The sequence below is a fragment of the Salvelinus fontinalis genome, chromosome 4 (assembly GCF_029448725.1).
Source record: "Salvelinus fontinalis isolate EN_2023a chromosome 4, ASM2944872v1, whole genome shotgun sequence".
In the NCBI taxonomy this organism is placed as follows: domain Eukaryota; kingdom Metazoa; phylum Chordata; class Actinopteri; order Salmoniformes; family Salmonidae; genus Salvelinus; species Salvelinus fontinalis.
The window spans coordinates 55,271,385-55,415,563 of NC_074668.1; the positions used below are offsets into that span (position 1 = coordinate 55,271,385).

The 144,179-nt window shown below is 42.6% G+C and overlaps 1 protein-coding gene and 2 non-coding genes across 4 annotated transcripts; all 3 read left to right on the forward strand.

Annotated features, from left to right (window-relative positions):
* The first annotated feature begins 27,278 nt into the window (after positions 1-27,278).
* On the forward strand, positions 27,279-117,450 carry LOC129854016 (cytoskeleton-associated protein 5-like). Of its 2 annotated transcripts, none has more exons than XM_055920613.1 (43): positions 27,279-27,389; positions 29,579-29,679; positions 29,877-30,067; positions 30,500-30,706; positions 30,949-31,120; positions 31,371-31,604; positions 35,488-35,601; positions 35,685-35,789; positions 35,933-36,022; positions 37,782-37,946; positions 39,221-39,349; positions 46,950-47,090; positions 47,753-47,857; positions 48,046-48,156; positions 61,471-61,563; positions 61,873-62,058; positions 63,765-63,859; positions 63,962-64,019; positions 64,267-64,392; positions 64,662-64,795; positions 65,363-65,537; positions 65,931-66,044; positions 66,142-66,270; positions 66,511-66,705; positions 75,419-75,551; positions 75,930-76,018; positions 76,885-77,004; positions 78,695-78,844; positions 83,136-83,339; positions 83,979-84,114; positions 93,202-93,395; positions 98,282-98,454; positions 98,702-98,893; positions 99,398-99,518; positions 99,723-99,902; positions 102,947-103,134; positions 104,327-104,402; positions 112,261-112,449; positions 114,097-114,204; positions 114,348-114,422; positions 114,642-114,822; positions 114,912-115,015; positions 116,938-117,450. In XM_055920613.1, the coding sequence occupies exons 2-43, from the start codon at positions 29,623-29,625 to the stop codon at positions 117,151-117,153; spliced, it is 5,955 nt and encodes a 1,984-aa protein (XP_055776588.1). In that variant the 5' UTR covers positions 27,279-27,389; positions 29,579-29,622; the 3' UTR covers positions 117,154-117,450. The 2 variants fall into 2 exon arrangements, with proteins under 2 accessions (XP_055776588.1, XP_055776589.1); XM_055920614.1 differs by having other exon boundaries at positions 114,642-114,804.
* Positions 78,938-79,042, forward strand: LOC129854658 (small nucleolar RNA SNORD67). Its single transcript, XR_008759363.1, has one exon. It is a non-coding gene; the product is annotated as a small nucleolar RNA SNORD67 (small nucleolar RNA).
* On the forward strand, positions 83,597-83,707 carry LOC129854657 (small nucleolar RNA SNORD67). The gene has a single exon (XR_008759362.1). It is a non-coding gene; the product is annotated as a small nucleolar RNA SNORD67 (small nucleolar RNA).
* Positions 117,451-144,179: the final 26,729 nt, after the last annotated feature.

Genomic DNA, 144,179 nt, shown 5'->3' on the forward strand with positions numbered 1-144,179 from the left:
AAACAACACTCCTTCAGGCACTGTATGATTAGACTTAGCAGCTAAACTATGTAATTCAACTGTATTATTCTTATAGACTGCATGTTGTAAGTTTTATTGGAAAATGGACCGACTATTGTCACGCTCCTCTTCCTGGAAATGACTGGACCAAAGCGCAGCGTGGTACGTGTTCATGATATTTTATTAAATCAGAACACTAGAACAAAAATAACAAAGAGAAAAACTAACAGTTCTGTAAGGTAACTAAAACTATACAGAAAACAACTTCCCACAAACACAGGTGGGGAAAAGGCTGCCTAAGTATGATTCCCAATCAGAGACAACGATAGACAGCTGCCTCTGATTGAGAACCACACCCGGCCAAACACAAAGAAATAGAAAACATAGAAATAAAGAAACTAGAATGCCCACCCAAGTGTCACGCCCTGGCCTTAGTTATCTTTGTTTTCGTTATTATTTTAGTTAGGTCAGGGTGTGACATGGGGGATGTATGTGTTTTGTATTGTCTAGGGGTTTTGTATGTTTATGGGGCAGGTGTATGTATGTCTATGGTTGCCTAGATTGGTTCTCAATTAGAGACAGCTGTCTATCGTTGTCTCTGATTGGGAACCATATTTACGCAGCCATACTCATTAAGTAGTTCGTGGGTGATTGTCTATGTGTAGTGTTTAGTGTCAGCACTATTTGTTCTATAGCTTCACGTTCGTTGGTTTATTGTTTTGTATAGTGTTCTTTATTTTTCGTCTTCAATAAAAGAAGATGTATTGTTATCACGCTGCGCCTTGGTCCTCCTCTCTTCCACAATACGACGATCGTGACAGAATCGCCCACCAACAAAGGACCAAGCAGCGTGATGAAAGGCAGCAGCAGCGATCGCAGAACTCATGGACTTGGGAGGAAATTCTGGACGGCGGAGGACCCTGGGCACAATCTGGAGAATATCGCCGCTCTCGTGAAGAGCTGGAAGCAGCTAAAGCCGAGAGGTGGTGGTATGAGGAGGCAGCACGGAAGCGTGGCTAGAAGCCAGAGAGACAGCCCCAAAAATTTCTTGGGTGGGGGCTAAAGGGGAGTGTGGCGAAGTCAGGTAGGAAACCTGCGCCAACTCCCCGTGCTTGCCGTAGAGAGCGAGAGTACGGGCAGACACCGTGTTATGCGGAAGAGCGCACGGTGTCTCCTGTACGTGTGCATAGCCCGGTGCGGTACATCCCAGCTCCTCGTATCGGCCGGGCTAGAGTGGGCATCGAGCCAGGTGCCATGAAGCCGGCTCAACGCATCTGGTCTCCAGTGCGTCTCCTCGGGCCGGTGTACATGGCGCCAGCCTTACGCATGATGTCCCCGGTTCGCAAGCACAGCCCAGTGTGGGTTATTCCACCTCCCTGCACTGGCCTGGCTACGGGGAGCATTCAACCAGGTAAGGTTGGGCAGGCTCGGTGCTCAAGAGCTCCAGTACGCCTTCACGGTCCGGTCTATCCGGTGCCACCTCCTCCCCCCAGCCCAGTACCACCAGTGTCAACACCATGCACCAGGCTTCCAGTGCGTCTCCAAAGCCCTGTTCCTCCTCCACGCACTCGCCCTGTGGTGCGTGTCTCCAGCCCGGTACCACCAGTTCCGCCACCACGCACCAGGCCTACTGTGCGCCTCAGCAGGCCAGAATCTGCCGTCTGCCCGTCTGCCCCGCGCCGCCTGCGCTGCACGTCTGCCTGAGCCGCCCGCCAGTCAGAAGCTGCCTGAGCCGCCCGCCAGTCAGGAGCTGCCGGAGCCGCCCGCCAGTCAGGAGCTGCCGGAGCCGCCCGCCAGTCAGGAGCTGCCGGAGCCGCCCGCCAGTCAGGAGCGTCCGGAGCCGCCCCTCAGTCCGGAGCCGCCCCTCAGTCCGGCGCTGCCCCTCAGTCCGGCGCTGCCCCTCAGTCCGGAGCTGCCCCTCAGTCCGGAGCTGCCCCTCAGTCAGGAGCTGCCGGAGCCGCCCGCCAGTCAGGAGCTGCCGGAGCCGCCCGCCAGTCAGGAGCCAGTCAGGAGCTGCCGGAGCCGCCTGCCAGTCAGGAGCTGCCGGAGCCGCCGAGACCTCAGAAAAAAAGGTAGATCTCCACAAGTCTGGTTCATCCTTGGAAGCAATTTCCAAACGCCTGAAGGTACCACGTTCATCTGTACAAACAATAGTACCCAAGTATAAACACCATGGGACCACGCAGCCGTCATACCGCTCAGGAAGGAGACGCGTTCTGTCTCCTAGAGATGAACGTGCTTTGGTGCGAAAAGTGAAAATCAATCCCAGAACAACAGCAAAGGACCTTGTGACGAGGCTGGAGGAAACAGGTACAAAAGTATCTACATCCACAGTAAAACGAGTCCTATATCGACATAACCTGAAAGGCCACTCAGCAAGGAAGAAGCCACTTCTCCAACACCACCATTAAAAAGCCAGACTACGGTTTGCAACTGCACGTGGGGACAAATATTTTTCTTTTTGGAGAAATGTCCTCTGGTATGATGAAACAGAAATAGAACTGTTTGACCATAGTTATGTTTGGAGGAAAAAGGGGGATACTTGCAAGAACACCATCCCAACCGTGAAGCACGGGTGTGGCAACATCATGTTGTGGGGGTGATTTGCAGCAGGAGGGACTGGTGAACTTCACAAAATAGATGGCAACATGAGGCAGGAAAATTGTGGATATATTGAAGCAACATCTCAAGTCATCAGTCAGGAAGTTAAATCTTGGTCGCAAATGTGTCTTGCAAATGGACAATGACCCCAAGCGTACTTCCAAGTTGTGGCAAAATGGCTTAAGGACAACAAAATCAAGGTATTGGAGTGACCATCACAAAGCCCTGACCTCAATCCTATAGAAAATGTGTGGGCAGAACTGAAAAAGCGTGTGTGAGCAAGGAGTTCTGCAAACCTGACTCAGTTACACCAGCTCTGTCAGGAGGAATGGGCCAAATTTCACCCAATTTATTGTGTGAAGCTTGTGGAAGGCTACCCGAAACGTTTGACCCAAGTTAAACAATTTAAAGGCAATGCTACCAAATACTAATTGAGTGTATGTAAACTTCTGACCCACTGAGAATGTGATGAAAGAAATAAAAGCTGAAATAAATAATTCTCTCAACTATTATTCTGACATTTCACATTCTTAAAATAAAGTGGTGATCCTATCTGGCCTAAAACAGGGAATTTTTACTAGGATTAAATGTCAGGAATTGTGAAAAACTGAGTTTAAATGTATTTGGCTAAGCTGTATGTAGACTTCAACTGTATATAAGGTAGTTGTTGTGGAATTGTTTGATTACTTCTTAGATATTACTGCACTGTCGGAACTAGAAGCACAAGCATTTTGCTACACTCGCTTTAACATCTGCTAACCATGTGTATACGTGACCAATGCAATTGTATTTTATTTGAATTTTATTTGAATTTGGTCCCAGGACCAAAATTGGTAAACACTGTTGAAGTGTATAATTCCAATACATACATGCAGACACAGCATAATTCAAAGACTGGAATTTGATACTCTTGGTATTGGATATGACTGAAAATGTATCTAAGATATTCATACCTAAACTGCACCTTTATTTGCCAAGGCAGAATACATGGTCAGTGAATATATTACATGTACAGGCTACAATGTGGGGATCCCATGCATAATAACTACATGTATATATGACTTGCATCCTTGGCACAAAGTTATATTATACTCTACTCAACCATTGGTTTCATTAATGTCATTCAGACTGTTTTGAAGTTGATACAACTGGCTATGATAGCTGATGTTCATAGCTAGGTTCTGAAATAATATGTATACCAAATGTTTTAGGGTCCATACACAGATCGGCTACATAGCTAGCTACACATCCATTGGCATACAGGTATTTGTATCCTCCACTGCACAATAAGCAATAAATAGTTAGCTAGCTAAGTAACTTCATCTGCATTGTATGGCAAATATCAGCAAGGCAAGCTTACAAAATTGTACATTTAATTTGCAGTAAATGCTTTAGCTAGCTAGATTCTTTACATCCACTGTTTCACAAGACGACCGCCTGGTTGTTTCACGAGTTCCTAAACCATTGAACAACCCAAGGCTGGAGACTTTCTTCAGCAAAGATGGCTGACAAAAATACTAGGATGGAAGCAAATGTAAGTGATTATAACGTCATAACAAATCATGCAAAAAAATTAACAGTTAAGAGGAATATGTTAGTTAATGTAGAGACAAACAATTCTGCATTTTTTCTATCATAAAGTTAATTTACAAAAATTGCCATTTAGCAAGTTAGCTGACTAGCTAACATTAGCCAACATTACCTTTATGGGTGTTGTGACATGAGTATGAAATTGTAATTCTGGTCGTTTAGTGTTTTAGGGCAGGGGTGCCCAACAAGTCGATCTACTGGTTGATCGCTGAGTGCTTGCCAGTCGATCGTGAGATGATTATACATCTACTAAAATTCAGCCACACAAATCAATGTCTATAATCTCTTTCTATTTTAATGTTTGCCAGTGTTCCATTCACAGCAATGTCTGAATTCATGTGATTTACATAAAATATGACCAGTCCCTGCCCACTTATTGACGTATCCCTAGGATGCACGGTCAGATGCCGCCCGCCAACTCAAACTGACATACAGGATAAAAATACCTGTATGTCAATGGATGTGTAGTTAGCTATGTAGCCGGTCTGTGTATGGACCCTAAAACATTTGGTATACATATTAGTTCAGAACCTAGCTATGAACCTCAGCTATCATAGCCAGTTGTATCAAGCTTAAAACAGTCTGAAGGACATTAATTAAGCCTATGGTTGAGTAGAATATAATATAACTTTGTGCCAAGGATGCAAGTTGTATATACTGTACATGTAGATATTACCATGCATGAGATCCCCACATTGTAGCCTATACATTTAATATATACGATTACCAATTTTGGTCCTGGGACATCGGTGGTTACACATTGTTACTATGCAATAGACTAGAAACATGATTTAACTAGTTAAAGGCTGATTTGTAATTTATATATACAGAAATAGAATATAAAAAACAGTACACTACACTTCCTATGCATCATGTAAATACTCTAAAACACGTTCATCTCAATATCTAATTTCCTTCATATGCATTGATGTAAGGGGTGCGTAACTGGTGACAGTACAGTCAGACGCAGGAGAGCAGAACTAATAGCCGGAGCAGTTTAATTTCAAAACCTACGGCATAAAGAAAATACCAACATGGGTACAAAACCCGACGCGCACCAGCAACCATGTGCACAAAGACATGGGGGGAACAGCGGGTTAAATACACAACACTTAATGAGGGAAATGAGAACCAGGTGTGTAGAAAAACAAGACAAAACAAATGGAAAATGAAAAGTGGATCGACGATGGCTAGAACACCGGTGACGCCGACCGCTGAACGCCACCCGAACAAGGAGAGGAACCGACTTCGGTGGAAGTCGTGACAATTGATCTGATAAACACAGGATCGGTGTAGTATTTCATCAAATGAGACTTAATTTCAACCAGTAGAGAATGTGAAATGCTTTATTGAAAGAAGTTCATTATCCAAGTGTTATAAATACATGCATTATAATTGCAATATATTATGAATGCAAGTTCAATCTTTACTTCAATGCACAGCTGTTGTGCATTATAAAAACAGAGGAAGAAAGAGGCGGCGAGAGAGGTGTAAGACAGAAAGGGAAAGAACAGAGGAGCAGGGAAGGCAGAATATGATTAATGAGTCACAGTGCTACCCTAATATTCTCTCAGTTCATCACAGTTACATAATAGTGTCTCTAGTCAGCCCGAAGGTTATCTTAAGAGCGGGTAAGGTGGCGATGACGGGACTGGGGGTTGGCATCCTCTCTTACATCAAAACATTCCTGCAGACGAGAGACAGATGGAGAGAGAGAGAGAGCATGTTTAAGCCTTGTGTTTAAAAAATATATATAACACTGTCAGTCATCATAATCAGGAGGTGAAATGCAAAACTTACCTTGGATCATTAACTCGGGGACTACTGCATTTCTATCTGTATTTCAATGTAAAGCATTTCTTTAATAATACTTCCTGTTGACCTGACCAAGTGACCTCTCACCTTTGATCATGCTGTGCACTCTATGTAGCCAGTTCAGATGCGGGGTTTCACCGACACAGCTGATAACCTTAGAGGACATAGGGAGGCGGGGAGAGAGGAATGAAGTGAAGGAGAGAGACCGTTATTGAGAAAAAAGGAATCTGTGCGTTCAACAGGAATCTGTGTGTGGCCTCACCTGGTGTCCAAACAAAGGGACTGGAGGGTACTTTATACTAAAATACATGCACAGACGCACAAGGACAAACAATATAGCATAGTTATAGAAATAATGAAGTGTTTTACTATTCTCCATGGTTGGCCCTTTTGCCTATTCTTTGAAGGTGGAAGTAGCCACAGTTATACACCTGAGCCTGCTTACTGCAGAACACAATCCATCAATCAGAATGATACATGAGTGTGTAGGTGTGGGTTATAGGGTGTCTAATTATTCAATTTTTTTCATAATGGGTGACTTAAAATAGCCTTTTTTGTTTTTGTGCAGACATCACACCCTTACCTAAACAGCACCCTCACCTGAGAAGTAGAAAAAAAGGGAGAGAAAAGGGAGAGAAACTGGGAATTGAATAACTGCAGTTGACATAGCTAAGTAAATGGAAGAATACTCTAATTGCAATGTGGATGGCTCTTAAAAAAGCCTTTGGTTGTGCATAGTGTAGTCTAAGGTGTTGCCAGGGAACAGCACCCTCTTCAAAGAAGTAGGAGGTGAAGATCTCACGCACACGGATTGCCTCTCTTGCTGCGTTGTTGGACCCCATCCTTGACACATCCTGCTGAGCACCAGACTTTCTCCTCTGGCACACTGCGAGCTGCACATCCCCTCCTGTTCCTCATGTCCATCCTCATGAAGTTATGCAGGACACAAGTAGCCTTCACACGCCTGAATTCCTCCAGGAGGCAGTCCCAGATGGCCCTGGTCACCCAACCTTGCAGTGCCCTACACGATAACTGTAGCCAATCGTTTTTTGAAAGAATCTCCAGTTACAAGGTAGGAATATGGAAGATAGTGTCATTATTAGACTTTTACGTCACCAGGTAATTGTGGATTACTAAAGTATAATATCCTTTCTAACAAATCATGATAACATTGGATTGATAGATGCATGCATGCGTGCATGTGTAGCACGCATGCACGTGTCAATAACAGGATCATATCAAGGATAGCATCACAAATGAATACATAAATATTAAATCAGCTGTTTGAATCAGCTGTGCAGTGCTAAGGCAAAAACAAAAATGTGCACCCCTTTGAGTCCCCAGGACCGAGAACCACTGCTCTTCATTGGGACCTCTTCATCTGTAGACAGGCTTTCATAGCGCTCTTTATCTGAGGACAGAAAACCTCACAAGAAACAGACTTCATTATACTCAAATTACACTGCACTGAATATTATGTTACTATTATCTCAGTCCTCACTTCTAGGGACTGGAACTACGCAAAAGTTCCTGCCCTATCCAAAATAGTCTACTCTCTCACTTTGACAGTTGGAGCTGCTAACATTATCCTTTCACCCTCCTCCATGGCTGTTAGCTAGCTACCTACAAATGCATTTGGAGTTTGTTTTTTACAGTGATAAATATATCAATATTGCTAGCTAATTGGTATATTCATTTAGCAGCTCATTTGAGTTAGCCTGCACTGTAGCAAGTTAGCTAATAACACATAATTAATTTACATTTTCAAGATGTATTTCCTTACTTGAATAAGTTCTTCCAGCCATGTGGACAATTGTGAACAGGGCAGCAACGTTTGTTTGTCACCAGAGTGTTTTCGAGCATATTACTAATTACCAATTTAATAACCAGGCCTACATACAAATAAACTTGGTATGCTGAATTCTTGCAGCACAATCGAACGTGCTGCTATATGCTGCCAGCACGCCCACAAAGGAGTTACAATTGGCGGCCTTAGCAGCACGCAGCAATTTACCGCTTGCTACCAACCACGTTTGCACCGCCCTCTCCGCTTCTCACCGCTTTCCTTCCATTGAAAATGAATGGGAAGCTAGTGTACACGGGGCAAGGGAAATGGAGTCCCTAGAGAAAACAAGAGCAAGATAGGTGTCAGGAGTGGGGCAATAGTATTATCATAAGGATATTTATACTTGGAAAATGGAGGAGGAATGGAGGGAAAAAGAGAGTGAGAAGAGGTCTAAGGGAGAGAGGGAAGAAGAGGGTGAGCTTGAGTCAGGTAAAAATGGTGGAAAAAGGGGAGATGGTTTGTTAAAGAAGAATGGTGGAAAGTGTAAGCAGAGGGAGCTGAAGACAGGAGGAGAAATGGTAGTGAATGAGGGTGAAGTATCGGAGGTGGTAGGTGCGCTGAAGTTATCGGAGACCTAGGTATGCACCAAGGATCAGGAAAAAGAAGAGTCTATGACAGTAGGAGTAAAGTTTATGTAAAAAGTGGACTCTTGCCTTTTGGCTGATCCATTTGTGGTTTCATGGTGGGTGAAAAAAGAGTTGGATCATGTGGAATTGGGGGGGGGGGGTAACCAGAAGTGGTCTAGTGATAATTGTTTGTGTTTCTGTTGGGCAGAGGGGGAATGTGCTCTGAGTAAAATGAATGGGGCAAGAAAAGTTAATTGTTTCGTTCTCAAGAAAAGGGCACCAATGAAAGGAGTGATAACTGGGGTAGCAGTAAATATAAAAGTTGACCAGCTGAGGGGAAAGATTCCCGTTGTATGTGATGCTTGTCGTTTGATGCGACGCAGACAGGGTGGCGGGAGTGGGGAAACAGAAGAGTTAGGATGTATAGAACAGAACAGTTAGGATATATAAGTTATCCTGTACGAGCGTATTTGCTGAATACATTACGGTGTTACAGGTGTCAAGCTTATGGGTATGTGGCAGCAGTGTGTAGGAGGGAGGGTCCAAGGTGTGAGAAATGTGCAGAAGGGCATGAGACAAAGGAATGTGTACAGTGGTTCCTCCTTTAAAAGTTGCGTCGTACCGCAGCACACCTTGCGGGCTGCTGCAGCATTCTATGGCACGTTAGTGCTAGTCTGACCACCAGAGGGCATCTTTGAGAAGCATTTGATAGTCTTCCATATTGGTATTACCAGAGAATTTAAAACCTTTTTTGTAATAACATAGTATATGGCTTAATTAATTTGATTAATATTATGGTGTTTCTATTCCGAGAAAAACGAAAATGAAACCCTCAGGGTTTCCATTAGGATGGAATAGAAAATATGCCGCTGTACAACGTGACGGTCGGGAGTAGGCTACAGCATACGAGGATTGGAGGATTCTAAATTAATATCTATGGGGCATAACATTTCCACACCCTAATTGTAGTATAACCGAATTTTCAGTTGAGCGTACTTGCTCTTAGCCTTCTCTACTTCTCTCCTGGAAGTTGATGCTGTTGCTATGCAACTTCTTGCTAGCTAGTTAGCATAACAAATGACTAGTTAGACATTTTTGGACTTTGGGTGTGTTCTTAAATTCAATCTGGAGTGCCTGTGCTCATAAATTCAGAGCGTTGTCAGATTGTCAGTTTGTAAATTCAGACCGTTACGCTCTCGGAGCGCACACTGGACGTTTGGGCCGAGGAGTAGGGTTGATTTGAGTGTTCTGGCCTCACAACGGCTGTTAAGTATCCAAGCTAACATTGGCTAGCTTGATGGCTACTTCCAGACACAAATGAGACCACTCTGACCATTTTACTTGCCCTAGCAGAGCTGGTAAGGCAGTTTTAGTGTTAACCAGAGCGTTGGTGACTAACTGTGCTGCTGGAAACCATTTAATTATGCTTTTTTGCAGACGTTTACTGACGCCGGCCATATTTAACGGGTGTTGAGCATTCAAAAATGAATCAGTTATTCTGCGCTCTGGCACACTAAGACGAGAGTGCTCTGAAATCGGGAGTAGATAGCGAAGTGTGAATTTACGATAGCACCTGAATGTCCATTGAGTACGCACAACGACTATACCATTTAGTTAAGCTAAGAATGACGGGAATAATCTAGTCAGTAAACATTGGGTAGTTAGATAGCCTATAGTTTATATACTGGCAAGATTGATGTATAACTGCTAATGTTAACTGCTAACGTAGATAGCTAACAAACCGGTACAGACTGCTGTAATGATATGCTATGTGGTTCGTAAGGACAGCGTAGCTAACACATTTTCAGCCAACATAACGTGTAAGGTAACTTATTTGAGAAGCCATTACTTTATTACATTGAGTAACAAGCTACCGCGAGGACGTACTCTATCGACTCTGCGGCTTGAGCATGCTTTTGGTGCACAGTCGATTACAGGCTGGACTTCGGGCAAGAAGGTTAAGGGTTCGAAACCTTGTACCTGCTTGTTTCATTTGAAGTCATGCACAATTATCAGTTTATTATTTAGTTTATACTGCCCATTCATTGTCTGTTAGAGACACAGAGTGCATTGGGACCCAAAAGCATAATCAGTGCTTTAACTCCCACTTGGTCGTTAGGGCAAATCTGGTCTGTGATAGAAGGAGGGTTTTCACACCCAGCTCGGCTATGAGACTATTCTTTAGTGAAGGTTGAATAGTCTATTGTTCAGCTATTAGCTATTATCCCCCTCCCCAACTTGCAACAAATTGTTCCATCTCGTTCCTCGCCCTCTTCCACTCATCATTCTCCGCCTGAGTGGCTCGCTTGTGGGCGTGCTGGCAGGATATGGCATCACTTTCGGTTGTATGAAGGTCTAGTTATTCACTGGCAAATTGTTATATGCTATGGAGGTACATTTGTGTCTTTTTGTCGAGAGCAAAACTTTTTTCTTTTCAATCAAAAATAATTGTTCTGAAAGCAAAAACGAGGCTTCAAAGTAATAAAAAAATTGCAATCAAATGTTTTGTAATAGAGCACAAAACTTTATGCATTTTATTCCCCAAAAATATTTTGAGAACAAAAATCAATCAATCAATCAATCAAGTTTATTTTATATAGCCCTTCGTACATCAGCTAATATCTCGAAGTGCTGTACAGAAACCCAGCCTAAAACCCCAAACAGCTAGTAATGCAGGTGTAGAAGCATGGTGGCTAGGAAAAACTCCCTAGAAAGGCCAAAACCTAGGAAGAAACCTAGAGAGGAATCAGGCTATGAGGGGTGGCCAGTCCTCTTCTGGCTGTGCCGGGTGGAGATTATAACAGAACTATGCCAAGATGTTCAAAAATGTTCATAAGTGACAAGCATGGTCAAATAATAATCATGAATAATTTTCAGTTGGCTTTTCATAGCCGATCATTAAGAGTTGAAAAACAACAGGTCTGGGACAGGTGGCGGTTCCATAACCGCAGGCAGAATAGTTGAAACTGGAATAGCAGCAAGGCCAGGCGGACTGGGGACAGCAAGGAGTCACCACGGGCGGCAGTCCCGACGTATGGTCCTAGGGCTCAGGTCCTCCGAGAGAAAGAAAGAGAGAAGGAGAAAATTAGAGAGAGCCAAGATTTTCAAAATGTTCATAAATGACAAGCATGGTCAAATAATAATCTGGAATAAATCTCAGTTGGCTTTTCATAGCCGATCATTAAGAGTTGAAAACAGCAGGTCTGGGACAGGTAGGGGTTCCATAACCGCAGGCAGAAGAGTTGAAACTGGAATAGCAGCAAGGCCAGGCGGACTGGGGGCAGCAAGGAGTCACCACGGCCGGTAGTCCCGACGTATGGTCCTAGGGCTCAGGTCCTCCGAGAGAAAGAGAGGAGAAAATTAGAGAGAGCCAAGATTTTCAAAATGTTCATAAATGACAAGCATGGTCAAATAATAATCAGGAATAAATCTCAGTTGGCTTTTCATAGCCGATCATTAAGAGTTGAAAACAGCAGGTCTGGGACAGGTAGGGGTTTCGTAACCGCAGGCAGAAACAGTTGAAACTGGAATAACAGCAAGGCCGGGCGGACTGGGGACAGCAAGGTGTCAGCATGCCCGGTAGTCCTGACGTATGGTCCTAGGGCTCAGGTTCTCAGAGAGAAAGAGAGAACGAGAGAATTAGAGAGAGCATACTTAAATTCACACAGGACACTGGATAAGACAGGAGAAGTATTCCAGGTATAACCAACAGACCCTAGCCCCCCGACACATAAACTACTGCAGCATAAATACTGGAGGCTGAGACAGGAGCGGTCAGGAGACACTGTGGCCCCATCCGAAGAAACCCCCGGACAGGGCCAAACAGGAAGGATATAACCCCACCCACTCTGCCAAAGCACAGCCCCCACACCACTAGAGGGATATCCTCAACCACCAACTTACAATCCTGAGACAAGGCCGAGTATAGCCCACAAAGGTCTCCATCACAGCACAACCAAGGGGGGGCGCCAACCCAGACAGGAAGTTCACGTCAGTAACTCAACCCACTCGTGACGCACCCCTCCTAGGGACGGCATGAAAGAGCACCAGCAAGCCAGTGACTCAGCCCCAGTAACAGGGTTAGAGGCAGAGAATCCCAGTGGAGAGAGGGGAACCGGCCCTGGAGAGACAGCAAGGGCGGTTCGTTGCTCCAGAGCCTTTCCGTTCACCTTCACACTCCTGGGCCAGACTACACTCAATCATATGACCTACTGAAGAGATAAGTCTTCAGTAAAGACTTAAAGGTTGAGACTGAGTCTGCGTCTCTCACATGGGTAGGCAGACTGTTCCATAAAAATGGAGATCTATAGGAGAAAGCCCTGCCTCCAGCTGTTTGCTTAGAAATTTTAGGGACAATTAGGAGGCCTGCGTCTTGTGACCGTAGCGTACGTATAGGTATGTACGGCAGGACCAACTCGGAAAGATAGGTAGGAGCAAGCCCATGTAATGCTTTAAAGGTTAACAGTAAAACCTTGAAATCAGCCCTTGCCTTAACGGGAAGCCAGTGTAGGGAAGCTAGCACTGGAGTAATATGATCAAATTTCTTGGTTCTAGTCAGGATTCTAGCAGCCGTATTTAGCACTAACTGAAGTTTATTTAGTGCTTTATCCGGGTAGCCGGAAAGTAGAGCATTGCAGTAGTCTAACCTAGAAGTAACAAATGCATGGATTAATTTTTCTGCATCATTTTTGGACAGAAAATTTCTGATTTTTGCAATGTTACGTAGATGGAAAAAAGCTGTCCTTGAAACAGTCTTGATATGTTCGTCAAAAGAGAGATCAGGGTCAAGAGTAACGCCGAGGTCCTTCACAGTTTTATTTGAGACGACTTTACAACCATCAAGATGAATTGTCAGATTTAACAGAAGATCTCTTTGTTTCTTGGGACCTAGAACAAGCATCTCTGTTTTGTCCGAGTTTAAAAGTAGAAAGTTTTCAGCCATCCACTTCCTTATGTCTGAAACACAGGCTTCTAGCGAGGGCAATTTTGGGGCTTCACCATGTTTCATTGAAATGTACAGCTGTGTGTCATCCGCATAGCAGTGAAAGTTAACATTATGTTTTCGAATAACATCCCCAAGAGGTAAAATATATAGTGAAAACAATAGTGGTCCTAAAACGGAACCTTGAGGAACACCGAAATGTACAGTTGATTTGTCAGAGGACAGACCATTCACAGAGACAAACTGATATCTTTCCGACAGGTAAGATCTAAACCAGGCCAGAACTTGTCCGTGTAGACCAATTTGGGTTTCCAGTCTCTCCAAAAGAATGTGGTGATCGATGGTGTCAAAGGCAGCACTAAGGTCTAGTAGCACGAGGACAGATGCAGAGCCTCGGTCTGACGCCATTAAAAGGTCATTTACCACCTTCACAAGTGCAGTCTCAGTGCTATGATGGGGTCTAAAACCAGACTGAAGCATTTCGTATACATTGTTTGTCTTCAGAAAGGCAGTGAGTTGCTGCGCAACAGCTTTTTCTAAAATTTTTGAGAGGAATGGAAGATTCGATATAGGCCGATAGTTTTTTATATTTTCCGGGTCAAGGTTTGGCTTTTTCAAGAGAGGCTTTATCACTGCCACTTTTAGTGAGTTTGGTACACATCCGGTGGATAGAGAGCTGTTTATTATGTTCAACATAGGAGGGCCAAGCACAGGAAGCAGCTCCTTCAGCAGTTTAGTAGGAATAGGATCCAGTATGCAGCTTGAAGGTTTAGAGGCCATGATTATTTTCATCATTGTGTCAAGAGATATAGTACTAAAACACTTAAGTGTCTCTCCCGATCCCAGGCCCTCGCAGAGCTGTGCAGATCCAGGACAGCTAAGCCCTGGAGGAATACGCAGATTCAAAGAGGAGTCCGTAATTTGCTTTCTAATGGTCATGATCTTTTCCTCAAAGAAGTTCATGAATTTATTACTGCTGAAGTGAAAGCCATCCTCTCTTGGGGAATGCTGCTTTTTAGTTAGCTTTGCAACAGTATCAAAAAGACATTTTGGATTGTTCTTATTTTCCTCGATTAAGTTGGAAAAGTAGGATGATCGAGCAGCAGTGAGGGCTCTTCGGTACTGCACGGTACTGTCTTTCCAAGCTAGTCGGAAGACTTCCAGTTTTGTGTGGCGCCATTTCCGTTCCAATTTCCTGGAAGCTTGCTTCAAAGCTCGGGTATTTTCTGTATACCAGGGAGCTAGTTTCTTATGACAAATGTTTTTCGTTTTTAGGGGTGCAACTGCATCTAGGGTATTGCGCAAGGTTAAATTGAGTTCCTCAGTTAAGTGGTTAACTGATTTTTGTCCTCTGACGTCCTTGGGTAGGCAGAAGGAGTCTGGAAGGGCATCAAGGAATTTTTGTGTTGTCTGAGAATTTATAGCACGACTTTTGATGCTCCTTGGTTGGGGTCTGAGCAGATTATTTGTTGCGATTGCAAACGTAATAAAATGGTGGTCCGATAGTCCAGGATTATGTGGAAAAACATTAAGATCTACAACATTTATTCCATGGGACAAAACTAGGTCCAGAGTATGACTTAGGCAGTGAGTAGGTCCAGAGACATGTTGGACAAAACCCACTGAGTCGATGATGGCTCCGAAAGACTTTTGGAGTGGGTCTGTGGACTTCTCCATGTGAATATTAAAATCACCAAAAATTAGAATATGATCTGCTATGACTACAAGGTCTGATAGGAATTCAGGAAACTCAGAGAGGAACGCTGTATATGGCCCAGGAGGCCTGTAAACAGTAGCTATAAAAAGTGATTGAGTAGGCTGCATAGATTTCATGACTAGAAGCTCAAAAGACGAAAACGCCATTTTTTTTTTTGTAAATTGAAATTTGCTATTGTAGATGTTAGCAACACCTCCGCCTTTGCGGGATGCACGGGGGATATGGTCACTAGTGTAACCAGGAGGTGAGGCCTCATTTAACACAGTAAATTCATCAGGCTTAAGCCATGTTTCAGTCAGGCCAATCACATCAAGATTATGATCAGTGATTAGTTCATTGACTATGACTGCCTTTGAAGTGAGGGATCTAACATTAAGTAACCCTATTTTGAGATGTGAGGTATCACGATCTCTTTCAATAATGGCAGGAATGGAGGAGGTCTTTATCCTAATAAGATTGCTAAGGCGAACACCGCCATGTTTAGTTTTGCCCAACCTAGGTCGAGGCACAGACACAGTCTCAATGGGTATGGCTGAGCTGACTACACTGACTGTGCTATTGGCAGACTCCACTAAGCTGGCAGGTTGGCTAACAGCCTGCTGCCTGGCCTGCACCCTATTTCATTGTGGGGCTAAAGGAGTTAGACCCCTATCTATGTTGGTAGATAAGATGAGAGCACCCCTCCAGGTAGGATGGAGTCCGTCACTCCTTAGCAGGTCAGGCTTGGTCCTGTTTGTGGGTGAGTCCCAGAAAGAGGGCCAATTATCTACAAATTCTATCTTTTGGGAGGGGCAGAAAACAGTTTTCAACCAGCGATTGAGTGCTGAGACTCTGCTGTAGAGCTCGTCACTCCCCCTAACTGGGAGGGGGCCAGAGACAATTACTCGATGCCGACACATCTTTCTAGCTGATTTACACGCTGAAGCTATGTTGCACTTGGTGACCTCTGACTGTTTCATCCTAACATCGTTGGTGCCGACGTGGATAACAATATCTCTATACTCTCTACACTCGCCAGATTTAGCTTTAGCCAGCACCATCTTAAGATTAGCCTTAACGTCGGTAGCCCTGCCCCCTGGTAAACAGTGTATGATCGCTGGGTGATTCGTTTTAAGTCTAATACTGCGGGTAATGGAGTCGCCAATGACTAGGGTTTTCAATTTGTCAGAGCTAACGGTGGGAGCCTTCGGCGTCTCAGACCCCGTAACGGGAGGAGTAGAGACAAGAGAAGACTCAGACTCAGACTCCGACTCGCTACATAATGGGGAAAACCGGTTGAAAGTTTCTGTCGGCTGAATGAGCGACACCGGTTGAGCATTCCAACAGCATTTCCCTCCAGAAGCCATGAGAAAGTTGTCCGGCTGCGGGGACTGTGCGGGGGGATTTATACTAACGTTACTATCTGTACTTACTGGTGGCACAGACGCTGTTTCTTCCTTTCCTACACTGAAAATACCCTTGCCTAACGATTGCGTCTGAAGATGGGCTTGCAGCACAGCTATTTTCGCCGTAAGGCGATCGTTCTCCTGTATATTATGAGTACAGCGACTGCAATTAGAAGACATCATGTTAATGTTACTACTTAGCTTCGGCTGTTGAAGGTGTTGACGAACCATGTCCAGATAAAGCGTCCGGAGTGAAAAGGTTGAATGAGGGAAAAAAGTTGCGATGGAAAAACTAAAAATATAAACGGTAATTATAAACAGAAACAAAACAAAAAACGTAAAGTTGTCAGCTAGCAAAGTAAAGTAAAGTTCGCAGCAAATCGCACAGCAACAAAACGCACAGCAGCACGTCTGCAGATTCAACAGGAAGTATAAGTGATAAGTGTTACAGTAGGCAACATACGTTTCTTGGAGAGGCAAGATCAAATCAAATCAAAGTTTATTTGTCACGTGTGCCGAATACAAAAGGTTTAGATCTTACAGTGAAATGCTTACATACAGGCTCTAACCAATAGTTCGAAATAGGTATTAGGTGAACAATAGATAGGTAAAGAAATAAAACAAAAGTAAAAAGACAGGCTATATTCAGTAGCGAGGCTATAAAAGTAGCGAGGCTACATACAGACACCGGTTAGTCAAGCTGATTGAGGTAGTATGTACATGTAGATATGGTTAAAGTGACTATGCATATATGATGAACAGAGAGTAGCAGTAGCGTAAAAGAGGGGTTGGCGGGTGGTGGGTTGCGGGTGGCGGGACACAATGCAGATAGCCCGGTTAGCCAATGTGCGGGAGCACTGGTTGGTCGGCCCAATTGAGGTAGTATGTGCATGAATGTATAGTTAAAGTGACTATGCATATATAATAAACAGAGAGTAGCAGCAGCGTAGAAAGAGGGGTTGGAGGGGCACACAATGCAAATAGTCCAGGTAGCCATTTGATTACCGGTTCAGGAGTCTTATGGCTTGGGGGTAAAAACTGTTGAGAAGCCTTTTTGTCCTAGACTTGGCATTCCGGTACCGCAGGCAGCTTAGCCCCAGAGATGTACTGGGCCGTACGCACTACCCTCTGTAGTGCCTTGCGGTCAGAGGCTGAGCAATTGCCATACCAGGCAGTGGTGCAACCAGCCAGGATGCTCTCGATGTTGCAGCTGTAGAACCTTTTGAGGATCTCAGGACCCATGCCAAATCTTTTTAGATTCCTGAAGGGGAATAGGCTTTGTCGTGTTTGTTGTTGATGTGGACACCAAGGAACTTGAAGCTCTCAACCTGCTCCACTACAGCCCTGTCGATGAGAATGGGGCATGCTCGGTCTTGGTTACGTTGAGGGATAGATTGTTATTTTGGCACCACCCGGCCAGGTCTCTGAACTCCTCCCTATAGGCTGTCTCGTCGTTGTCGTTGATCAGGCCTATCACTGTTGTGTCGTCTGCAAACTTAATGGTGTTGGAGTCGTGCCTGGCCATGCAGTCGTGGGTGAACAGGGAGTACAGCACGCACCCCTGGGGAGCTCCAGTGTTGAGGATCAGCGTGGCAGATGTGTTGCTACCTACCCTCACCACCCGGGGGCGGCCCGTCAAGAAGTCCAGGATGCAGTTGCAGAGGGAGGTGTTTAGTCCCAGGATCCTTAGCTTAGTGATGAGCTTTGAGGGTACTATGGTGTTGAACGCTGAGCTGTAGTCAATGAATAGCATTCTCACACAAGAGTTCCTTTTGTCCAGGTGGGAAAGGGCAGTGTGGAGTGCAATAGAGATTGCATCATCTGTGGATCTGTTTGGGCGGTATGCAAATTGGAGTGGGTCTAGGGTTTCTGGGATAATGGTGTTGATGTGAGCCATTACCAACCTTTCAAAGCATGGCTACGGATGTGCTATGGGTCTGTAGTCATTTAGGCAGGTTGCCTTTGTGTTCTTGGGCACAGGGACTATGGTGGTCTGCTTGAAACATGTTGGTATTACAGAGTCAATCAGGGACATGTTGAAAATATCAGTGAAGACACCTGCCAGTTGGTCAGCACATGCCCAGAGCACACGCCCTGGTAATCCATCTGGCCCCGTAGCCTTGTGTATGTTGACCTGTTTAAAGGTCTTACTCACGTCGGCTACGGAGAGCGTTATCACACAGTCATCCGGAACAGCTGATCTCTCGTGCGTGCCTCAGTGTTGCTTGCCTCGAAGCGAGCATAGAAGTGATTTAGCTAGTCTGGTAGGCTCGTGTCACTTGGCAGCTAGCGGCTGTGCTTCCCTTTGTAGTCTGTAATAGTTTGCAAGCCCTGCCACATAAGACGAGCGTCGGAGCCGGTGTAGTATGATTCAATCTTAGCCCTGTATTGACGCTTTGCCTGTTTGATGGTTCGTCGCAGGGCATAGCAGGATTTCTTGTAATCTTCCGGGTTAGAGTCCCGCACCTTGAAAGCGGCAGCTCTACCCTTTAGCTCAGTGCGGATGTTGCCTGTAATCCATGTCTTCTGGTTTGGATATGTACGTACAGTCACTGTGGGAACGACATCCTCAATGCACTTATTGATAAAGCCAGTGGCTGATATGGTGTACTCCTCAATGCCATCGGAGGAATCCTGGAACATGTTCCAGTCTGTGATAGCAAAACAGTCCTGTAGTTTAGCATCTGCTTCATCTGACCACTTTTTTATACACCGAGTCACTGGTGCTTCCTGCTTTCATTTTAGCTTGTAAGCAGGAATCAGGAGGATAGAGTTGTGGTCGGATTTACCAAATGGAGGGCGAGGGAGAGCTTTGTACGCGTGTGTGTGGAGTACAGGTGATCTAGAATTTTTTTCCCTCTTGTTGCACATTTAACATGTTGATGGAAATTTGGTAGAACTGATCTAAGTTTCCTTGCATTAAAGTCTTCGGCCACTCTGGGTGAGTGGTTTCCTGTTTGCTTATTTCCTTATACAGCTGAGTGCGGTCTTAGTGCCGGCATCTGTCTGTGGTGGTAAATAAATAGCCACAAATGTATAGCTGAAAACTCTCTCGGCAAGTTGTGTGGCCTGCAATTTATCACAATATACTCTACTTCAGGCGAGCAAAATCTAGAGACTTCCTTAGATTTTGAAGACCAGTTGTTGTTTACAAATATGCACAGACCGCCCCCCCCTAATCTTACCTGAGTGTGCTGTTATATCTTGCCTGTGCAGCGTATATCCCGCTAGCTGAATATCCATGTCGTCATTCAGCCACGATTCCTTGAAACATGGGATATTACAGTTTTTGATGTCCCGTTGGTAGGATATTTGTGATCGTACCTCGTCTAATTTATTGTCCAATGATTGCACATTGGCGAGTAGTATTGACGGTAACGGCAGCTCTCCCACTCGCCTTTTCCAGGTCCTGACCAGGCATCCAGCTCTTTGTCCTCTGTACCTGCGTTGCTTCCTCTTGCAAATAACAAGGATGTCGGCCCTGTGGGGTGTTTGGAGAATTGGAGAATGTCTTGTGCATTCTCCTTGTTAGCCTTGCAATAACCAAGTGATGAGACACATAGCCCTCTATATTTAAATGTTTCAGGTACACTCAGATAGGTGTCTGCGTCACATACAGTCAGAAACCACTCACAGAGGCACACACAACTTGCATTTCTATGACCATCGGACCCACCTCCGTGTTCACCATTCATGGAGGAAGACCACAGAACCACAGACATTAGGTTCCTCCCTGCCACAAAACCTTTTCTTTCTCTCTGTTAGAGTGGAACGCTTATGGAGAGATGTTTTGAGTGCTGTGACATGTCAGTACTACACCTTGCTGCACAGTTTGGAGGAAGAAGGCTACCTTGACCTGTCGAATTCTATCCACCTCTGTGTGGTATATGTTTTCCTACCTCGTCTGTGAGCAGATCTGCAGCATTTCACAGAGAGTTGGAATAATCACCCTTTAAGTACAGAGGCGAACCTGACACCTCACCAGCTGTTGCCTTAGCACTACACAACTGATTCAAATGATCAACTCATCATCAAACTTCAAGTGGTATTTATGTATCCATTTGTGATCTGGTAATGTAAAAGTCTAATAGTGACATTATCTTCTATTGTTTGTCCTCAAGTGTCTGTTTTTCAGCATAAAGTACTCTGTAGCCTCCAGGTGAGACTACACACACACATATTCCTGTTGAACACAGTCTCTTTAACTACCTTATTTTCTCAATAACAGTCTCTCTCCTTCACTTCATCCTTCTGCCCCTTCTCCCTAAATCCTCTAGGTTATATCAGCTGTGTTGGTGAACCCCTCCCGCATCTGAACTGGCTGACACAGAGGGCACAGCATGGTCATAGGTGAGAGTATTATTAAAGAGATGCTTTACATTGACATACAGATAGAGATGTAGTAGTCCCAGAGTTAATGATCCAAGGTCAGTTTTACATTTCACCTCCTGATGATTATGATGACTGACCGTGTTAGAATAAAAAAAACAAAGCTTAATCACGCTCTCTCTCTATCCACCTGTCTCTCATCTGCAGGTATGTATTGTTGTGAAAGAGGAAGCCAGTCCCATCATCGCCACCTCAACCGCTCTTAAGATAACCTTCGGGCCAACTGGGAGCCCAAGGCTGGTTAGAAGACACTGCAAGATACATTATTTAATTGTGATGAACTGAGAGAAAATTTGGGTAGCACTGTAATTCATTAATCACATGTTGTCTTCCCTGCTCCTCTATTTTATCTCTTTCCTTTTCTGTATTCTACACCTCTCTCCTCACCTCCTCTTTCTTCCTCTTTTTTTTTATAATGCACACCATATGTGCATTGTAGAGATTGAACTTGTATTTATAATATAATATTACAATTATAATATCTATAATGCATGTATTATGTATTTATAACACCTGGATAATGAACTTTCAATAAAGCATTTCACATTCTTCACTGGTTGAAATTAAGTATGTCATTGAAATACTACACCTACACCTATTAGATATGCATAGGAAGTGTAGTGTTTGACTTTTTTTCTGTTTATATGAATTACAAATCAGCCTTTACTTAAATCATGTTTCTAGTCTATTGCATAGTTACAATGTGCAATCATTGATGTCCCAGGAGCAGGAGTGGTAAACACTGTTGAAGTGTATAACTGTAATACATACATGCAGAAACAGCATCATTAAAATGATGTAGTTTGATACACCTGATATTGGATATGACTGAAAAAGAATGTCTCACAGAGATTCATACCTGATCCGCACCTTTACTTGCCAAGGAAGAGTACATGATCAGTAAATATATTCAATGTACAGGCTACAATGTGGGGATCTCATGCGTGTTGTTAGGTTCTAATTTTCAGAGTAAATGACTCAACGGACACGAGAAAAGCTTAACCAACTTTAATTTTACCCAAAGTATTGATACAGCTGGATTCAGATAACACATGTGTCCACCACAAGTATATATACTCCAATTTAGACACTCCTTCTCTCCAATCCTTACATCTTTTATGGTCCAACAGGAAGAAGAAGTAATAAACCGTTCTGTCTTCCTTAAGGTGACCTGACCTCAACCACCCTTGATGTCTATTCCAAAGCTCTACACCCATATCACCTATAGCACTCCAGTGACTTCCTCCCGTCCACCCAGCACATTCCAAGGCCATCTGTCTCCTACAGATAACCATTAACTTCTGATGTAACAACCATTCTCTATCACCCCTCAGATACTATAGTATTACTTCTGATCTATCATGTCTCTGATCTATCAGCATACCACTGCTGGCTTGCTTCTGAAGCTAAGCAGGGTTGGTCCTGGTCAGTCCCTGGATGGGAGACCAGATGCTGCTGGAAGTGGTGTTGGAGGGCCAGTAGGAGGCACTCTTTCCTCTGGTCTAAAAAAATATCCCAATGCCCCAGGGCAGTGATTGGGGACACTGCCCTGTGTAGGGTGCCGTCTTTCGGATGGGACGTTAAACGGGTGTCCTGACTCTCTGAGGTCATTAAAGATCCCATGGCACTTATCGTAAGAGTAGGGGTGTTAACCCCGGTGTCCTGGCTAAATTCCCAATCTGGCCTTCAAACCATCATGGTCACCTAATAATCCCCAGTTTACAATTGGCTCATTCATCCCCCTCCTCTCCCCTGTAACTATTCCCCAGGTCGTTGCTGCAAATGAGAACGTGTTCTCAGTCAACTTACCTGGTAAAATAACGGTAAAATAAAATAAATAAATAAAATAGTACAGCAATGTTCAAAGTTGAACCCAGAATCCAACAGTGGTAATAACTACAGTACATGTACAGTTGAAGTCTGAAGTTTACATACACCTTAGCCAAATACATTTAAACTCAGTTTTTCACAATTCCTGACATTTAAGATATCCCTCTAGTGGTGTGGGGGCAGTACTTTGGCAAAGTTGGTGGGGTTATATCCTGCCTTTTTGGCCCTGTCCGGGGGTATCATCGGATGGGGCCACAGTGTCTCCTGACCCCTCCTGTCTCAGCCTCCAGTATTTATGCTGCAGTAGTTTATGTGTCGGGGGGCTAGGGTCAGTTTGTTATATCTGGAGTACTTCTCCTGTCTTATCCAGTGTCCTGTGTGAATTTAAGTATGCTCTCTCTAATTCTCTCTTTCTTTCTCTCTCTCGGAGGACATGAGCCCTAGGACTATGCCTCAGGACTACCTGGCCTGATGACTCCTTGCTGTCCCCATTCCACCTGGCCGTGCTGCTGCTCCAGTTTCAACTGTTCTGCTTGCGGCTATGGAACCCTGACCTGTTCACCGGACGTGCTACCTGGCCCAGACCTGCTGTTTTCAACTCTCTAGAGACAGCAGGAACGGTAGAGATACTCTTAATGATCGGCTATGAAAGCCAACTGACATTTACTCCTGAGGTGCTGACTTGCTGCACCCTCGACAACTACTGTGATTATTATTATTTGACCATGCTGGTCATTTATGAACATTTTTGAACATCTTGGCCATGTTCTGTTATAATCTCCACCCGGCACAGCCAGAAGAGGACTGGCCACCCCTCATAGCCTGGTTCCTCTCTAGGTTTCTTCCTAGGTTTTGGCCTTTCTAGGGAGTTTTTCCTAGCCACCGTGCTTCTACACCTGCATTGCTTGCTGTTTGGGGTTTTAGGCTGGGTTTCTGTACAGCACTTTGAGATATCAGCTGATGTACGAAGGGCTATATGAATAAATTTGATTTGATTTGATTGAATCCTAGTAAAAATTCCCTGTCTTAGGTCAGTTAGGATCACCACTTTTTTTTAAAAATATGAAATGTCTGAATAATAGTAGAGAGAATTATTTAATTCAGCTTTTATTTCTTTTATCACATTCCTGACAGAGCTGGTGTAACTGAGTCAGGTTTGTAGACCTCCTTGCTCGCACACACTTTTTCAGTTGTGCCCACACATTTTCTATGGGATTGAGGTCAGGGCTTTGTGATGGCCACTAATACCTTGACTTTGTTGTCCTTAAGCCATTTTGCCACAACTTTGGAAGTATGCTTGGGGTCATTGTCCATTTGGAAGACCCATTGGGGTGGCAGGGTAGCCTAGTGGTTAGAGTGTTGGGCTAATAACCGCAAGTTTGCAAGTTCAAATCCCTGAGCTGACAAGGTACAAATCTGTCGTTCTGCCCCTGAACAAGGCAGTTAACCCACTGTTCGTAGGCTGTCACTGAAAATAAGAATTTGTTCTTAGCTGACTTGCCAAGGTAAAATAAAAATAATTTTGCGATCAAGCGTTAACTTCCTGACTGATGTCTTGAGATGTTGCTTCAATATATCCGCACAATTTTCCTGCCTCATGATGCCATCTATTTTGTGAAGTGCACCAGTCCCTCCTGTAGCAAAGCACCCCCACAACATGATGCCGCCACCCCCGTGCTTCACAGTTGGGATGGGGGTGTTCTTCGGTCTGCAAGCCTCCCCCTTTTTCCTCCAAACATAACGATGGTCATTATGGCCAAACAGTTATATTTTTGTTTCATCAGACCAGAGGACATTTCTCCAAAAAGTATGATCTTTGTCCCCACGTGCAGTTGCAAACCATAGTCTGGCTTTTTTATTGTAACGGCTGTCAATGTCGTTCTCCTCCTCAGACGAGGAGGAGCATGGATCGGACCAAAATGCGGAGTAGGAGGTATTCATGATTTTAATGGCAAACCAACAAACACTACAAATTAACAAAACAACAAACGTGACTAACCTGCAACAGTCCTGTGTGGCCCAAACGCTAACACAGGAAACAAACACCCACAAAACACCAGTGAAACCCTGGCTGCCTTAGTATGACTCTCAATCAGAGACAAACGATACACACCTGTCTCTAATTGAGAATCATACCAGGCCGAACACAAAACCCCACATAGAAATAGAAAACATAGAGTGCCCACCCAACACTCACGCCCTGACCAATAAAGACATATAAAACAAGAGAAAACAGGTCAGGAACGTGACATTTATGGCGGTTTTGGAGCAATGGCTTCTTCCTTGCTGAGTGGCCTTTCAGGTTATGTTGATATAGGACTCATTTTACTGTGGTTGTAGATACTTGTGTACCTGTTTCCTCCAGCATCTTCACATGGTCCTTTTCTGTTGGTCTGGGATTGATCTGCACTTTTCGCACCAAAGCACGTTCATCTCTAGGAGACATAACGTGTCTCCTTCCAGAGCGGTATGATGGCTGCGTGGTCCCATGGTGTTTATACTTGCGTACTATTGTTTTTACAGATGAACGTGGTACCTTCAGGCATTTGGAAATTGCTCCCAAGAATGAACCAGACTTGCGGAGGTCTACAATTATTTTTTGATGTCAAGCAAAGAGGGACTAAGTTTGAAGGTAGTCCTTGAAATACATCCACAGGTACAACTCCAATTGACTCAAATTATTTCTATTAGCCTATCAGAAGCTTCTAAAGCCATGACATAATTTTTCTGGAATTTTCCAAGCAGTTTAAAGGCACAGTGAACTTAGTGTATGTAAACTTCTGACCCACTGGAATTGTGAATAAGTGAAATAATCTGTCTGTAATCAATTGTTGGAAAACCCACTTGTGTTATGCACAAGGTATATGTCCTAACCGACTTGCCAAAACTATAATTTGTTAACAAGAAATCTGTGGAGTGGTTGAAAGACGAGTTTTGATGACTCCAATCCAAGTGTATGTAAACTTCCTTCCGACTTCAACTGTATATACGACTTGCATCCTTGGCACAATAAAGTTATTACATTCTACTCAGTCCATAGGCTTCATTCATGCCATTCAGACTTGAAGTCGATACAACAACTATGATAGCTGAGGTTCATAGATAGGTTCTGAACTAATATTCATACCCAGCGTTTTAGAGTCCATACATAGATCGGCTACATACTGTAGCTAGCTGCACATCCATAGGCATACAGGTATTTTTATCCTCCACTACACAACAAGCAAATAAATAGTTAGCTAGCTATGTTACTTCAGCTGCATTGCATGGCAAAATAAGCAAGGCAAGCTTACACAATTGTACATTCAATTCACAGTAAATGCTTTAGCTATCTAGATTCTTTACATCCACTGTTTCACAAGACGACAGCCTGGTTTGCTGGTTTTCTCAGGAGTCCCTAAAACATTAAACAGCACGAATTCCAATTTCATACTCATATCATAACACTAGTTAGCTAGCTGGCTAATGTGAGCTAGTCAGCTAACTTGCTAAATAGCAATTTTTGTAAATTAACTTCATGACAAAAAAGTATGCACAATCTCTACATTAACATATTCCTCTCAATTGTAATTTTTTTGCTTGATTCGTTTTAACGTTATAATTACTTACATTTGCTTCCACCATAATATTTTGTCAGCCATCTTTGCAAAGAAAGTCACCAGCAACGGATGGCTTGCGTCACATTCATCATTGGAACCACTCGATTTGATTGATCATATAAAAACCTTGGGACCCAAATGCATAATAAGTGCTCTAACTCCCCCTTGCGGTGGTCTGGAGCAATGAAGCCATAGCGCTGGGTACCTCTAAGTCCCCGGGTATAAGATCACAACTTTTAAAGGAGAAACCACTGTAGTATTGGGGAAAGTACTGGAATGTTTTAATTGTAGGGGTGCCCATGGAGCTGGAGATCAGCAATGTCCCGTGCGAGAGAGGCAGGTTGAGGTTTCCAGGGTTAGAGTAGTGCAGAAGTTGTCATATGCTGAGGCAGTGAAGAAAGTAGAGGAAGATGGGTTAAGGGGGAGGAGTGGTGAGAGTAGTAGAGACATACCAGTAGAGAGGAATAGGCCAAAAAGTGATATAAGTTGCAGTAAGATTGGATTTTTAGCATTTGTAGCAATGGTTATCAATTGTACTGCATGGATGGATCTGAAGTCTCAGAAAATTGAGGTTGTGGTGGCAGCTGCAGAGAGGTATTTGAGTGTGCGAGACTTGACATCAGAAGAGTTACAGGGTGATGGCATGAGGTAGAGTAAATACATTTAATTAGTGGAGTAGGGTGGTGTTCATTTTATTTTAAGTAATTTTGATATGAGTGAGTGTAGTGTTAGATGGTAGGGCATTTATTTTGTACATTGTACACATGTCAGAAAGGGAGTTGTACTCCAGTCTTAGTAGGTGTCGGTAATGCAACAAATTGGATGCCAACCGCCTTTAAATCTCATCGAATAAGAAGTACACGGGGCAATAAATAACGTGAGCCAGTTGCACAGACCCGCATAAAAGCGCGTTTAAATCAACCAATAATCGAGCGCGTTCCACGTTTGCACTTTCACAACCAATCACGGGTAAGCTTTGTGAAACTGACATTTTCAAATTAGATATTTTGTCTGCACTGTGGTTGTGTCGAGCAGAGAAATAATATTTGTTTTCCCCCATTGCCTTTCATTTCGGAAACGATTAGCTACATATTGCAGAGACGAGTGAGGTAAGATTGGCATTGCTTGAATTAACGTCCCTAGTTTTAGGTTGGTGTTTCATTATGCGTTTAACTAGCCTGGTAAAGTCGAGCCGATAGTTTACGTTAGCTAACAGTAGCTAGGTTATAAGACCAGCTGTGAAGTGTCGTGATGTTACAATACACAACTTGCGAGCTAACACCTGCTGCCTAACGTTAGTAGGTTACCTAAGGTAATTAGTTACCTAACTAACGTTACGTTAGATAACAGCAGCACAGTTACGGTTCACTAAAGTTCTGAACGCCGGTGTTGTACCGAAAATCTCCCCCCGTCAGAACCCCACCCCCACCTTTTCGCGTTCTTCATTGCTTCGTCTTGCTTGCTAGTTGAGATTTCTGCTCTTAACTCCGCTGTCAGTTTAGCCTACATTTCACTGATCTTAGAAAGCGTTTTTGTCGGTTTGGCCAATTGTTTCAAGTGTATGTGGCGGTTCTAGCTTGCCGCTGACCATGTCGCCCGTACCTAAATCCAACACTGATTTTTGTATACATCTATAAATAAATCTCTCCCATTACTTATTCGACTAGTGTTTTTGAAAGTGTAAGGATAAAAATTCAGCCATAGTAGTAATGAAATGTGTATTGCTTGCCAACATGTTACTCCCTCTATGTTTTAATTTAAAACGCATACATTAATTATTAATTTCGTTTGCCTATCATGACGTGAAGTTTGTTCTAATATAAAGTATTTGACTGATGGGTGCCACGAAGTACTTGACTCTAGCCACAAAATTAAGGAAATTAGAGGGGGGGATAATTCTGGCAGGGGTGGAGATCTTCGGCACAACACCAAGGTCCTCTACTCTGACAATTATTCTTCTGAATTACTAGACACGACCTCTGTTTAATCTTATCTAGTCAGTATTGTAAATTAAGCTATGTTTATTAAGCAGGGCAATCCCGTTGGCTATGTTTATTAAGCAGGGCAATCCCGTTGGCTATGTTTATTAAGCAGGGCAAACCCGTTGGCTATGTTTATTAAGCAGGGCAAACCCGTTGGCTATGTTTATTAAGCAGGGCAAACCCGTTGGCAACTTTTATTAAGCAATCAAACCTGTTGGCAATTTATAGCAGGGCAAACCGGTTTTGGTGATTTTTACATATCAAAATGAATCAATCGCAGGACGTCTTGTCACTCATCTCTTTTTTGCCAGATCAAGTACAATGCCAATGGAAATTACTCTGAACATACATTGCATTTGGAAAGTTTACAGACTCCTTGACTTTTTCAAAATGTTTCCTTTACAGTCTTATCCTAAAATTGATTTGAAATAATTCCCCCCTTCAATCTAAACACACTATCCCATAATGACAAAGCAAAAACAGGTTCAGAAAATTTTACAAATGCACTCAATTACAAGCTGGACAACGCAGGAGTGGCTGTGTTCTTAGGGTCATTGTCCTGTTAAAAGGTGAACCTTTGCCCCATTCTGAAAACCTGCTCCAGAGCACTCAGGACTTCATAAGGATCTCTTTACTTAGCTCCATTCATCTTTGCCTCTATCCTGACTAGTCTCCCAGTCCCTGTCGCAGAAAAGCATGCTTCACAATTTGTCTCGTTCACTTTAGCTTGTAAATATCCACACTCACCGAAAATTACATTCGGTAGCTACTAACTCTGCTTGTATTATAAGCTGTGTTTCCCGGTCTTTGCATTTAGTTTGTCAACATTTATCTAAGCTTGTTAACATTTAGCTAAGTGTGATAGTTATTTTCACACTTTTTTTTTTTTTTTCATTGTGGTAATAGCCCCTATGAGCTTTTCCTTAGTGCCACCTTGTGTGATATGCTGGTAATACTGTAAATCCTGGGATGCGAGAATAATGGTATAACAACGTGAAAATCTGCTTACCACCCAAGCCTACTTTAAACATTAGTTTACAATGGCGTTGTACTTAATCAGGCAACTGCTGAATGACTCAATGTGATTTGACTTTGATCTACCAGAAATCATCAAAACGGTTTTGCCCTGTCTACAACTGTTGGCCAGTGTTGGAATCTGGCTTGTTTTTGTCAAATGACAAAATGCATGCAAACTAGTCTATGTCTTCATACTAGCTGTCAGAGAAATTAATATTTCTGACTAACTATTCTAGCTAAGACCCTTACAATTTTTTGTTGTTGCAATGAATATGTGCAAGTGTTCTCCTTTCCAACAGTATCAACTAGGTTATCATTTTGAAGTGAATCCACACAAATCATCATGGGAGACGACAGTGACTGGATGAAGTTACCAGTCGATCAGAAATGTGAACACAAGGTGACTAATCAGTTATTCTTAGGCATATTCTGCTCCTTTATGGTCCCTTTTGTGATACAGGTTGAAGGTTGGATTTCAGTTGGTTGTGGGTAATGCACCATAAAAGCAAATTCACAACATTAGCTTGGCTTTATAGCTAACGTTACTCTAGCACCGTTCCACTTTTAACCCCTTATTGGCCCTTCTTGCTGTCCCAGGTATGGAAAGCCAGGCTGAATGGGTATGAAGAGGCCCTGAAGCTCTTCCAGAGGATTGATGATAAGAGTCCAGAATGGGCCAAGTACCAAGGAATCATCAAGAAGTTTGTGACGGACTCAAACTCAGTGGCCCAGCTCAAAGGACTGGAGGCTGTTCTGGCGTATGTAGAGAATGCACACGTGGCTTCTAGGTAAGGGGATGGAAAAATACGAAGTATTGTGTAGGACTAGATTATTATGAATTAATAATACAGAAATATCAACTCCACTTTCAACAACTCCAACGAAATTGCCTGTCTATGGTGTGGGAAGCGCTGACTCGCTGCCCTTTTCTATTAAGACATCTGCTGGTTACTAACTGGTTTATCTGTCGACTAGAACTCATGACTAAAGAGGCTTAATGCATAGCTTTTATTTTTACCCATAAGACTAGGAGTAAAATGTCCCTAGGGACCAATATTCTACTCAGAGATGTTTTGTGGATACGGCCCAGGGAGTTTTTCCTGACCAACTAGGCCTATGACCTGGATTATTTCCTTCTGGTCAGGTAGAACTCCTGGATCCTAGTTCTTGTGAAATAGATTTACTATTTTTGTTTTAACTTATCTATTGTTGCTCTACAGGACGGTGGGTGAGGTGTTGTCAGGTGTGGTGTGTAAGGTATTCAACCAGCCTAAGGCGCGGGCCAAAGAGCTGGCCTCAGACATCTGCCTCATGTACATAGAGATTGAGAAAGCCGACATTGTACAGGAGGAGCTCATCAAAGGATTAGAGAACAAGAACCCTAAAGTAGTCGTCGCTTGTGTGGAGACCATACGCAGGACACTCTGGTGAGACGCAGTAGAGAATGAATGTGTTCTTCTCCCTTATCCTGGATAAGCACTAAATAATGGTGCTTTTAAATACTGGTGATGATTGAGGAGACGTGACATGTTGGATCTTTTACCAAAGACTACACACGCCCAATTTTGGGATTAAGACCTGGTTATGTTTTGCATGTACCACCTGCTTTGATTAAATGTAACCCAAAACAACAATGAAACTTCATGAATGTGCTTGTCTGCTTCCTTAGTGAATTTGGATCGAAGACTGTGACCCTAAAGCCCATAGTTAAAGTGTTGCCAAAGCTGTTTGAGTCCAGAGAAAAGGCAGTCCGAGATGAGGCCAAACTGCTGGCTGTGGAGGTCTACAGGTGGATCAGGGACTCACTACGACCTTCTCTCCAAAACATCAACTCTGTACAGGTGAGGGTTAAGGGTTGATCCAAACATGGTATTTCATCATTACCTGAATGAGAAGAGCGGATCAGCGTTGTTGCTGTGCATTGGAAAGTCTTCCATGAAGATGTCTTTGAACAGTGTTTTGGACAGATTCTCCCAGGAGATCTTTGCTGTGGTGCAGGCTTTCCCAAACTCAGCCCTGGGGCCCCTCCTAGGCGCATCCACTCTGCCTGTGTATATCTAAGCCAGTGTCTCTCTCCCCGTATGTCCCCAGTTGAAGGAGCTGGAGGAGGAGTGGGTGAAGGTGCCGTCGTCGGCCCCCAGACAAAGTCGTTTCCTACGCTCCCAGCAGGACCTGAGGGCCAAGTTCGAGGAACAGCAGGCCGTGGCAGGGTCCGACGGAGACTGTGAGGACGTAGCAGACTCTGCTCCTCAGGTGGACCCCTATGAGCTTCAGGACCCAGTGGAGATCCTCTCCAAACTGCCCAAAGACTTCTACGTGAAGATTGTAAGCACACACCTTACTGAGCATGGCCGTTAGTTGGGCGGTATCCAGATTCTCATATCGTCATACCGTCCTTATCCTGGCATTTATGGTTTTATTGGTTTAGTACACATGGGTGCGCCAATGCACTACACTAGAATATACACAGCGTAGTCATTTGCTAATACAACGCCTTCAAGTAAGCATTTTACATCACATCCATTTCTGAGGTGTCTTTTTTCCATCTTTCATGAGTGCTAGGATTGGCTTTATTCATACGGCAGTGGATAACTCAACATAATTACCTCCTGAAAGTATGCTAGCCATTTACTTATATGAAGGTCATGTGGTGGCAACCAGCGCTGAGAGTTTATTATTTTTTGGCAGGAGTCAACCCAGCCAGCCAAACTTTTCGCTCTTTCTCATTCAGCTGCATACCTGTATCATCGTTATGCAACAGCATAATTGGTTCTAGGGGTACAGTCACGTCCGAGAGAATATACAACACTTTCCTCCAATTTATAATCCTCAGGACAATCCCATAGCATATATTTGTATATGCTAAGTGAATTGAGGTTACAGGGGTCACAGTAGGGGCTTTGAGCCTGTTTTGCATGAAATAATTTTGCTGATTTAAAAAATAAAGATCTGTTTTAGGCTAAGGTTCTAACATAACAATGTGGGGAAAGTCTAGGGGTCTGAATACTTTCTGAAGGCTGTGTGTATATAGAAGAATGTCATCTGCATATACAGTGGTTCTTACTTTAAACGTTTTGACTTTATGCCACAACCATTTTTGGTAGATGGTGGCAGATTGTGGTAAATTATGTCATTGCACCACACTATCACAAGGGGGAGTTAGAAAGCTGATCTATCGGTAGTCTAAACTGGCACAAATTTACTGTCTTTTCGTGTTTTCAGTCAGAGTTGCTCTTCTCTGGCACTAATGCCCTGAGAGTACAATGGGGGAGTTACACTTGACACGGAATGACAGTCCAGCGAGGATTTGTCAGCATAGAACTGCGTGACTCATTTATGGGGATATGATATGAGGAAGATTTCATCAGTATAGGAGAAGCAATTACGTTCTGATGTTGTGCTATAGGCTTTAGCGACAATGAATAACGTTGGGGATACATAGGAATGGATTTGAGTGTATGCCATTCGTAGAAACCATCGCACCAGGGTTAGCATAACACACAAACCATATCGCTAAAATTATTTATCAAACCAAATTTCTCCAAGTCCACAAAGTCCTGTCAAAAGCCTTCTCAGCTTCTAGAGACAGCACACTGTGTCCTGCTGTTTTGTTTTAATGTATTACATGCATTAATCAACTGACATTGTCAACTGCAAGGTGGTGTTTCATACAACCTGACTGGTCCATTTGAATCAACTTTTCCATCCGTAACGCCAATACAAGATATCAGATGATAATTTGCACAATCTGTGATCTTTCCCTTTCTTTGGCAGTAGAGGGCTCCCGAGTGGCGCAGCGGTCTTAGACTGCATCTCAGTGCAAAAGGTGTCCCTGGTTTGAATCCAGGCTGTATCAGATCCGTCTGTGGTTGGGAGTCCCATAGGGCGACGCATATTTGGCACAGCGTTAGCCGGGGTAGGCCGTCATTGTAAATAATAATTTGCTCTTAACTGACTTTCCTAGTTAAATAAAATAAATGGAGATTAATGCAGAGTTGGCATGCTCATGGTTATTTTTTTTGTCAATGGCCGACTCCAATAATACGTTCCTAAAATGCCCCAAAAATGTAGTGACACTTCAGGTGGAATGACATTCGTCCCAAGTGACTTACCCTTTATTTTTTTCCTTTCAGTGCTGACTCTAGTTCTTCTGAGAGCTTGGCTCAGATCTGCAGATTGCTTCTTAAACAATATGGACAAATCAAGATTATGTTTAAATTGCTTGCATTTGTCTAGTTCCAACTGGATAGAAGATTTGTAAAAACACAAAAGTTGCATTAATTTCCTGTGGAACTGAATGTAAGCCTTTTGACAGGGTCTATAGAAGTACAAGATTCACTTTGTTTAAATTAAGGCTAGAAGCCTGCTTGGTTTGCTCCCATTTAAAATAATAGTTCTACCTCCCTCTATGCATGAACTCAGCTCTCTTTTTAAATCATTCAGTTCCAGTTTAACCACCTTCAAATCATTTACATTATTTTAGTAATTCCTTTTCAGGATCTTTTCAAGTGATTTAAACATTTTTCTCCAATAACTTGATTCTGTGATTTTTGGCTTTGAGGTGAGGCGCCAAATATTATGTAGTCTTTGATAAACCCTTTAGTAGCCATCCATGTATCGTCCACATCCCTTTTAAGCCCCTTGCCTCAGTCTGAATGCGTTTCACCTTTTCTATTAGCGCTCAAACTGATCCCATGTGGGTGTCTAACTTTTTTTTTGTTGCAAGGTAGCAACTTGTTCCCTCACTCCTTGAATTGCTGCACCAATAGCACATGTAACCACCGCCTCCATCTGGTCTTGTTCAGCTAAAACTAGCATCAGTGTTAACTTCAGTTTTCTGGCGTTTAGTTGCCATTTTGGTGTGCAAACCAATGTTTCTTGACCCTAGACTTTCCCACTGACATTTAAACTAGAAAGTATAAAAAGTTGACGTAAACCTGAATAGAATGAGGAATTGTCGGCAGGAGCTTCAGTCTTCTGACCTTTGCGTTTTGTAGGTCATGTGAGCTGGTGTACATGCTGTTTGAGTCTTGAGTCGCTAGGGCAAAAGGCCTGCTTGCTCTGATCGTAGATGGCGGAGGAGCAGATGGGCTGACAGGTGAAAAAAAAAAAAAACAAGGACATCAAGATGCTTTATGTAATTTGTGCTTAGCATCAGAATTTTGTGCTGGTTGCACTTTTCCACTCGGATAAGAATTTTTGGTGTAGCCAGTCTACTTTTCTCTTGTAAATGTTAAATTAACTTTAAGGAAATGTAGCTGACTACTTTCTTTTTATGATAAACAGAAATATGATGGAAACGCATTGTTTTTGCAAAAGGACCTTGCGTGCTCATTACTTGTGGCTGCTGGCCAAATAGTTGTACTTCTGTTGTCATCTGATGAAATGCAGCTATTTTTCTGCCTAATGTGTTGTGCTAATATATTTTCTGTGAAGGGGAAACTGTAGTTGCATGTCCCTGATCACTATTGATGCAGAAACCACGTGGCTTTCAATGTAAAATGCGACCCCTGGTCTCTACATAGCTGGACTCACCTGCTCCTGCTTTCTCCCGTTGTGCTATTTACAAGCATACGTGATTGTAAGCTTCATAATGTGACTGGTAAAGTTATGAACGCAGTCTGCTTCATCTAACATATTGCAAAATTTGACTGCAGGTATTTAAAGTAGGTCTAAAATATGACTTTTTAGTTAACTTCAAATAGTTTTGACTGTTGGAAAATCCATCCCGTGGCTATTTTTCCAAATATTCCCAAGCCTCAATGGCCCTGTCCGGATTCCCATACTTGTGGCCTAAATAGTAGGGCAAAATGTTTGCCAGGATGGCGTACGCATTTTGGCTTTTCATCTAATATGAATTCACTCCATGCTCTTGAGGAGTCGAATCTTCTTTTGACAACCGCTAATAATCAGAAAGAGATGGGCTGTATCAAAATGAATGAATAACGGGACACGCAATAGTGCATTTAGGTGACATATTTGCAGTATGGGTGAGCCTAGTATGTTATTTGTTGCGTACTGCATAAATGTTTACTAAACAGTACATTGTCAATAATGTAGTAGCGAGATAGATTTTGGGCATGGCCTGTCTTCACAAGATCACATCTTTCCTGCGCAAAGCTTACACAAACTAAAGCTGTGGAGCCGATACTCAATTTGTCATTGTCGTGTATTGGGTCTGTGACCGAGTCTCCCTTTGTCACTGTAGGAGGCAAAGAAATGGCAGGAGAGGAAAGAGGCCCTGGAGTCCTTGGCGACGCTGGCTAAACACCCCAAACTGGATAATGGCGACTATGGAGATTTGGTTCGAGCACTCAAAAGGGTAGGCAACTCTGAGTAAAGTTGCAGTATCTATACAGTGCACTGACTACCCATTTAAACTCTCAATTGTTTGTCTACTTGTAGGTCATTGGTAAAGACACCAATGTCATTCTGGTGTCGCTAGCTGCAAAATGCCTGGCTGGATTGGCCTTCGGTCTCAGGAAGAACTTTGGGACGTATGCAGGCAATGTAAGTTCTCCCTTTAGACTGTTACTGAGAAACTAGAGATGCTTAAGATATTGCTTTACTGTGTAAGACTCTTCACCGGAAACGGTTTGTTGATCTCCAATGTTGACAGATTTGGTTATTTTAAAATGTTTGTTTTCCTTAAGGTGGTGCCAACTATTTTGGACAAATTTAAGGAGAAGAAACCTGCTGTGGTCCAGTCCCTGCAAGAGGCAATCGATGCAGTCTTCCTGACGGTGAGTAGGAAGATTATTCCAACTGATTATCCTTTTGGTTCATAGCTTACTATGCACTTTAAATCTGTCAATGCTGTGTGAGCCTGTGTTATTTTTTTATTTTCTTTTTTTTCTTTTTGGGGGGTGGATCAGCCTAATATTGCGGAAAGAATGTTGCTTCCAATGTAATTGTCTGCATCATTTCCAATCCCCCATATTTTTGGGGGTAAATATATATATCCATTCACGTATGCATACATATACACATATATACATACACATACCTACATAGACATACATACTTTTTTAAAAGAGTATACCTTTATTATTATTCCCCGCAAACCCTACCACCGATCCCCCAATTGGAGTAAACTGATAAACATTTCTGTTTTTACCTTCAATTTATACATCTTATACACATTTTACAGACACAGTCTACTTTATAATAGTTCTCTCTTGTTTGTTCTTAGTCCTTCCTCTATTTCTGTTGTCCATCCAGTTTGATTTCCACTTGTAACTGTGCTATTTCACAATAGCTCCGCACCTATACACATTTCACAGATCCCGTATGCCCTACATTGTTTATCTTGTTATTAGTCCCACCCTTCAGCTCCACTCAACCTTTCCCATCTATCTTCCAACATCATCCATTTCGGATTTTTATTTGCCATATATTTTTCAACTGTGCTGTGATGCTTCACAAAAGATTTGAATCTTCCCATTCTCATAGCTTCCACGGATTGTAAATTAAAAATAAACATTTTTGCTAAAATAATTATTATATTATTGATTGATTGACTATGGCTTTTCAAATCCCCCAGTATTGCTATCTGTAGCGTTAGTTCTACGCAAATGTTGCAATTCTTCAACCATTCCTGGACCTGTGACCAAAAACGAGCTACATGCGGACAATACCAAAATAAATGGTCTAATGACTCTGCCTCCTCACAGCAGAATCTACAGAGCTGGGAAGATTGTATCCCCCATATATATATAACATTCTATTAGTTGCAAGAATTTTGTACAATAATTTAAATTGAAAAATTCGAAGTTTTGAATCCGGCGTTGTTTTGCGTATCAATTCATAAACCATGTGCCATGGAATGGGTACATCGAAAATCTCTTCCCAACTATTTTGCAATTTATATGGCACAGCTGTAAGTTTTTTTTGGTCCTTAAATGAAATTGGTATATGTTTTTATTTATCACACTTTTCTTTAACCATTTGTTTTCTTTAATATAAGGCCGACCTGTGTTATTGAAGGATCTGCACCAGTATCTCTTGGGCCATAGATCTCAACACAAAGTATAGTTGACTGTTATGTGAAATCTGTTTATGTAGCTGGTCTCTCCGCTCCTTTGTATAGGCCTTGTGCTAATCAACAGTTATTTTTTTTCCTTTCTATAGTTGTCATTTGAGAAGCAGATGTATGCTAGTCTAGATGGTCAATGCATGTGATTATCTGTGGGCATGTACACCGCATTTCCTTCACTTAGAATTTACTCCAGCTTTTTAATGTGGAGCGATGTTTAATTTGTCAAATGTAATTAACTCCATTAGAGGAGCAAATTCAACCTTGATCTATTTTCATTGGTAAGAGTTAAGCTATTTGCTTTTTGCATGGGTCTGAAGTTAGCCAAATGTCATTTGTGTGATTTCCAAGAGGACAGACAAGCCAGCATATCTTTCATATCACTTTACCTACAAATTGTTAAAGGGTAAAACAAAAAAAAGTGAAATAGAAAAACAGGGTAATGGTCTGATTTTTGTTCTCTTCAGACCACTCTCCAGAACCTGAGCGAGGACATGCTGGCTGTGATGGACAACAAGAACCCGTCCATCAAGCAGCAGGCCTCTCTGTTCCTGACCAGGTGTATCCATCTTTCGACTCCTTCCACCCTGCCCAAGAGCCTGCTCAAACCCCTCTGTGCTGCCCTGCTCAAGGTTGGTCTCACCCATCCTGTAGGTCTCTAACTGTACATGTCTACTGGGGGAAAATATTATGTGAACATGCAATGTTCAGAGTTAAACTTCACAAATGTTCAGAAAATAAAGGAATCTAAGGTTATTGGTTGATCGGGTGAAGTATTATACAGCCCCAACATAGGGCTGGGCAATATGGCCAAAATATCATATGTATTTTATGTTTTGAATAATACAAGTTCTAAATTTGCTTTGAGAAGTTTGTGACCCTAGGGTGGCAACACATGAATTCAATGGTCTTTCTCCATTCTGATTGTTTTATACTGTTCAACTTCAACCCAAAATAATTGATCAATTCCTGCACTCATTTGAGAATTTCCACATTGCTATGTAGGGCTGCATGATATGGGCGAACAATCTAGGCATTATTTTTAGCCAAACACTTTGCTGAACTGTTGTAATAATGGAGAATGATTTTTCTATAGTTAGAACATAGTAGTGGGGACTTTGAATACAGTGTTTTGACATGACAATGAAAAATGCCAGGGAGAAGTAAGTTATTGTAACAGGGTACGAACCTGTGTTTCCTAGGGGACCCTATAATCTTTGGCTACATTGAAAGTTTTCTCTTAGCTACTTCATGTAGCTAACATATTCATGCTTTGCGTAGTCCTCCTTGTTTTTAAGATACTCTTGCACAAACATGCAGATTTAGGTCTACAGCATCGCTGAAGTTTAAATGCTGTATAGCTAATAACAATTGCTCTGACTCAGCTAGCAAATAAACATACTAATTAGCATTAGCGGCTAACACAATTTTGGTCAAACTTGCTATGAAAAGACATACTAGCAGTTTGCAAATATAAGAAATAAGAGCTAATAGTATAATCAATGACCACTAGTGGATTTATATTAAGAAGAAAAGTGAAAAGCATTGTCAACAATGTTGCATGTGCTGCATTGACCATGCACACTAAATGCAAGTGTCATGTTTACGGAACAATAAATGCACTCCTTGAGGGGCGGGGCTAGGTCTGTGGAAAGCGGCATGTTTAGAGTGAGCGGAGCAAGATGACTCAATGAGCGGAGTAAACTATAAAAATGGACGTTACACACGGTGTATCCCATTTAAACAAACCAAACATTTAAATACCGTTATAGAAGGTAAAGTGTAAACCCAATTCCGGTATATTGTAAAATACGGTATACTGCCCAGCCCTACCCCACAATTATTTCTATATATCCCCATTTGAATATGGCTCTGTATGACATTGTGGGTTGTTTCTTCATGGCAGCAAGTGAATGACCCTGCTCCAGAGGTGAGAGATGCTGCGATCAAGGCTCTAGGCACGGCCATGAAGGTGGCGGGAGAGAAAGCTGTTAACCCCTTCCTAGCAGACCTCGACAAACTCAAGGTTGACAAGGTGAGGTGTATGTGTGCATATACATACAGTTGAAGTCAGAAGTTTACATACACCTTATCCAAATACATTTAAACTCAGTTTTTCACAATTCCGGACATTTAATCCATGTAAAAAATTATCTTTTTTCGGACAGTTAGGATCACCACTATTTTAAGAATGTGACATGTCAGAAGAAAAATAGTAGAGAAATTTATTTCAGCTTTTTATTCTTTCATCTCACTCCCAGTGGGTCAGAAGTTTACATACTCAATTAGTATTTGGTAGCATTGGCTTTAAATTGTTTAACCCGTCTAGGATGAGGGTGCCGCTAGCGGCACTCCCCCCCCCCCCCCCCCCCCCACCCCCACTGAAAAACCAGTGCCGCGAAATTCAAAAAAAATATTTTTTGACAATATTTAACTTTCACACATTAAAGTCCAATACAGCTAATGAAAGACACAGATCTTGTGAATCCAGCCAACATGTCCGATTTTTAAAATGTTTTACAGGGAAGACACAATATGTAAAGATGTACATCTATTACCTAAAAACACATTAGCATAATCCACCATCTTTTATTTGTCCACCAACACCAGTAGCTATCACCAATTCGGCTAAACTAAGATATTTATAGCCCCTAACCAAGAAAAAAACTCATTAGATGACAGTCTGATAACATATTTATGGTATGGGATAGGTTTTGTTAGAAAAAAGTGCATATTTCAGGTAGATGGCATAGGTTACAATTGCACCCACCGTCACAAATGGACTAGAAAAACTATATAGAGCAACGTGTTTACCTACTTACTAATCATCAAACATTTCGTAAAAATACACAGCGTACACTAATCGAAAGACACAGATCCTGTGAATACAGACAATATTTCAGATTTTCTAAGTGTCTTACAGCGAAAACACAATAAATCGTTATATTAGCATAGCACATAGCAGCCCAGCATTGATTCTAGCCAAAGTGAGCGATAACGTCAACATCGCCAAAATATATTAATTTTTTCACTAACCTTCTCAGAATTCTTCAGATGACACTCCTGTAACATCATATTACACAATCCATATAGAGTTTGATCGAAAATGTTTATATTTAGCCACCAAAATCATGGTTAGACAATGTGAAATGTAGCCCAGCTGGTGAGAAAATGTCCGTGCGCCATATTAGACAGTGATCTACTCTTATACATAAATACTCATAAACGTGACTAAAAAATATAGGGTGGACAGGGATTGATAGACAATTTAATTCTTAATACAATCGCGGAATTACATTTTTTTAAATTATCCTTACTTTTCAATACAGTTTGCGCCAAGCGAAGCTACGTCAAAAAACATGGCGTCCTAAGCCACTAACATTTTTCGACAAACACTATTTATCATAATAAAAATGTCCTACTTTGAGCTGTTCTTCCATCAGTATCTTGGGCAAAGGATCCTTTCTTGGGAGTAATCGTCTTTTGGTGGAAAGCTGTCCTCTTGCCATGTGGAAATGCCAACTGCGTTCGGGATGAACTGGAAGCGTGCCCAATTCACAGCGTTTCAGAAATAAATGTCCCAAAATCGCACTAAACGGATATAAATTGCTATAAAACGCTTTAAATTAACTACCTTATGATGTGTTTAACTCCCATAACGAGTAGAAACATGACCAGAGTAATATTACTCCCTCCACTAATGCTCGGAACAAGTGCGGGTCGATGTCCTCCAGGCACATTACGCAGCAAGAAAAGACTTGCTAGCTACAGGTTTTTTTAATTTGTAGTGCCTGTGAACGCGCAATCGACCCCATTCAAATCGTCATCACGTAAAGGCATCCAGGGGAAGACGTAAGCAGTGTCCGTATACTCATAGCAATAACAGTGCCCTTTTAACTGACTCCAGATCAGGGGCCAAAATTTCTGAAATCTGACTCCATGTCAGGGAAATTGCTGTAGAATGGGCTCTGTTCCACTTATAGACAAAATTTCAACTCCTATAGAAACTATAGACTGTTTTCTATCCAATAATAATAATAATATGCATATTGTACGATCAAGGATTTTGTGGGAAGCCGTTTCAAAAATTACACGATTAGCATAAATAGTCACAACAGCGCCCCCATCCTCAACAGGTTAACTTGGGTCATGTTTCGGGTAGCCTTCCACAAGCTTCACACAATAAGTTGGGTGAATTTTGGCCCATTCCTCCTGACATAGCTGGTGTAACTGAGTCAGGTTTGCAGAACTCCTTGCTCACACACGCTTTTTCAGTTCTGCCCACACATTTTCTATAGGATTGAGGTCAGGGCTTTGTGATGACCACTCCAGTACCTTGACTTTGTTGTCCTTAAGCCATTTTGCCACAACTTTGGAAGTATGCTTGGGGTCATTGTCCATTTGGAAGACCCATTTGCGACCAAGCAAATTCCTGTCTGATATCTTGATGTTGCTTCAATAGTCAATTGGAGGTGTACCTGGTGGATGTATTTCAAGGCCTACCTTAACTCATTGCCTCTTTGCTTGACATCATGGGAAAATTAAAATAAATCAGCCAAGACCTCAGAAAAAAGTTGTAGACCTCCACAAGTCTGGCTCATCCTTGGGAGCAATTTCCAAATGCCTGAAGGTACCACGTTCATCTGTACAAACAATAGTACGCAAGTATAAACACCATGGGACCACGCAGCCAACATACTGCTCAGGAAGGAGAAGTGTTCTGTCTCCTAGAGATGAACATACTTTGGTGTGAAAAGTACAAATCAATCCCAGAACAACAGCAAAGGACTTTGTGAAGATGCTTGAGCGAAAAGTAACAAGTTTCTATTTCCACAGTAAAACGAGTCCTATATCGACAACCAGAAAGGCCACTCATTAAGGAAGAAGGCACTGCTCCAAAACAGCCATTAAAAAGGCCAGACTACGGTTTGCAACTGCACATGGGGACAAAGATTGCAATTTTTGGAGAAATGTACTCTGGTCTGATGAAACAGAAATAGAACTGTTTGGCCATAATGACCATCGCTATGTTTGGAGGAAAAAAGGGGACGCTTGCAAGCTGAAGAATACCATCCCAACTGTGAAGCACGGGGATGGCATCATGTTGTGGGTGTGCTTTGCTGCGGGAGGGACTAGTGCGCTTCCCAAAATAGATGGCATCATGAGGTAGGGAAATTATGTAGATATATTGAAGCAACATCTCAAGACATCAGTCAGGAAGTTAACCTCTAGGGTACGTGGGACGGTAGCGTCCCACCTCGTCAACAGCCAGTGAAACTGCAGGGCGCCAAATTCAAATCAACAGAAATCCCATAATTAAAATTCCTCAAACATACATGTATTTTACACCATTTTAAAGATAACCTTGTTGTAAATCCAGCCACAGTGTCGGATTTCAAAAAGGCTTTACGATGAAAGCAATCCAAATGATAATGTGGTGAGTGCCTATTCACAGAATAACACTGCCATTTTTTGAGCCAAAGGGAGGATTCACAAAAAGCAGAAATATAGATAAAATGAATCACTAACCTTTGATCAGATGACACTCATAGGACTTCATGTTACACAATACATGTATGTTTTGTTTGGTCAAGTTAATATTTACAGTAATCCCTCGTTTATCGCGGGGGTTACGTTCCGAAAATGACCCGCGATAAGTGAAATCCGCGAAATAGAAAACTTTTTTTTTTTTTTTTTTTACAATTAGCAACTATTACATGTATACAAATACAGTGACTCACGTGTAGGCCGTTTCACTGCTCTTCAGAGCGTTTCGTCGACATTATGGGTTTAGGAGATGTTCGAAATTACAAGATAATTTGGCCAACTTAATGTAAATTTGCCAAGCTGTTTTATGTACGTACACATAACTGCACGAGACGACAAAATGATAGCACAATTCGTAGCATGTTTTGATACAAGAAGCGGGAGTGAGTTTTTAGCGAATCAGAATGCAGAGCACAATGCACCAAAAAAAAAAAAAAAAAATGCATTATGAAAATCCGCGAAATAGCGAATCCGCGATAAGTGAACCGCGAAGTGGCGAGGGATCACTGTATATCCAAAAATCTGAGTTCACATTGGCGCCTTATGTTCAGAAGTTCCAAAACATCCTTTGATTTTGCAGAGAGCCACATCAATTTACATGAATACTCATTATAAATGTTGATAAATTCAAGTGTTATGCATGAATTTTAGATGCACTTATACTTAATGCAACCGCTGTGTCATATTTCAAAAAAGCTTTAAGGAAAAGGCAAACCATGCAATAATCTGATTCGGCGATCAGAGCCCAATCAAGACAAAAATATATCCGCCATATTGTACAGTCAACAGAAGTCAGAAATAACATTATAAACATTCACTTACCTTTGATCTTCATCAGAATGCACTCCCAGGAATCCCAGTTCCACAAATGTTTGTTTTTGTTCGATAATGTCCATCATTTATGTCCAAATTCCTCGTTGTTCAGTACACTTTCCAAACTCTCGACGCGCGGGCAAGTCCAGCGGAAAGTACGGACGAAAAGTTAAGGTAATATTAGTCGTAAAAACATGACAAACGAAGTATTGAATCAATCTTTGGGATGTTTTTAACAAATCTTCAATAATGTTCCAACCGGAGTATACCTTTTGTCTTCAGAAATGCAATGGAATGCAAGCTAACTCTCTTACGTGAACGCGCCTGGTCAGCTTGTGGCTCTCTGGTAGACCTCTGACTCATTCCCCCGTCATTCGCCCACACCTCACAGTAGAAGCCTCAAACAAGATTCTAAAGACTGTTGACATCTAGTGGAAGCCTTAGGAAGTGAAACATGACCCCACTTCCACTATCTTGGATAAGCAAAGAGTTGAACAACTACACACCTCAGATTTCCCACTTCCTCGTTGGATATTTTTCTCTGGTTTTTGCCTGCCTTATGAGTTCTGTTATACTCAGACATCATTCAAACAGTTTTAGAAACTTCAGAGTTTTCTATCCAAATCTACTAATAATATGCATATTCTAGCATCTGGGCTTGAGTAGCAGGCAGTTTACTCTGGGCACGCTTTTCATCCGGTCTTGAAAATACTGCCCCCTACCCCAAAGATGTTAAGCTTGGTTGAAATTGGGTCTTCCAAATGGACAATGACCCCAAGCATACTTACAAAGTTGTGGCAAAATGGCTTAAGAACCACAAAGTCAAGGTATAGGAGTGGCCATCAAAAAGCCCTGACCTCAATCCCATAGAAGATGTGGGCAGAACTGAAAAGGTGTGTGTGAGCATGGAGGCCTACAAACCTGACTCAGTTACACCAGCTCTGTCAGGGGGAATAGACCAACATTCACCCAACTTATTGTGGAAAGCTACCGGAAACGTTTGACCCAAGTTAAACAATTTAAAGGCAATGCTACCAAATACTAATTGAGTGTATGTATACGTCTGACTCACTGGGAATGTGATGAAAGAAATAAAAGCTGAAATAAATCATTCTCTCCTATTATTATTCTGACATTTAACATTCTTAAAATCAAGTGGTTATGCTAACTGAACTAAGACGGGGCATTTTTACTAGGATTAAATGTCCGGAATTGTGAAAAACATTTTAAATGTATTTGATTTAAGGTGTATGTAAACTTCCGACTTCAACTGTATATTAGCAATTTGTATAGGCACCTGTATGTATGGTGCCTTTAGAAGGTATTCAGATGACTTGACTATTTCCACATTTTGTTATGTTACAGCCGTGTTCTTAAATAGTTTTTTTTCTCAACCTACACAATACAAAGAATGTAGAAGAATACAAAGAAATTAAATATGAAATATCATGTTTACATAAGTATTCAGACCTATTACTCAGTACTTTGTTGAAGCACCTTTTGCCAGCGATTACAGCATTGAGTCTTCTTGGGAATGACAGTACAAGCTTGGCACACCTGTATTTGTGGAAGTTTCTCTCATTTTTCTCTGCAGATCCCCTCAAGCTCTGTCAGGATGGATGGGGAGTGTTGGTGCTCAGCTATTTTCAGGTCTTTCCAGAGATGTTCATTCGGGTTCAAGTCCGGGCTCTTGCTGGGTGACTCAAGGACATTGAGACATTTCCCGAAGCCACTCCTGTGTTGTCTTTGCTGTGTGCTTAGGGTCGTTGTCCTGTTGGAAGGTGAACCTTTGCCCCAGTCTGAGGTCCTGAGCGCTCTGTAGCACGGTTTTATCAAGGGCCTCCGTACTTTGCTCCTTTCATCTTTCCTTCGATCCAGACTAGTGTCCCTGCTGCTGAAAAAAATCCCTGCAGCATAATGCTGCTACCACCATGCATCACTGTAGGGATGGTGCCAGGGTTCCTCCAGATGTGACGCATGGCATTCAGGCCAGAGTTAATTCTTGGTTTCATCAGACCAGAGAATCTTGTTTCTCATGGTCAATTTTTAGGTGCCTTTTGGCAAACACCAAGCTGGCTGTTGTGCCTTTTACTGAGGAGTGTCTTCCGTCTGGCCACTCTACCATAAAGGCCTGATTGGTGGAGTGCTGCGGAGATGGTTTGTTTCTGGAATGTAATCCCATCTCCACAGAGGAACTCTGGAGCTCTGTCAGTGACCATCGGTTTCTTGGTCACCTACCTGACAAGGTCCTTCTCCCTCGGATTTCTCAGTTTGGCTGGGTGGCCAGCTCTAGGATGAGTCCTGCTGGTTCCAAACTTCCATTTTATAATGATGGAGGCCACTGTTTTTGGGGACCTTCAAGGCTGCAGAAATATTTTGGTACCCTTCTCCAGATATGTGCCTCAACATAATCCTGTCTCTGAGCTCTAGGGACAATTCCTTTGAACTCATGGCTTGCTTTTTGCTCTGACATGCACTGTGAACTGGTGTGTAGGACTGGTGTGCCTTTCCAAATCAGGTCCACTCAATTAAATTTACCACAGGTGGACTCCAAGTTGAAGAAACATCTCAAGTACAATCATACATTTGCCAAAATGTATTATGCAGTAATGTATGTAGATTGCTGAGAAAAAGAAAAAAAGAAAAAAAAATCCAGTTTAGAATTTGGCTGTAACGTAACAAAATGTGGAAAAAGTCAATGTCTGAATACTTTCCGACAACACTATCTCCACTGTTAGTGTTGATAAATGGTTTTACACTTTTCAGGGCTCCAGAATATTTTTCCCCCCTCTGGTTCCACTAACATTTTCAGTTGGTGGCACCAGGCCATGATTTGGTCGCACCAAATTTGTGGTGTCACTCAATTAAAAAATAAGTTATTCACAGTACTGAGGTTATGATTCAAGAAATAAGTTTATTTAAACAAGCAGGAATACATGATCAATATATTCTGATTTGCACCCCGAAAATATAAAGCTTTGAATTAAGTGACAAACTAGCATTTACAGCTCACACTGACGCAACCAATAACAAAAAATAGTGTCCCAAGTGAATGGATGCAAAAAATAATCCCTTTGGAGCCCTGCTTTTGTTCAACTTCAAATAAAATAGCTGTTGCAGTGTTTTCAGAGCCAGTTTGTGACAATGTTTTGTGTTGTGTACATAAATCAGAATTCTTTGTGTTAGATATATTATTGTTATTGACCTTGGGCCATCCTGTTGCTCAGATTGGTAATATCCAAGTGTATTCTCTTAATGCTATTTTCCTCTCAAAGATTAAAGAGATTGCGTCCAATGTGGAGCTGGCAGGAGGAAAGAAGGGAGGAGGAGCGGAGAAAGGGAAACCTGTCCCCAAGGCACAGTCTGAGGCCCCGGCCAAACCCGCAGGGCCCCCTAAAAATGCCCCTGTGTATAAGGTGAGACGGCATGACCGGGCTCTTATTGTACGTTTCATGTCTCCGTAGTGGGTTTGCATGTCACGGGGGTCCTTGTCAGGTTTGTTGCACAAAATGTTTGAAGGTGTCTTTTTAGAAGGGTTCAATTGAACTTCAATCATTTGAACAATATAAACTACAGTAGAGGAGATTGTTTTTCGCTCAAACCAATAGAGCTTGAAAACCAGTCAAATCCATGGGAAAGATGCTAGGAGGTATTTGCGTTCTTGTGTGATCCACTAAACCAGTGACTACCTAGTACCCAGAGCCCCAGGGACAATTTATTTTTGCTAAGCACAGAGCTTCAATATAAGGCTGTGGTCAAAACCATGACAGGTGGGGGTAGTTTAATGTTGAAGCTGGACTTATGGACAACCTGCTGGTAATATTAGTGCAATGAATACAGTGTGGGACAATGTAATCTCTGTTGACTATGTGGTCATCTATGCTGTTCTATTCCACAGCAGTGTCTCCTAAATGGTGGGTGGCAGCCAGTGTTTGGTGATTGCTTAAGGCTGGATTGGTTTTCCTCTTAAAAAGCATATTGGGGAAATATTTTAAATTGCTCTCAATGTGTTATTTCCTGTATGTAAAAAAATAAAATTATTTGTTTATTCTAAAATCTGGTTTAATCTGTCGTCTAGGATGTTGGCGTTGCTAAGAAAGGGAAGCCTGGGGCTGAAGGTGGAGCAGGAGCCAAGAGTAAGAAGCCTGCTGTAACCAAAGAGATCGTGGAGACTGAGCTCTCGGTGAGTACTCACATCTTACTGATTTTGAAGCATTTATATAGTCATCAATAAATTACTCAATATTAAATAGATTCAAGTAGCAAATGGCAGCCCATCCCCCCCCTATGGTGCACTAATATTTAGCTCTGGAATAGGGTGCAATTTTAAACTGGGCTCTAGTCAAAAGTATGTATTGACTGTGTTCTTAGGTGGAGGTGTGTGATGAGCTGGCTGCAGCGGTGCTGCCTGCCTCCTGTGTAGAGATGCTGGACAGCTCCAACTGGAAGGAGAGGCTGGCCAGCATGGAGGAATTTTACCAGGTCAGCAGCATTTATGATTTCACGTTCTCTTTGTTTCTCCGTCTACTCTATTACAACATTTGTTTTTGCAGTGTACGTCTCTTGAGTAGCCTTGCACCAGCCTTGGCTTGTGTGAGTAGGAATGGCTCATAGGCGCATATCTCCTGTTTCTGTATCGTGAGGCAGCTAGATGTACAAGTACACCTCCTGGACAGGACACTAATCTATCACCCCAAGCAATCTCCTTCATGCTGAGTGCCAGGCAGGCTCATCAGATCTAGGGTTGAATATTTTGCAAATATTCCTTCCTGAGAATAAGTCTCTTTTTCTCCCGGGTAACTCGGTATTTCTCACCCAGACTAGAAGTGTCATTCTAAAGCATATAAATATACAGAACAAACAATTATCCCAGAAACCCTAGACCATTCAAATTTGCATACCGCCCCAACAGATCCACAGATGATGCAATCTCTATTGCTCTCCACTCTGCCCTTTCCCAGCTGAACAAAAGGAACACCTATGTAAGAATGCTATTCTTTGACTACAGCTCAGCATTCAACACCATAGTGCCCTCAGCTCATCACTAAGCTAAGGACCGTGGGACTAAACACCTCCCTCTGCAAATGGATCCTGGACTCCCTAACGGGCTGCCTCCAGGTGGTGAGGGTAGGTAGCAACACATCCGCCATGCTCATCCTCAACACTCATGTTCAGTCCCCTCCTGTACTCCCTGTTCACTCATGACTGCACGACTCCAACACCAAGTTTGCCGATGACACAACAGTGGTAGGCCTGATCACCGACAACAATGAGACAGCCTATAGGGAGGAGGTCTGACACCTGGCCGTGTGGTGCCAGGACAACCTCTCCCTCAACGTGATCAAGACTAAGGAGGTTGTGGACTACAGGAAAAAGAGGAGCGAGCACACCCCCATTCTCATCGACGGGGCTGCAATGGAGCAGGTTGAGAGCTTCTTCAAGTTCCTTGGTGCCACGTCACCAACAAATTAACATGGTCTAAGCAGACCAAGACAGTCGCGAAGAGGGCACGACAAAGCCCCCCCCCCCCCCCCCCCCCCCAGGAGACTGAAAAGATTTGTCATGGGTCCTCAGATCCTCAAAAGGTTCTACAGCTGCACCATTGCAAGTATCCTGACTGGTTTCATCACTGCCTGGTATGGCAACTGCTCGTCCTCCGACCGCAAGGCACTACAGAGGGTAGTACGTACGGCCCAGTACATCACTGGAACAAAGCTTCCTGCCACCCAGGACCTCGACACCAGGCGGTGTCAGAGGAAGGCCCTAATAAACTCCAGCCACCCTAGTCATAGACTGTTCTCTGCTACGGCACGGCAAGCGGTACCGGAGCGCCACGTCTAGGTCCAAGAGGCTTCTAATCCGCTTCTACCCCCACGTCAAAAGACTCCTGAACATCTAATCAAAGGGCTACCCAGACTATTTGCATTGCCCCCCACCCCCCTATTTTACACAGCTGCTACTGTTATTAATGCATATTCACTATAATAACTCTACCTATATGTACACTACCGTTCAAAAGTTTGCCGTCACTTCAAAATGTCCTTGTTTTTGAAAATAGTTTTTTGTCCATTTAAAATAACATCAAATTAATCAGAAATACAGCGGACATTGTTAATGTTGTAAATGACTATTGTAGCTGGAAACGGCAGATTTTATGATTTTTAACCGTCACTCCTGTGTTCTAATGGCACTTTGTTAGCTAATCCAAGTTAATCATTTTAAAAGGCTAATTGATCATTAGAAAACCCTTTTGCAATTGTTAGCACAGCTGAAAACTGTTCTGATTTAAAAAACAAATAAATAAAAATACAATGGTCCTTTAGACTAGTTGAGCATCAGCATTTGTGGGTTCGATTGCAGGCTCAATGGACAGACACAAATAACTTTCTTCTATAACTCGTCAGTCTATTCTTGTTCTGAGAAATGAAGGCTATTCCATGCAGGAAATTGCCAAAAAACAACGCTGTGTACTACTACCTTCACAGAACAGCGCAAACTGGCCCTAACCAGAATAGAAAGAGGAATGGGAGGCCCCTGTGCACAACTAAGCGGACAAGTACATTAGTGTAGTGTACATATTACCTCGACTAACCGGTACCCCCTGTACAGTGGTTCGTCCTTTAAAAGTTGCAGCGTACTGCGGCGCAGCTTGCATGTTGCCGCAGAATTCTATTCTATGGCATGTTATTTAAGTGTGATCCGCATCTTTTGAGAAGTATTTGATAGCCTTCAATAATGGCTGTACTAGAGAATGCGGGCACGTTGGAGACCGGGGTTCAATTCCCCAATGGGGAGGAAGGAGTAGGCTGTCCTTGTAAATAAGAATTAACTGACTTGTCTAGTAAAATAAAGGTTAAACTAAGAGCATATTATTTCTACACCCTAATTTTATAGTTCTAGTCTAACCACTACCCAAATGAAAATGGTGAAAATAAAAATCTAATTGATTTAGCAAGACCAGTCCCCATGCTTGACTCAGTAGCGCGAAACAGTGCTAAAATAGGTGTAGACTATTGCTTCTAACTTAATATTCTCTTTAAATAAGACCTACACCACTTAACAGCACATTACTCAACACTTGTAAGACTCATGTCGCCTACAGTATATTGAAATGACGCTCTGCCAATAATTAGAGGATTGGAGAATCATTTATTCTCTTAGTAATTAGTTATGAATCATAGCTAAATAAACATCGGCATTTTGAAATATTATTTTATTAATGAACGCATAAAGATGCCATTTGTTAGATTGTTTTAGATTGGGTATTGAACCAGCATCTGTAGCAACAGCTTGAACTGCTATGCAGTGTCTTGTACAGTGCCTGAGTGGCGCAACGGTCTAACATGACCGGTCGGGAGTGGCCAACGGTAAGGGCAAAATATTCCTAAAAGAATAATAACCTTAGTGTAACAACCGTTTTAGTAAGTAATACTGAAGTCGTGCACAATTCCGTTTCTATTTAGGTATATATCACCCATTCATTGTCAGACACAGTTGGACCCAAAAGCGTAATCGGTGCTCTAACCCCCCCCCCCCCCGTGCGCTGGTCTGGAGCAATGAAGTGGTGATGCAGGGTACTGTACTAAACCACAAATTACCTCTAAGTACTGCAGCATAAGCTCGCAACTTTTAGAGTAATCCCTGTATATAGCCTCGCTATTGTTATTTTACTGCTGCTCTTTATTTGTTTTTTCTTAACTGCATTGTTGGATAAGGGCTTGTAAGTAAGCATTTCAGTAAGGTCTACACTTGTATTCGGCGCATGTGACAAATAAAATTTGAACTGGCTATGCCATATTGCTGTGGGTTACACTAGTTCATTTAGCAGAAAAGATTTGCTTAGAATTCCTTGGCATTATTTTATAGTATGAAGAATACAATTGAACAAAGCTGAATAAAATAGAAAACGTCCTTGCTCAAAGATTTGAGGGAGTGTGCACATGCGGTTAACAAAGGAACAGGTTCTCCTATATGCTTAATTTAGTTATTTATGCAACTTTGGTTGTGATACAAATGTTGGGCTTTGTTTGGATTTTGAATACATTCTAAGGCTGCATGAAAGGCATGTGCTTTGTTTCTTGCACATACTTCATCACTCTTTCATAATTTGACAAGCACTTGATAATGCTGTGAATTTCCCGCCGGCATCCCCCTAATGTGGCTGTAATGCCCCCTAATGCCGTTTGTAGCCATTGGCCATTCTGCCCTTGGGCTGAATATAATGATTAGAATTCCCGGCTGCGTGTTCTGAAGCGCCTCACTGTCATGGCTCTCTCAGATCTCAATTCTTTTTAGCCAATGCCCGTCACATGATACGTTTCTTCTCACAGGCGTCTATCTTCGTTTCGATGTAGGCTGCAAGTGAAGACTGACACATTGGGGGTGCAACTGCGTGCATCCTATCGAATTCCAGGCAACAAGATGAGTAGGCGTAACGAACAGCGAAAGCACTAGCCTATGTCCAGGCATGCAAACCTTTCAGCGAAATTCAGTTTTGAATCCAAATAGGTCACCTGCGTGATTCATGTAGATGAGGAAAGTATATACGAACGAGTAATGCGAGTTTGAACCAATACTGGCTATATCTAAGGCTCAGCCAGTCGTTCACAAAACCGAATGCAGCACGCGACTGAAGAGACAGACAATTTGCTAGTTACAGCATCAGCGCGTGCTCTGGAAAGCGTGGAGAGTGGAATGGCAGTTTGCCAGGTACATCAGCGTGTCCCCTGAACGATAAAAAAAAAAAAAAAGTTAACATTAGTGAGAAACCTGATCGCGGAGACAGGGGTGAGAACGTGTATTGAATGAGCTGTAACAGAAATACTACTGGCATTTTGAAAGTTTGAGGCAAGGGAGAAGGTGTGGTGGAACAAGTATTAAGTATCTTGCTAGCTGAATCAAATTCTCCTTCAGCTAGCTGGAGAAATGTTGAGCAGCATTAACCAAAATTATCTGATCAGTTAAATAGGCTAAGGTATTGTGTGATAATTAGCTGGCTAATAAAGTCAGACAAGTAACATTAGTTAGCCAATGTTACATCAGAATAGTTAACATTAGTAACCTAACCAATTTGCTATAGTATTAACTGGTATACGACTCCTTGCTGTTCCTGAAGTTATAATGCTTTGGTTGCTTACTGGACCCTGGCAATCTGTGATAGTTCATTAGCTAGATAAAATATCTGAACTGTCTTTCCTCTACAGTACTATATGTGGTTCATTTTCTGAATAAGGGATTTAGGTCAAAATGTGTTGCTTGTTAAACAAGTGGATTCAGGGATCAAGTGTAGCTGGGCCTGGCTTTGACTTAAGCTGGATTCCACAATAGATAGGCTGGACAATTTTTAACAATGCTTTTTTTCTGATAACTAGTTCATTGCATCAGCAGTGGAGCACATTTTCATAATATTACCACATGTCCCAGCTGCTTGCTGTAATTTTAAAGTAATCGCTACTAAACAGGCCTTATTTTAGGGTGTTTTTAACCCTGCCAGCTCTTATTACTCTTTTGAGCACCGTGGCACCAACTCGACTTCCGAATGTTCTTTTCCCAGCCCATTGTCTTTCGTCATAATGCCCGCTTAGCTATTGTTGGCACAGACCTGCCCACGAACTCAGAGGCTTACCTCAGGAAATGTATTAAGTTCACTGCTACTTTGTGAGCCAGTTCACTTCTCCTGGATACACGTTGTTGTGACCCACAGGGTTAACGATGGCTGGCGCATAGCCATCAAACTTTAGACATTTTCTGATCATGTGTAACCATATTTTCTTTCAGCAAAAGGTGTAAACCTAAACAAAAACCGAGTCTGTCTTTCAAGATGTGGCCGATTTTTAAACAGCCAGACATTTCCTTTTACGAAGAAATATCCTATGGGCACAAACCCACCGTCGCCGAACCAGACAAGACTGGCAAAAAGTGCTCTTCACTGACGAGTCACGGTTTTGTCTCACCAGGGGTGATGGTTGGATTCGCGTTTATCGTTGAAGGAATGAGCTTTTACACTGAGGACTGTACTCTGGAGCGGAATCGATTTGGAGGTGGAAGGTCTGGGGCGGTGTGCCCCACATCATTGGACTGAGCTTGTTGTCATTGCAGGTAATCTCAACTCTGCGTTGAAGGGAAGACATCCTCCTCCCTCATGTGGTACCCTCCCTGTAGGCTCATCCTGACATGTCCCTCCAGCATGACAAAGCCACCACGCACAGAACGAGCAGTATGGCAGATTTCCTGCAAGACAGGAATGTCAGTGTTCTGCCATGGCCAGCAACGTGCCCGGATCTAAATTCCATTGAGCACGTCTGGGACCTGTTAGATGTGAGGGCTAGGGCCCCCCCAAAAGTGTCCGGGAACTTGCAGGTGCCTTGGTGAGATGTTACCCCACTCTTCCACAACAAGAACTGGCAAACCTGGTGCAGTCCATGAGATGCACTGCAGTACTTTATGCAGCTGTTGGCCACACCAGATACTGACAGCTCATTTTGATCTTGACCCACCCCCCCTTTGTTAAGGGAAACATTATTCAATTTCTGTTAGTCACGTCTGTTGAACTTGTTCAGTTTGTCTCAGTTGTTGAATCTTGTTATGTTCATACAAATATGTACACATGATAAGTTTGCTGAAAATAAATGCAGTTGAGTGAGGACGTTTTTTTTTTTGCACATACATACACCTTAGCCAAATACATTTAAACCCAGTTTTTCACAATTCCTGACATTTAATCCTAGTGGAAATTCCATGTCTTAGGTCAGTTAGGATCACCACTTTATTTTAAGAATGTGAAATGTCAATAATAGTAGTGATTTTATTTCAGCTTATTTCGTTCATCACATCTCCTAAAGCCATGACATCATTTTCTGGAATTTTCCAAGCTGTTTAAAGGCACAGTCAACGTAGTGTATATGTAAACTTCTGATCCACTGGAATTGTGACGTCTGTAAACAATTGTTGGAAAAGTTACTTGTGTCATGCACAAAGTAGATGTCCTAACCGACTTACCAGAACTATAGTTTGTTAACAAGACATTTGTGGAGTGGTTGAAAAGCGAGTTTGACGCCGACCTTAGTGTATGTAAACTTCCGACTTCAACTGTATGTATATCGTATTATGCCTGTTTCTTTTGGGATGGAATGCGCTAACCTCAACTCTAGTATACATATACACTGCTCAAAAAAATAAAGGGAACACTTAAACAACACAATGTAACTCCAAGTCAATCACACTTCTGTGAAATCAAACTGTCCACTTAGGAAGCAACACTGATTGACAATAAATTTCACATGCTGTTGTGCAAATGGAATAGACAAAAGGTGGAAATTATAGGCAATTAGCAAGACACCCCCCAAAAAGGAGTGATTCTGCAGGTGGTGATCACAGACCACTTCTCAGTTTCTATGCTTCCTGGCTGATGTTTTGGTCACTTTTGAATGCTGGCGGTGCTCTCACTCTAGTGGTAGCATGAGACGCAGTCTACAACCCACACAAGTGGCTCAGGTAGTGCAGTTCATCCAGGATGGCACATCAATGCGAGCTGTGGCAAAAAGGTTTGCTGTGTCTGTCAGCGTAGTGTCCAGAGCATGGAGGCGCTACCAGGAGACAGGCCAGTACATCAGGAGATGTGGAGGAGGCCGTAGGAGGGCAACAACCCAGCAGCAGGACCGCTACCTCCGCAATTGTGCAAGGAGGTGCACTGCCAGAGCCCTGCAAAATGACCTTCAGCAGGCCACAAATGTGCATGTGTCAGCATATGGTCTCACAAGGGGTCGGAGGATCTCATCTCGGTACCTATTGGCAGTCAGGCTACCTCTGGCTAAAACATGGAGGGCTGTGCGGCCCCACAAAGAAATGCCACCCCACACCATGACTGACCCATCGCCAAACCGGTCATGCTGGAGGATGTTGCAGGCAGCAGAACGTTCTCCACGGCGTCTCCAGACTCTGTCACGTCTGTCAAATGTGCTCATGTGCTCAGTGTGATCCTGCTTTCGTCTGTGGAGAGCACAGGGCGCCAGTGGCGAATTTGCCAATCTTGGTGTTCTCTGGCAAATGCCAAATGTCCTGCACGGTGTTGGGCTGTAAGCACAACCCCCACCTGTGGACGTCGGGCCCTCATACCACCCTCATGGAGTCTGTTTCTGACCGTTTAAGCAGACACATGCACATTTGTGGCCTGCTGGAGGTCATTTTGCAGGGCACTGGCAGTGCACCTCCTTGCACAAAGGCGGAGGTAGCGGCCCTGCTGCTGGGTTGTTGCCCTCCTACGGCCTCCTCCACGTCTCCTGATGTACTGGCCTGTCTACTGGTAGCTCCTGCATGCTCTGGACACTACGCTGACAGACACAGCAAACCTTTTTGCCACAGTTCGCATTGATGTGCCATCCTGAATGAACTGCACTACCTGAGCCACTTGTGTGGGTTGTAGACTCCGTCTCATGCTACCACTAGAGTGAGAGCACCGCCAGCATTCAAAAGTGACCAAAACATCAGCCAGGAAGCATAGGAACTGAGAAGTGGTCTGTGGTCACCACCTGCAGAATCACTCCTGTTTTGGGGGGTGTCTTGCTAATTGCCTATAATTTCCACCTTTTGTCTATTCCATTTGCACAACAGCATGTGAAATTTATTGTCAATCAGTGTTGCTTCCTAAGTGGACAGTTTGATTTCACAGAAGTGTGATTGACTTTGAGTTACATTGTGTTGTTTAAGTGTTCCCTTTATTTTTTTGAGCAGTGTATTATGTAATCATCTTAATATCTCATAACAGTAATAGAAAACACAAGACTGCCTCAACAGCCTGCAAATAAATTACATCATGCAACCCTTGCAGTTAACAAATTTACCTCCGTGTGCTCTTCGTTTGCACGAGAAGGCAGAGTGATCGCTGCCGCTGACAGCACAAGCTTTTGGCAGAGCTTGTGGAGCTGGCTACTTGTGCGAGAAGGCAAAGCGGCTGGTTGATGAATTTGACAGTGAATGTAATAGGAAAATACGTTTCTTGACCAGAGGTGACTGAATTAATGTTCAGGATTATTGATGGTAGTTATTGGAACAGTAATCAAGTATAATTTCAAAACAAGCATGAAAATAATGATCTTGAATCATCATAGTAATTCGATCATCTGTTAAAATGCTGTTTCTGTCCTTCTCTTGCAATAGTAGTGGAAAGGGACAGGAAAGTGCGTGTCGGGAGTTTTTCTGTGAGGGTGTGGGGAAGTTGTACATGCAGGGAGAACTGATCTTCTTAAATGTAATTTGTGGTCTTATGCTCCTATCTATTGGGTTGATTTAGTTACTGCAGTTCATTTTGTTTAAAAAAAAATCTGATCGTACTATCAAACTTTATATACCTAAGGTCACTGAATAAAGTGTATATCCTTACTGAAGTAGTAATTACTCAAATGCTTAATATAAAATATTTGCTAGTTCATTTCCAGTTAGTCAATTACATTCAAAGTAAAATACTTACAGTATAACAATTAAACTGATGGTCCATACGCATATACAAAAAACACCATAGATTTAGTTCATTATTTAAATAAAAAATAAAAAAAACTTTCTATACACGGGTACCATTTTTTTTTAGCTTCCCCCCCCCCCCCCCCCCCCCATTAATCTGCATAATCTCTTTCTAATTATCTAAGGCTGGGCAGTGTATCTCGTTGTCATCAATCGCTAGCCCAGAAATACTATTTGCCCTTGGAACGCTGAACTCCCCCCATTTGTTTTCCTATGGAGAGGCATGCTGGTATATTTTGCCAAATATCTTAATGTGTATATTTTGAGGGGAGTAGGACACCATTTTCATCTGTTCTTTCTAATTGTGACTGCCAGGTTGCAGTTGTAAATGAAAACTTGTTCTCAACTGGCCTACCTGGTGAAATTAAAAAAATAATTACGTAAGTCTGGGCAGTGTGTCTCATTATCATCGATCGCCAGAAATAAATAGTCCTAAATTGTAATTTGTTTCCTACTTCCTCCTTATGCAGACGTAAATGCATTTGACACCATAGAGGTGCGTATGTTTTCTTTCAACAAGTATTTTTTTCAGTTTTGTCCTTAGAACAAATTGTAGTAGTAATATAAAAAGGGATTCCTTTTTTTGTGCCTTTTGGGCAAGATGGATTTCTAAGCATAATTCCAGTCAAAATAGGCTCTGAGAACGTTCAATTCAATTAATTTGCTTTGGGCTGGCGCTAGTCTTCCAGCTTAGCCAACACTCTATTGCCGTTTTTTCAGCCTTGGGGGAATTTGGACTCGTTCTATTGTCCAGCCTACTATAGAGTTGAAAAACACCACACACTTTACCCCTTAATCACCTTTTCAATACAGTGGATAAAAAAGGGTATGCCAGGTGTACTGTGCCTGAATGAGATTATGCCAACAAAGGGTATCATGTTCTGCTGGCACATTGTAGAACAGATGTCCATAGGCAGAAAGTGTACAATGTAATAATGTGCAGTGTAGCCCAAATATAGTTTCTGTCGTGTTGAGTAACACGTGTGGGGGCATTATTAAATGTGTTACTCGGTGAACGTTATTTTTGTACACGTATCCTTGTGCACTTGATGTCTACTATAATAGAGCAAAAATAGAATGCATGTTTTATTCCGTTTCGTAGATCATATTCTTTTGTTTTAACCTGCATTTCCCCCTAGCAGGGATTTTTTTGTTTTGCATTTAGTGCAAAAAAAAAAAAAAACATACTTTTTTGGGGCCTCACCAGTTAGCATCAGTCTGTCAATCTACTATCCCCCATAGTACAGCATTTGACCTATGCTATTGGTCAACTTGTTCTTCTGTATGAGAAATAAATATTCCAAACATACTTTGTGGGATGCTATAGATCCCAAATTAATACAACCAATTATCAAAACCTTAAAATAAATGATGCTGATGCAACAGATCAGACTGTTTTAGCTTAAAATGTTGATAAACTGTGGCTATTTCTTCAAATAAAGTGCAGCAATGCGCAAGCGGCAGTAGGCTACAAGCTCTCATGTTCCAATATGCAACCAATTAGCGGGCAAACACCATTCTCAAGTGACCGCAAATGCGGTTATGCATGTAATGCTTTGTCGTTTTTTGCCTTAATGCATACAAGCTGGGCATCATTCTCAAGTGATGGGCTAATATTGTCACACATCAGACTATTCTTGATTTTAATCTTTACATATACTAAATGTGTGAAATCAGTTTTGATTTAGAATGGACCATTATCATGCCGCTGTCTCAGGGGAGGGGGGAAAAATGCATGTCATCTATGCACTTAAATAGTTAATTTTCATGCCGGCCAGTTAGGCTATAGTCCTGTTGTAAAGAGGAGCAATGTGCTTAATATTAGTGAAGTTCAGAAATAAATGTAGCCTATAGAAATTTGATAAGATCCTCTTAAAAATAGAAGCCAACAAAACAATTTTCTCACGCAATTGCATAGCCTATAGAAATGTTGCCTAACATGAGCTCTTGGGCTCTCATGAAGTGTGTTGATTTTCGATAACGTGATTAGAGGAACAATGCAGTGCTGACTACCAGGCAAGTTTTGTAGGCTAATGACCATCAGCAGCATCAGAGCTTGGAGAGCCTAGTTACGTGACTAAACAGTCACGTGGAATTTGACTGCAGCCAGGAGTCTTGACTGCCGGTGTGGTGGTAATACAGTCACTGTAACAGCCCTAGGTGGTACCACCATTTGACTCATGCAGCGCAACACATCTCCTTCGTATAGAGTTGATCAGGCTGATTGTGGCCTGTGGCAGGTTGTGTCCCACTTTTCTTCAATGGCTGTGCAACGTTGCTGAATATTGGCAGGAACTGGAACACTCTGTCGATCCAGAGCATCCAAAACATGTTCATTGGGTGACATAACTGGTGTGTATGCAGGCCATTGAAGAACTGGGCCATTTTCATCTTCCAGTAATTGGGTACAAAGCCTTACGACATGGGGCCATGCGTTGTCATGCTGAAACTTGAGGTGATGGCGGCGGATGAATGGCACGACAATGTGCCTCAGGATCTTGTCACAGTATCTCTGTGCACTGAAATTGCCATCGACGTAATGCAGTTGTGTTCGTTGTCTGTAGCTTATGGCTGCCCATACCATAACCCCACCGCCACCACTTCACAATGTTGACATCTGCAAAATTGTACGACATAACCGTTGTCTGTGGTTGTGAGGCCGGTTGGAAGTACTGCCAAGTTCTTAAACAACATTAAATTCTCTGGCCATAGCCCTGCATTCCTGCAGTCAGCATGCCAATTGCACACTCCCTCAACCTGAGACATCTGTAGCATTGTGTTGTGACAAAACTGCGTACTTTAGTGTCCTTTTGTCCCCAGCACAAGGTGCACCTGTGTACGGATCATGCCATTTAATCAGCCGATACTGCGGTGGAAAGTGGCAGAGCTACAGCTCTGTCAGACCAGGAGATTTTCCTAAAAATGTCACCTCACAAAAGCGTCTGTAGCGTCGACTGGTTTGGCCTACCACAATAGGGGAGATTCTCACAAACACGATCGTGTACTCCGTTTTGCGCTACGACCCCCACAAGTGTCATGGGACTTGTCTGAAGGTAACCCATACAAATGTATGGAGGTAGTTTTATGCCAACAAAAATAAGGGGTTAAATGTGTAAAAATAAATACTACTTGGGCCTAGGACAGATGCATGAATAAATGGCAAAAAAGACACTAAGGAATACGGTTTTGAAGTCTGTCCTAGGCCCAATAATTATATTCCCCCCCCCCCCCCCCCATTTAACTTTTCTTTTTGTTGCTATTGAATGTGTTTCTATGGGCTACAGTAGTAGAGTCCAAATTACAAATCCCAAAAATGTTTTGGGATGAAATATTGAAAGGGGTCCTAAAATACAAAATCAATTGGCTAAATGATCCATGGTGTGACCTTAAAACAATTCCATATGTCAGCTTAAAACTGCATCTGCAGTTTAAAGATGTACCATGCAGAAGTCGCTCCGTCATTTCCTGGTTGCAAAAATTCAAATAGTTCACCTAATTTTAAGTTTGTACAATGACTCCACTATACTTGCTAATTTTGTCAATCTAAACCAATGTAAAATATTGTATTTTCAGCTGTTTTGAAGCTGGTGTACAAAACCGAAAGTTAGACACACATCTTTACTGAAATAGCACACACAGAACAGATCTACCCCCTCTTAGACTTGTTTTAAATGAGTGACAGATCTATAACTCACATCTATATGAATTTGGTAGGGTCGCCCCCAAAAGGTTACATTTTTAGCTTAAAACAAACCCAGATGGAGATGTAAATTAGTCCTTTATTACTGTAGCATAAGCAATGCTGCAGCAAATGTAGACCTACCTGTCACAATAGTACATTTTTTATTTGTCATGAGATGCATTGTGATTAATCATGCAAATAGAGAGAAGGCTATAGAAGCCAGCAGAACATTTTAAGTTCCATTTCATGTCATGTTCATAAATAATTGACCCCTTACTCACATTTATCCTGGGAAATGAGTAGGTTTGGCTGGGAGATCTCAGTAACCCAGTTCCTGCTATTAAACCATAGTTGGGTCCCATTTTTACAGTATTTGCTATGACTCTGGATTGAACTCCTAATCTCAGGGCGTACACTACCCACAAGGCCACTAATTTGGTACAAGAACAGCCCTTAGCCGTGGTGTACAGTATATTGGCCATATACCACACCCCTGCTGGTCTAAATGCTTAATTGATAGCCACACCAGGCGTTACACATTCAAAGAGATCCTTTATGAGTGCATGATGCTAACCCCTCTTCTGACTTCTCCCCTCCAGGTTGCGGAGCAGATGGACATCAGTGCGATGCCATGTCAGGCTCTGCTCCGCATGCTGGCCAAGAAACCTGGCTGGAAGGAGACTAACTTCCAGGTACCTAACAAACCTACCACACTCAACTGGGGGTTGTCCATAGACAGTAGATTTTTGCCTAAATGTTTTGGATCTCTATAATCGTTTACCGTGCTTCTTGCCAATGCAAGATATTTAATGGTATAGGAATTGGCTAGTGATAAGACCCACTGCAGGCGATCAAAACTCTATTTTATAATACAGATTCACAATATTAACTGTCCAAACATGGCAACAGGATGATTTCACCTCCATACTGGATTTAAAATTAGTTGGTTCATGTGCGCTTAAAAAGGCTACAGAATGTTCAGTGTTGTAACATGCCTCCAGGTGATGCAGCTAAAGCTCCAGGTGGTGGCAGTGGTGGCCCAGAGGGGCAGGTTCTCTAAGACGTCTGCCTCTGTGGTGCTGGATGCCCTGGTGGAGAAGATGGGAGACGTCAAGTGTGGAGGGAAGGCCAAGGACGCCCTAACGGCCATAGGAGAGGCCTGCTCTCTGTCCTGGATTGCTGAACAGGTAATAGACTGAATATACTGAACTATACTATACTGTAACTCTAAAGGAAAATTAATGTTTTGTCCAGGTCTGTGGTTCCAGTCCAAGTAGTTGAACTGGAACCAATGGCTTGCTTTAATGTGCTTTTGTTTTGGTCAGTGACTATTTCAAGAAAGGATGGAAGGCTTTGGGTGAACTCTGCTTGGATAACAAACTGTTACCCACTGATGCAGTTTGTCGATTGTTTTTTTTCTTACTGGTATTAACTGACACCATTGATTTACTTTGTGAACCAAACGGCAGACAAATCCACTAACCCCTCTGACCACTCCAGGTTAGAGGTCGACCGATTATGATTTTTTTTAACACGATACAGATTATTGGAGGACCAAAAAAAGCCGATACGATTAATCTGACAATTTTTATTTTTTTAAATATGTAATAATGACAATTACAACAATGCTGATTGAACACTAACTTAATACATAAATAAAATCTTTCTGGTCTCAAATAAATAATGAAACATGTTCAATTTGGTTTAAATAATGCAAAAAGTGTTGGAGAAGAAAGTAAAAACAATGTTTAAGTTCCTTGCTCAGAACACAAGAACATATGAAAGCTGGTGGTTCAATATTCCCAGTTAAGACGTTTTAGGTTGTAGTTATTATAAGAATTGGCGCATCGAGTATTTCTCTCCATACATTTGTATTTCATACACTTTTGACTATTGGATGTTATTATAGACACTTTAGTATTGCCAGCCTAATCTTGGGAGTTGATAGGCTTGAACTCATAAACAGCGCTTTGCATCAAGCATTGCTAAGAGCTGCTGGCAAATGCAGCAAAGTGCTGTTTGACTGAATGCTTCCGAGCCTGCTGCTGCTTATCACCGCTCAGACTGCTCTATCAAATCATAGACTTAATTATAATAAACACACAGAAATACAAGCCTTTGGTCATTAATTTGGTCAAATCCAAAAACAAAACATTTATTCTTTCAGTGAAATACGGAACGTTACGTGTTTCATCGAACGAGTGGCAACCCTAAGTCTAAATATTGCTGTTACATTGCACAACCTTCAATGTTATGTCATAATTATGTAAAATTCTGGCTAATGACGTTCTTTGTTAGGAAGAAATGGTCTTCACACAGTTCGCAATGAGCCAGGCAGCCCAAACTGCTGCATATACCCTGACTCTGCTTGCACAGAATGCAAGAGAAGTGACACAATTTCCCAAGTTAATATTGCCTGCTAACATGTTTTCTTAACTAAATATGCAGGTAAAGAAATATATACTTTGGTGTATTGATTTTAAGAAAGGCATTGTTTATGGTTATGTACATTTGTGCAATGATTGTGCTTTCTTCTCGAATGCGCTTTTGTTAAATCCTCACCTGTTTGGCAACATTGAAGTAGGCTGTGATTCAATGATAAATTAACAGGCACCACATTGATTATATGCAACGCAGGACAAGCTAGTTAACTACACATGGTTGATATTACTAGGTTAACTAGTCACTGTGGTGATTGTTTTTAATACGTTTAATGCTAGCTAGAAACTTACCTTGGCTCCTTGCAGCCACAAGCTCCTTTTGACGCTGCACTCGTGTAACAGGTGGTCAGCCTGCCACGCAGTTTCCTCGTGGGTTGCAATGTAATCGGTGTCCAAAAACTCTGTTATGAACTTGAAATCGGTCCTAATTAATCGGTCGACCTCTACTCCAGGTTGTGTCATTGGCCTTTGCCCAGAAGAACCCAAAAAACCAAGCTGAGGCACTGAACTGGCTGGCCAATGCCATGAAGGAATTTGGCTTCACAGGGTAAGTTATCACTCAGGTCTTATATTCCTTTGGAGTGTTGTCGGTGCTTTCTTGTCTCATTCATGGTATTGAATCAATCAAGCATGTCCTCTCCTGTTCCAGAATCAATGTGAAGGCTTTTATCAACCACGTCAAGACTGCTTTGGGTGCCACCAATCCTGTGAGTGTTACTGTTGATTTCTATTTTTTGAGTTTGTCTTGCTTTATTTGTCTGCTGCTATTTGGGAGCAGTCAGTTTTTATATGGATTGTGGTTCAAAACATTTCTACTTTAAAGTTGCCTTAGATTTACATTTTTGGGTCCTCATTCCTTGATCTTATAGAGCTCTCTGGTAGATGGATTGGTTTACAATTAAGATATTTTAAAAACGGTGAAACAAATGACTGCATTTTTAACGTTTGTCGCAGGCTATACGAGCAGCAGCCATCTCTCTGCTGGGGGTGATGTACCTGTACATGGGTGCCTCACTGCGTATGTTCTTTGAGGATGAGAAGGCAGCACTGCTCGCTCAAATCGACGCAGAGTTTGAGAAGGTAGTATTTTAACACATCTTCATAAATATCTCTAGCTTACTTGACACTTGGAGTACCTGGTATGTTGTATCTACCAAATAATGTGCCATTTTATCAAATACTTTTGTTATTGTGAAATTGAATTATAGCCTCTTAAATGCCAAAAATATTTTCACACTAAATATTATCAGTGCAAGAATGCCCACTTTTTATTTTACACTGTTTCCAGGCGTAACTTAGTTTCCATATTGGCTCTGTGATTGACTCATCTTGGTTCTGCTGTGTCACAGATGCAGGGCCAGACTCCCCCTGCCCCCACTAGAGGCTCCATAAAAAGGACAGGGGGGCAGGAGGAGGGAGAAGAGTCCAAGGAAGAGGGGGGTGCAGGTGACATCATGGACCTCCTGCCTCGCACTGACATCAGGTTAGCACATCAATGTACTAGAGCGGTACTTCCAACCTTATCCTCGGACCACCAGACCTTTTTTGCTCTTAACTGGCACACCCAATTTACTAATGATCAACCCCTTGACTAAATGAAATTGGGTGTGCCAGTTTAAGGCTGCAACAAAATTGTAACATCTGGTGGTCCCTGATAAGAGGGTTGGGAAACACTGTACTAAAGAACTTCTCTAGCTTTGCAATAGCTGCTTCCGTGAGTGCATGAGTAGCACCACTTATTTAACTGTATGGGTTAGCATCACACCAGATCTAAAATTAGGTGGCGCACCTGAGTTTTTTTGTTAAGCAAACGTTTACTTTTTTTTTTTTTTTTTTAAAGCTCTGGGTAGAATGATACCAAGACTGTCAGAGGTATTGTCCTTCAGGCAGCCATTGTTCTAAGGTTAAAGTAATGTGGTGGCATTTATACTGTATTGCTTGCACAAATCCATTCTTATCAGATCAGTTCTCAGATGAGAACTGAAAGAACTGGGTGCAGTTCATCACGGTCAAAGAAATGGCTCTTCTGACATGTTCTCTTTCTCTGTAGTGATAAGATCACAGAGGACATGGTGTCGAAGGTGGGCGATAAGAACTGGACTATCCGTAAGGAGGGTTTGAATGAGGTGGCTGCAGTGCTCTCTGAGGCCAAGTTCATCAAGCCCAGCGTGGGAAACCTGCCCATCACACTGAAGGGACGCCTGAGTGACTCCAACAAGATCCTGGTTAGTGTTACATCCTGAGTGTTTCTCTAAATGGGAGTGTTTAAATGGGTTTACATTGCAGAGATGCGTGACCACTACCGTACCGTCACTTAGGCCTAAATGTGAATTAGTTTAGAGCAGTCTGCCCACATGTCAGTTTCCCTTCTATCTGATTGATTTGTTGCGCGATGTACTGGGACTTTAATGATAATCCGCAGCACTCACCAACATAATCTCACCAGTATAAATTGCATGAAGTGTGTGTGTGTGGGGGGAGTACTGCTGGGACTGTCATTTCCATGTCTCCAGAATTGATATGAATTAAAAAATAATAATCAATGCTTTGTCATTACTGCCTTGACTTGATCATCATGTGATCAGTTAAATGATTCTGTGTGTGTCTTTCTGTTTCAGGTCCAGCAGACCCTGTCGATCATGCAGCAGATGGCCACTGCCATGGGCCCTGCCCTCAAACAGCATGTCAAGACCCTGGGCATACCAGTCATCACTGTGTTGGGGGATATTAAGGTACACACGTGTCATAAACATCCCTTCTCTCTATCACAGACTGAAACGCGCGCACACACGTATGGCCAAACCCACTCTTCTCATTGTCTTTCCCCAGACCACAGTGCGTGCTGCGGCCATGGCCACCCTGAACTCCTGGGTGGAGCAGACTGGTATGAAGGAGTGGCTGGAAGGAGAAGAGCTGTCTGAAGAGCTGAAGAGGGAGAATCCTTTCCTCAGACAGGAGGTGTGTGTGGGGGAAGGGGGTGGGTGTTATGGATAGGGTTTGTGATTTGAAGATTTTAGTACACATCATGATGTCAGTATAACAGCTGTTACATTTGTTGCCCTGTTTCTTATTTGCAGCAGGTCATTTCAAAGGGAATGGTCAGAGGCACCCTCTAAAACAGTGTTAAAGAAACTTGGCCAAACTCTTTCATTTTAAAGCTTGAGTGACACCTGATTCAATCTCCCGCTCCATCCTCAGGTGCTTGGCTGGCTGGCAGTGCATCTGCCCACCATGCGCTCAGTGCCCTCCGATCTTATGCTGTGTGTACCCCCCCTGTTCGGCTGCCTGGAGGACCGCAACGTTGACGTAAGGAAGCGAGCCCAGGATGTCCTGCCTATCTTCATGATGCACCTGGGCTTCGACAAGATGAACAAGGCCACAGGCAAACTGAAGGTAGGGAACTAAGGAGATCAACTGTGCATGTCTTGTTTTTATTCTACTGTATGTACAGTGTATTTGGAAAGTATTCAGACCCCGTCACTTACTCTAAAATGGAATAATTGCTTTTTACACACACTACCCCATAATGACAAAGCGAAAACAGGTTTTTAGAATAAATACCTTATTGAAATGGAGATCAGGTGCGTTCTGTTTCCATTGATCATCCTTGATGTCTTTACAACTTGATTGGAGTCCACCTGTGGTAAATTCAATTGATTGGACATGATTTGGAAAGGCACACCTTTCTATATAGTGTCCCACAGTTGACAGTGCATGTCAGAGCAAAAACCAAGCCATTAGGTCGAAGGAATTGTCTGTAGAGCTTCGAGACTGGATATTGTCATGGCACAGATCTGGGGGAGGGTAGCAAAAAATGTCTGCAGCATTGAATGTCCCCAACAACACAGTGGCCTCTATTCTTAAATGGAAGATGTTTGGAACCACCACGGCTCTTCATAGAGCTGGCTGTCCGGCTAAACTGAGCTATCAGGGGGAGGTCCTTGTCAGGGAGGTGACCAAGAACCCAATGGTCACTCTGACAGAGCTCCAGAGTTCCTCTGTGGAGATGGGAGAACATTCCAGAAGGACAAACATCTCTGCAGCACTCCACCAACCAGGCCTTTATGATAGTGGCCAGACGGCAGCCACTCTTCAGTAAAGGCACATGAGAGCACGCTTGGCGTTTGCTAAAAGGCACCTAAAGACTCTGACAATGCCAACACGATTCTCTGGTCTGATGAAACCAAGATTGAGCTCTTTGGCCCGAATGCCAAGAAACCTGGCACCATCCCTACGGTGATGCATGGTGGTGGTGGCAGCATCATACTGTGGGGATGTTTTTCAGCAACAGGGACTGGGAGACGAAATGTCGAGGGAAAGATGAAAGGAGCAAAGTACGGAAGTCCTTGATGAAACCGTGCTCAGGACCTCAGACTGGTGCAAAGGTTCACCTTCCAACAGGACAACGACCCAAATCACACAGCCACGAGAACGTAGGAGTGGCTTCGGGAGAAGTCTCTGAATCTCGAGTTGCCGAGCCAAAGCCCGGACTTGTACCCGCTCGAACATCTCCGGAGAGACCTGAAAATAGCTGTGCAGTGATGCTCCACGTCCAACCTGACACAGCTTGAGAGGCTCTGCAGAGAAGAATGGGAGGAGTTTCTCACCTGTGTCATACCCAAGAAGACTTGAGGCTGTAATCGCTGCCAAAGGTGCTTTAACTTCTCTGCGCTACGGATCCCTTTTGCGGGATCATTTTCCTAAACAACCGCTGATTTGCAGGGCGCAAAATATTACTAAAAATATTTATAATCATGCAATCACAAGTGAAATATACCAAAACACAGCTTAGCTTGTTGTTAATCCACCTATCGTGTCAGATTTTGAAAATATGCTTTGCAGCGAAAGCAATCCAAGCTTTTGTGAGTATCAATCAATGCTAGAACAGCATTCTTATTCTTAAGAGCTAGCCCCAAATTAGCATGGTCACGGAAGTCAGAAAAGCAATACAATTAATCGCTTACCTTTGATAATCTTCGGATGTTTGCACTCACGAGACTCCCAGTTACACAACAAATGTTCTTTTTGTTCGATAAATATTACTTTTATAACAAACGCCATTTGGGTTGCGCATTATGTTGAGAAAAACGAAGCCTCGTTCCGTTCGACAAATTCCAAAAAGTATCCGTAATGATCGTAGAAACATGTCAAATGTTTTTTTATAATCAATCCTCAGGTTGTTTTTAACAAACATAATCAATAATATTTCAACCGGACCGTAACCTATTCAATAAAAGAGAGAATGAAAATGGAGAGCTACCTCTCTTGCTCGCAGGAACTAATCAAAGGACACCTGACTAGTTTTGAAAGATCTTGCTAATTTTTCAAAATAAATGCCAGAAACTATGTCTAAAGCCTGGTCACAGCCTGAGGAAGCCATTGGAAAAGGAATCTGGTTGATACCCCTTTAAATGGAAGAAAGACGGGCAAGGAAACACAGATTAAGAATGAATAAGAAATCACTTCCGATTTAGTTTTCCTCAGGTTTTCGCCTGCAGAATCAGTTTTGTTATACTCACAGACAATATTTTGACAGTTTTGGAAACTTTGGAGTGTTTTCTATCCTAATCTGTAAATTCTATGCATATTCTACGATCTGCACCTGAGAAATAGTCAGTTTACCTTGTGAACGTTATTTAAAAATATATATATATCTGACCCCTAGCGTCAAGAGGTGATATTTCAGTGTATCATTATGTGGTATTGTGTGTAGATTGAGAGGGGGAGGGGGAGTATTTAAGAGATTTTAGAATAAGGCTGTAATGTGGGAAAAGTATTGCTTTCTGATAGCACTCTACGTGGATGTGCAATACTGACCATGGATTTTGGACAAATTCTTTGGACTCTGACATTTGATGTACATTCAGTTCTTCTCTCCATTGGTGTGCACTGTGTTATCACTTCCTGGTTAGGGGGATTGTCAGTACAGGGATAAAAAGTATGGGGTGTAATTTCCTGGCATAGTTTAGGTCCTCTCAACCCCTTAGAAGGCAATGTAAATGCCAATAAATACAGATATTGTGAGGGATTACCTTCAACCTATGGTGAATCATTTTCTATCCTGATGGGAGGCTTCTCTTCCAGGATGAAAATGCCCCCATCCACAGGGCACGAGTGCTCACTGACTGGTTTGATGAGCACGCAAATGATGTATACCATGGCACTCACCAGATCTTCACCCAATTGTACATTCTGCAGCGGCACCTGAAAAGGCGTAGGGCTGGGCAATATGCACACCATACTTAAGATGGCACCGGAGAAAAAGGCTGACGTTTTACGTGTTCCTATCCAATAGTGTTTTTTTTTGTTAGATTCTTGGCATTTTAACTTTTTTAAACTTATTTTGTAAATAATGTTGCTGCTACTGACCGAAAATAACTTCTGGACATCAGAACTGCGATCACTCAGCACGATCTGGCAGAATCCTTTTTTTTCCTTTAACGAGCCCGGCGTGAATGACATAGTTGTTTCCCGGGAGCAGGCCCAGATCCCCGTCATTTGTGTGAAGAGAAGGTGGAGAACAAGGGGCCGTAGGGGATCAAATAAGTCCCTACTGCCTTCCATTCCGCTAGCAAACGTGCAATCTTTGGAAAATAAAATTGATTACCCACGCGGAAGATTAAACTACCAACGGTTCATTTAAAACTGTAATATCTATGCTTCACTGAGTCGTGGCTGAACGATGACACTATCAACATACAGCTGGATGGTTATATGATGCACCGGCAGGATAGAACAGCGGCGTCTGGTAAGACGAAGGGCAGCGGAGTATTTATTTTTCTATATAACAGCTGGTGCACAATATCTAATAGTCTCGAGGTATTACTCGGCTGAGGTAGTATCATCAGCTGTAGACCACACGATCTACCTAGTTTTCATAATTTTTCATTGCTGTCTACATACCAACATAGACTGAAGCTGGTACTAAGACCGCACTCGATGAGCTGTATTCCACCATAAGCAAAACAGTAATGCTCACCCAGAGCCGGCGCTCCAAGTGGCCGGCGACTTAAACCAGATTCAAGTTTCCTGCATTTGACTAATTTCTATCAGCATGTTAAATGTGCAACCAGAGGGCAAAATAACTCTAGAACGCCTTTACTCCACACACAGAAGCATACAAAGCTCTCCCTCGCCCTCCATTGGGAAAATCTGCCAGTTCTATGCTTCTGATTCCTGCTTACAAGCAAAAATTAAAACAGGAAGGACCCGTGACTTGATCAATAAAAAGAAAGTGGTCATGTGAAGCAGATGTTAAGCTACAGGACTGTTCCGCTAGCACAGACTGGAATTTGTTCCGGGATTCTTCCCATGACGTTGAGTACACCACATCAGTCATTGGCTTCATCAATAAGTGCATCGACGACATCGTCCCCACAGTGACCATACGTATATACCCCAACCAGAAGCCATGGATTACAGGCAACATCTGCACTGAGCTAAAGGGTAGAGCTGCCGCTTTCAAGGTGCGGGAGTCTAACCCGGAAGCTTATAAGAAATCCCGCTATGTCCTCCGACCCATCAAACAGGTAACGCGTCAGTACAGGGCTTACATGCTGACCAGACCGGACACATCGCGTGCGTGAGCGATTCAAACTATATGTAGAAATACATGTTATTCAATTATTGCATCCACACTGCTCGCATGTGCCAACGAGCGTCTGCGATGCCAAGGGCTAAAATAGAACTCCTTTTTATCACTGACGCAGATCGCGCTGAAAGTCCTGCCTCATCAGTTTATAGAAGCAGGTACCCATGTGCCATCTCCTCGTTGGTTATACCCATTTGGGTGATTGAAAGACAAACTATTTTGCCGTTCGTCGTGGTAATACTATGAAAGTTTAGATGCCGATCATCATATAAGTTCAAAGATGAAAAAGCCTGGAAGGAGGAGAGATGACTAGAAACGATTCGGTTGGCCGTTTTATGTGTGGATTCATTGTCGGAGTAGAGGACCTTGTGCATTTCAGGTCAAATAACAACTCAATTTTTATATCCCTGGACAAATTACCTCGTAACAGCAAGCTAGTTAAATAAGACAAATTAGCTAGCAAGTGCAAGCTAACTAGCTAAGTTGCCATACATGTTTAATGCTTTTCGACCTGTCTCCAAATTAATGTCATTGGTTCAGAGTTTGTTCTGACATTTTAACCACCATGTCATGATCGCGTTTGGTGTAGGGGGACAAAATACATTTATGCACGATAGCGCACGCCGGTTTGGGTTCTGTGTAAGATGGAATCGTACTACACCGGCTCTGACGCTCGTCGGATGTGGCAGGGCTTGCAAACCATTTGTCTACAAAGGGAAGCACAGCCAAGAGCTGCCCAGTGACAAAAGCCTACCAGACGAGCTAAAGTACTTCTATGCTCGCTTTGAGGCAAATAACACTGAAACGTGCATGAGAGCACCAGCTGTTCCGGAAGACTGTGATCACGCTCTCCACAGCCGACGTAAGAACCTTCGAACATGTCAACATTCACAAGGTCGCCGGGCCAGACGGATTACCAGGACGTGTACTGTCCGCATGGGCTGACCAACTGGCAAGTGTCTTCAGTGACATTTTCAACCTCTCCCTATCCGAGTCTGTAATGCCAACATGTTTCAAGCAGACCACCATAGTTCCTGTGACCAAGAACACGAAGGTAACCTGCCTAAATGTATTTTATATATTTTTCCCCCACCTTTATTTAACCAGGTAGGCTAGTTGAGAACAAATTCTTATTTACAACTGCGACCTGGACAAGATAAAGAAAAGCAGTTTGACACACACACAACACAAAGTTACACATGGAATAAACAGTCAATAGTACAGTAGAAAAGGTATATATAGGGTACCAATGAGGTAAGATAGGGGAGGTAAGGCAGTAAATGGGCCATGGTGAAGTAATTACCATATACCAATTAAACACTGGTGTGATAGATGTGCTGACGAATGTGCAAGTAGAGATACTGGGGTGCAAAAGAGCAAGATAAATAAATACAGTATGAGCATGAGGTAGTTGGAATTGGCTATGTGCAGTGATCTGTGAGCTGCTCTGACAGCTGGTGCTTAAAGCTAGTGAGGGAGATGTGAGTCTCCAGCTTCAGTGATTTTTGCAGTTCGTTCAAGTCATTGGCAGCAGAGAACTGGAAGGAAAGGTGGCCAAAGGAAGAATTGGCTTTGGGGGTGACCAGTGAGATATACCTGCTGGAGCACGTGCTACGGGTGGGTGCTGCTATGGCAACCAGTGAGCTGAGATGAGGCGGGATTTTACCTAGCAAAGACGACCTGGAGCCAGTGGGTTTGGCGACGAGTATGAAGCGAGGGCCAGCCAATGAGAGTGTATAGGTCAGTGGTGGGTAGTATATGGGGCTTTGTTGACAAAATGGATGGCACTGTGATAGACTGCATCCAATTTGTTGAGTAGAGTGTTGGAGGCTATTTTGTAAATGACATCGCAGAAGTCGAGAATTGGTAGGATGGTCAGTTTTACAAGGGTATGTTTGGCAGCATGAGTGAAGGAAGCTTTGTGACGTGTAGCACTCACGTCTAGCCATGAAGTGCTTTGAAAGGCTGTTCATGGCTCACATCAACACTATTATCCCAGAAACCCTAGACCCACTCCAATATGCATACCGCCTTAACAGATCCACAGATGATACAATCTCTATTTCACTCCACACTGCCCTTTCCCAGCTGGACAAAACACTATGTAAGTGTTATTCATTGACTACAGCTCAGCGTTCAACACCATAGTACCCTCAAAGCTAATCGCTAAGGACCCTGGGACTTAACACCTCCCTCTGCAACTGGATCCTGGACTTCCTGATGCGCCGCCCCCCCCCCCCCCCCCCCCCCCCCTCCCCCCAGGTGAAAAGGGTAGGTAACCCATCCGCCACGCTGATCCTCAACACGGGCTCCTCGGGTGCGTGCTCAGTCCCCTTTACTCCCTGTTCACTGATGACTGCACGGCCAGTCACGACTCCAACACATCAAGTTTGCCGATGACACAACAGTGGTAGGCCTGATCAACGACGAGACAGCCTATAGGGAGGAGGTAAGACCTGGCTCTGTGGTGCCAGGACAACCTCTCCCTCAGTGTGATCAAGACAAAGGAGATGATCGTGGACTACAGGAAAAAGAGGGCCGAGCACGCCCCCATTCTCATCGACAGGGCTGTAGTAGATCAGGTTGAGAGCTTCAAGTTCCTTGGTGTCCACATCACCAACAAACTAACATGGTCCAAGACCGTCGTGAAGAGGGCACGACAACCTATTCCCCCTCAAGAGACTGAAACATTTTTAGCATGGATCCTCAAAAGGTTCTACAGCTGCACCATCGAAAGCATCCTGACTGGTTGCATCACTACCTTGTATGGCCACTGCTCGTCCTCCGACCGCAAGGCATTAGAGGGTAGTGCGTACGGGGCCCAGTACATCACTGGGGCCAAGCTTCCTGCCATCCAGGACCTCTATACCAGGTTGTGTCAGAGGAAGGCCCTAAAAATTGCCATAGACTGCAGCCACCCTAGTTATAGACTGGTCTCTCTGCTACCGCATGGCAAGCGGTACCAGAGCACGACGTCTAGGTACAAATGGCTTCTAAACAGCTTCTACGCCCACGCCAAAAGACTCCTGAACATCTAATCAAATGGTTACCCAGACCAGTTGCGTTGCCTCCCCCCTCCTTTACACAGCTGCTGCTGTTATCTATGCATAGTCACTTTAACTCTACCTACATGTAAATATTACCTCGACTAACCGGTGCCCTCGCACATGGACTCTGTACCGGTACCCCCCTGCATATAGTCTCGCTATTTAAATTTTACTGCTGCTCTTTAACTACTTGTTACTTTTTATTTCTTATTTAAAAAATATTAATGTTTAACTGCTTTTTTGGTTAGGGGATCGTAAGTAAGCATTTCACTCTGCTCTATACCTGTTGTGTTTGGCACGTGATTAATTTGATTTGTCTAATTATTTTGAATGAATGTTTTTACGCGATATTCCAAATGCCTGTATCGCAAGAATTAAGGATCATTTTTTTGAGTGCTTGTTCTCATGTTATATTTTCTACATTGTAGAATAAGAGTGAAGACATCAACTATGAAATGACACATGGAATCATGTAATAACCAAATAAATATAATTTGAGATTCTTCAAAATAGCCACCCATGATGACTGCTTTGCACACTCTTGACCTTCTATCAAACAGATTCATGACGTAGTCACCTGAAATGCATTTAAATTAACAGGTGTGCCTTAAAGTTAATTTGTGCCATTTCTTTCCTTAATGCGTTTGAACTAATCAGTTCGGTAGGGGTGGTATACAGATGATTGCCCTATTTGGTACAAGACCAAGTCCATATTATGGCAAGAGCAGCTCAAACAAGCAAAGAGAAATAGTCAGTTAGTCTGGAAAATATTATGTACTTTAAGTTTCTTCAAGTGCAATTGCAAGAACCAAGCGCAATGATACTGCCTCATGAGGACTGCCACAGGAAAGGAAAACCCAGAGTTACCTGGGCTGCAGTGGATAAGTTCATTAGTTACCAGCCTCAAATTGCAGCCCAAATAAGTGTTTCACAGGGCTCAAGTAAGACACCTCTCAACATCAACTGTTCAAAGGAGACTGCGTGAATCAGGCCTTCATGGTCAAATTGCTGCAAAAACATTTCTACTCAAGGACACCAGTAAGAAGAGGAGACTTGCTTTGGCCAAGAAACACGAGCAATGGACATTAGACCGGTGGAAAGCTGTCCTTTGGTCTGAGTCCAAATGTGACATTTTTGGTTCCAACTGCCGTGTCTTTGAGACTTAGTTAAGTGAACGGCTGATCTCCGCACGTGTGGTTCCCACTGAAGCATGATGGTGTGGCAGTGCTTTGCTGGTTACATTGTCTGATTTATTTAGAATTCAACGCACACTTAACCAGCATGGCTACCACACCATTCTGTAGCGATACGCCATCCCATCTGGTTCGTGCGACTACAACACCCTATCAAGACAATGTTGGCGTGTCCTTTATTTTGGCAGTTACCTGTATCTTTAAATCCACTCCCAATATGCTTGCGATTAACACTGTCTTGAAGTTAATTGATAATTAATACATTTCTTGTCTAGCCTGCCTCTAAGGACCAGGTGGTTGCCATGCTGGACAAGGCCAGGGATGTGATGCCTGCTAAATCAGCTGGTCCTGCTAAAGCTGCCCCCACCAAGCCTGTATCCAGCGTCCACCCAGCCAAAGCCCTTGCAGGTGGATTCACGTACAGCACTAAAGGAATTATATAATCCAGGGAGAGGGGTAAAAGGAGGGAGAGGGGTAAAAGGCGGACGGAATGAGGTCGTGGGGAATGACGTGATTGTTTAGTTTTCTTTATGCTGCCTCAGTGTTTCATGTTGAAGTACTAATGTGGCCCACGAGCATTGATGTTGGCCATCCCTGAGCAAAAAGTAGAAATTGATTCGCTTTCTTTCCTTCAATCCAGACCTCAAATATAGCTAACACTAAAAGCAAAGCAAAACGACTCAACTTGTACTGACCCATAGGCATCTCTAACAAATTGCCTCTTTTTTTTTTTTGGTGCGAAAAGCCTCTTTTAAATCCATGTTTCTCTCTGTCGCATCCCCTTAGCTTTGAGCAGAACCCAGGCTCCCATTGAAGAATATGCAGTTGCCGACCCAAAGAAAGCCAAGCCAGGGGCACTACCGGCCAAAGGAAAGGTGAGTGAGTCAAAGCTGTTCTCGTGTTCACCATTTTAGGAGTCACCAATATCCATGTTTGTGTTACATGTACTGTACCTCATGTCTCATAGTTTGATCATGGTGCTAGAACATGCCAAAGTTCCACTTTAATTCTCCCTTGGATGATGGCCACCTAGGCAGTGTGCTTGTTTTATATTGATCATAGAAGTATTAATCAACAATTTATTTTTGAAGAATCAGTCAGTTAAGACTGTGGTCATCCAGAATGGAGGGTTTTCTTTACAATGTTTTATTAGGGCACGCTGTAGCAAATCTAGCATTTGTTGTACTACAAGTCTAGGTACCATCAGTTTTATCAGTTATGTTCCATTTCATGCCAAATGAACACGACCCTGGTGTTTTGTGTGGCTAGTGGAGGTCTCAGGAGTTGAACTCCACCCTAAACAGCAGCAGGAGCTCCAACGGGAGCAATAACACCAGCCTGGACAAGGAGCGTAGTGCCAGTCAAGCTAAAGGCTCAGCCAGGGGGAATAACTGTAAACAGCAGGTACCTCAGGCCTCTGCCTGAAAGGAATTGCACTTGTAAGGGTACTCTCACTATCTGCTACTGTTGATGCATGTTTCTTTTCGACAGGAACATGGTTTTCTTCTTATGGCACACACACTGCCATTAACGGAGTCGTGCACACAAACCTCCACCACGATCATCTCTCTTTTTCCAGGCACACAGTGTGCTTATTTGTTGCATTCTTGCCTATTAATCAACTGTTCTCACCCCCCCCCCCCCCCCCCCCCCCCCCCCAATTCCTTTAAGGGTCAGTTTCCAGTACCCCATCGCTCTGCTTTGATGCTCCTTTGAACCTATATCCCCCACCTCTCTCCAGGCTGCTGCTGGGAAGAAGCCCTTGGGTAAGGGTAAAGAAGAGGAGGACAAGTCTGGTCCCATCTTCACCATGGTGCCCAACGGCAAGGATCTACGCGTCAAAGACGAGAAGAGCTTGAAGGTGTGTATGTAATAGGGCTGTCCCCGACCCCCAAAAAGATCTTGGTCGACTGAGAGTCGTCTGTTCTTTCAACCAATCAATTTGGTCAATTTTTAAACATTTTCCAGAGACACACCCTGTGTTGTTAATAATAAACTATATGTACTGAGCTTTTTTGGTGAAATAATTAAGACCTAAATGACTCGGGAGCCAAAGATCAAGAGCCTTTTATTTTTCTGGTTAACTTAATGTTCAATTGGTTTGTCTTATTCGTTATCAAACTATTGTATGCAAACCGCTGTTTACAGTTTGCGTTCCATTTTATTTGGTGTCATCCTTTACATCAATGAAATGCTGCTGTACTGCAGACCTTTAGACATTGTCTTAAGTAGACCTTATAAACAACTACCGTATTTACCGGTAAGTAAGTCTTAGGCTACAATTAGGCTAATTCGTGTGTGCCGTCTACAAAAAAAATCTGGTTGGTTCAGCAAAAGGACGTTGGCCACGAGCAGCACCACAGATCTTGAGATGAGCGAGATGCAAAAATTTGCTCTCATTCACAGCTTGGTTAGCCAGGGCACCAAAACAGCAGAAGTTGATCATCGAGTACACTATGCTGTTTACTTTCTGCATCTACGTCATATCGCTGAGTGCCTTTAAATGAAAGTGAATGTTGGGCATTGATGTTAATACACTGTACAAAAATATAAATGCACCATGTAAGGTCTTGGTTCATGAGCTTATTTCTCAAATTGTGTACACATTTGTTTAAATCCCTGTTGGTGAGCATTTCTTTGCCAAGATAATCCATCGACCTGACAGGTGTGGCATTTCAAGAAGCTGATTAAACAGCACAATCATTTCACAGGTGCACCTTGTGCGGGGGGCAATAAAAAGCCACTCTAAAATGTGCAGTTGTCACACAACACAATGCCACAGATATTTTAAGGGAATGTGCAATTGGCATGCCGACTGCAGGGATGTCCAGTGGATTGAATGTTAATTTCTCTACATTACGCCGCCACCTCCGTTTCAGAACATTTGGTAGTGCGTCCAACCGGCCTCACTACCGTAGGCCCACGCATGGCGTTGTGTGGGCGAGTGGTTTGCTGATGTCACCATTGTGAACGGAGTGCCCCGCGGTAGGGTTTTGTTATGGACAGGCGTAAACTCTGGTCAACTAACATCTAGGGCAATTTGAATGCGGAGATACCGTGACACGATCCAGAGCTACATTGTGATGCCCTTTTTTGTGTGTGTCTGTGACCAGATGCATATCTATATTCCCAGTTGTGAAATCCATGGATTAGAGCCTAATGAATTCATTTTAGTTGACGGATTTAATGTTTGATTTGATTTTTGTTTACTATAGTAAACCATACAATTGTGAAAACACATTTATAATATAGTAATTAGATTTGTACCTTTGTTCTTACATAATATAACCATATACAATTTCAATAGCACATGTCTTGGTGTGCCATCCCTGCGTCTTCTGCAATGGATTATTCAGTTGGCTGAGACAGGCGCAACTCAGATGGGTGTCGTGTGCCTAAAATATTTCCAATGCCTGTCAATTAAATGGGGTCAGTCCTAGTGTGTGCGCATCTATGAGCAAAAGTGCTTGGTGGTGAATTTTCAGAAGTGTAGTTCACGTTTGCCATTTGAGTAAACTGTGTGTGTTAAATCTATCCCCTGTGTGTTGTAGACGCTAAAGTGGAACTTTGGGTCTCCTCGCGATGAGTATGTGGAGCAGCTTAAAGTTCAGATGGCTCCCTGTGTGGCCAAGTGGCTTCAGGAGGAACTCTTCCACCATGACTTCCAGCACCACATCAAGGCCATCAACTCCATGATAGAGGTGAGACCATATGCATACATAGACTTCTAGTACCAACTCTGCGCTTTCACAGCCATAACAGGTGAGCTACATACTGACCCAGTTATAGTAGAATTTGTGAGTGATGAGTTGCACCCTTAGTCAGGGGGCTGGTAGCAGTGGCACAGGTATCTCATACCTCTGGGGACACCAATGTGCACATGGGCGGTCTGGCTCACCCCCCCCCATACACAAAGTGAGGTCCATACAAAAGTTGTATTTTTTTTGAGATTGGTGTCATCGATCACCATCGGGATGCGCCTGACCTCACTAATGCTCTTGTGGCTGACTGGAAGCAAGTCCCCGCAGCAATGTTTCAACATATAGTGGAAGACCTTCCCAGAAGAGTGAAGGCTGTTATAGCAGCAAAGCGGGGACCAACTTCATATTAATGCCTATGATTTTGGAATGGCGTGTTCGACCAGCAGGTGTCCACATACTTTTGTTCATGTAGTGTATTTCGAAATGCCAACGATATAATTTTCAATATAATGTTTAAAAACAAATGTAGTGTAACGCCACTGCTTTTATCTATGAAGTATGCATAACTAAGACATCTAAGGTGTCAAATTTATATGCCACTCGCGCTCCAGCTTTGCATTGGATTTGCTAGCTAAGGGGCTAGATGTCAAGATCACGCTTCTTGGTTACAGCACAGACAATTCTAGCCTGAGGACCAGTCTGAATAGCTAACATTCTACTCCTTCTAATGGCAGAAAGGCCAGTCTCTTTGGCAATCTCCAAATATGAACATTCTATCATTAATGAGCTCGGAGTTGATCCTGATTCGATAATCCTCACCGCTTTCCTCCAATCACAACAATTATTCAAGTATTGGAACGCTAACTTTTTTGTCTCCGTAGAAAACGTTAATATCTGGTTTGCTAAGCAAATTGTTTGTTTTTTTATCCTGTCTGTCAAATAACTAATGTAAATTCCCAAACTAAATAAATACAGCAATTTCAGCCACAACCTCAAAATACAGCTAAATGTTTATTTTTGACTTTGTTATAATTGGAATTATAGAAACACAGCATGGCAGCAACACATGACAACATGGTAGAAACATGGCAGCAGCACAAAACAGGGTAAAAACAATGTTGGGCACAGACAACAAAACAAAGGGCAATAAGGTAGAGATGACAATACATCACGCAAAGCAGCCACAACTGTTAGTGAGTGTTCATGACCTGAGTCCTTGAATGAAGAGATGGAGATAAAAATGTCTAATTTGAGTGTTTGTTGCAGCTCGATCCAGTTGCTACCTGCATCGAACGGACAAATGAGCTAACCAGGGATGTGTGCTTTTTGGGACATTTTAACAGAATGTGACTGGCAGAACGGGTGGAGAATGAGGGCTGCAGTAGAGATCTCAGATAGGGGGGAGTGAGGCCTAAGAATTTTATAAGTAAGCAACAACCAGTGGGTCTTGCGACGGGTATACAGAGATGACCAGTTGAGGCATATAGAGTGCAGTGATGTGTCCTATAAGGAGCATTGGTGGCAAATCTGATGGCCTAATGGTAAAGAACATCTAGCCGCTCGAGAGCACCCTTACCTGCCGACCTATAAATTGTCTCCGTAATCTAGCATTGGTAGGATGGTCATCAGGGTTAGTTTGGCAGCTGGGGTGAAAGAGGAGCGATTACGATAGAGGAAACCAAGTCTAGATTTAATTTAGCCTGCAGCTTTGATATGTGCTGAGAGGACAGTGCACCGTCTAGCCAAACTCAAGCTCTAAACCCTCAGGTAGTAATAACACCTGTGGGAGGGGGGGCATTCTTCTTACCAATCCACATGACCTTTGTTTTGCAGTTGAGTACAAGACTGTATCATCTGCATATAAATGGATGAGAGCTTCCTACTGCCTGAGCTATGTTGATGTCAATTGAGAAGAGTGTGGTTACTCTGCAAGATCATGGTCGAACCAGGGGCTGAACCCGTTTTTAATTGCAATTTTCTTTATGGGGGCGTGTTAACAATATCACTGAAGATATCAAAAAAGGTCCAAGCTTCTTCGACAGAGGGGATCAAGCTGATTCTATACCAATTTAGAGGCCAGGAGAGAGTTTAGGGCAATGACCAACACATCTGTATTGGAGCTGTGAACCCACATGAAGTGGGATGTTAGCTAAAAAAAAAACTGGTACCCAGACTAGACATTGAATCCCTTTCCTGGATCAAGATCCCTGTTGCCTACATTATGTATAAAAAAAAATATATATATATATATATATATATATATATATATACAGTGATCCCTCGCCACTTCGCGGTTCACTTATCGCGGATTCGCTATTTCGCGGATTTTCATAATGCATTTTTTTTTTTTTTTTTTTTTGTGCATTGTGCTCTGCATTCTGATTCGCTAAAAACTCACTCCCGCTTCTTGTATCAAAACATGCTACGAATTGGACACGAGAGATGAGGAGGAAGGACTAACGCTTGGTCGCTTAGCAACCATGGTGCGAATGGCCACTGAACTTAAGCGAGTAGCTGAGGAATGGGACCCTTTGATGAGCCGTTCATTACAGTTCTCCAACGTAATCGATGGTGGCATGTCGGTGTACAAGGATCTTTTTGCAAAGAAGAAAAAAGAGCGACAACAGCTGCCTATCACTATGTTCTTCTCCCGAACAAACACACCTGCACCGCGGGCTTCAGAAGAAGAGAACACTGCAGAGCGCAGTCAGGATGCAGCGGCCCAGTCTGAAGAGCAGTGAAACGGCCTACACGTGAGTCACTGTATTTGTATACATGTAATAGTTGCTAATTGTAAAAAAAAAAAAAAAAAAAGTTTTCTATTTCGCGGATTTCACTTATCGCGGGTCATTTTCGGAACGTAACCCCCGCGATAAACGAGGGATTACTGTATATATATATATATATATATATATATATATATATATATATATATATATATATATATATATATATATATATATATATATATATATATATATATATAAACATTTAAAAATAGCACCCCTTGTGTCCACTTCTGGTAATACCATATTCCCAGGTATTTTACAGAAATTGTATGAAAATCTGGATACTGCCCAACCCTAATGCACAGTAATAATTTGATATTACATTTATGGTAGTAGGTCGATTATGCAACAGTCATGTTGACACCATACTCTGACTTTACGCAGATTAAGACAAGCAATCTAAATTAGAATATGTAGATTAAAACACCTGGTTTTCTGAGCACTCTTTCGTATTATTAGGACATATACCTTAAACGGCATTCCAGCTGTGTATTTGATCTGCACGTATGCTAGCACCAGCCGAGTGAGCCTCCCTCTTTAGCACGAGTGAAGTTAGTTCGGGAACAACTGAATATATGCGTCTTAGTAGTTTTCACAAACAATCTTTATGTCCAAGCTCCGAATCAGACATTGGGGTAGAACGTTTATTTTGATTTGGTTATTTTCTGCATTCTTCTTGCAAAGCATGTAAACTTTTTAATCAAATTAATCTAACTATCCACAATCACATTTTGTGCATGTAACCATACTCGATGTGTACGAGGTGAGACGGACATCTCTTGCAATAAAAGCAGAATCCCATAGCTAGCCCGTTTATTTTTTTTACCCAATTTCGTCGTATCCAATTGGTTGTTAGTCTTGTCTCATCGCTGCGACCCCCGTACGAATTCGGGAGAGGTGAAGTGTTTCTGGACACAATGCACGCTTAACCCGGAAACCAGCCGTACCAATGTGTCGGAGGAAACAGCGTACACCTGGCAACTGTGTCAGCGTGCTCTGCGCCCGGCCTCCAACAGGAATCGCTAGTGCGCAATGGGACAAGGACATCCCTGCCGGCCAAATCCTCCCCTAACCCGGACGACGCTGGGCCAATTGTGCACCGCCCCATGGGTCTCCCGGTCGCGGCTGCTGCGACAGAGCCTGGACTCGAACCCAGAATCTCTAATGGCAGTGCCTTAGACTACTGTGCCACTCGGGAGGTGCAGCTATCCCTTCTAATACTAAAATATGCCATTTAGCAGGACATTTTATCCAAAGCGACTTACAGTAGTGAGAGCATACCTTTCATACTGGTCCCCAGTGGAATCTAACTCACCACCCTGGTACAAGTGCCATGATTCACCAACTGAGCCACACATGCTTTCCATAGTACTTGATGAATAGTAGGAAATAACCAGTATAAACATCATGGTGACCCTACCTTCATTTTGGAAGCAATCCTACATGTGTGAATGAATAAAGTTAACCCTCTACCTTTCTCTCTCCCATCATCCCTTGTGCAGTGTCTGGAGGAGGAACACGAGGCAACGGTGGCCTGCCTAGACCTGGTCCTGAAGTGGTACACGCTGCGTTTCTTTGACACAAACACCAGTGTGCTGATGAAGGCCCTGGAATACCTGAAGCTCCTTTTCCTCAGCCTCAGCAAGCACAACTACCACCTCAGTGAACAGGAGGCCAACTCCTTCATCCCCTACCTTGTCCTCAAGGTCCGTCACTGGGGGATCAAGGCTACGTCCCAAATTACACCCAATACCAATATAGTGCACTACTTTTACCAGAGCCCTATGGGCCCTGGTCAAAAGTAATGCACTACATGGCGAATAGGGTGGCGTTTGAGACTCAACCTGTGTTTCACTGATAACTTTTTCACGCTGAGCGGTACTGTGCTGGTATGGGTATAGATCTGTTATATACTATAAGGGATTGTTTATTCGCTACCAACATATGTAATTAGCTGTGGTGGGGTGTGAGTGATAAATTACACTCTGCCGTGGCGCTGGTTGCAGTGGCACAGGCGTCTCGTCCCGCTCTTCGCTGGGGACACACCATGTGAACAGGAGCCATCTGACTCACCCCCACCACCACCCAAAAAAATATTTCAAGTTAATCAAGTCTAATCTGACAAGTATTCCTACAATTGGGCAGTACACAATTGGCCCAGTGTTGTCCGGGTTTGGCCGGTGTAGACTGTCATTGTAAGTAAGAATATGTTCTTATCTGACTTGCCTATTTAAATAGGAGAGGGGGAAGCAGTCCCAGATTGCAGTTGAACTGCCCTGACTGGTCTTTAACTCTAACCCTCCTGAGTGTTTACTTATTTGTTTGCTCTGTTGCCCCCCCTTCAGGTGGGGGAGTCTAAAGACGTGGTTAGGAAGGACGTGCGAGCCATCATGGGCATGCTGTGTAAGGTCTACCCTGCCAGCAGGATGTTCCCTTTTCTCATGGAGGGAACCAAATCCAAGAACTCCAAACAGAGAGCCGGTGAGATGACATAATACTCTTGGCATGGAAGGAGAGCATCACCCCTTGTATTAGAATGTTTCTCTAGCTTTATCTGTATTTTGGTCTTGTAAGTCTTTCTAAAATGTATTAAGACACTGGGTACATACGACATCTGGCTTAAACCACCGGGTTAAACCTTATGAAACTTCTTTGGGCATGCGCAGTTTTATTTCTGTTAACAGGATGTGATCGAATATCTTCAGTACCTTGCTCATCATTCCACGCACATGCATGCTTTCATGACCTAATTGTTTGCGTCGATAACAACTGGCCTGGTGGCTCACTGTGGGAAGGGTGTCTAATGGCTGCAGAATATTTTCGCAGCTTGAATCTCAAATTAGTTTTTTTAACTTTCTGATGTATACGGAACAAAAATAAATGCAATATGCAACAATTTCAAATATTTTACTGAGTTACAATTCATATTCATCGTTCTGCCCCTGAACAAGACAGTTACCCACTGTTCCTAGGCCATCATTGAAAATAAGAATTTGTTCTTAATTGACTTGCCTAGTTAAAGGTAAAATTTATAAAATAAGGAAATCAGTCTATTGAAACAATACATTTATTAGGACCTAATCTATTGATTGCTCATGACTGGAAATAATTATGCATCTGGTCACAGTATATATTAAAAATAAAATAAAAATGTGCCTCGGGATCTCATGTGCATTCAAATTTCCATGGATAAAAAATGCAATTGTGTTCGTAGTTTATGCGCTGACAGACATGGCAGCTTTGCTTCTAGCTTCTAAGCAGTACCGTAATTTCTGGACTATTAAGCGCACCTGAATATAAGCCGCACCAACTGAAAAAAAAAAAAAAAAAAAAGATATGTATTTTGTACATAAATAAGCCGCACATGTCTATAAGCCGCAGGTGCCTACCGGGCCCTCATGCTGTCCAACACGAGCAATGCCTTGTTCTTGTGAAAGAATCCTCCCGGTCGCTTGCCGTAACAGTCCGTATGCCATTCATGCATTAGGCCTTCCGTCATCCAACCTTTCTTGTTGACTTTCACAACAATTCCTCTTGGGAATTTTTCTTTTGGCATCGTCATGCGTTTGAAAATCAACATCGGTGGAAGCTTTTCTCCCGATGCCGTGCAGCTTTGAACACAAGTAAAGTGCTTTTTTTCATGCCCAGTTTTCAGCGTGACGGATGATTCGCCTTTCCTGTTGACAGTCCGAGTGAGAGGCAGGTCAAACGTCAGAGGAACCTCCATATTTATGATGACGTGCGGGCCGATGGAATGCTCCACTATCTTTGCATCAGTGAATTTGCATAAGTTTGAAACTTTTTCCTCGTAGTCTGGAGGGAGCTGCTGACACACTCGTCTGTACCCTGATGGACAGGCCTTTACGTCTCAAATCTTAGACACCACGATGGTCCACCTCTAAAATCCTCAAACTTCATTGCGGTGGCGATTTTGTTTTGGCTTTCAGTCGGATCTGCACAGTTGAAACACCTCGGCCGTCTGCTCTCTGTGTGTTGACCCAGTCTTCAAGCTCATTTTCTAGTTCGGGCCATCTGCTTTTCTTCCCTCTGAAAGCGTTTGTTGTCTTTTTGCACTGAATCAGTTCCTCACGCTGCTGTTTCCATCGTCTTATCATCGACTCATTAAGGCCAAGCTCCCGTGCAGCAGCTCTATTTTCTTTTCCAACAGCCAGATCGATCGCCTTCAACTTGAAAGCTGCATCATATGCATTTCTCCGTGTCTTTGCCATGATGAGGGTGACAAAATGACTACCGTAATCAGAATGATGGGAAGTTTGAGCGCGCTCGATTTACGTCACATTGTGACGGTGCTCAGTTTTTTGGCGGCATGAATCTTGTGAAAGCGGGAAAAATCCATAAATTAGCCGCGTCATTGTATAAACCGCGAGGTTCAAAGCGGGTGAAAAAGTAGCAGCTTATAGTCCGGAAATTACGGTATTTTGTTTGTTTTATTATATTACTAGCCCAGCAAATATTTTGTTATTAAATACAGACGGAAAGATCTTTTGGAGATCAGAGCGGTGGTAACTCACCAGCATTACGAGCAGGAATATGACTTTCCTAAATTGGATCCTTTATTCGTACCCCCCGAGACAATTGAAATTATACCAGAGGCTGCTCCAAGATGCCATCTGTGGAGAAGAGGTATTCGGAGTGGATTTCTAGTCTGACTCGAGGCATGCACACATCCACCGCTTCCGAGTATATTACTCACTAAAGTTCAGTCTCTGCACAATAAAGTAGATGAGTTAAGGGCGAGGATCTCCTTTCAGAGAGACATCAGGGATTGTAACATACTCTGTTTCACTGAAACATGGCTCTCTCGGGATATACTCTCCACGTCCATACAGCCAGCTGAGTTCTCAGTACATCGCGCAGACAGGAAAAATAAAATCTCCAGGAAGAAGAAACACGGTGGTGTATGTTTAATGATTAACTACTCATGGTGTGAATGTGATAACATACAGAAACTCAGGTCATTTTGTTCACCCAACTAGAATACCTCACAATCAAATGCTGACCGTAATACCTCCCAATTGAATGCTCTTCGGTTATAGTCAGCCGTGTATATTTCCTCAAGCCGATACCACGACGGCCCTCAAGGAACTACACTGTACTGAAACCACATAACCTGAGGCCGCATTCATTGTAGCTGGGGATTTTAAACAAAGCAAATTTGCGGGAAGCGCTATCCAAGTTCTACCAACACATTGACTGTAGTACTTGCTCCGGGTTGACCTACAAGGCCCTCCTCTGTTCATCCTTTGGCAAATAAGATCACTGTTCTATTTTGCTGCTGCCATTCTATAGGCAGAAACTCAAAAAGGAAGTACTCGTGCTAAGGTCTATTAAACGCTGGCTTGACCAATTGGAATCCATGCCTAATTTGATTACTTGGACTGGGTTACGTTCCGAGTGTCGTCTGAGAATAACGAGAATAACATTGACGTTTACACGGACATGGTGATTGAGTTTATCAGGAAGTCTATAGGTGGTGATGTTCCCACTGTGGCTAACACCTACCCAAATCAGAAAATGTGGATTAGATGGTGGCATTCGCGCAAAACTGACAGTGTGAACCACCACATTTAACCATGGCAAGGTGACTGGGAATATGGTTCAATAGTGTGTTTTTCCCTCCGTAAGGCAATCGCAAGCAAAATGTCAGTACAGAGACGGAGTCCAAATTCAGCGCCTCAGACACGAGACAGACTACAAAGGGAAAACCAGCCACGTCGCGGACACTGTTTTGCTCCCGGACAAGCTGAACACCTTCCTCCGCTTTAAGGATAACACAGTGGCCCGTATTCTGTGGTTCTTTGTGGCTGACGTGAGTAAGACATGTCCTCAGAGCATGGGCAGACAAGCCTGCTGGAGTGTTCACAGATATATTCAATCTCTCCCTATCCCAGTCTGCTATCACCACTTGCTTCAAGATGTTCACCATTGTTCCTGTACCCAAGAAAGCAAAGGTAACTGAACTTACTATCGCCCCGTAGCACTTTTGTCATCAGGAAGTGCTTTGAGAGGCATTTCACCTGACACACTTCAGTTTGCATACCGCCCCAATAGATTCACAGACGATGCAATTGCCATTGCACTGCACACTGCCCGATCCCATCTGGACAAGAGGAATACCTATCGAAGATTGCTGTTCATTGACTATAGCTCAGTCTTAACCATTAATACACTCCAAGGCTTATTAAGCTCGGGGCCCTGGGTGCTTAACCCTGCCCTGTGCAACTGGGTCCTGGACTTCTCGACGGGGCAGCCCCCAAGTAGTGAAGGTAGGGAAAAAACACCACCAGTTCGCTGATCCTCAACACAGGGTCCCCACAAGGGTGTGTGTTCAGCCCCCTCCTTTACTCCCTGTTCACCCATGATTGCATAGCCATGCACGCCTCCATCTTGCTTGCTCGCTTGCTAACGTTGTGTATGATCTGTGTAGTAATATTCTAATCAGAAATCCATTTGCTTTGCTAATTATAGCCTAATGTTAGCTGGCTAACAATGAATCTAGTTTGTTAGCTGTAGTATGAATCTGAAGGTAGCTAAAGCTATGACAGTTTGTATTTATAGTATATGAGTTGGGATTATGCCAGTTCATTGTTTACATGTCTAAACAAAAGACTCCACTTTGGCCGGATTATTACATGACCCATCAAATTAGCTACGTGTGTCGGGGGTGATTACGACTTTCTATTTCATGAACATGTGTTCATGTCTAGACAATAGTGACCCATCCACTTAGCTAGATGTGGTTATAGCATTTCCTTGCCATCACCCATCAGTTTAGACAAGTGTGTTGGTAAGCGTCGTCTAATAATTATAAAATATTTATGAAACCACTTCACTGTATTGTTTACAACTTCTGTATCCTGTGCATGTGACAACCTTGGTATAGCAAATTCAAGGGCCATTTTCTGAAAAGTGGGGTTACCAAGTGTATCAACATTCAAAGCAGAATTACTTTCCTATTGTTCCTCAACTGCAGTGTATGATATACCAGCTCTACTTTTCTCCAATATTTAAATAAAAAAATCACTTTCTAATTTTGCTACATATTGTCACATACACTACGTGGTCAAAAGTATATGGACACCTGCTTGTTGACCATCTCATTCCAAAATCATGTGTAATAATATGGAGTTGGTCCCCCCCCCCTTTGCTGCTGTAACAGCCTCCACTCTTCTAGGAAGGCTTTACACTAAATGTTGGAACATTGTTGCGGGGACTTGCTTTCATTCAGCTACAAGAGCATTAGTGAGGTTGGGCGATTAGGCCTGGCTCGCAGTCGTCGTTGTAATTCATCCCAAAGCTGTTCGATGGGGTTGAGGTCAGAGCTCTGTGTAGGCCAGTGAAGTTCTTCCACACCGATCTCAACAAACCATTTCTGTAAGTACCTTGCATTGTGGCATTGTCATGCTGAAACAGGAAAGGGCCTTCACCAAACTGTTGCCACCAAGTTGGAAGCACAGAATCGTCTAGAATGTCATTGCATGCGGTAGCTTTAAGATTTCCCTTCACTGGAACTAAGGGGCCTAGGCTGAACCATGAAAACAGGCCCAGACATTATTCCTTCTCCACCGAACTTTACAGTTGGCACTATGCATTCGAAGGTAGCGATTTTCTGGCATCCACCAACCCCAGATTTGTCTGTCGGACTGCCAGATGGTTGTTCATCACTCCAGAGTACGCGCTTCCACTGCTCCAGAGTCCAATGGTGGCTAGCTTTACACCACTCCAGCCGACGAAGATTGTGATCTTAGGCTTGTGCGGTTGCTTGGCCATGGAAACCCATTTCATGAAGCTCCTGACAAACAGTTTGTGTGCTGAAGTTGCTTCCAGAGGCAGATTGGAACTCAGTCTGTCCTCGGTTGCGACACTGACTACTATCTAAGTGCTTCAGCACTCTGTGGTCCCGTTCTGTAAACTTGTGTGGCCTACCACTTCGCGGCTGAGCCGTTGTTGCTTCTATATGTTTCCACTCCACAAAAACCACTATCGATCATGATCTGCTGCTGGAAAAACATATGGCTTTGCATCCCCTGCTATATTGTGGATAAGGAGTTAACTGTTTAACTGAGCAGAGGGTGTTCTTTAATGGAAGCCTCCAACATAATCCAGGTAGAATCAGGAATTCTCTAGGGCAGCTGTCTAGGCCCATTGAAAAAGTAATCTTTACTAGCAATTTGCCGCTGGCTTTGAGTAAAGCGAGTTTCTAGTTATGCGGATGACTCAACACTGCACTTCAGGTACTACAGCGACTGAAATGACTGCAACACCTAACAAAGAGCTGCAGTTTCAGAATGGGTGGGACGTTTGTCCTAAATATTACAAAAACTATTGTATTTGGGACAAATCATTCAACAAACCCTAAATCTTGTAATAAATCATTTGGAAATTGAGATGACTAAATTGCTTGGAGTAACCCTGGATTGTAAACTGTCATGGTCAAAACCTATTGATTCAACAGTAGCTAAGAAGTCTGTACATAATAAAGCGCTGCACTAACTTAACAGCACTATCAACAAGGCAGGTCCTACAGGCTCTAGTTTTGGCACCTGGACTACAGTTCAGTTGTGTGATCAGGTGCCACAACGAGGGACTTAGAAAAATTGCAATTGTCAATGTTGGAGGGCACCGTATATTACAAACGCAGTACCAGTTAAAAGTTTGGACACCTACTCAATCAAGGGTTTGTCTTTTATTTTTACTATTTTCTATAATATGAACACATCAAAACTATAAAATAACACATGGAATCATGTAGTAACCAATAGTGGTAAACCCAAAATATATTTATCATTCTTCAAAGTAGCCACCCTTTGCCTTGACAGCTTTGCATACTCTTGGAATTCTCAAACCAGCTTCATGAGGAATGCTTTTACAACAGTCTTGAAGGAGTTCCCACATATGCTGTGCACTTGGCTGCTTTTTGTTAACTGCGGTCCAACTCATCCCAAACCATTTCAATTGGGTTGAGGTAGGGTGATTGTGGAGGTCAGGTCATCTGATGCATCACTCTTGGTCAAATTGCCTTTACACAGCCTGGAGGTGTGTGTTGGGCAATTGTCCTGTTGAAAAAGAAATGATAGTCCCACTAAGCGTAAACCAGATGGGATGGAGTATCGCTGCAGAATGCTGTGGTAGCCATGCTGGTTAAGTGTGCCTTGAATTCTAAATAAATCAATGTCACCAACAAAGAACCATCTCACCACCTCCATGCTTCACGGTGGGAACCACGCATGCGGAGATCGTCCGTTCACCTACTCTGTCTCACAAAGACACAGCGGTTGGAACCAAAAATCTCATTTGTACTCATCAGAACAAAGGACAGATTTCCATTGCTTATGTTTCTTGGCCCAAGCAAGTCTTCTTCTTATTGGTGTCTTTTAGTAGTGCTTTCTTTTCAGCAATTTGACCATGAAGGCCTGATTTCACACAGGTTCCTCTGAACAGTTGATGTCTGTTATTTCAACTCTGAATTATTTATTTGTGCTGCAATTTCTGAGGCTGGTAACTCCTAATGAATTTATCCTCTCCAGCTGCGGTAACTCTGGGGTTTCCTTTCCTGCAGCGGTCCTCATGAGAGCCAGTTTCATCATAGAGCATGATGGTTTATTCGACTGCACTTGAAGAAACTTTAAAAGTTCTCAACGTTCCTATTGACTGACCTCGTCTTAAAGTAATAATGGACTGTCGTTTTCTCTTTGCTTATTTGAGCGCTTCTTGCCAAAACATGGACTTGGTCTTTAACCAAATAGGGCTATATTCTGTATACCACCCCTATTTTGTCACAACCCAACTGGTTGGCTCAAATGCATTAAGAATGAAAGAAATGACACAAATTAACTTTTAAGAAGTTAATATGCATTGTTATGATTTAAAATACAAACATTTTTTACAGTTTCTGACTTCACTATACAAGTAACTCAAATGCTACTCAGTTTGCTGCACGGACATAACAAATAGTTTCATTGGTGGAGTTTAAACACCTGATCGATGTATGTATCAGAGTGTAATTGTCTTTACGACAGCTGTTTTTAGTCAAGACTTGTGTTTTTAACGTAATATGTAATTGTTGTACTGTGTTTATAGTGTTTTGTCTGAAACGTTGTTCCCTCTGCTGCTATTGGACCAGGTCTCTCTTGGGAAAAAGTGCATTAAAAAAAGTAAGGCACACTTGTTAATTGAAATTTATTCCAGGCGACTACCTCATGCAGCTGGTTGAGAGAATGCCAATAGTGTGCAAAGCTGTCATCAAGGCAAAGGTTGGCTACTACTGAAGAATCTACATGATTCCATGTGTGTTATTTCATAGTGTTGATGTCTTCACTATTCTACAATGTAGAAAATAGTAAAAAATAATAATAAAAACAAAACTTGCATGGGTGTCAACTTTTGACTGGTACTGTATATTAAAATGTTTAATATGCGTTAAGATTTACTTCGTCATGTATGCGTTATTTGAGGACCAGCAGTAGGACGTTTTTTCCCCAAAAAAGTTTGTCAGGTGTGGGGATCAATCCCATACTTGATGTATCTAAATATTTACGATGCATGGTGAAATATAAATGTATTTTCACTTTGTATAATCATCCTATGTCTTTTTCTGTAAAATTACACTGCTGTGATTGTAACTGGAAAAACTTGGCATTTTGTTACGGATGCAAAGACGTGCCTTGAATTTTGTTAAGGATGCATGCAAATACATTTGTTCAGCCCTCATTTTCAGACCTGTGTAAACAAGCTACATTTTGAATATGGAGGTTTAGCTATCTCTGTTGTGGATGTATATTAAGGATTGGTTGGTGCACTTTCTCCCCAGAAATGTGCACGTGCGACTCGTAGTAGCAAGGCTGCTACTTGTTTTCCTATGGGATAAGCTCACAGTTGCTGCAGATCTTTACAAAAGGTATAAGCAGAGGGTTTACCCGGAGTTTGAAACTAGGGTCTCACCTTGATTTCAGTAAGTTGTTTCCATTTCTGCCATTGTCTTGTTTAGTAGACCTATGTTAATTGAGCAGTTATTGTTCTGTTCTCTTGCTATAGCTGTATCCAGATTGTCATACCTTCTTACAGATGTTTTCTTACTGGGATTTTCGGTATACTAGCACTGGTGTTTTCAAAGCTAACAAGTACATGTAGAATGCTAATGACGGCATTGCGAACATTTTATACAGTTTCTGACTTAACTATACAAGTAACTCAAATGCTACTCCGTTTGCTGCACGGACATAACAAATAGCCAGCAAGGCTATTGATCCTGGAAGGGATTCTCTGCTGTCACCAAGCGACTGCTTCATTTTGGAAGAAGCTAACCACTTAGCTAGATAGCTAACTAGGTACTAAATTAGTGTCTTGTACCTCTCTGGGGGGACACCCATGTGTCTTAAACAGGGATTTTTTTTGTCAAATACTATTAAATTACTTTAAATGCCTTAACCTACCCCATGACTACATACCACAATGTTCATGTTCAAAGGAAACGTTAGCTCATTTTATTATGAAGATGTTGTTCTCTATCAATCTAACTCCCTGGAATTATGTCTCTCCCGTCCTCAGAGTGCTTGGAGGAGCTGGGTTGTCTTATTGGATTTTACGGCATGTCTGTCTGCCAGCCGACTGCCGCCAAGTCCCTGAAAGAGATTGCTGTACACATTGGAGACCGAGACACGTCCGTCCGCAACACAGCCCTCAACACCGTGGTGACGGTCTACAACGTCTGCGGCGAGCAAGTCTACAAACTCATCGGCCATGTAGGTTTCACTCTTTAACGCGTTATGTGGGTGTAGTTTATCTAGGGACGTGAGACAACACAAACATACACATTATCACTTTCAGCAACAGATCACGTCTATAAACGGCATAAGAACTGCGCTAGTTTTGTATGTACACGGGCCATCTGACCCGCCATCCACCATCGGGTAGACTTGTCATGTTCAAGCAATGGTGTTAAAGATGAGGCCCGCGGCCACAAGTCGTCTCAATGCAGCACGTTGGTGGTTTGAGTAAAATAAACATATATAAATGTATATTCATTATCATTTCTACGTGGTCTATTTTCTGTCCTTCTTGCTAACAATTGTTTTAACCCATATTACTAGCCTGTTCAACCTCTCTTTCATATCATCTGAGATTCCCAAAGATTGGAAAGCTGCTGCGGTCATCCCCCTCTTCAAAGGGGGTGACACTCTAGACCTAAACTGCAACAGACCTATTTATCCTACCCTGTCTTTCTAAGGTCTTTGAAAGCCAAATTAACAAACAGATCACCGGCCATTTCAAATCCCACTGTACGTTCTCCGCTATGCAATCTGGTTTCAGAGCTGGTCATGGGTGTACCTCAGCCACGCTCAAGGTCTTAAACGACATCATAACCGCCATCGATAAGAGACATTACTGCCCAGCCGTATTCATCGACCTGGCCAAGGCTTTCAACTCAATCACCACATTCTTATTGGCAGACTCGACAGCCTTGGTTTCTCAAATGATTGTCTTGCCTGGTTCACCAACTACTTCTCTGACAGAGATCAGTGTGTCAAATTGGAGGGCCTGTTGTCCGGACCTCTGGCAGTCTCTATGGGGGTGCCACAGGGTTCAACCCTCGGGCCGACTTTTTTTCTCTGTATACATCAATGATATTGCTCTTGCTGCTGGTGATTCTCTGATCCACCTCTACGCAGACGACACCGTTCTGTATACTTCTGGTCCCTCTTTGGACACTGTTAACTAACCTCCAGACGAGCTTCAATGCCATACAACTCTCCTTCCAAGCCTCCAACTGCTCTTAAACGCAAGTAAAACTAAATGCATGCTATTCAACCGATCACTGCCAGCACCTGCTCGCCCGTCCAGCATCACTACTCTGGACGGTTCTGACCTAGAATACGTGGACAACTACAAATACCTAAGTGTCTGGTTAGACTGTAAACTCTACTTCCAGACTCACATTAAGCATCTCCAATCCAAAATTAAATCTAGAATCGGCTTCCTATATTGCAACAAAGCATCCTTCACTCATGCTGCCAAACTTACCCTCGTAAAACTGACCATCCTACCAATCCTCGACTTCGGTGATGTCATTTACAAAATAGCCTCCAACACTCTACTTAACAAATTGGTCTATCACAGTGCCATCCGTTTTGTTACCAAAGCCCCATACACTACCCACCATTGCGACCTGCACGCTCTCGTTGGTTGACCCTTGCTTCATACTCGTCGCAAAACCCGCTGGCTCCAGGTTATCTACAAGTCTCTGCTAGGTAAAGCCCCGCCATATCTCAGCTCACTGGTCACCATAGCAGCACCCACTCGTAGCACGCGCTCCAGCAGGTAGATCTCACTGGTCACCCCCAAAGCCAATTCCGCCTTTGGTCGTCTTTCCTTCCAGTTCTCTGCTGCTAATGACTGGAACGAACTGCAAAAATCTCTGAAGCTGGAAACACTTATCTCCCTCACTAGCTTTAAGCACCAGCTGTCAGAGCAGCTCACAGATTAATGCACCTGTACATAGTCAATCTATAATTTAGCCCAAACAACTACCTCTTCCCCTACTTTTATTTATTTTTTTAGCTCCTTTGCACCCCATTATTTCTACTTTAAACATTCTTCCACTGCAAATCTACCATTCTAGTGTTTTACTTGTTATATTGTATTTACCTCGACACCATGGCCTTTTTTTGCCTTTACCTCCCTTATCTCACCTCACTTGCTCACATTGTATATAGACTTATTTTTCTACTGTATTGACTGTTTTGTTTATTCCATGTATAACTCTTTTGTATTTGTCAACTGATTTGCTTTATCTTGGCCAGGTCGCAGTTGCAAATGAGAACTTGTTCTCAACTAGCCTACCTAACTAGCCTACCTGGTTAAATAAAATAAAAAAAACAATCACCAAAATGAAAGCTAGACAGTCAGGGAGCATAAAATTCCAAGAACGATGGATAGAGGAGTATTTTTTGCAACTTGACAGTGAGGAAATATAAGCAATTTTGAGGTCCTTTCTTTGACAATAACAGCACTCCTCCAGCCTGACTTAACTGTCTCTCTCTTGTATGTTTAGAGAAGCTGTTGCTCATGTGCTAACAAATACATGCAAACATTGTTCACGCTGTCCATTTTATGTTCTTGTGTTTATATTTTGTATTCCGATAACTGCTTGCTCTTTAAATTAGGGGTGTGAATGTCAATGAAATAGGGATCCTTAATGTGAAGGAAATTCCCTAAAGCAAAATAATATACAGTTGAAGTTGGAAGTTTACATACACTGAGGTTGAAGTCATTAACTTGTTTTTCAACCACTCCACAAATGTCTTGTTAACAAACTATAGTTTTGGCAAGTCGGTTAGAACATCTACTTTGGATGACAAGTCATTTTTCCAACAATAGTTAGATTATTTCACTTATAATTCACTATCACAATTCCAGTGGGACAGAAGTTTACATATACACTAAGTTGACTGTGCCTTTAAACAGCTTGGGAAATTCCAGAAAATTATGTCATGGCTTTAGAAGTTTCTGATAGGCTAATTGACATCATTTAAGTCAATTGGAGGTGTACCTGTGGGTGTATGTCAAGGCCTACCTTCAAACTCAGTGCCTCTTTGCTTGACATCAGGGGAAAACCAAAAGAAATCAGCCAAGACCTCAGAAAAATAATTGTAGACCTCCAAGTCTGGTTCATCCTTGGGAGCAATTTCCAAAAGCCTGAAGGTACCACATTGATCTGTACAAACAATAGTACGCAAGTATAAACACCATGGGACCACACAGCTGTCATACCACTCAGGATGGAGACGCGTTCTGTCTCTCGAGATGAACGTACCTTGGTGCGAAAAGTGCAAATCAATCCCAGAACAACAGCAAAGGACCTTGTGATGATGCTGTAGGAAACGGGTACAAAAGTATCTAGATCCACAGTAAAACGAGTCCTATATCGAAATAACCTGAAAGGCCGCTCAGCAAGGAAGAAGCCACTGCTCCAAAACCGCCATAAAAGCCAGACTACGGTTTGCAACTGCACATGGTGACGAAGATCGTACTTTTTGGAGAAATGTCCTCTGGTCTGATGAAACAAAAATATAACTGTTTGGCCATAATGACCATTATGTTTGGAGGAAAAAGGGGGAGGCTTGCAAGCCGAAGAACACCATCCCAACCGTGAAGCGTGGGGGTGCGTTGCTGCAGGAGGGACTGGTGCACTTCACAAAATAGATGGCATCATGGCAGGAAAATGATGTGGATATATTGAAGCAACATCTCAAGACATCAGTCAGGAAGTGACAATGACCCCAAGCATACTTCCAAGTTGTGGCAAAATGGCTTAATGGCAACAAAGTCAAGGTATTAGTGGCCATCACAAACCTCAATCCCATAAACTTTGTGGGCAGAACTGAAAAAGCATGTGTGAGCATGGAGGCCTACAAACCTGACTCAGTTAAACCAGCTCTGTCAGGAGGAATGGGCCAAAATTCACCCAATTTATTGTGGGGAGCTTGTGGAAGGCTACCCAAAACGTTTGACCCAAGTTAAACAATTTAAAGGCAATGCTACCAAATACTAATTGAGTGTATGTAAACTTCTGACCCACTGGGAATGTGATGAAAGAAAAAAAAGCTGAAATAAATAACTTGCTCTACTATTATTCTGACATTTCACATTCTTAAAATAAAGTGGTGATCCTAACTAACCTAAGACAGGGAATTTTTACATGGAGTAAATGTCAGGAATTGTGAAACCTGAGTTTAAATGTATTTGGCTAAGGTGTATGAACTTCTGACTTCAACTGTATATGTTAGAAAATTCTGTTAAATATTTGTGCAGCTGGGCTTGCCTGTGCTTTCTCTTTATGTGTTCGGTCAGTTTACATGCAACAATCTTAGCCTATTCATTGATAAGCCTTCCTTTACTGAAGTTGCGGCACATTCCAAGCCAAGAAGTTGTTAATACAGCATTCAATTGCGAGATACAGCTTTTGATTGTTCTATAAAAGGGCCTAGTGCACGCTTCTGCCTGGTGGCTGAACTGCCTCCACTGTGCCCCGGCCCTCGATAGCTCGCTATGAAAGATGCAAGTGTTCTGTGTTGGAAGTACTAATCATTTTTCTCTTGTTCCAAAAATACTGAGTCTTAGGAGTTGATTCCTAGCAGCTGTTTTCTTTATACTAAATGTTTTGTTAAGTCACAGTATTTCACATACTTTAAAGTACTTTCTTAGGAGAGAGTGGTCTGTGCGCAAGCCGCTTGATTATTTGATTGACAATTCTGGTCGCCTAGTGATGGACGTTAATGTCGCTTCTGAAGCGGGACTTTGTCGTCATTTAAAAAAAGAAAAGAAAAAAAATGACTGCGGTAGATAACTTAATTGCCTAGCCCTGGTGGTCATATACGAAATGGGACCATTCTGCATTGTGAATTGACATGGAATTTTTTTGCGGTTTAAACCTCACGCAAAGTTGTCCATTTGTCACATCACTAATTCAAATTATGTGCATACAAGTGTTGGTGTCATTATATCCTAGTAAGTGTTTCTGAGGGGATAGGTTGGTGCAGGGCTCTGCACGGATTTGTCAATGTTTCTGCGCAGTCCAACTGCTGTGTAGCTATTGTCGATCAGTCCGACTGTGCTTCGTCCTCTTTAGCTGTCGGAGAAGGACATGAGCATGTTGGAGGAGAGGATCAAACGCTCAGCGAAGACCCCAGCCTCCACAGCCCCTACCCACAAACAGGGGGAGGAGAAGGCTCTGCCCACTCACCCCAATGCCAGCCTCCAACAGAAGCCCTCCAACAGAGCGCAACCCCCTATAAAACTCAGGTATGCAACCTTCCCCTCAATTAATCTGTACCGAGAATACATTACTTGTATCTCGAACTGTATTCTCTTCACCCACCTTTTCACTTATGTTTTCTACTACCTTATTTGACTTTGTTCCTTTGACATTGAAAAATGTTCACAGAAAGATGAAAGCTTTGACTTGGTTAATTTAAGTAATACTGGCAGACATGATTTCAAATGTTTTGCTTTTTTTTGTCTGCCCTTATGTTCTCCTCCCCCCTTCCAGTCAGATCCGTCTGAATGCTCTGGTCCAGTCCCAGCAGGCTGAGCCCTCCCATGTTTGCCCTGTTGGGGAGTTCCACCTGGACCTGGATCTGCTGGAGCAGCTGGAGAGTGACCAAACTTCTGTTGTGCTGCCTGATCTGGTTAAACACAAACTAGGGGACTTGCTAGACCCTGTTATCATCCCAGAGCCCAAGTAAGAGTTTACTACACACCCCTTTGTCAGTAAGCTGCCTGACCTGGTGCAACAAACACACAGGTACACTATATATACAAAAGTATGTTGACATCCCTTTAAATGAGTGGATTAAGCTTTCAGCCTGTGCCCAACCTCACTAATGCTCCTGTGGCTGAATGTAAGCAAGTCCCAGCAGAAATGTTCCAACATCTAGTGGAAAGCCTTCCCAGAAGGGAAGGAGGAGGCTATTATAGCAGCAAAGAGGGGACCAACTCCATATTAATGCCGATGATTTTGGAATGAAATGTTAAACGAGCAGGTGTCCACATACATTACCAAAATTACATTATCAAAAGTATCTCATAAACCAAGTCTGAGTTGACAAACGCTGCAACTCAGCAAGCAACTCTTGCCCAAGTAAGTTACATACGCACTCACCCATTCACCCACTGCATGTCAGAGCCCAAGCACTGCACTACACTTGTCGTCCTGTGCCTCTGTGACGGTGTCTTTCCTCCACAGGCTTCGCCCAGTTCCCACCCACTTTGATGAGCTGCATGCATGCCCCTCCTCCACCATCAACCTGGTTATCTCCCAGGTGGCCTCTGGTGATATTAACACTAGCATGCAGGCCCTTGCACAGGTACACACACAATCTTTCTGCTACAACTCTAATGTCCAACTCCAAAGGTTTAGTTTTTTTGTGTACACAGATGTGCTATTGTGCGTGTGTGTGTGCCTAGATACGGATATACACACTTGAATGCACCCACATGCTCACCCATATCTTTCTCTCACCCTCACTTACAGTTGTATTTCCATTACCTTCTCCCCTCTCCCCCTGTAGATAGACGAGGTGCTTCGTCAGGAAAGCATTGCGGAGGTGATGGTTGGTCACACAGATCAGTTCCTCATCGCTACCTCCCTCCAGCTCCGTCTGGCCCACAGCACACACATGGCTGACACACGCCTTCCCAGGGAGGACATCTTCAAACTCTACAGCTGTGCAATTGGAAACATGCTTACAGTGAGTACGAGACTAAAGGTGTGTGTGTGTGTGTGTGTGTTAGGGCTGTCAAAATAAATAAATGAATTGTGTTAATAGCATGATTTGCTGTATTTGAGAAATCTTATTTTGAGATTGGTCATATTTGGCCCTAATTGAAGCCGTTTCAATTAACCTTCCTGGCGCAGGCATCCCGCTAGCGACCCACCTCGACAACATCCGGTTAAAGTGCCAAATTCAAATTACAGAAATGTAAATATTTAACTTTCATGAAAATTGTGTGTGTCATACAGTGTCAAGTGTCATACAACAGAAAAAAGCTTCACTTTTTGTTAATCCAGCCGCTGTGTCAGTTTTCAAAAAGGCTTTATGGCGAAAGCACACCATGTGATTTATCTGAGGACAGTGACGGTACAAAACCATGAAAAACATATTTCAGGCAGGTGTGCCACAAAAGTCAGAAATAGCGATAAAATAAATTCCGTACCTTTGAAGATCTTCTTCTGTTGGCACTCCAAAAGGACCCAGCTACATCACAAATGGTCCTTTTGTTTAATAAAGTCCTTCTTTATATCCCCAAAACCTCAGTTTAGCTGGCGTGCTTCATTCAACAATCCACCGGTTTCCCTCCTTCAAAATGAATCCCAAACGTTACCAATAAACTTCTCCAAACAAGTTAAACAATGATTATAATCAAACCTTAGTTACCCTAATACGTAAATAAATGGTAACATTAAAGATGGAGAATTGTTGTCTTTACCCGGAGATAAAGACGGAGTGTTTTCTATCCATATAATCTACCAATTATATGCATATTCTAGCTTCTGGGCCTGAGTAACAGGCAGTTTACTTTGGGCACGCTTTTCATCCAGAGTCAAAATACTGCCCCCTAGCCCAAAGGGGTTTAACAAATATTTAATTGAGTTGTAGGAACAATCTACGCTGTATATACAAAATTATGTGGACACCTCTTCAAATGGGTGGATTTGGCTATTTCAGCCACACTTGTTGATGTATAATAGCATGGCTGTGTGCTCTATCTCCATAGACGAACTTTGGCAGTAGAATGGCTTTACTGAAGCACTCAGTGACTCAACGTGGCATCGTCATAGGATGCCACCATTCCAACAAGTCAGTTCATAAAATGTCTGCCCTGTTAGAGCGGAACCAGTCAATTACGTGCTGTTATATTGAAGTGGAAACGTCTAGGAGCAACAACTGCTCAGCCGCAAAGTGGTAGGCCACACAAGCTCACAGAACGGGACTGCCATGTGCTGAAGAGCGTAGGGCATACAATCTGTTCTCAGTTGCAACACTCAGTACAGAGTTCCAAACTGCCACTGGAAGCAACGTCTGCACAAGAACTGTTCGTCGGCAGCTGCATACAATCCTAAGATCACCATGGGCAATGCCAAGCGTCGGCTGGAGTGGTGTAAAGCTTGCCGCCTTTGGACTATGGAGCAGTGGAAACGCGTTCTCTGGAGTGATGAATCACGCTTCACCATCTTGCAATCCAATGGATGACTCTGGGTTTGGGGGACGCCATGTGAACGCTACCTAAAGTTTGGTGGACGAATAATGGTCTGGGGCTATTTTTACATGGTTCGGGCTTGGCCCCTTAGTTCAAGTGAAGGGAAATCCTAATGTTACAGCATACAATGACATTCTAGAATCTGTGCTTCCAACTTTGTGGCAACTGTTTGGGGAAGGCCCTTCCCTGTTTCAGCATGAAAATTCCCCCATGCACAAAGCGAGGTCTTTATAGAAATGGTTTGTCAGGGCCTCCCGAGTGGTGCAAGGCAGTGCTTGAGGCATCACTACACATCCAGGTTCGATCATGGGCTGTGGTGCAGCCGGCTGCGATAAGCAGTCTGATAATGGGCGAGTTCGTTTTGCATAGCCCTGTGCACTATTCCCTATGTCGTTTGTCAACTACTGCTTTAGACTGCGTACTATTTGATTATCTTCATAGTATGCTGCCATATCACAGTAAGTTGCTGAAAAGAGAACGAGCCAATACTTTCAAATAATGAGAAAATAACATTACATTGTTATTTTGACTGCTTGTTTGATATGCTTGCCTAAATATCTGCAGCAGCTAAGAAGACTGCCTGTGTCGTGATTGTTTGCAATACTCAGGGGTTAAAGTTCTCCCTCACTGCGATGGCTTTCCGTCATGGATTCAGGTGGTTGTTTTTGAGACCGCAATGAAAATCTCAAGGGCGGGGGCTGGTTTGAGGCATGTTCTACGAATTATATTCCCAACTCCGACAGCAACGTGTAGTCTACTGTAGCTGCTGGCGAAGTCATTCAAAGCCTATGCAACTTTCCAGTTCCATTTGTTATGTTATTAAAACAAAATCAGACAACCCTATAGTAGAATAGTTAGCCTACTTACCTAGTCGGCTTGTGTGTTTCATGGAAGTTATATAATACTCGAGGCGTATTCGAATTGAGAGCCATAGGTAGGGAAACATGTAGTTGGGAAATGATTCTTAATGAAATCGTGAGAACACTTAAAAGCTGTTTTGGATTTTGTTAGTGGGGGGGTCACAGTTTTCCATTGCTGACTTATTTGTTTACTCCTTCAATTGTGCGAGTGGCATTGTTTTACAAATTCAGTTAGAACTGGCGCTTAAAGCATGGTTTAGACTTAGAGATTGTAGTTAAATGAGCAGTAGTTATGTTTAAAAAAAAAATAATAAAAAAAACCTGAACATGGGCAGAAATGTCAATAGCTACGGCAAGAAAATCCGGAACCGCAGCCACCATTTCTCAATACATTTTTATTAAACTGTAACCTAGACAGCAATGATTATCACTAACATGGTTGTAGCTATTTAATTAATGCATTGCCTATTCCTGTTCATTTTATTTTATTCATATTTATGATTCAGTCTGTTTAGATCTTTCGCATAGACTTATGTGATAGAGGTAGTAATTCGGGCTGTGTTCAGCCACATGAATTAATACACTACATTTAAGATTGAGAGTAAGACAAAAACAACGTATTTGCACATTATTACTACTTATATAATAGTGTACATTATACCATCTCTCCCTAGTTGTTTGGTGTGGCGCGGCTGGCAAGGGAAGCCTCCATGGGGGTGCTTAAGGACCTTGTCCAGGGTCTGGTGACAGTTCTGCTGGATCCCCGGATAGAGGAGAGCCAGGAGGGACAGCAGCTCATCCGCTCTGTTAACATGCTGCTGAGACGACTCTTCGAGGCCTCAGACCAGACCAACATACTCAGGTGTGTCGGGAGGAGAATTCAACTCAGTTTATGAAATTAAAATAGCAAAACATTAAATGTTTCCTTTTTTTAGATAACTATACGAAATATATTCACGTCACCAAATAACGGATTAAAACACTGTTTTGCAGTGAAGCTCTACAGTAGCCTCAACAGCACCCTCTAGGGTAGCACCATGGTGTAGCCGCAGGACAACTAGTTTCTGTCCTCTGGGTACATTGACTTTAATACAAAACCTAGGAGGCTCATGGTTCTCACCCCCTTCCATCGACTTAGTGATTTTATATTGACTTCCGGGACAAACTTAAGGACAAGCAGTAGCACTTAGCTAATGCAGCTAATTTGGCCTACTCAACAACCTGACTCAGAAATTATATTTGTTAGCTGTCAAACACTGCAACTTCCAGGTCAAGATAAGCTTCTGGTTTTATTAATTTATTTTTACCAGGGCCGGCCGGTGTAACTGCTTGCTGTACACTACTGCGTGATTGTACACTTGGATTGTGGGTTTACTAACGCGTTCTAGTTTGTTGACTAAGAATAATCTGGTAACAATGTAGGCTGGTTAGCCATTATGGTGTGAAGGTTTGGCTTGGATAGGTTTTTGCGCCTGCTCACAGACGTGTTGTGCACTGAAGACCAAGCGAAGGGGAAAAGGTGAGAAGAGGAAAGCGCGTAGATGCAAGAAGTAAAGTGATGCTGTATGTGGATGCTATGAAAGTGAACTGTGTGTGCGGGTGATCAGTGGTGTATTCATTCCGCCGATACAGTTGCTAAACGGAAGGAAACAAAACGTGGCGGGATCTGCCTGAATTTGTCCAATAAACTCATTGTATTTGCAACTGTTGGGACAAATAATCACCTCAGATCAGCTAGATGCAGGGTGGTGTGCAAGGCTGTATTGCATGTGTCACTGTCGGTCACCTTAACTACTTACATTTCTCTCGACCTGTGCACCTACGTTATAACAGTATACGTTATAACACATCCAATATGCTGTAATGGAAATAAGGCCATGGTCCCCCCCCCCCCCCGTGTGTTTACTGCACACTGGAGAAAACGGACCTGTAACAATCAAAAAATTATATTAGTGTATTCACTTGTATGATGCAGAATTGAAGAGGACTGATCAGACGGTCTTCTGGCAGTTACTGTTATGTTTATTAATGTGCTGTCACCTCTTTCTCTCCAGTGCTCTTCTGGTGCTACTGCAGGACAGCCTCCTGTCCTCTGCTGACAACCCCAAATTCTCTGAACTCATCATGAAGGTAGAACTGTGTGTGGTCCAATTTGTGAAAAACATATACAGTTGAAGTCGGAAGTTTACATGCACCTTAGCCAAATACATTTAAACGCAGTTTTCACAATTCCTGACATTTAATCAGAGTAAAAAGTACCTTTCTTAGGTCAGTTAGGATCACCACTTTGTTTTAAGAATGTGAAATGTCGGAATAGTAGTTGAATTATTTATTTCAACTTTTATTTCTTTCATCACATTCCCAGTGGGTCAGACGTTTATGTACACTCAATTAGTATTTGGTAGCATTGCCTTTAAATTGTTTAACTTGGGTCAAACGTTTTGGGTAGCCTTCCACAAGCTCCCCACAATAAATTGGGTGAATTTTGGCCCATTCCTCCTGACAGAGCTGGTGTAACTGAGTCAGGTTTGTAGGCCTCCTTGCTCGCACCCGCTTTTCAGTTCTGCCCACATTTTGTGTGATGATCACTCCAGTACCTTGACTTTGTTGTCCTTAAGCCATTTTTCCACAACTCTGGAAGTATGCTTGGGGTCATTGTCCATTTGGAAGACACAATTGCGACCAAGCTTTAACTTCCTGACTGATGTGTTGAGATGCTGCTAATATATATGCACATAATTTACCTACCTCACGATGCCATCTATTTTGAACTGCACCAGTCCCTCCTGCAGCAAACCACCCCCACAACATGATGCTGCCACCCCCGTGCTTCACGGTTGGGATGGTGTTCTTCGACTTGCAAGCCTCCCCCTTTTTCCTCCAAACATAACGATGGTCATTATGGCCAAACTTCTATTTTTGTTTCATCAGACCAGAGGACATTTTTTCAAAAAGTACCGTCTTTGTCCCCATGTGCAGTTGCAAACCATAGTCTGGCTTTTGTATGGCTATTTTGGAGCAGTAGCTTCTTCCTTGCTGAGCGGCCTTTCAGGTTATGTGGATATAGATACTTTTGTACCTGTTTCCTCCAGCATCTTCACAAGGTCCTTTGCTGTTCTGGGATTAATTTGCACTTTTTGCACAAGTATGTTCATCTTTAGGAGACAGAACGCGTCTCCTTCCTGGGTGTTATGACGGCTGCGTGGTCCCATGGTGTTAATACTTGCGTGCTATTGTTTGTACAAATGAACATGGTACCTTCAGGCGTTTAGAAATTGCTCCCAAGGATGAACCAGACTTGTGGAGGTCTACAATTTTTTTGAGGTCTTGGCTGATTTCTTTTGGTTTTCCCATGATGTCAAGCAGAGGCACTGAGTTTGAAGCTAGGCCTTGAAATACACCTCCAATTGGCTCAAATGATGTCAATTAGCCTATTAGAAGATTCTAAAGATATGACAATTTTCTGGAATTTTCCAAGATCTTTAAAGGCACAGTCAACCTAGTGTATGTAAACTTCTGACCCACTGGAATTGTGATACAGTGAAATAATTTGTCTGTAAACAATTGTTGGAAAAGTTACTTGTGTCATGAACAAAGTAGATGTCCTAACCGACTTGCCAAAACTATACTTTAACAAGTCATTTGTAGAGTGGTTGAAAAACGAGTTTTAATGACTCCAACGTAAGTGTATGTAAACTTCCAACTTCAACTGTAACTATTTGTCAACTTTATATTGCTTCCTTTTTCTCCACTGTCCTGTTTTTGTTTATTATTATTAGTTGTCACGTGGACTAGTACATTGAAATGCCTTTCTTGCTCTTTCCCAACAATGCGGTAATCAAATTTCTATACTTTTTATTTAAAAAAAATAAAGTCAATTAGAACAAAAACACACAAGAAGTAACAATAAGAACACAAAGTAAGCGATATACAGGGTCAATGCATATACAATAATTTCAATGTGCAGGCATACTGGAGTGGTAGGGTAGATATGTATAGGTGTAAAGTGACTAGGCATCAGGGTATACACTGCACAAAACATTAGGGACACCTGCTCTCTCCTTGACATCGACTGACAAAGTAAATCCAGGTGAAAGCTATGATCCCTTATTGATGTCACCTGTTAAATCCACTTCATTCAGTGTAGTTTAAGGGAAGGAGACAGGTTAAAGAAGGATTTTTAACCCTTGAGACAATTGAGCCATGGATTGTGTGTGCCATTCAGAGGGTGAATGGACAAGACAAAATATTTAAGTGCCTACGAAACGAGGTGTGGTAGTAGGTGCCAGGCTCACTGGTTTGTATTTTTTATACCAAGGTAGCAGCTACTCTTCCTGGAGTCCTACAATATTAAGGCAGTTACACAATTTTAAAAGCATAATACTTTCATAACAGAATTCACAACACGCTAAGTGTGCGCCCTCAGGCCTGTACTCCACAAAATCGATGTCTGTGGCGCAGCGTTCTAAGGCACTGCATCTCAGTGCAAGAGGCGTCACTACAGTCCCTGGTTCGAATCCAGGCTGGATCGCATCCGGCCGTGATTGGGAGTCACATATGGCAGCGCAAAATAAGCCCAGCGTCTTCTGGGTTAGGCCGTCATTGTAAATAAGAATTTGTTCTTAAGGTTCTTAACTGACTTGCCTAGTTAAATAAAGGTTCATATATTCACTCAGCAAAAAAATAAGCAGGCCTTTTTCAGGACCCTGTCTTTCAAAGATAATTCGTAAAAATCCAAATAACATCACAGATCTTCATTGTAAAGGGTTTCCAATGCTTGTTCAATGAACCATAAACAATTAATGAACATGCACCTGTGGAACAGTCGTTAAGACACTAACAGCTTAGACGGTAGGCAATTAAGGTCACAGTTATGAAGACTTAGGACACTAAAGAGGCCTTTCTACTGACTCTGAAAAACACCAAAAGAAAGATGCCCAGGGTCCCTGCTCTCTGCGTGAACATGCCTTAGGCATGCTGCAAGGAGGCATGAGAACTGCATATATGGCCAGGGCAATAAATTGCCATGTCCATACTGTGAGACGCCTAAGACGGCGCTACAGGGAAACAGGACGGACAGCTGATCATCCTCGCAGTGGCAGACCACGTAACAACACCTGCACAGGACTGGTACATCCGAACATCACACCTCGGGCAGTTGTTGCAGGATTGCAACAACTGCCCGAGTTATACCAGGAACGCACAATCCCTCCATCAGTGCTCAGACTGTCCACAATACGCTGGACTGAGTGCTTGTAGGCCTGTTGTAAGGCAGGTCCTCACCAGACATCACCGGCAACATCGTGTATGGGCACAAACCCGCCATCGCTGGACCAGACAAGACTGGCAAAAAGTGCTCTTCACTGACGAGTCGCAGTTGTCTCACCAGGGGTGATGGTCGGATTCGCTTTTATCGTCGAAGGAATGAGCGTTACACCGAGGCCTGTACTCTGGAGCGGGATCGATTTGGAGGTGGAGGGTCCGTCATGGTCTGGGGCATTGTGTCACAGAATCATCGGACTGAGCTTGTTGTCATTGCAGGCAATCTCAACTCTGTGCGTTACAGGGAAGACATCCTCCTCCCTCATGTGGTACCCTTCCTGCAGGCTCATCCTGACATGACCCTCCAGCATGACAATGCTACGAGCCATACTGCTCGTTCTGTGTCATTTCCTGCAAGACAGGAATGTCAGTGTTCTGCCATGGCCAGCGAAGAGCCTGGACATCAATCCCAATTTGCACTTCTGGGATCTGTTGGATCGGAGGGTGAAGCCTAGGCCATTCCCCCCCCCCCCCACAGAAATGTTCGGGAACTTGCAGATGCCTTGGTGGAAGAGTGGAGTAACATCTCACAGCAATAACTGGCAAATAGGGTGCAGTCCATGAGAAGGAGATGCACTGCAGTACTTGGTACAGCTGGTGGCCACATCAGATACTGACTTACTTTTGATTTAGACCCCCCCCCCCACCCCCTCCCCTTTGTTCAGGGACACATTATTCCATTTCTGTTAGTCACATGTCTGTGGAACTTGTTCAGTTTGTCTGTTGAATCTTATGTTCATACAAACATTTACACATGTTAAGTTTGCTGAAAATAAACGCTGTTGACAATGAGGACATTTTTTTTATTGCTGAGTTTTTATATATTTTAGTGAGTATGCACTTATGTATGTTGCTTTTGTTGTTTCACTTTTCCGTAAGGTTTATTTTTAAATCTGTTTCTACTGCTTGCATCAGTTATCTGAAGTGGAATAGAGTTCCATGTAGTCATGGCTCTATGTAGTACTGTGTACCTCCCATAGTCTGTTCTGGACTTGTGGGACTGTGAAGAGAGCTCTGGTGGCATGTCTTGTGGGCTCTGCATGGGTGTCTGAGCTGTGTGCAAGTCATTTAAACACACAGCTCGGTGCTTTAAATGGTTCAATAACTCTCACAAATATAACTAGTGATCAAGTCAATCTCTCCACTTTGAGCCAGGAGAGATTGACATGCATATTATTGTTTGCTTTCTGTGTACATCCAAGGGCCAGCTCTGCTATCCTGTTCTAAGCAAATTGCAATTTTCCTAAGCCCCTCTTTGTGGCACCTGACCACATGACTGAACAGTAGTCAAGGTGCCACAAAACTAAGGCCTGTAGGACCTGCCTTGTTAGTGCTGTTAAGGTAGAGCAGCACTTTATTATGGACAGACGTTTCGCCGTCTTAGTTGTATCAATGTTTTGACCATGACAGTTTACAATCCAGGATTACTCCAAGCAGTTTATTCACCTCCAACATGCTCCTTTTCCACATTATTCATTATAAGATTTAGTTGATGTTTAGGGTTTAGTGAATGAATTGTCCCAAATACAATGCCTTTTAGTTTTGGAAATATTTAGGACTAACTTATTCCTTGCCACCCATTCTGAAACTAAGTGCAGATCTATGTTGTGTTCCAGTCATTTCAGTTGCTGTAGTAGCTGACTCGTATAGTGTTGAGTCATCTGCATACATGGACACAATGGCTTTAACACAATGGCTCTAACAGTGCCAGTTAGTAAAGATTGAAAAAAGTAATCTTCCTGGATTGTTGGAGAGGCTTATTAAAGAACACCCTCCGTGTTATTTAATCGACAAAATAACAGGCTCACTACACCGCTAGTGTCGCATGCGTGAGCGTTGCAAAATAAATTAAGTAATCTGTATTCAATTATTGCACCCACACTGCTCGCGCGCGCCAATGAGCGTCTGCGTTGCCATGGGCTAAAATAGAAGTCAGTTCTATTTGTGACGTAGATCGCGCTGCAAGTCCAGCCTCTCCCATCTCCTCATTCGTTTATAGAAGTAGATACCCACGTGCCATCTCCTCATTGGTTATACTCACGTGGGTGACTGAAAGACAAACAAGGTCAGTGGCGGTGATGCACCTAATTTATGAAAGTTGCCAATCGCAATATAAAGTCAAGAGAAAGGCCTGGAAGGAGGAGAGATGACTAGAAACTATTTGGTTGACTTTTTTTATGTGTTGATTAATTGGTGAAGTAGAGGACCTTTTGCATTTTGAGGTAAAAATTTAAAATAACAACTCAATGTTTATTTCCCAGGACAAATTAGCTAACTAAATTGCCATAAATATTTAATGCTTTTCGACCTGTCCCCAAATTAATGTAATTGGTTCAGTTTGTTTTGATATTTTAACCTGCGTGTGATGATCGCGTTTGGTGTGGGGGGACAAAATAAATGTATGCACGATGGCGCACGCGCGCAGCTGGATTGGGTTCCGTGTTTGGGGATGTAAAGCCATAACAAGTTTTTCCAGCAGCAGACGGTGCTGGATAATGTCAAAAGCTGCACTGAAGTCTAACAAAACAGCCCCCACTATCTTTTTATTCGTTTCTTTATTTCTTTATTCATTTTTTATTCAAGTACTCTGCTTGTTGATTGTCCATCCCAATAAGCATGTTAAGTCTGTCAATTTGTTTACTGTGAAATACCATTGTATCTGGTCAAACACAATTTTTCCCATAGCTTTAAGGGTTGATAACAAGCTGATTGGGTGTCTATTTGAGCCAGTAAATGGGGCACACTTTCTGATAGGCTTAAATTTAAGATATGGCAAATAGGAGTGGCAATTTTGTCCTATGTCATTTTCCATCCAACTTGTCAAACCCTGGTGGCTTGTCATTGTTGATAGACAATAATTTTTTCACCTCTACCACACTCACTTTATGGAATTCAAAATTACAGTTCTTGTCTTTTCATAATTTGGTCTGATATACTTGGATGTGTAGTGTCAGCGTTTGTTGCTGCCATGCCTGAGTTTGCTAATCTTGCCAATGAATTTTTTTTTATATTAAAGTAGTTTACAATATCAGTCGGTTTTGTAATGAAGGAGCCTTCTGATTCAATGGAGCTGAGTTTGCCTTTTTTTCCAAAATGTAAGTTCTTTGTTTCATAGGGTAGTTTATTATTTTAAGTTTAATCACGAGTTCTCCATTTTCAGTATGTTTGCCAATGGGATGTGCAGCCAGACTTATTTACCGTTCCTTTTGCCTCATCCCTCTCAACCATAAAATGTTTAAATCCTCGTGGATTGATGAGGAATTTAAGTTTTTAGTTTTCTTAATGGGTGCATCCTTAGTAACTGTTTGCTAGTTATTGTCTAAGTGAGTTTCAGAGATGGCCAGAATATGAATGTCATCTATTACTAGCAAGTTATTGATTTCATGAACCTTGTTTCTTAAGCTACATATGTTAACGTGGGCTATTTTGAGAACTTTTCTTGGATGCTTGCATGTTTTCATTGCTTTACTGGGAAGCTTAGCAGAAGTAGATATTCTCATGTTATTTATGTTAGTGGGTGAGTTGCACACAGTGGACTTCCTACTAGGGCACACTGCCTCAGTGCTAAAAGCATACATCTGGTTCATAGAAGCATGATTGCTCCATACAATAGCTGTAGGATCAGCAGAGGCATTTAGAGAAGTTCGAGGGACATAAATTAGGTTACTTACATTGTCTACCAATGCCCCTGGTATAATACATTTGCTAAATCATTGATGACTCAGCGACACAATGGTAGTGATTAACGCAGCCTTAATGCTGTGAAAGGATCCAGGAACCCAAATGATTTGGGTGGATCCCATCCTCCTTCTAAAATGTATTGAAGTTGTCAACAAAAGTTGCACCCATTTGAGCTGCAATTGTCACAGCCAATTGTGAAGAGAATCCTGTTAAAGCGTTCAATTCCATGATTGAGGGCACAGTGCCAGATATGATGGGTCTTTTAGTGTCTAGCGGAGAGACGATCAGCTCTCAGGTTTGAGTGTCAAGAATTGCAACGCAGCTGGGTTTTATCACGCTCAAAGATTTCAATGTATCAAGAATGGTCCACCCACCCAAAAGACATCCAGCCAACTGAACTGGAGGAAGCTTTGTCGTCAACATGGGCCAGCATCCCTGTGGAATGCTTTCGACCCCTTGCAGAGTCCATGCCATGACAAATTGAGGCTTTTCTGAGGGCAAAAGGGAGGGGTTGCGCAAATCTAATTTCAGCAGCATAAATGATTGTGTGTAAGCAAATTAAGTGTGTGCATAGTGAGTGTTTGTGTGCCAAGAGATGGTTCAAAATGAAATGGAACGTCATTGCAGATGGTCAGTTTTTTTGGGGGGGGTGCTATTTAGCAGTCTTATGACTTGGGGATAGAAGCTGTTCAGGGGTCTGTTGGTTGTTAGACTTGATTCTCCGGTACCCCTTGCTGTGCGGAGGTTGAGAGAACAGGCTATGGTTTGGGTGGCTAGAGTCTTTAACAATTTTCTGGGCCTTCCTTTCACACTGCCTAAGATTGAGCTCCCTGCCATCCAGGACCACTGTCTCAGTAATGTGCTTGGGTGTCCGCACCACCAAGTACATCACTGGGGCCGATCTCCATGCCATCAAGGACCTGTGTAGGATTTTGTGTATGTAATCTAAACCCCTCTCTCTCTCTCTCTCTCTCTGTGTGTGTAGTGTCTGTGGCGTATGATCAAGTTCCTGCCAGAAACCATAAGCAGTCTTACTCTGGACAAGATCCTGCTGGATGTGCACAACTTCATGAAGCTCTTCCCCAAAGACCGCCTACGGCAGCTCAAGACTGACATGCCCCACCGCACGCTCCAAACTCTGCTACACACACTCTGCCGCCTGGCAGGGCCCACGGTTGGCACACACACTATTAGATTCCCCTTTGCATCTTCATACTTTTGTGTATATATAGTGCATGTGGATTTGTCTATTTCAGCCACACCTGTTGCTTAAAGGTGTATAAAATCGAGCGCACCGCCATGCAGTCTCCATAGACAAACATTGGCAGTAGAATGGCCTTACTGAAGAGCTCAGTGACTTTCAATGTGGCACCGTCATAGAATGCCACCTTTCCAACAAATCAGTTCATCAAATTTCTTCCCAGCTAGAGCTGCCCCGGTCAACTAAGTGCTGCTGTTGTGAAGTGGAAACGTCTAGGTGCAACAACGGCTCAACCGCAAAGTGGTGGTCCGCACAAGCTCCCAGAACGGGGACGCTGTAGTGGTAAAAATCGTCTGTCCTCGGTTGCAACACTCACTACATAGTTCCAAACTCCCTCTGGGAAAAACGTCAGCATAAGAACTGTTAGTTGAGAGCTTCATGAAATGGGTTTCCATGGCCAAGTAGCCGCACACAGCCAAGCGCCAGCTGGAGTGGTGTGAAGCTCACCACATTGGTCTTTGGAGCGGGGGAAACGCATTATCTGGAGTGATGAATCGTGCTTCACTATCTGGCAGTCTGACGAACTGTAAAGTTTGTAGGAATAATGGTCTGGGGTTGTTTTTCATGGTTCGGGCTAGGCCCCTTACTTCCATTGAAGGGTAATCTTAATGCTACAGCACATTGACAGTCTAGACGAGTCTGTGCGTCCAACTTTGTGGCAACAGTTTGGGGAAGGCACTTTCCTGTTTCAGCATGAATGCCCCCGTGCACAAAGCAAGGTCCATACAGAAATGGTTTGTCAAGATCGGTGTCGAAGAATTTGACTTCCCAGAATAGTGGAGGCTGTTAAAGCAGCAAAGGGGGGACCAACTCCATATTAATGCCCATGATTTCAGAATGATATGTTTGAGCATGTGTCAACATACTTTTGGACATGTTCTGTAATTTGCTTATTTAAATACCTTTGGATCCTCATAATTTGCTTATTTAAAATTTCTGTTCCTTATACCCTAACCGCAATTTAACGTGTACATGTTATTCATTGCATGTACATTGCTTGCGCGTGTCAGCAACCATCTGTTGCAAAACACTGAAATATATCTTGGTTCTATTTGAGACACTCGAAGCACTGCAAGTCCCGCCTGTCCCATCTACTCATTGGTTTTCACGTGGGTGCTTGGAACGACGAGATTAATCAAAGATGACTAACTAGGTTTCCCCTTATCTGTCCCTTAATTGTTGGTTTTCGTATGACTGAGTCAAAATTCTACAAAGGACCAAATACATTTCAGGTAAAATAACACCCCAATGTTTCTCCCAGGTCACAAACTAGTTAAATGTCCATTTAATGTTTCATGCGTGTTTCCACCTGCCCCCAAATTAATACGCTTGATTCACAGATATTTTATCCTGTCATTATCGTAGATGGCCAAAATCAACATAAACGTGATGTTGCACATGCAGACAGTTTACTCAGGTTGTTGGCTTTCGTGATTGCCCAATTATGTCTTAATTACATGCGTGTTCACGGACTTGGCGCAATACCTTTACTAAAATTTGATTTCAACATTTATCCCAATAGTTTTGATGTTTGTGTTGAATGTTTCTTTCCATGAACAGATCCTGGATCACCTGTCACTGATTGAGAACAAGAGTGAGTCTGAATTGGAGGCTCATCTGAAGAGGGTTGTCAAGTCTGCCAAGACAGACAGAGAGACTGCACACACGGTACACTCCTACACATCTAGTTTGTTCACGGGCTCTCTTTTCCTCATGACAGATGGTTCTACATTTCCATCAAAGACACTCTGAATGCTGCTTGTTACTGAGTGTATATAGCCTCATATCTGCTATTTGTCGTCTCTTAAAAGGTTCCCAAATCAAAGGATGCAGAGGTGTTGGGGGAGATCTTCAAAAAGATCTCTTCCAAGGAGAACAGCGAAGAGGTGAGGTTCAGATTCCCATGTAATTACTGTCAGACAATCTAACCCAATGGCAAACTAGCCAAGAACGTTATCTACAAAATATAGGCCTTAGGTTAGGGATGATTGGTTTGGCATCAGCTGTGTGTGTGAGAGCGTGTCTTCCTGCCCATTGTGATTGTCTGCGTGTTTCCATGCTCTGCCATAGTGTTTCCCTGACAGCATGACTCTCTTTAATTGTAGGGTGTGTCTAAGCTGTGGGAGTTTAAGCAGAGACACCCTGACGTGGACCTTGCCTCCCACCTGAAGAAGCTGCCACAGACATTTCAGACCTTTGTAGAGCACAGCCTAAACAAACTCTGCACAGAAAGAGGAGACAAGGCCAGGACACCATACCTCACCACAGGTACACACAACAGAGAGGGTAGGCATAGAGGATATAGCCCCTCACCACAGGTCCACACACATGCTTCTCAACACCACCTGTTCTAACCTATTATTTATCCTCATTAGGTGTGGGTCTGGACCCTACTCCTGGCAGAGACGAGCTCAGACCCTCAGTCTACCAGGAGCGACTCAAGATACTCCGACAGCTGCATGGCCTGGAGAACAACAAGGTACAGTATTTGCAAGAAGGGATGCAAATTCCGGTAAATTTTGCTGCTGTCTAACCAACCCCCATTAACCGGTGAATTCTTTAGTGTAAAATGGGGTAGTTATGAGGGTTCTAAACTGCATATGGAATTATTTTAAGATGGTTGTACTATGGATCATTTAGCTATTTGAGTTTTGAATTGTAAGACCCCTTTAGGTATAAAAAAACAACACCATTTGATTCAATATTGGTTTCAGCCTTTACTTCTTGAAGTCCATAGAAATCATTTGAATAACACATTTGTAAATGGCCTAATATATGACTAATACATTAAATAATAAGAAACAAGGTTTTGAAGTGTCTGTCCTAAATCTAGGATATCTTTTAACTCAGGAAATTTATATTTTTACACATTTAACCCCCTTTTTTGGGTAGGCATATAACTACCTTCATACTTTAAAAACAATATACACTGCTCAAAAAAATAAAGGGAACACTTAAACAACACAATGTAACTCCAAGTCAATCAGACTTCTGTGAAATCAAACTGTCCACTTAGGAAGCAACACTGATTGACAATAAATTTCACATGCTGTTGTGCAAATGGAATAGACAAAAGGTGGAAATTATAGGCAATTAGCAAGACACCCCCAAAAAAGGAGGGATTCTGCAGGTGGTGACCACAGACCACTTCTCAGCTCCTATGCTTCCTGTCTGATGTTTTGGTCACTTTTGAATGCTGGCGGTGCTCTCACTCTAGTGGTAGCATGAGACGGAGTCTACAACCCACACAAATGGCTCAGGTAGTGCAGTTCATCCAGGATGGCACATCAATGTGAGCTGTGGCAAAAAGGTTTGCTGTGTCTGTCAGCGTAGTGTCCAGAGCATGGAGGCGCTACCAGGAGACAGGCCAGTACATCAGGAGACGTGGAGGAGGCCGTAGGAGGGCAACAACCCAGCAGCAGGACCGCTACCTCCGCCTTTGTGCCAGGAGGTGCACTGCCAGAGCCCTGCAAAATGACCTCCAGCAGGCCACAAATGTGCATGTGTCAGCATATGGTCTCACAAGGGGTCTGAGGATCTCATCTCGGTACCTAATGGCAGTCAGGCTACCTCTGGCGAGCACATGGAGGGCTGTGCGGCCCCACAAAGAAATGCCACCCCACACCATGACTGACCCACCGCCAAACCGGTCATGCTGGAGGATGTTGCAGGCAGCAGAACGTTCTCCACGGCGTCTCCAGACTCTGTCACGTCTGTCACATGTGCTCAGTGTGAATCTGCTTTCATCTGTGAAGAGCACAGGGCGCCAGTGGCGAGTTTTCATCGCATTTTCAACTCTGCAGATGAAAAAAATATATATTTGTTACAAACTGTTGCATTAAATAGCACGTGTCTACTCTGGTCTTGGCACCTGTTCTACCCAACAGGTAGTGTGGGTGGGCTGTGCGGATTGGCTAGTCAACATGGGATTATGGATAAGAGTGAGAATTATTTGTCAAGCATCGATCATGTCACCAAAATAAGACCCTCGGTTTATTGGGAAGCAGCATCAAGCTCATCACTGAACTTTCACCACCCTGTGAAATGTATTTAATCATAATTTATTTAATCCGTAGCTTAATTTTAACTGGTTTTCTGAGTCGTAGTGGGAGGACCACACACCATATCATCGTGTGACTCCAAATGTACTTCGATATGGTTATTTTATTATTTCAACATAAAGGCATTTCCTCTGCCATTTCCCGCATAATACATTTTACTGACAAACTTCCTGTTTCCACCCCATCTGTGATTTTATTAAAATTGTATGTACAATATGACTTCACTCACATGAACTGTGGATGGAAATGTGGTTACTGAAACATTTTCTGTTCTAGTAGTTTGTTGCTGTTATTGTAAATAGTGAGTGGATTTCTCTCCTATTCCCCCTCTCCCGTGTAGCCTCAGCAGAGGGAGGGTGAGGACGAGCGCACCGGTCTTCTCTCCAAGCCCCCCGTGGCCCCCTCTATGGATGTGCTCCAGAGCAAGATGTCCCAGATCCTCTACAACCGCCAATCACAAGACCAGCGCCCCGCCCGGCCCGCTGACTCCAGCTCCACAGGCAACCTAGCTGACCTCATGAAGAGACTACAGAAGATCAAGGGCAACCAACAATAAACTAGCCTGGGTGCCAGTCTGTTTCTACTCCTGCCAACTCCTTATGAAATTGTCATGCCAAACATCACGTTTGGCTTGACAATTACAATAGTTCAATAAGGGTGCAATCGTCAAAACAGATGTCTGCTCGCTTAAGGGATGCTGGTGGCGTAAAGGACCAATGGACAAATGGAGTGTTTGAGCGGTGTATGCAATCAGTCATTGCCAATGATAGATGATGTGTGTGATGAATGCGATGCAATGTTTGTATGGATTATGTTTTGTATTTTATAAATAAAGTTTGACAAATATCTTGAATTGTTCTTCATGTTCAAGGCTGAGAAAGGTAGGGGTGAAGGTCCAACCGAGTGACCGTTTTTATTTTTGTACTCCTTGTAGCAAGAGATCTTACATTTTCAGCGGGCAGTGGGCAATTCCAAAATAATTATGTGAATGTATACATTTTTGTTGTGAAAGGATCAACTTGGGCGATGGAAAAAATGATCAGCCTTTAGGCAATAGTGGGGTTTGTGTCAGTCAGGGTTTTGCTATATAGTAAGTACGTTTTGGTGGTGTGCCCCTGTCCAGTAGTGATGGGAAGTTCGGCTTGTTTTACTGACTCGGATCTTTGACTCCTTCACTCAAAAGAACAAGTCTTTAGGCTCATTTAATTAGAGTCCATAATGCGCAATGAACTGAACTTCAAATGTTCAAGCCTCTCGTTTACCATAAGGGGCTTACTGGAGCGGCCGTTTGTGACACTTGTAACAAGAGACAAGACGTTTGTTAATTGCTTGGCATATAAATAAGGTCTAGTGGCTGCAACCGGACCAGATTGTACACTGAAAAATATAAATGCAACGTGAAGTGTTGGTTTCATGAGCTGAAATAAAAGATCTTAGAAATGTTCCATATGCTCAAAAAGCTTATTTAAATGTTTACATCCCAGTTAGTGAGCAGTTCTCCTTTGCCAAGATAATCCATCCACCTGACAGGAGTGGCATATCAATAAACTGATTAAACAGCATGATCATTACAGAAACACCTTGTTCTGAGGACAAAATGCCACTGAAATTTGCAGTTTTGTCACAACACAATGCCACACGTCCCAAGTTGAGGGTACGTGCAATTTGCATACTGACTGCAGGAATGGCAACCAGGGCCCTATTTCAGAAAGCGGGTTTAGTGAAAACTCAGCTGACTCAGAGTTGAAGGGAACTCTGGGTTTTTGGTTTCACAAAGCCAGTTCAGCTTAACTCAGAGTTACTATGGCAACATACTCCGTGAAGCTAACCTGATTATCTGTTTGAGCGTTAATGTTTTTCTGAACAATATTCTCAGCCCTCAAAACGTTCATATGACACATCGTGGACATGCTCTCAGTTCGGAACAAATTCTTTGTTGCACTTTGTTTTTTGGCAAGCCAGAGTTTTCTATATAACCTCGGTGACGCTAAGCATATTTCCAAGGCAACCGTCTGTTGGGCTGTCAGAAAGTGACTATTCCACTGAAATGTTTACTGTACACTTTTGTGGTGTTCCCAAGTCACAAACCCACAAGAATTCCACAGAATTGCAAGTATCAGTCTAAGCAATCATTTATTTAGTATGAAGCTTTGAGACTTGAAGCACTAATCAGTTAATTTGATATATTTTAGGGTTTCCAGGTGTGATTGGCTGCATAGATGGCACTCATATTCCTGTCACAGCTCCTTCAGTAAATGGAGATTGTGAATAGGAAGTCTTTCCACAACATTAATGTGCAGGTAGGCCTAAATAGTAGCCTTTAGCATTCCAAATGAAAGATACTTCACAATACAGCTACTGCAGCTAATTACTGTTCTGCACTGAAGATCTGTGTGATGTTGCTTCCATTTTGCTAATGTGGGCTGCGTGGCCTGGGTCTGCATGAATCGCAAGTTTTTCGTGAGTGTACTGTGCACTAGATTTGACCGTGGTGAGTTTAAATAGCAATATCCTGTAATCAATTTTGTTTCCTACTATTGCAACAAACTTTAAACTGTATTATCATAGTTTGATGGTTACCTGCTCAGTAACCGGGTACCCCTGCCAGCCCTATTTGCTGATCCTGAGCCCGGCCCGCAGCAACAACTTGGTTCAATGCAGGACACAAGCCAGGGTAGAGATGACCATTGAGATGCTCAAGGCTCGGTTCCAGTGCCTTCATAGGCCCCCCCCCCAGAAAGGGCATGTGACATTGGCATGTGTGATTCTCCACAACATTGCCACAATTTGAGAACAATGTCCTACTCAACCAGTTAACGATCCTGACCACTCCGCTGACGCACGAGATGGAAGAGCAGTCCGAGACAATATGCTACCGTCATTTCTGATTGACCCATCACCTCCGCAGTGTCAAATAAAGACAATATGCCTTGCTTTTTATGAAGTCTGCCTCATTTCCTGCAAGTACACATGCAGTACAGTAGTTAATATTTATGTTCAAAAAAGTTAAATCATCCACCTGTGGGCACCTCACCCACCTTTAACTGATGTTCCAGCTGTTCTATTTTTATGTTTTGCATCTGCAGCCATGTGGTCAATTTCTAAATTACATTTTTCAATTTATTTATCCAAGTACACCTTGTACAGCTGTTTCACATGGAACTATAGAAAAACAGTGCCAGGTCTACTTAGTTTCATTGTAACTATAGAAACACAGTGCCAGGTCTATTTAGTTTCATTGTTCATTGTAAGTCATGGGCCGATGCTGAACAACATCTCATAGGTAAGTTGTGCTGTGGAGGTGGATGGAACCTCCGCCTCATTGTAATTCCAGCACTGGTGCAAGTTTGAACAGTACTGTTCAAAGTTATTATGGTACAACACTATTGCCAACTTATGTTTAAGGTGTAAACCTCAATAGGACTCGATCTTCCCCCTCTGTGGCAGCTGACAAGGTGTCTTCATCCTCCTGTAATGAAAATTAACAATGTGTTCTACTCTAACCCATTATGAAAAATCTGTGGAGTATTAAGTGTACTTACAACTGCATGGAGGTCTGTTATGGCAAAAGGTTCCACCAGACAGATTACACCAGTAACTGGTAGAAGATGAAGATTAGACAGTTACATGTATAACTTTACCCAGAAAAGTAACCCACCTAATTAGAATTTTGGGTTTCTACGTGTGCAGGCCACATTTTTCAAATATATAACTGAGTCACCTTCAAATAGATGTCTGAAGGACAACTAAGAATCTGAAAAAGTAACAGCAGTCAATTACAAAGAATTGTACCGCTACAAGAAAATCAGTGCGCTAAGTTGTGTCAAAGATGGATGGGTGGGCGTCACTGAGGTAACACTGGCAAAAGGATGAATGTACATATACAGTTGCTTGAGAAAGTATTCACCCCCTTGGCATTTTAACCTATTTTGTTGCCTTACAACCTGGAATTAAAATACATTTTGGGGGTTTATAATTTGATTTACACAACATGCCTACCACTTTGAAGATGCAAAATGTTTTATTGTGAAACAAACATGAAAGGCAAAAAAACTGAACTTGAGCGTGCATAACTATTCACCCCCCCAAAGTCAATACTTTGTAGAGACACCTTTTGCAGCAATTACAGCTGCAAGTCTCTTGGGGTATCTCTCTATAACCTTGGCACATCTAACCACTGGGATTTTTGCCTATTCTTCAAGGCAAAACTGCTCCAACTTCAAGTTGGATGGGTTCCGCTGTTGTACAGCAATCTTTAAGTCATACCACAGATTCTCAGTTGGATTGAGGTCTGGGCTTTGATTAGGCCATTCCAAGACATTTAAATGTTTAGTCTTAAACCACTCAAGTGTTGCTTTAGCAGTGTGCTTAGTGTCATTGTCCTGCTGGAAGGCGAACCTCCGTCCAAGTCTAAAATCTCTGGAAGACTGAAACAGCTTTCCCTCAAGAATTTCCCTGTATTTAGCGCCATCCTTCAATTCTAACCAGTTTCCCAGTCCCTGCAGATGAAAAACATCCCCACAGCATGATGCTGCCACCACCATGCTTCACTGGTGGGGATGATGTTCTCGGGGTGATGAGAGGTGTTGGGTTTACGCCAGACATAGCGTTTTCCGTGATGGCCAAAATGCTTAATTTTAGTCTCATCTGACCAGAGTACCCTCTTCCATATGTTTGGGGAGTCTCCCACATGCCTTTTGGTAAATACAAAACGTGTTGGCTTATTTTTTTCTTTAACCTGTTGGGGATGGGGGCGCTGTTTAGACTATTTATGCTAATTTGGTAATTTTTGAAACGGCTTCCCACAAAATCCTTGATCGTACAATATGCATATTATTATTATTATTGGATAGAAAACAGTCTATAGTTTCTATAGGAGTTGAAATTTTGTCTCTAAGTGGAACAGAGCCCATTCTACAGCAATTTCCCTGACATGGATTCAGATTTCAGAAATGTTGGCCACTGTTCTGAAGTCAGTTAAAACGGCACTGATATTGCTATGACTATACGGACACTTCTTACGTCTTCCCCTGGATGCCTTTACGTGATGACGATTCCAATGGGGTCGATTGCGCGTTCACAGGCCCCACAAATGAAAAAACCGTGAAGCTAGTCATTCTTTTGGAGCTGCGTCATGCGCCTAGAGGACACCGGCCCGCTCCTGTTCCAAGCATTAGTGAAGGGGGTAATATTACTCGGGTCATGTTTCTACTCGTTATGGGAGTTAAAAACATCATAAGGTAGTTAATTTAAAGCGTTTTATAGCAATTTATATCCGTTTAGTGCGATTTTGGGACATTTATTTTTGCAACGATGTGAATAGTTGGGCACGCTTTTCAGTTCATCCCGAACGCAGTAGGCATTTCCACATGGCAAGAGGACAGCTTTCCACCAAAAGACGATTGCTCTCAAGAAAGGATCCTTTGCCCAAGATACTGATGGAAGAACAGCTCAAGGTAGGACATTTTTATTATGATAAATCGTGTTTCTGTCGAAACATTTTAGTGGCTTAGGACGCCATGTTTTATGACGTAGCTTCGCTAGGCGCAAACTGTATTGAAAAGTAAGGATAAATTAAAAAATGTTATTCCGCAATTGTATTAAGAATTAAATTGTCTATCAATCCCTGTCCACCCTATATTTTTTAGTCACGTTTATGAGTATTTATGTATAAGAGTAGATCACTGTCTAAGTGGCGCAAGGACTTTTTCTTTACCAGCTTGTCTACATTTCACATTGTCTAACCATGATTTTGGTGGCTAAATATAAACATTTGCGATCAAACTCTATATGGAATGTGTAATATGATGTTACAGGAGTGTCATCGGAAGAATTCTGAGAAGGTTAGTGAAAAAATTAATATCTTTTGGCGATGTTGACTTTTATCGCTCACTTTGGCTAGAATCAATGCTGGGCTGCTATGTGCTATGTGCTACGCTAATATAACGATTTATTGTGTTTTCGCTGTAAGACACTTAGAAAATCTGAAATATTGTCTGTATTCACAGGATCTGTGTCTTTCGATTCGTGTATGCTGTGTATTTTTACGAAATGTTTGATGATTAGTAAGTAGGTAAACACGTTGCTCTAAGTAGTTTTTCTATTCCATTTGTGACGGTGGGTGCAATTGTAACCTATGCCATCTACCTGAAATATGCACTTTTTTCTAACAAAACCTATCCCATACCATAAATATGTTATCAGACTGTCATCTAATGAGTTTTTTTGTTGGTTAGGGGCTATAAATATCTTAGTTTAGCCGAATTGGTGATGGCTACTGGTGTTGGTGGACAAATAAAAGATGGTGGATTATGCTAATGTGTTTTTAGGTAATAGATGTACATCTTTACATATTGTGTCTTCCCTGTAAAACATTTTAAAAATCGGACATGTTGACTGGATTCACAAGATCTGTGTCTTTCATTAGCTGTATTGGACTTTAATTTGTGAAAGTTAAATATTTAAAAAAAATATTTTTTTTGAATTTCGCGGCACTGGTTTTTCAGTGGGGGGGGGGGGGGGGGGTGTGCCGCTAGCGCCACGCTGATCCTAGACAGGCTAACCTCTTATGTAGGCCCTTGTGTCCTGTGGGGGGGTGGTTGGGTCAGATGAGCTTCCTCCAGAGATGCCTTCAGCAATAGGTTGCCAACTGTTTTGACTGAGGGCCATCTCTTCAGCCTCTGAATGGTGGTGGTGGTGGACCCCCCCCCCCCCCCCCCCCCCTGATTTCAGCCCTCAGCCTTTTTTCTATTGGCTGTAATGGAGGTCCAATTTGATATCCAGTAAGCACACATTTCTAGACTTGTATGTAAAGGCATTTAGGGGTTACTTTCAAATAGACAATATTAAATACTGGCGGTGTTGGGATGGCTGAAAATTTTACTGTTTTGTCCTTGTGAAATTTTCTAAGCTCAAAAAGGGACAACTTTCTAAGTACTTAAATATATCACATGTTGAATGTAACCACGGAATGCTGTTTAATTAGGTAGGGTAGGCTAAACAACATCACTTGTAATGAAATCATACCTTACCTATTTGAAGTATATTTTTATATTTCATCTTCAGTTGCTATTTCATCTTCAGTTGCTGCTGAGTACGTAAAAAGTGCCATCTGGTTTGCTTAATATAAAGAATTTGAAATGATTTATACTTAAGTATATTTTAGCTATTACATTTACTTTTCATACTTAAGTATATTTAAAACCAAATACTTTTAGACTTTAACCCAAGTAGAATTTTACTGGGTGACTTTTACTTGAGTCATTTTCTATTAAGGTATCTTTACTTTTACTCAAGTATGACAATTGGGTGCTTTTTCCACTACTGCCCAGGAGGGAGGCTCGGACGCTGGCCCTCAGCGCCACTTTCTCCTTCCTCGTCACACCCCTACCCAGCTTTTCTGGAGGCTTTTGTTCTACCCCAGCAGTACCAGAAATAGCAACCCCTAACCCCAATGAGCCTTTTCAATAAATAATACTGCTCCCTGTAAGTTAATACACTGCTCAAAAAAATAAAGGGAACACTTTAACAACACAATGTAACTCCAAGTCAATCACACTTCTGTGAAATCAAACTGTCCACTTAGGAAGCAACACTGATTGACAATAAATTTCACATGCTGTTGTGCAAATGGAATAGACAAAAGGTGGAAATTATAGGCAATTAGCAAGACACCCCCCAAAAAGGAGTGATTCTGCAGGTGGTGATCACAGACCACTTCTCAGTTTCTATGCTTCCTGGCTGATGTTTTGGTCACTTTTGAATGCTGGCGGTGCTCTCACTCTAGTGGTAGCATGAGACGGAGTCTACAACCCACACAAGTGGCTCAGGTAGTGCAGTTCATCCAGGATGGCACATCAATGCGAGCTGTGGCAAAAAGGTTTGCTGTGTCTGTCAGCGTAGTGTCCAGAGCATGGAGGCTCTACCAGGAGACAGGCCAGTACATCAGGAGACGTGGAGGAGGCCGTAGGAGGGCAACAACCCAGCAGCAGGACCGCTACCTCCGCAATTGTGCAAGGAGGTGCACTGCCAGAGCCCTGCAAAATGACCTTCAGCAGGCCACAAATGTGCATGTGTCAGCATATGGTCTCACAAGGGGTCGGAGGATCTCATCTCGGTACCTATTGGCAGTCAGGCTACCTCTGGCTAAAACATGGAGGGCTGTGCGGCCCCACAAAGAAATGCCACCCCACACCATGACTGACCCATCGCCAAACCGGTCATGCTGGAGGATGTTGCAGGCAGTAGAACGTTCTCCACGGCGTCTCCAGACTCTGTCACGTCTGTCACATGTGCTCATGTGCTCAGTGTGAACCTTCTTTCATCTGTGAAGAGCACAAGGCGCCAGTGGCGAATTTGCCAATCTTGGTGTTCTCTGGCAAATGCCAAATGTCCTGCACGGTGTTGGGCTGTAAGCACAACCCCCACCTGTGGACGTCGGGCCCTCATACCACCCTCATGGAGTCTGTTTCTGACCGTTTGAGCAGACACATGCACATTTGTGGCCTGCTGGAGGTCATTTTGCAGGGCACTGGCAGTGATGAATGTCGTTGGGGTGGGGGCAGAGTAAAGTCCATAGGGGAAGAAGAATGTCCATAGGGGGACTAACAGGTAAGGTAAGTGAGAGTTGAGGGTGGGTGGGTGGGGGTGGGGGGGGGGGGGGGGGTAGCATGGGGAGGGGGGAGCAGGTAGCTGACTAGGGGTGGCGATTCAGCAGCCTCATGGTCTGAGGGTAGAAATTATATCAGTTTTTGCCATGATGCTCCACTACTGCCTGGGTCTGAGTGAATTGGTGTTATTTATTACCCCTCTATGGGAAGAGGCTCTCACGAACACGTACATGTCAGTTGTTTTGCCACAGGCCTCACAAGACTCATCTGAAGGTCCCCCAGTTGAACAAATTAATGGAAATATATGTATATGGAGACTGTTTAGTGCCAAAAATAAGGGGATAAATACATGTAAAAAATAAAAAGAATGTTTCCTCATCATTCATATACTGTATCTCTCAGATATAGGACAGACACTTCAGAACAAACTTCCCTTTGATGCTATTTTGGGACTATTTGTTGTTCCATGTAGTGAATCAGTTATTCAGTTATGCATTTGTATTGGCTAATAGCGGTAAGGCCAAAACACATTTTTCATCAAATGTATTTTTTACATATTCTTTTTGATACTTCAAGTGGTCTTAAAATTCAAAATCAAGTAGCATCCAACAATCTGGAAAGCCGCATAACGTCACACCTCTGCATAAAGCTGGAGATCCGTCCCAAGTTGGATAATTATCGCCCTATATCTAAACTTCATGTGCATGTTAAAGTTCCGGAGAACCTGGTGAATTCCAAGCTGAAAGACTTTCTCTGAAAGAATTGTGTTCTATCCCCAAACCAGTTGATATTTAAAGCTGTTGATATCCAAAAAGCTGACATTTTAAGTTGGGTTTTTAATTCAGGAATACATAGTGTTTCACTGTCAGCCAGGAAAGACCTTGTCCAAGGATTTAAAAAAAAGCTGTGCTTGATTATGGTGACATTGTTTACATGCCAGCGCCCTTACAGCCAGTGCCCTTAAGATACGTAACACTGTATATCACGGGGTGCATAGATTTTTCACAAATCCAAGACGACTCACTCAACACTGTGATCTATACGACATGGTGAAGTGTCCCTCCCTTCCTACAAGAAGGCTAAAACATTGATACATCTTGGCGTACAATGCAGTGCTTGGACTATTGCCTACTTTTCTGTGCTCCTCACTTATACAGCATATCCTTGGTCTTGAAACAAGCTGCAAAATACTTTAAAACTGGAGGAGAGGGTATCACTTGAGTTTAAAGCTCTGACAGAGGAAAATGTTGACCATTGTCATTGTTTTTAATGTATTGTATTGTGTTCTTGTGTTTAATGTACACGCTGACTGCTTCCTGCTGACCTCTTGCCAGATTCCCTTGAAAAAGAGGTTTATAACCCCAAGGGTCTTTTCCTGGTTAAATAAAGGTTAAATAAAAAACACACACATACCACCACCACTCCCATGCATGCACAAACACTTAGATGCACACACACACACACACACACAACTCCACCACAATATTGGATGTGTGGAAATGCCTTTAGTGATGTTGTATTGAATAGTGGAGAGCCTTGGTAGTGCTCAGAGCTGTATTAATATTCCCTGTTCTCCTCTGCCACGCTCTAGAGTACAGTCATGATGGATGGATGACCTTCTGTTCCTTGTGTGTCACACTCACACACTCCCATGCATCCACACACACATACACACACACACCCACCACCACCACCACCACGTTGGTTGCCCATTAATAACTTATCCTTATAAATGGACCTAGTCGAGAACCAGGCTTCCCTAATACGAGAAAGCCTGGGGAAATTCATGGCGGAAATATAGCAAAATAGGGGTGGGAGACCCAGTGTTAAACTTTTTACAGTCTTTGGTGAGAATGGCCGGGAAATTGCTGATTAAAACCACATCTAAATATGTTGTTGTATGTCTAAGAAAAAAGGCACTACAACCAAAAAGGTTTATTCAGCTGTCCCCATAGGAGAACCCCTTTTGGTTCCAGGTAGAACCCTCTCCACAGAAATATTGACCATTGTCATTGTTTTTGATGTATTGTATTGTGTTCTTGTGTTTAATGTACACGCTGACTGCTTCCTGCTGACCTCTTGCCAGATCCCCCTCGAAAAAGAGGTTTATAACCCCAAGGGTCTTTTCCTGGTTAAATAAGGGTTCTCCTATGGGGACAACCTCAGAACTCCTTTGGAGTGTGGAGCACACTTCTGGCAAAACATAATTACGTTTTTCCTCCAGGTTTTCTGCAATGTTGCAAACTAGCATACGGAACAACTTTGCAAAATGTGTCCTTCCCGGTCTGAAAACAGCGACAAACATAATACGTAGCACCAACGGGCATGTGGGGGAGGGTTCTTGAAATGTAACATCCCAATCAAAATATTGCTGCTGAGAGCCAGCGGACCATTCAAACCAATTTTGCAATACAAAATTCTCCAGACCTCCAAGGGATGCGTGACAATGACGTGATTTTGGAGGTATGGCAATGCGAGACTAGGACCAGTCGAATCCAGTAATGGAAACTTGCCCAACCTTATCCCCTAATCTCCCGCACAACATATTTTCTACTGATAAATCTTAGTTTGAACGCCTATGAGGTAAAGTCATTCTGAATGTCATTGGCTGTTGAATGTCATTGAGGGGTGGGGTGGAGGACAGTAGTGTTAGGTGTCAGATTCATTTGTCAAACTTTTTTTTGACACAAATCCTTGTTGTGTGGGGTGTGGAGGCGGGGTAGGTCGGGGTGGGGGGACATTCGTTATTCTCTTTGAAGGGTGTTGCGTCTGTGATTTATTCCGTGCTGCAGTAGAGATTGCGCAAGAGCATTATAACGTCATTATTGCTTGAAGTGTGACCCAATTTCTTTTTTCATCCTTCCTTTCATTCTCCTCCTCTTCTGTTGTCACCCAAATCCAGATGAAGTGTAGCTGAGCATATGGGGCTTTATCTGACTTTTCATCACAGGTTATCTAATCAGACTCAGCCACCATAACACGCCTGTCACAGCCGCTCTGTCTGAGAGTGGGAAGGAATCAACAGACTGGAGGAGGGAGAGAGGAAGGAGAGAGAGAAAGGTAAAATACAGAAGGGAGAATGGGAGTCGTTAGTGAGACAGGAGTAAGGGAAGTGAGAGAGAAGATAGGAAGAACAGAGAGGAGAAGGGAGGTCAAGGAATGGAGACACTTGTGAGACAAAAGGAGAGGGAAGGGAGGAAAATGAGAGGAAAAAGATAGGTAGGAGGGAGGGAGACAGAGGAGAGGGGATCGAGAGGGAGATCGGAAGAGAAGGATATATTTTCCTTTCCTCAACATATTATGTTGAGGGGAAGGGGGTATCCAAGCTCCATTAGCCAGGTATAGACATTGAGTTATCAGATCTTCCCATCCCTGCTCTATTTTGGCGCATCTCTCAAACAGCTACAAATATTTACGCATTCACAAGGCAAATCTACTCTTGAGCTGGGCTCGGGAATGGAATAACTATTGAACAACTGAGCTTCAAATCAAATTTTATTGGTCACATACACATGGTTAGCAGATGTTATTGTTAGTGTAGCAAAATGCTTGTGGTTCTAGTTCTGACAGTGCAGCAATATCTAACAAGTAATCTAACAATTCCACAACAACTACCTAAAACACACAAATCTAAGTAAAGGGAAGGAATAAGAATATGTACATATAAATATATGGATGGGCCATGACCGACCAGCATAGACAAGATGCAATAGATGGTCTAAAATACAGTATATACATCTGGCATGAGTAGTGCAAGACATGTAAACATCAGTATTAAAGTGGCGTTAATAAAGTGACTAGTGATCCATTTGTTAGTGACCAATGGTGTCAAGCCTGTATGTAGGCAGCAGCCTCTCTGTGTTAGTGATGGCTGTTTAACAGTCTGATGGCCTTGAGATAGAAGCTATTTTTCAGTCGGTCCATTGTAACCTGATCCTCACAGGCCAGTCATGACATTGGTCAAGTAGCCCTTACACAGCCTGGAGGTGTGTTTTGGGTCATTGTCCTGTTGAAATTACAGGACAAATTACAGTCCCACTAAGTGCCTGGTGACTCCCCAGGAGAGTAACCAGGGTGTCAACAAAACAAAGGAGATGATCATGGACTTCAGGAAACAGCAGAGGGAGCACCCCCCTATATATATCGAAGGGTCAGCAGTGGAGAAGGTGGAAAGTTTTAAGTTCCTGGGCGTACACATTACAGACAAACTGAAATGGTCCACCCACACAGACAGTGTGGATTTCTGTATTTCTGCATAAATTGGTCACAAGAATAGACAAACATAGTGTGCATAGTGTGTCACCCAAAACCCTGACAAAAACCCTGCAGTTGCCTGGTACGGTGCAACTGCACCGCCATCAACCGCATGGCTCTCCAGAGGGTGGTACGTTCTGCCCAACGCATCCCCGGGGGCAAACTACCTGCCCTCCATGACACCTACAACACCCGATGTCACAGGAAGGCCAAAAAGATCATCAAGGACAACAACCACCCAAGCCACTGCCTGTTCACACCGCTATCATCCAGAAGGCGAGGTCAGTACAGGTGCATCAAAGCTGGGACCGAGAGATTGAGAAACAGCTTCTATCTCAAGGCCATCAGAATGCTAAATAGCATTCACTAACTCAGAGAGGCTGCTTCCCACATTGAGACCCGATCTCTGGACACTTTAATAAATGTATCATTAGTCACTTTTAACAATGGCACTTTAAATAATGCCACTTTAATAATGTTTACATATCTTAGTACCCATATCGCATGTATATACTGTATTTTATACCATCTACTGCACCTTGCCTATGACCGCTTGGTCATCGCTCATCGATATATTTATATGTACATATTCTCATTCACCCCTTTAGATTTGTGTGTATTAGGTAGTTGTTGGGGAATTGTTAGATTACTTGTTAGATTTGTGTGTATTATTAGGTAGTTGCTGGGAATTGTTATTTGTTAGATATTTCTGCACTATTGGAACTAGAAGCACAAGCATTTCGCTACACTCGCATTAACATCTGCTAACCAAATCAAAACAAATGTATTTATATAGCCCTTCTTACATCAGCTAATATATCAAAGTGCTGTACAGAAACCCAGCCTAAAACCCCAAACAGCAAGCAATGCAGGTGTAGAAGCACGGTGGCTAGGAAAAACTCCCTAGAAAGGCCAAAACCTAGGAAGAAACCTAGAGAGGAACCAGGCTATGAGGAGTGGCCAGTCCACTTCTGGCTGTGCCGGGTGGAGATTACAGCAGAACATGGCCAAGATGTTCAAATGTTCATAAATGACCAGCATGGTCAAATAATAATCACAGTAGTTGTCGAAAGTGCAACAAGTCAGCACCTCAGGAGTAAATGTCAGTTGGCTTTTCATAGCCGATCATTGAGAGTATCTCTACTGCTCCTGCTGTATCTAGAGAGTTGAAAACAGCAGGTCTGGGACAGGTAGCTCGTCCGGTGAACAGGTCAGGGTTCCATAGCCGCAGACCATGTGTATGTGACCAATCCAATTTGTTTTGAGGTATTTCAACATGGTACACCTCATCCAAAGCTGTATAAACATCATCCCAATACACTTTCAACTTTGGACATGACCAGAATGTATAGTTGCTTACTTGTTCCTCCTAGAGAATGAAGGACCCATTTGATCTGTTATATGTGGTGTTCTGAAGAATCTTGTAATAATCTTTCATTTAAATTCCCTCCAGGTAGTTTGAACAGGTAACTAGGTGGGCCTCAGAGCAGATTTCATGCTATGGCTGTACTGATATTTCCTGCTGTATTTCAGCTTCCCACACATTACACCGCTTTTAAGGTCTCTGCACTGGCTGCCTATGAGTTTTAGAATTAATTTGAAGATTCTTCTATTAGTTTTTAAATCAATTCACAATTGTGCACCCCAATACGTCAGACATGCTTTTAAGTTATGTACCCAGTAGGTCCCTCAGGTCATCTGGCAGTAATATATCTTTTAAGCTTTACTTTTCCTTAGAGTGCTTTTTAGTTGTTCAGTTTGTGTCATTCTTTAGTTTATCTTATGTTTGCATCCTGGAGTCACCTCTTCACTGTTAACGTTGAGTCTGGTGTTTTGTGGGTACTATTTAATGAAGCTGCCAGTTGAGGATTTGTGAGGCATCTGTTTCTCAAACTAGACACTCTAATGTACTTGTCCTCTTGCTCAGTTGTGCACCGGGGCCTCCCACTCCTCTTTCTATTCTGGTTAGAGCCAGTTTGCTCTGTTCTGTGAAGGGAGTAGTACACAGCGTTGTGCGAGATCTTCAGTTTCTTGTCAATTTCTCGAATGGAATAGCCTTAATTTATCAGAACAAGAATAGACTGACCAGTTTCAGAATAAAGTTATTTGTTTCTGGCCATTTTGAGCCTGTAATCGAACCCACAAATGCTGATGCTATGCTAAAATAATTGCAAAAGGGTTTAGCTAACACAACGTGCCATTGGAACACAGGAGTGATGGTTGCTGATAATGGGCCTCTGTAAGCCTTTGTAGATATTCCATAATGTAGATATTCCAGCTACAATAGTACAACATTAACAACGTCTACACTGTATTTCTGATCAATTTGATGTTATTTTAATGGACAAAAAAATTGCTTTTCTTTCAAAAACAATGACATTTCTAAGTGACCCCAAACTTTTGAAAAGTATTGTATATAAAAAATTATTTGATCAAATATGGAATTTGGCCTTTACTACTATAGCCTCCCCTTTCCATTGTGGGGTCATATTAGTTTGTAGCTCAAACGGTTCAGACGCTACAGACAGAAGTTGCACATCAGCGTAGCCAACTTTAGACGAGTCCTGTGACACTTGTGGGGGTTGTACAGAGAACATCATCATGTTTATGAGAGTCTCTCCTTTCCATAGACGGATAGCTCTGTTGTAATAGTTTGGTCGCAGAGTGGCCAAACCGTTCAGACACTACAGACGTTTTTGTGAGAAGACCACTTTTCGGGATATCTCATGGTCTGACAAACACTGCTGTAGCTCGGCCACCTTATATCTCTAGATTAAACTGACGATTTTGATGGGGATTTCTGTATTATGTCCGTCAATAGACTCATAATATGATATATTGATTTAGTTGATGGTTTACTATGGTATTTTTTCCAAAAATGAGAGGGCTACTCTCACAGTGTAGGGAAGGCATCACAACAGTGATTGAATGAGGGTATGAGGCAAGACTTGATATACTCAGAGGCTTGACTTCAGGACAGGATAAGACAGGGGTAGATGTCTTCAGAGGCTTGACTTCAGGACACAATAGGACAGGGGTTGATGTCTTCAGAGGCTTAACTTCAGGACACGACAGGCTCATCATGGATGGAGGGTGTTGGAGAAGAGCTCAACTCTTCTACTGAGGGCAGGACAGGATTTGACTGGGAACACAAAAAAACAGTACACAGTTAGACAAAAGAGCTATGAATCAATGACTTCAGTCCAAGCAAGGAGTAAAATCTCATTTATGTGTAATAATGTGATTGTGTTAGTGAATTTCACTGACTGTTCATACAGTAATGAAAGACAATTGACAGGGCTATGCACAGCTCTTGGAGAGGAAACATTCAATTCTCCAGTGGATGAGGGCACATGGAACATGGCTTCAGGTCATGTTAGGAGAGAGTTGACACTGGTAGTAGAGTGATCACCACCTCTTAATCAGGGAACATGATGGGTCTTAGCTGTGAAAACACAAATAGCAGATGCATGGACTTACACATTAATCTGAACTGAAAATGTCTACATACAGTAATGAAGAGGGCTTTTCAATTCTTCTTTTTTGCTTATGTTCTGATTGTGTGTGGGGGGGGGGGAAGACCAAGTTTGTGTAACGGGTGAGTGACTGGCTGCCGGGAAGTCAGGCGCAGGAGAGCAGAGATGGGTGATAACAGGTGAACTTTAATATACACCCTGGCCCAAAGGCACAGGCGAGGTAGCACAAAGCACAACCACGGTAACGTGAACCGGATTAAACAAATCAAACAAACCTAGGTTTGAAACAAACCTAGCACAAGCCAGCCTGAAGCGTAACACCCTACACAAAGAACAATTCCACACACAGACATGGGGGAAATAGAGGGTAATATATATTTAGACTGATGAGGGAATATGAACCAGGTGTGCGGGAAAACATGACAAAACAAATGGAAAATGAAAGGTGGAGCGGCGATTGCTAGAAGACCGGTGACGTCGACTGCCGAACACCGCCCGAACAAGGACACGGACCGACTTCGGCGGAAGTCGTGACAGTTTGGTCAACTTTTTGGGGGAAATACTTTTGTACAGGTGGGAAAGGGCAGTGTGGAGTGCGATTGAGATTGTGTCGTCTGTGGATCTGTTGGGCCGGTATACGAATTGGAGTGGTTTTAAGGTATCCGGGATGATAGTGTTGATGTGAGCCATGACCAGCCTTTCAAAGCACTTCAAGGCTACCAACATGAGTGGTAATTATTTAGGCAGGTTACCTTCGCTTCCTTGGGAACAGGGACTGTGGTGGTCTGCTTGAAACATGTAAGTATTACAGACACGGTCAGGGAGAAGTTGAAAATGTCAGTGAAGACATTTGCCAGTTGGTCCGCGGATGCTTTGAGTACACGTCCTGGTAATCCGTCTGGCCCCACGGCTTTGTGAATGTTGACCTGTTTAATGGTCTTGCTCACATCGGCTATGGAGAGCGTGATCACGCAGTCGTCCGAAACAGCTGGTGCTCTCATGCATGCTTCCGTGTTGCTTGCCTCAAAGTGAGCATTTAGCTTGTCTGGTAGGCTCGCGTCACTGGGCAGCTCGCGGCTTGGTTTCCCTTTGTAGTCCATAATAGTTTTCAAGCCCTGCCACATCCGATGAGCGTCAGAGCCGGTGTAGTAGGATTCAATCTTAATCCTGTATTGACGCTTTGATGGTTTTTCTGAGGGCGTAGCGGGTATTCTTCTAAGCGTCCGGATAAGTGTCTCACTCCTTGAAAGCGACAGCTCTAGCCTTTAGCTCGATGCGGATGTTGCCTGTAATCCATGTCTTCTGGTTTGGATATGTACGTACGGTCACTGTGGGGTCAACTTCGTCGATGCACTTATTGATGAAGTAGGTGACTGAGGTGGTATACTCCTCAATGCAATTGAATCCCGGAACATATTCCAGCATGTGCTAGCAAAACAGTCCTGTAGTGTAGCATCCGCGTCATCTGACCACTTCCGTTTTGAGCGAGTAACTGGTACTTCCTGTTTCAGTTTTTGCTTGTAAGCAGGAATCAGCAATCAGGAGGATATAATTATGGTCAGATTTGCCAAATGGAGGGCAGAGCTTTGTATGCATCTCTGTATGTGGAGTAAAGGTGGTCTTTTGTTTTTTTCCCTCTTGTTGCTCATGTGACATGCTGGTAGAAATGAGGTAAAACGAATTTAACCTGTCTAGGATGAGGGTGCCGCTAGCGGCACTCCCCCCCCACCCCCACTGAAAAGGCAGAGTCGCGAAATTAAAAAAAAAATATTTTAAAATATTTAACTTTCACACATTAAAGTCCAATACAGCTAATGAAAGACACAGATCTTGTGAATCCAGCCAACATGTCCGATTTTTAAAATGTTTTACAGGGAAGACACAATTTGTAAAGATGTAAATCTATTACCTAAAAACACATTAGCATAATCCACCATCTTTTATTTGTCCACCAACACCAGTAGCTATCACCAATTCGGCTAAACTAAGATATTTATAGCCCCTAACCAAGAAAAAAACTCATCAGATGACAGTCTGATAACATATTTATGGTATGGGATAGGTTTTGTTAGAAAAATGTGCATATTTCAGGTAGATGGCATAGGTTACAATTGCACCCACCGTCACAAATGGACTAGAATAACTACATAGAGCAACGTGTTTACCTACTTACTAATCATCAAACATTTCGTAAAAATACACAGCATACACTAATCGAAAGACACAGATCCTGTGAATACAGACAATATTTCAGATTTTCTAAGTGTCTTACAGCGAAAACACAATAAATCGTTATATTAGCATAGCACATAGCACAGAGCAGCCCAGCATTGATTCTAGCCAAAGTGAGCGATAACGTCAACATCGCCAAAATATACTAATTTTTTCACTAACCTTCTCAGAATTCTTCAGATGACACTCCTGTAACATCATATTACACAATCCATATAGAGTTTGATCGAAAATGTGCATATTTAGCCACCAAAATCATGGTTAGACAATGTGAAATGTAGCCCAGCTGGTGAGAAAATGTCCGTGCGCCATATTAGACAGTGATCTACTCTTATACATAAATACTCATAAACGTGACTAAAAAATATAGGGTGGACAGGGATTGATAGACAATTTAATTCTTAATACAATCGCGGAATTACATTTTTTAAATTATCCTTACTTTTCAATACAGTTTGCGCCAAGCGAAGCTACGTCAGAAAACATGGCGTCCTAAGCCACTAACATTTTTCTACAGAAACACGATTTATCATAATAAAAATGTCCTACTTTGAGCTGTTCTTCCATCAGTATCTTGGGCAAAGGATCCTTTCTTGGGTCTAATCGTCTTTTGGTGGAAAGCTGTCCTCTTGCCATGTGGAAATGCCAACTGCGTTCGGGATGAACTGGAAGCGTGCCCAGCAATTCACAGCGTTTCAGAAATAAATGTCCCAAAATCGCACTAAACGAATATAAATTGCTATAAAACGCTTTAAATTAACTACCTTATGATGTTTTTAACTCCTATAACGAGTAGAAACCTGACCAGAGTAATATTACTCCCTCCACTAATGCTTGGAACAAGTGCGGGTCGATGTCCTCCAGGCGCATTACGCAGCAAGAAAAGAGTTCCTAGCTACAGGGTTTTTTAATTTGTAGTGCCTGTGAACGCGCAATCGACCCCATTCAAATCGTCATCACGTAAAGGCATCCAGGGGAAGACGTAAGCAGTGTCCGTATACTCATAGCAATAACTGTGGCCTTTTAACTGACTCCAGATCAGGGGCCAAAATTTCTGAAATCTGACTCCATGTCAGGGAAATTGCTGTAGAATGGGTTCTGTTCCACTTAGAGACAAAATTTCAACTCCTATAGAAACTATAGACTGTTTTCTATCCAATAATAATAATAATATGCATATTGTACGATCAGGAATTTTGTGGGAAGCCGTTTCAAAAATTACACGATTAGCATAAATAGTGACAACAGCGCCCCCAGCCTCAACAGGTTAAGTTTGTCTGCATTAAATTCCCAGGCCACTAGGAGCACCGCTTCTGGATGAGCATTTTTATGTTTGCTTATGGTCTTATACAGCTTGTTGAGTGCGGTTTTAGTGCCAGCATCAGTTTCTGGTGGTAAATAGACGGCTACGAATAATATAGATTTGAACTCTCTTGGTAGTGTGGTCTACAGCTTATCATGAGGTACTCTACCTCGGGTGAGCAATACCTTGAGACTTCTTTAATATTAGACATCATGCACCAGCTGTTGTTAACAAAAAGACACACACCCCCGCCCCTCGTGTTACCAGACGTAGCTTCTCTGTCCTGCCGATGCGCAATTAAACCCAGCCAACTCTATATTATCCATGTCGTCATTCAGCCACAACTGAAGTTTTTAATATCCCGTTGGTAGGATAGTCTTAATCGTAGATCATCCATTTTATTTTCCAATGATTGCATGTTGGGCAATAGAATGTATGGTAGTGGAGGTTTACTCACTCACCTATGAATACTTAGAAGGCAGCCCGACCTCCACCCCCTTTTTCTCCGTCTTTTCTTCACGCAAATTACGAGGAATTGGGCTTGTTCTCGAGAAGGCAGTATTTCCTTCACGTCAGACTCGTTGAAGATAAATTGTTGTCCAGTTCGAGGTGAGTAATTGCTGATCTGATGTCCAGAAGCTCTTTTCGGTCATAAGAGACGGTCACGGCAACATTATGTACAAAATTGTACCCATTCCATGGCACATGGTTTATGAATTGATACGCAAAACAACGCCGGATTCAAAACTTCTAATTTTTCAATTTAAATTATTGTACAAAATTCTTGCAACTAATAGAATGTTATATATATGGGGGATACAATCTTCCCAGCTCTGTAGATTCTGCTGTGAGGAGGCAGAGTCATTAGACCATTTATTTTGGTATTGTCCGCATGTAGCTTGTTTTTGGTCACAGGTCCAGGAATGGTTGAAGAATTGCAACATTTGCGTAGAACTAACGTTACAGATAGCAATACTGGGGGATTTGAAAAGCCATAGTCAATCAATCAATAATATAATAATTATTTTGGCAAAAATGTTTATTTTTAATTTACAATCCGTGTAAGCTATGAGAATGGGAAGATTCAAATCTTTTGTGAAGCATCACAGCACAGTTGAGAAATATATGGCAAATAGAAATCCGAAATGGATGATGTTGGAAGATAGATGGGAAAGGTTGAGTGGAGCTGAAGGGTGGGACTAATAACAAGATAAACAATGTAGGGCATACGGGATCTGTGAAATGTGTATAGGTGCGGAGCTATTGTGAAATAGCACAGTTACAAGTGGAAATCAAACTGGATGGACAACAGAAATAGAGGAAGGACTAAGGACAAACAAGAGAGAACTATTATAAAGTAGACTGTGTCTGTAAAATGTGCATAAGATGTATAAATTGAAGGTAAAAACAGAAATGTTTATCAGTTTACTCCAATTGGGGGATTGGTGGTAGGGTTTGCGGAGAATAATAATAAAGGTATACTCTTTAAAAAAAAAATGTGTCTATGTAGGTATGTGTATGTATATATGTGTATATGTATGCATACGTGAATGGATATATATATTTACCCAAAAAAATATGGGGGATTGGAAATGATGCAGACAATTACATTGGAAGCAACATTCTTTCCGCAATATTAAGCTGACCCCCCCCCCCCCCAAAAAATAAAAAAAATTAAAAAAATAAAAACATTATGTACAAAATAAGTAAAAACATAAGTTACAGACAACGCAAATAAACGAACAAAATAGCACAGCTGGTTAGAAGCCCGCAAAACGGCAGCCATCACTTCCGGCGCCATTATACCATCAATATTGCCACACACATACAGTATGCTGCTACTCTGTTTATTATATTTTCTGATTGCCTCACTTTTACCCCTACCCACATGTACAGTGGCGTGCGAAAGTGTTCACCCCCTTGGCATTTTTCCTATTTTGTTTCCTTACAACCTGGAATAAAAAAATATTTTTTGGGGGGTTTGTATCATTTGATTTACACAACACAACACTACCACTTTGAAAATGAAAAATATTTTTTATTGTGAAACAAAAAAGAAATAAGACAAAAAAACTGAACTTGAGCGTGCATAACTATTCACCCCCCCAAAGTCAATACTTTGTAGAGCCACCTTTTGCAGCAATTACAGCTGCAAGTCTCTTGGGGTAAGTCTCTATAAGCTTGACACATCTAGCCAATGGGATTTTTGCCCATTCTTCAAGGCAAACTGCTCCAGCTCCTTCAAGTTGGATGGGTTCCACTGGTGTACAGCAATCTTTAAGTCATACCACAAATTCTCAATTGGATTGAGGTCTGGGCTTTAACTAGGCCATTCCAAGACATTAGGGCTAGGGGTCCTGCTGGCAGGACATCTTCCGGTGAAACTGGAGGGCACGCAATTCAAATAAATAATCATCAATAATATTGATTTGAAACATTTATGTACATATAAGTGTCTTATATTAGCTGAAAGCTTAAATTCTTGTTAATCTAACTGCACTGTCCAATTTACAGTAGCTATTACAGCGAAAACATCCCATGCGCCATCGTTGAGTAATCCACTCGTTCAACATGCAGAGAAAGGAATCCGAAAATCTACCCCTAAAATGTGTTTCAAGAAGTCAAAATACATTTCTATTTACTCCTCAGACACCCTAAAATGTAATCAAACTATCATATTTCTTACAAAAAGTATGTTCAATAGGAAACCGAATTTAGCAGGTGCGTCATTTCTTCAGGGCGCACGCAAATACACATTTCCAAGACTGTGTCCTTCTGCTAAAACTGACATTTATTTTTCATTTTTCAAGTTACAAGCCTGAAACGTTGAACATAGACTGCTGACACCCTGTGGAAGCCATAGGAATTGCATCCAGGGAGCTAATTTTCAATATTACCTTTTACTTGCATTTCTAAGAGGATGTTCTCTCTCTCAAAATAAAATGTTTTTCTTTGGATTTTCTCCTACCTTATCCATTGTGTTATATTCTCCTACATTATTTAAACATTTCTACAAACTCCAAAGTGTTTTCTTTCCAATGGTACCAATTATATGCATATCCTGGCTTCAGGGCCTGAGCTACAGGCAGTTTACTTTGGGCACGTCATTTAGACAGGAAGTGGAGAAAAAAGGGGCCTAGCCCTAAGAAGTTTAAATTACAGGTTGTAAAGCAACAAAATAGTAAAAACACCAAGGGGGATGAATACTTTTGCAAGGCACTGTACATACTCTATTACCTCAATTACCTCATACCCCTGCACATTGACTCGGTATTGGTACTCATTATTGTTTTCATTGTGTTACTATTACCTTTTTATATGGCAAATATTTGGCTTACTTTTTCAACTCTACATTTTTGGGACTGGTAAGTAAACAATTCACTGTAAAGTCTACACTTGTTGTACATGACCAATACAATTGTATTTGATGATTTACATTTTTTACCCAATTTCAAACATTTTGAGTAATATAATATATTTGAAGGAAAAATTATTAAACACCAACAAAACCAACTATTAACACATCTCAGTGCTGCCTCCACACTACAGCGTGTGACATCTATAATAATACATTCTTTTTACCAGCAGATGCCGCTAGTGTACCATGTCTTGATCAAAGCCTTGAGTAATGAACCTATTTCCCACACAATTGGCTGGAAAGCTTCCATGCTTCATGTCACCATCATTATTTTGCAATCCTACCTGCAAGTCATATTATGCTGGCTTGCAAAGTGATGCTTATGTTCTATTGGAATCCAGACAGATTTAGGATATCTAAGAGTTGGAATTTGTATTCACTTGCAATCTGCATTCAGAATGACTACCAGAACATTGTGAGAACAACTATTTCAGCAACGGGTGCGAAAAAACGAATGAACTAATTGTATTATTATAGAAAAATGTATGTAATTTATCCTTGAGTAGCATAACATTAATCAATCAATTACAGATATTAAAAACAATCCTAAAAAAATCGACCTGCAGTAGAGCATGCTGGGAAATATGATAATGATGGGTGGGAACGTTTTAATCGCCACAGAGTAAAATTGACACAATCACAATCTCAACACTGGTTGTTAAAACCAACTCTGAGGTTCTTTTACACAATGAGTGTTAATTGAACACCTTAATCAACACTAGAAATTTACTGTGCGTGAAAAGTAGTGCACCTAACCTAAGATCTGGTGCTTTTATTTTGAATGGGCATCTTGTCAATATTTAAATCACCCAGAAAATATACCCCTCTGTTGATATCACATACATTATCAAACATTTCACACGTTATCCAGATACTGACTCTTAGCACTTGGTGGTCTATAGCAGCTTCCCACAAGAATTGGCTTTAGGTGAGGCGGGTGAACCTGTAGCCATGTTACTTCTGTCACACCCTGATCTGTTTCACCTGTCTTTGTGATTGTCTCCACCCTCTTCCAGGTGTCGACCATCTTCCCCATTATCCCCTGTGTATTTATACCTGTGTTCTCTGTCTGTTGCCAGTTTGTTTTGTTCGTAAAACCTTCCAGCGTTTGTTTCCCTGCTTCTGCCTGTTTCTTGCTCCTGTTTTCTAGTCCTTCCTGGTTTTGACCATTCTGCCTGCTGTTCTGGACCCTTTACCCCTTCCCTGGATTATTGACCCCTACTTGCCTTGACCTGTCGTTTGCCTGCCCCTGTAATACACTTTTGTTACTTCAACACAGTCTGCATCTGGGTCTTACGTAAATGTGATAACTTCAACAGTATTTAACATGAGATCCTCTCTAATCTTTACAGGAATGGGGTTCTGAATATAAACAGTGACACCTCCACCACTGTCATTTCTGTCTTTTCTTTAAATGTTATAACCTTGTATGTCTACCACTTTATCATCAAATATATTATCTAAGTGAGTTTCAGAGATGGTCAGAATATGAATGTCATCTGTTACTAGCAAGTTATTAACATGGGTCATTGCTTGTTTTCATTGCTTTACGGGGAAGCTTAGCAGAAGTAGATACTCTCATGTTATTTATGTTAGTGCAGGGTGAGTTGCACACAGTGGACTTCCTACTAGGGCACACCGCCTCAGTGCTAACAGCATAAATCTGGTTCATAGGCACATGATTGCTGCATACAATAGCTGTAGGATCAGCAGAGTTATTCAGGGCAGTTAGAGGGACATAAATTAGGTTACTTACATTGTGTCTCCCAAGCCCCTGGTATAATGTACATTTGCTAAAGCATTATGACGACTCAGCGACACAATGGTAGGGATTAACTGAGGTGGGCTTGGGTCATTGATAAGTTATTGTCTCAATGCAGCATGATAATGCAGTGAAAGGATCCATGAACCCAAATGATTTGGGTGGATTCCATCCTCCTTATAGAACGTGTTTTTTTTTCTTCTAGAAGGTATCAACATTTTCAACAAATTGAGCTGCAACAATCACGTAGCCAGTTGTGAAGAGAAAGAATCCTGCTAAAGCGTTCAATGCCACGATTTACAAAGGATATGATGTATCTTTTATTAGTGTCTAGCAGGCCTCTGAAAGATGGAGAAGCCCGTGCGTCTAGCCAGAGCAGGGATGGAAGGTTGCAGACGTCGACATCAAAATTGTAGGGGAAGGAGTAGACGGCACAGCTTCCGCAGACACAGGAACCCACAGTGACTAAGGTGCAGGAAGATCAGGCTCCAGTGTGGTGAAACTATTAGTTCTTTGTGTCCGCTCCAGGCCTTTCGTTGGGAGTGTAGATTGCGGAAGGCCTCTGTCTTCGGCTTCCACGGCTTGAGACATGCAACCATCGTTGATTTCCATGCTCCTCTTGCTGTGCTCCTTCGACTCGACTATCAGATATGGGGAGGAGAGGCAGGAGATGGCTCCCCTGCGAAAGAACTTCGGGCAGCACCGGCCAGTCAGATAAAGTCAAACAACAACGCTTAGATGCATCCAACAAGCGCAAACGTCGTCCAGGCACCAGCGTAGAAAAGGTAAACATTCCTTTCTGCATTTTTCCCAGCTTCTCACGTAGGCTGGTGACCTGCGTCATCAAGGAAGCCACCTCAAGCCCATATTCCTCAGCAAGCAAACAATTTCTGCATTGGAACTGTGAGGGATCCAGTTGGTCCCAAATCAAAGCGTAGTAACTACAGTGGGCTCCATTGTAAAACTCATCTTCAACTAACTTCATTAGCAGCTTAGCTAGGTAGTGCTCCCCGTCCCTGGTAAGGTGATGCAAAATACTTGATTAAGAGCTCTATCCAATCAGATCTGTTTTAGCCGACATCTGCATAGAGGTTGTTTTAGCGGTGTCAGAGGTGGAACCGCTTTAGAGCTGTTAAATTCACAAGTGGCTCCTGGCATTATACCTGAAGCGGACATTACCATTGGCTGAACAGAGTTCCATTAAGAGAAATCCCATGCAGCCTCGTTTACAAGTTCGAACACTAGAATGTGAGATGTACACCTCGGTTAGGATGATAGAAATCCTCATTATTTTAGTTGAATTATTTTTCAATTTAAGCGTAATTATTTCTATATGGCCTACACTTTCTCATTCTGAATTTCTAACATTGGTGGGGCGGGTGTGGCTTCGTGTCAATGATCGCAAGAGCAGCTGCTCATCGATTTGACATCTCCAAAGAAGTTCCAAGTTATCTTTACTCATTGTGCATTTATAATTACTTTTCTCACGACATGTTTTACTTTTTATTTATCTCTGCATTGATGGGAAATAAGTAAGCATTGCACTGTTAGTCTACACCTGTTGTTTACAAAAGCATGTGACAAATCAAATTTGATTTCTCAGTTGCCACTAGTTTTGGTGTCATAAGGCATTCATACTGTTTAATATATTTACGAATCAATGGGTAAATATCAACAATTTAAATGACAACTGAACAACATCCAGGTTGTAGATTTAAAGTTTGTCTATCGTTCATTGAACTTGTTGCAACACCTTTCAAATGCACAGTGTGACTGGAGTAACTTCAGGATAAATGTCTGCATACATTTCAGCTGCCACTAATAATACTGTATAAGCAGCACATAAGTGGTTTCCAGCAACATTAAAATGACATGGGCTTCTACATGATATAAAATAAAGTTTGGAGTGCAGCTGCCAGGGCGTGTGGAAAATAGACTGTACTATTTAATATGCAGGTCACCTTACACGGGCTTAAATCCCCCAGAGAGAATGTTACACTATTTTCAGCTTTTCTCTCGAATGTGTTACACCTGGCACAGGGACACATTTGTTTTTCCTGTTGTCTGGGCTTAGGATACTGAGGAGGTGATCTTCCAGTATTGTCTTCTGAGTGTGTATGTGGGGGGAGGGAGCAGGGGTTTAAAGTGTAGTGAATAGAACAGGAGCAGTCTATTGTATACCAGTAGTTGTCGCGCTGTACCCAATGTGTGAAGATAAAGCACCCATTGCCAGGTGTTTTTCCCCTGTTCACCAGCAAACCCATCCACAACCATAAACGGTAGATACTGTGCTTGGTCATGACTGTTTATGGTAAACTGAGAATAAAGAAAGAGAAAGGAGAATGTCTGTTTTGAATTTCTCTATGGTTACATGATTTCCTCTTTCGTCCTTATTTTACTCTCATAGCCTTGCTCAGGGGTACTCTCATCCAAGCCTTGAGATCCGCACGTAGCACTGGTTTCCATCGTTTTCCTCAATCCGTAAATAATTCAAGCCTGTGTCACCAGGTCAGTGAACTCTGGTCAAT

Coding starts and splice junctions, on each gene's coding strand:
- LOC129854016 (XM_055920613.1), top strand. CDS start 29,623: ATGGGAGACGACAGTGACTGGATGAAGTTACCAGTCGATCAGAAATGT. Junction 64,796..65,362: donor CTGCCTCGCACTGACATCAG/GTTAGCACATCA, acceptor CTTTCTCTGTAG/TGATAAGATCACAGAGGACA. Junction 98,894..99,397: donor GTTATCATCCCAGAGCCCAA/GTAAGAGTTTAC, acceptor TTTCCTCCACAG/GCTTCGCCCAGTTCCCACCC.